This window comes from Scyliorhinus torazame, chromosome 5, assembly GCF_047496885.1.
Source record: "Scyliorhinus torazame isolate Kashiwa2021f chromosome 5, sScyTor2.1, whole genome shotgun sequence".
In the NCBI taxonomy this organism is placed as follows: domain Eukaryota; kingdom Metazoa; phylum Chordata; class Chondrichthyes; order Carcharhiniformes; family Scyliorhinidae; genus Scyliorhinus; species Scyliorhinus torazame.
In genome coordinates this window covers 160168815-160299072 of record NC_092711.1, presented here as the reverse complement: position 1 = coordinate 160299072, position 130258 = coordinate 160168815, and the positions used below count along the sequence as shown (strand labels likewise).

Below are 130258 nucleotides of genomic sequence, written 5' to 3'. Positions count from 1 at the left end.
CCCCTGACCTGCCTGCTGAGATATTGACCAATGGAAAGAGTTAGGACCGGAAGGACTCTGGTCCTCCAGCCAATCAGCGCGAGCGAGAAAGAGCTTTCCTCCTGTCTCCAACATCTGGGAGTAAAACACTTTCTTATCTCATTCTCACCTTCAATTGGTCACTTGCAGCAACTGAAGGGAAAGGAAGTGAATCCAGGGAGGGTGCAGACTCTGCAAAGCTTGGCCCAGGTCTCTCTCTCTCTTAAAGACATTGACACCCTTTGCTCCCTCAGCTTGACACATTTATTTGTCTGGCTAAAAAGATGGTCTCTTATATAATGTCCACTATCCCCTGCAAGACCCCTGACGCTCTCAGTGCCATCGCCAACGGTCCTATAGCCAGGGCAGTCCCTCCGTGCAGCCTGAAATAATCTGAACTCACCCGGTTTGTTTGTATAAATGCCAATGGTGCCTGGTATAACAACCAGACCCAGTCCACAAAACCCTGCCCAAATCCAAACCGCCCCAGGACCTCCCACAAACAGTCCTGCTCGATCAAAGCTTTCTCAGCATCCATGGCAACCACCACCTCTACCTTTCGTCCTTCTGGAGGTATCATGATCACACTGAGTAACATCCTGATCTTGGCCGCCAGATGCCTCCCCTTCACAAACCCCGTCTGGTCCTCCCCTGTCACCCCGGGACACAATGCTCTATTCTCAAGGCCAAGATCTTAGCCAATAGTTTGGCATCTACATTTAGCAGTGAGATCGGTCTGTATGACTCACATTGTTCCGGGTCGTTTTTATGCTTCAAATGAGAGAGATCGAAGTCTGTGACAACGTCGGGGGGAGCACTTCCAGTTCCCTTGCCTTGTTCAAGTCCCTTACTAGCAGCAGTCCCAATACACCAGGGGCTGTTTAGCACAGGGCTAAATCGCTGGCTTTGAAAGCAGACCAAGGCAGGCCAGCAGCACGGTTCAATTCCCGTAACAGCCTCCCCGAACAGGCGCCGGAATGTGGCGACTAGGGGCTTTTCACAGTAACTTCATTGAAACCTACTTGTGACAATAAGTGATTTTCATTCATTCATTTCATACTCCCGAGAATTTCTAATAACCCGTCCGGACCCAGGGCCTTGCCCGATTGCATCGCTTCAAGCCCCTCCACCGCTTCTACCAGTCCAATTGGGGCCCCCAGGGCCTCCAACAGCTCCTCATCCACCTTCGGGAACTCCAACCCCTCTAAAAACCACCTCTATGAGTTCCGACTCATACAGCTATAGAAGTCCATAAACACCCCATTCACCCCCGCCGGGTCCAAGACAATATTCCCTCCCACGTCCTTCATTTTCCCGATCTCGCTCGCAGCCTCCTGCTTCCTCAACTGGTGCGCTAGCATCCTGCTCGCCTTCTCCCCATGCTCATATACCGCCCCTCTCACCCTTCTCAACTGCCCCACCACCTTTCCCGTAGATAGAAGCCCAAACTCCATCTGCAGCCTCTGCCGCTCCTTTAGCAGCCCTGCCTCTGGGGCATGAAATGAAAATGAAAAATGAATGAAAATCGCTTATTCTCACAAGTAGGCTTCAATGAAGTTACTGTGAAAAGCCCCTAGTCGCCACATTCCGGCGCCTGTTCGGGGAGGCTGTTACGGGAATTGAACCGTGCTGCTGGCCTGCCTTGGTCTGCTTTCAAAGCCAGCAATTTAGCCCTGTGCTAAACAGCCCCAGTTTACATATCTCTACATATCTCTTATCCACCTGCAGCATTTCTTCCACTAGCCTTTCTATCTTCGCCTGCTACGCCTTCTCCCTCTGTGCCCAAATCAAAATAAACTCCCCCCTGACCACTGCCTTTAGTGCCTCCCATACCTTACCTGCCGAGACCTTACCCGTGTCATTTATCTCTACATATCCCTGGATGGCCTTCCTCACCCGCTCACACGCCTCCTCCTCCTCCGCCAACGACCTCACTTCCAGCCTCCATTGCGGGCGCTGGCCCCACCTTTGCTCACCCGCAGGTCCACTCAGTGCGGGGCATGGTCTGTCACCACTATTGCCGAGCACTCAACATCCACCACCATCCCTGTCAGCAGCGTCTTATCAAAACAAAAAACTCCATTCGGGAATACACCTTGTGCACATGGGAGAAGAATGAAAATTCCTTCGCCCTCGGTCTCCCAAATCTCCACGGATCCACCCCCCCCCCCCCCCCCCCATGTTCTCAATGAACCCCCTTAGCTCCTTTGTTGCCGCAGACAACCTCCCGGACCTCGACCGATCCAGTCTCGGATCCAGAAAATGAGCCGATTCGAGTCCAGGTCGGGGATCCTCCCCAGCACCTGCCTCATAAATTCGACGTCATCCCAGTTCGGGGCATAGATGTTCACTAATACCACCGGCATTCCCTCTTGGGCCAGACAGCAGCCTGCGTCCCGCACCTCCTCAGGCCCGCTCTCGGGCACCCACCGTCATCGATCCTCCTCCTATCACTTTTTAGAAGCCCGTTCCCAGTTCATTCCCCCCCCCTCCACCCCCCCTCGCAAACCCCCTAAACAACAGTCCAACCCCCATCCCCTCACTAACCACCTGCTCACCCCCCACTGCGCTTCTGTGAACTATCCCGCTCAGCTAGCCTGGTAGCCCTCGCCCAAGGCACCTAGCATCCTAGCACCCCCCAGCCATCCTCCTGGTGCAAACAAAACAACCCCAGCCAGACCCAATCGAAGAGAACAACCCCCCTACCAAAGAACAGAAACAAACCTAAAGCAAACCAATGGTCCCAAACACAGTATAACAGTGACCCAACCCAACCCCAGAAACACAGCGCAAAAGGGGGGGAATGTCAGAATTATGGGGATATTAGAGGAATTTGGCCAGTTCTCAGGTTACAAACTGAATATGGGCAAGAGTGAGGTTTTTGTGATCCAGGCAAGGGGGCAGCAGTGGAGACTGAGGGAGTATTAGGTACCTGGGGATTCAGGTGGCTAGGAACTGGGGTCAGCTTCATAAATTAAATTTGGGCAGGGTGATTGAGCTAATGAAATGGGACTTCCGTAGGTGGGACGTGCCCCCGCTGTCATTGGCGGGGAGGATACAGACTGTGAAGGTGACAGTCCCCCCGAGATTGCTGTTAGTTTTTCAGTGCCTCCCAATCTTCATCCCCAAGGCATTTTTTCGGAAGATGAACGCGGCGATCTCGGGTTTTTTATGGGCCGGGAAAGCCCCGAGGGTGAAGAAGGTCCTTCTTGAGCGGGGGCGCGGGGAGGGGGGGTGGCCCTCCTGAACTTTATTAATTATTACTGGGCAGCTAATATATCAATGTTTAGGAGATGGGTAGTGGGAGGGGTCGCTGAGGGAGCAGGTGGAAGTGGCACATTGTAAGGGCACGAGCTTGAAGGCTTTGTTAATGGCGTCACTGTCATTCTCGCCGGCTCGGTACTCCACAAGCCCAGTGGTAGTGGCAGCCCTGAGAGTGTGGGGGCAATGGAGGCAGCACATGAGACTGGAGGGGGTGTCGGTGTGGTCACCGATCTGTGATAATCACCGGTTTCCTCCGGGGGGGGGGGTGGGTTGGACGGGGCTTCAGAAGGTGGCAGCGGGCAGAGATTGAGAGATTTGGGGATCTCTTCATTGAGGAGGGTTTCCCGAGCCTGGAGAAACTAGAGGAGGAGTTTCAGTTCCCAGGTGGGAACGGGTTCCGGTACCTGCAGGTACGGGATTTTGTTCGGAGGCAGGTCCCGAGTTTCCCTCACCTCCCACCAAGGGGACTACAGGATAAGGTGGTGTCTAAAACAGGAGTTGGGAAGGGGAGGGTCTCGGAAATATACAAGGAACTGATGTCGTGGGAAGGGGTTCCAATTGGGGAGGTGAAGAGGAAGTGGGAGGAAGTGCTGGGAGGGGAGTTGGAAGTCGGGTTATGCGAGAAGGCCCTGAGGAGAGTCAATGCATCCTCGTCGTGTGCCAGGCTCAGCCTGATCCAGTTCAAGGTGGTCCACAGGGCTCATATGACTGTGGTCCGGATGAGTAGATTGTTTGAGGAAGTGGAGCGATGCGGGGGAAGTCCTGCGAACCATGTACATATCTTTTGGGTGTGTACGAGGCTGAGGGGATTCTGGCAGGGATTTTCAGATGTCATGTCAGAGGTCCTGGAAGGGAGGGTGACTCCTAGTCCAGAAATGGCAATATTTGGAGTGTCGGAAGATCCGGGGGGGGGGGGGGGGGGGCGGGGGGGAGAGAAGCCGGCGTTTTGGCCCTTGCCTCCCTGGTGGCCCGGAGATGGAATTTGCTGGGATGGAGGGACTCGGAGCCTCCAAAGTCGGGGTTTGGGTCAGTGACATGGCAAGGTTTCTCAGGCTAAAAAAGATCAAGTTCGCCCTAAGGGGTTCACTACAGGGGTTCGCTCGGAGGTGGCAGCCGTTCATCAACTTCTTCAAGGAAAACTGACTGTCAGCAGGGGGAGGGGGGAGGGGGGGGGGGAGGGGAGGCATGGAAGTGCCGACTAAGGGAAGGGAATCTAATGTATGGGTAGTTAGGAGTTTGGGCTGGGGAAGTTGGGTGTGTTATTGTGGGGCTTTTGCGCGTGTTGGATCTCTCTGTTTAAAATGTTAAAACTATAAATGCCTCAATAAAATATTTTCCAAAAAAAAGGATAGAGAACAAAAGGGGTAATAATTCTGAGCAGCCTATATTTAGTGAATAATTAGACAAAGGAATGAGACAATCCAGTCCAGCCGGTGGCTGCAGTTTGCAGCAACACAGTTGGGCAGATAGGGTGGGGCCGCCCCAGTGGATAAAACACAATCACCAATCGCCCTTGGGCCGAGGATACTGAGCCTCATCTCCCTGTGGCCAGAACCAATAGATACTGAGAATTGAAGGAAAAGGAGAGACATTTAGTAAACCCACAGGGTAAGACTAATCCTGAAGGAACACAAATTTGCTGAGGAATAGCAATGGGTGTCACTTTACCTGCCTGAAGACACAGGAAACTGAGCGATAAAATGAAACAATTCAGCTGGACAGCTGGAAATGAAATACAGGCTTGTGTCTCAAAGAAAAACTCCGTCTGTGAAAAAGCATTTTTGCAAACTTTAAACCAAGGCCATTCAGAGCAAGTAGATAAGGACAAGTACAGCTCCTCCTGCGATTACCAAGGGAGAAGCTGCCCTCAACATTCAGTCATATATTCTCCCCACCCTTGTACTGGCGAGTTAGCAACAGTTCTGGTTAAAAATGTAACATTTGAATTTACTGTTCCATTTGAGATGCTACTAAGAGGTTTTTATTATGTTTAGTTCTAAAAAAAAATGTTTACAATTAGTTTGGATAGGAAACTAAACTTCATCTAATGTGAAACTCTGATTAAAAAAAAAATTCAAACCGTTAGGATTCAAGAGATAGGTTTGAGAGTAAGTAACCCATGTTTAGGTCAGTCTATTCCAAAACAAAGATAAGACGAGTTTGGCAGCAATCCAATTTTAACTCCCCAGTACATTTGGGTGATAAAACATGTTGAGAGTCAGTTAACAACTCATTTCACAAAATATCGCTTGCAACTTTGCTTAAGTAGCAAATATTGGAAATTGAAGGGGAAAAGAATAGACAACAGAAATGAAATTGAAGCACATAGGACTAAAGAAGTCGTAAATTGTGAAAGGGGACACACATTGCGTGCCAAGTCTCCCTGTCCCTTTAGGTTCTGTAGGAAAATTAACCATTTCAGCAGATTTGTTTTAGATCACCCAGAAAATTGTGTCTGTGATTCTGTAGATGTCTATTTTAATTTAAATAAAGTTTAATTGTGGATTTGTGGGAATTCAACAAGACCAGTTAAATGTGGAAATTTTAAGCATAATTCAGGGCAATTTGGAATCAGTGTGAGAAATATATCCTGGGCGGGATTCTCCAACCCCCCCCCGCCAGGTCGGAGAATCGCTGTGGGGCGGCATGAATTCGACACCCGCCGGCCGCTGAATTCTCCGGCGCCAGAAATTCGGCGGGGGGCGGGAATCGCGCCGCGCCGGTCTCCCCCCGCCGCCGATTCTCCGGCCCGCGATGGGCCGAAATCCCGCTGCTGTCATGCCAGTCCCGCCGGTGGGAATTAAACCACCTCTCTGTCCGGCGGGACCGGCGGGCTCCAGGATCCTGGGGTGGGGGCGCAGGGCGATCTGGCCCCGGGGGGTGCCCCCATGGTGGCCTGGCCCGCGATCGGGGCCCACTGATCGGTGGCTGAGCCTGTGTCGTGGGGGAACCTTTATACTACGCGTCGGCCGTGTAGGTCTCCGCGATGGTAGACGCCTAGGTGACCCCCCCTTGCGCATGCGCTGGAATGACATCAGCAGCCGCTGACGCTCCCGCGCATGCGCGGACTCCCGCCGGCCGGCGAAGTCCCTCCGGCCCTGGCTGGCGTGGCGCCAAAGGCCTTTCCCGCCGGCCGGCGGCGCGCCAACCACTCCGGCGTGGGCCTAGCCCCTCAAGGTGAGGGCGTGGCCCCTAGAGGTGCGGAGAAATCTACACCTTTGGGGCGGCCCGACGCCGGACTGGCTCCTGCCACTCCATCCCGCCTGGACCGCCCACCCCGCCGGGTAGGGGAGAATCCCGCCCCCTGTTTGTCACATCCCCCCAGACAAGGAACAAGCATTTTTGCAGGTGGTAATTTATTTATTTTTGACAAAATGTAACAATCTGTTTCCCACAACCTAAATCCCACCCAGTCACTAGTGAGGTTAAGATAATTAGGAAAGGACAAAAACGAATAGAGAGAAAATGAACACAAATCCTTTCCTGTGTGAATGATTCCTTGTGTGTGTGTAAGTGCTGTTTGTGTGAGCGATCTAATGACTTGTTAACTCCCTATCGTCGGCTCGTGTGTCGTCTCAGTTTTGCTCCTTGCCTGTTTAATATGTGTCCCATATTTCTAGGGAATAATGAAAAGTGTTAACTGTGTGTGTCTAAATTTGTAGTGAGGGATTGGGAGTTTGCAGTGTTCTGTCTTTGAGGTCCTCGAGCGACAAGAGAATGAACTGTTTGAAATTTACAGCTGTGAAAATGGTTGTTGTTTTTGCTTCATGTGAATGTTTATGGGTTTGCTTTATTATTGGTTTTGGCAAACTTAACCTTGATTTGTGTAAATGTTGCCCTGATCGGGGAAATCAGAGGTAGGGCTGCCAGCTCATTAAAAGGGACACTTACTAGAGGAATAAGAAGCACTTTGAACGAGAGGGAGTTAACTCTTTCATTTAGACTGAGACTTGAATCCATTCCACCTCAAACACACTGGACCCCTGTGGTTTGTTTAGGAAGTAGATTTGGCAGAATTAAAGAAGACAGCTCAAAACCATTGCTGAGATCATTTTAAAATTGAAAAGGAAGTCAGACACATAATTTAGCGGGCTACCTATGGAAAATAAAACATGTTTAAGGAAAACAAGAAAAAGTAAATGTGTTAATGCCTGGAAGATGTTTGTGTTCTGTTTTAAAGATATTATAAAAACACTCCATCGGACTGACAGAGGGGATTCCTTGAACTCAACTGGGTACCGACCAAGGCATGACCCGGGTAATTGAAAACTTGGCCCCTCTATTAGGAAATCATGCAGTCGCCATTAATAAATTAATTGGGATAGGGAAAAGATATTTTGGATGATGCAAATAAGAATGATGTCCGTAGCATCTCTAGATCGTGGGCGCTTGAACAGGTGTGAGAAAATCTAAGGCAAATTATCAAGGGAATAGTCCCACTGTGGGTTACAAATGAACATCTATTTAACCCATCACAAAATGCCAACCATAGGTTGACTGGATGCCAGCTCAGGGGATTAACACATGTATGTTGAATGTATTATGAATAACAAAATGTTAACAGGTACTGTTTTAGCGATACCCATTATAGCCATGTTGTGAGGAACCTCTTTTGAATCCTTACTTGCCCCTTGTTTTCCTTTTTAATTTCTGCCTTGCTGGCTGCTATGAAACTGCAAACTTTGGTTTTAAACTGACCCCCCCCCCCCCGCCTTGGCCTAAGGTGCTTTTTGAACTGGCCCAAGAGAACTCCCCTTAGTGCAGTGTACTATGTGGCATAGTCCGGTGATGTCATTTTGATGGACTTGGCTAGCAGCTAATCAATGCTTCTGAGATTCCGGGACTAATTCAGTTCTCAATTTTGATTGGTAGAGTGCTTCTGAGGTTTCTGCGATGAAGAAGCGCAGACTCCATTTTAATTCAGTTCTGCTAAAACCCTGGAGTGACCACGTCTGGACTCTCTCACTATCAGCTAAGGCTGGTGATTAAAACATTCTCCAGCCAGGCCTGTGAAAGTAACCTCTGATTGAAATGCTGCAAGCAGTCTCTCCAGCCAAGCCTGTGAAAGCTTAATCCTCTGTTTGAAAGGCTGGGAAAAGCCCAGTCTGATATTTCTCTCCTGAGAATCCTAAAAGGTCCTGAATACCAGACCCTTCTCTCTCTCTTCATACCACAGCTAGAAACCCTGCACAAAGACCAGACAAGCAGTTGGAAGGCAGAGTGGATGGAGAACCAGCTGTAAACCCTCAGGTAGAGAATTCTAATGTTATCTCAGTGATATTGAGAATCAATCTGGCAAAGGCGACTCTCCAGAGGAATTCCTGCAGCCCGCGAGGTCTCATTGAAGGCTGATACTAAAAGATCCAAACCAATCGGTGGTTTTCAACACCTCGTGTTCCGACACCTCGTGTTCTGAGATCACCACCTGCAAAGATCACAACCTCAGCAAAGATACCGATCTCTCATTCCCAGTTTAATGCCTGTTTTTCTAACCCTTCCCTACCCCACTGTGTGCCTGCCATGTGTGTGGGGGTGGAGGGTGGGATAGTGTGAGGGGAATAATTAGATTAGCAGACCGTTGTTCCATTGTTACAATTACATGTTTATCTCTTCTTATAAATAAAGCTTTTCATATTTTACTTACAATCTTGTGCCTGTAAGTCATTGATTGGAGCAGTCAAGGGTCAAAGATCTCAGGAAAATACACAAACTATTGGTTAATTCACTTATGTTGGGACTCCGGGGTCTGTGGGGCTGGAATTGACCGTGCTCTCACCCAGGGTGTCGTAACAATGTCAACACTAATTATACAGATTGGGGCAATTAGAGGAAGTCGTTATATCAGATATCTGGTTAGCACTGTTGCATCACAGCTCCAGGATCCCAGGTTCGATTCCCAATGTGTCAGCCGTATTGACTTGCCTGGTTTGATTGGTATTCCTTGCCGACAAACCTGGCCTAGCTTCGCTGCCACTGTCCAGTAGCTGCATCCACCCCAGTCACAGACTGCTGACCACTGCCCAATCAGGACTTCACATTGTGGGAGTGCAAGCAGACATTGTGTCGGCTGTTGAATAGTTGACCACAGAGCCGCAGGTCACATACTGCCGATCGGTGGCGGGGGACAAGCCGAGCAGCACGCAGAGGACAAGCATCAGAGCGGAGCTCCAAGCTGGGGCCACCACTGTCAGCATCATGCACCTACGTGGACGTCCGTCGGTCCCAGTTCCCACCCCCCCCCCCACCCAGGTGCGGTGACCAGCACACAACTCGGCCTTGCGCCGCCCCTCAAACGCCGCAACCAGACGAGGACTGCCAGCGGCGGCATTCTTAAAAGCCAGGCGCGGTTATTCGGGACTTCTTCCCCCTTCGGGAACGCTGCAACCAATCACTTTGCGACCCTCCCGACTCCCACCCGTGGGTCGTACCCCTGAGTTTGAAAAACCTGGCCTAGACCTTATGTATGCTTCCTTTTTCTTTTTGACTAGTCTCACAATTTCCCCTGTCATCCATGATTCCCTAATCCTGCCATTTCTGTCCTTCATTTTTGCAGGGTCATGCCTGTCCTGCACTCTAATCAACTGGTCTTTAAAAGATTCCCATATATCAATTGCGGATTTACCCTCAAACAGCTGCTCCCAATCCACATTCTCCAGCTCTGGCTGAGTTCTGGTATAGTTAGCTTTCCCCCAATTTTGCGCCCTCACTCGAGGACCACTCTTGTTCTTATCCATGCGTGTTCAAAAACGTATGGAATTATGATCACTATTCCCAATATTTTCCGCTACTGAAACTTTTATCACCTGGCCGGGCTCATTCCCCAATACCAGATCCAGTAAGGTCCCCTGCCTGGTTGGACTATCAACATTTCAAAAAACCCTCCTGGACAGACCTTACAAATTGCTCTGCATCCAAACCCCTGGGAGTCCAAGTCATTATGGGGGAAATAAAATCACCCACCACAACAACCCTGCTTCTTTCACATCTTCCAGAAATAGACTATATATCTGTTCCTCTGTACCCCGCTGGTTGTTGGGAGGCCGATAGTACAACCCCAACATTGTGATTGCATCCTTCCTCTTTGTGAGTTCAACCCATAATGCCTCACTGCAGAATCCCTCCAAGATGTCCTCCTTCATCACAGCTGTGATGTTCCCTGACCAGTAGTGAAACTCCCCCACTCCTTCAACTACCCCTTCTGTCTCGTCTAAAAAATAGATATCCCAATACGTTAAGCTGCCAGTCCTGTCCTTCCTTTAATCATGTCTTCATAATAGCAACAATATCATAATTCCCCACATTAATCCAGGCTGTAAATTCATCCATCTTACCTGTTATACTTCTTGTGTTGAAGCAAACACGCTCCAGCAGTAGTGCCACCGCTCTGGCTATTGCTGCTGCTGTCATCTGCTGGGCCATCCCCTCATCAGTATCCAAAAGGGCATACTTTTTGCAGAGGGGGCAACCAGGGGACTCCTGCATTGACTGTCTGCCCTGTCTACCTGTCACCCATCTATCTTCCTGTACCTTGGGTGTGACCACATCTCTTTTACTTCTATCTATGACGCTTCCCGCCATTTGGCTGCTCTTTCTTACCTGCAGCTGCTGCTCAAACCGATCCATTTGTTCAGTCAGCAAGTGCAGCTGGATACACTTCCCCCAGATGTAATTGTCAGGGATGTTGTCAGCATCCATGATTGACCACGTCTCGCAGGTGGAACTCCTTCCGACAATTGATTTTTAAGGAGATTACTATCTTAAAGTGTTGCCCTCTTTACGGCTGTGATTGGCTTTAACTAATTTATAATTCGCTCAATTCGACCAAACTGTCTGCCTGTCAATTTAAGAGATAAATGATTTGGGGTAATTTTCCATAACATTGTCCGAGTGAAACACAATTCACATCAGAACGTATCACTATGGGCTGACTTGGCATTACCATAGAAACGGAACTGGGATCTCAGCCCAGTTCTTTAACACAAAGGGTCTTTCTGCTATTTGAGCTTGTAGACTCTAGCAGTTTGTTCGATTGCAAATTCTGAAAATTAGGTCTTATCTGATCAATTCCCAGCTAGTCAGCTTTTCTCACTCTCATGGTTAATATGATTTCGGCAATTACTCTTAATGATCTCTTATTTAAACCTTTTATCTATCATCTCTAGCTAACTCAAAAGGTTGATTTCTATCACTCTCCTTCCAGTGCCAGTTTCTACAGTTCTCATTCTCTCTCCCTTTCGTGCTCTTCTCCCATGGTCAATCTCTCTCTCTCTTCCTTTGCTAATCTTTCCCTTTCCATTTAAATCTTATTCCTTTCCATTTCCAATTCATTTCCATTTCCCTTTGAAAAACTCTTTTTCTTTGGCTTCATTTGCCATCTCTATTTCTCTCAGTTTTTACAGCATTTCCAATTCTTTAATTTTTAATTTGATTTGAGCTAATTCTAATGGGTTAGACTGTGATACTGTAAGTTTAAATATTGAACCATGGTTTGTATTATCTCTGCCTTCTTTGGCCCTTTTGGCAGTGTTAACTACAGTTCCTCTGCCAAACTCAAAAGCTTTGCTTTCGATTTCCCTTTTAAATCTTCCCGAGTGATTTTCTCCACCCCCAGGAGACCTTATAGCAACTGCAAAGACCATCTCCAGTCACTCCCTATTCAATATTTCAAACCGGGAAAGGAGGCAATCGACCCACACGCACCCACGGTCTTTAAGTTCGGTAACCCCAAGCCAAACAAGGAATTATGCATAAGAATATCCCAGCCACGAGCCCCAATTTGTTATGGACGCCTGGTCAGTTCTCACCAGTGGCTAAAATATTGGACCAGAACCTTTTTAAGTAGTGCAGAAAGATCGATTTGTTCCAGGAGTGATAATAAAATAAATAGGGCTTGGTTATTTTGTAAACAAACCTTATTAAAACAAAAACAAAAAAAATTCTATTTAAACTTTTAAACTTCAATCCTAATATTAATGTTCTTAATCATAAACTTAATGCACTAGTTCCCATTAAACATAACTTTACATGAACATGCAGCTCTCGTTCCACTTGCACAAACAGGCAAAGGCGATACTTGCATTTAACAAAACAATTTTTATTCTGTTATGGACATTCGTTCATGACCCTTTACCAAAGACTGCCTCGGTGGCAACTTTCATAATAATAATCATCTTTATTAGTGTCACAAGTAGGCTTACATCAACACTCCAATGAAGTTACTGTGAAAAAGCTTTCTCAGTCTATTTCCTAAACCTCCGGCTGTAGCTGTTTAAAACACCATTCCTTCTCTCTCTCTCTAACTCCACCCAACCCCTCAAACACAGGTTTTCTGGTGTTTCCACACTTCAGCTTATAACTGTTATTTTGGCTGATTTGATGGCCCACTCCCATTTATACAAAAGAACAGAGTTGTGCTGTTGGTATGCAACAAACCTCCCATTGATGGACAAAGAGGCCATCAGACTCTGCAATGCGCTAATTGCTGGTCAGACTGGAATGTCCCAAAGAACAATGGATCTGGGGCATCCCACAAACGGGTTTAAGTCTGACTGCAACAATCAAAGCAAAGTGGGAGGAAGAGCTGGGAGAAGTTATAGAGGAGGGGGTCTGGTGTGAGGTGCTCCGGAGAGTGAATGCCTCCACCTCATGTGCGAGGTTGGGGCTGATACAGCTGAAGGTGGAAAAAGAGTACACCTCACGAGGGCGAAGATGAGATGATTTTTTGAAGGAGTAGTAGATGTGTGTGAACGTTGCGGGGGGGCCCCCGCTAATCACGTTCATATGTTTTGGTCCTGTCCAAAGCTAGAGGAGTACTGGAAGGAGGTGTTTAGGGTAACTTCCAAGGTGATACGTGTGAAACTGGACCCAGGTCCCCGGGAGGCCATATTCGGGGTGCCAGCCAGGGTTGGAAACGGGTGCGGAGGCAGATATCATAGCCTTCGCCTCGTTGATCGCCCGAAGGCGGATCCTGCTGGGATGGAGAGCAGCCTCCCCACCCAGTGCCCTGGCGTGGCGGGGGGACCTGTTGGAATACTTGACCCTTGAGAAGGTTAAGTTCGAATTGAGGGGAAGCTCGGAGGGGTTCTACAAGTCATGGGCACTATTTATTATGCACTTTCAAGAACTGGATAACATCGAACATTAGTTGGGGGGGGGGGGATGTATATATTAAAGATGACTATGGGTAAACCCTGATTCCTTTTTGTCATTTGTTTATGTAAACATGCGGGGTGATGTTTGGGGGTTGGTGGGAGGATGGATCGTTGTTATTGTTATGGGGTTTGACATATTTGTTGTTGATTATTGTTTCTTGTTGGTGGGTGTAAATTCGGGGAAAAATGTGAAAAGGAGAATAAAAGTATTTAATTTTTAAAAAAGTCTGACTGCAACAATGTAGCTCGGCCAGGTGTGGGTGTATCCCTCTGACTGTGCAGGCAGGTTTTTTTCCCCTCCGTCTGTTCAACCCCTAAATTGCCTGCTACATTGGGTCTCATTTCTGAACCGAGTTTCCTAATATCCCCCTCACGTGACAGATGAGAAAGCTCTCTAAACACAATAATATCTCAGCTGGGATTGAAGCTAACCCCCCACAAAGACAACCTTTAAAATCTAACTGCAGCTGCCTTCCAGGCATAGAAAGATTAAATTAAGCCTACCTAAAACTATACTAATGTTCACCCAAACAATAAAGGTCTTTTTGTTTCCAAACACTCCCAGTGTCAAAGAGCATCAGCCCACTGGGCACAAAAATGTGGGTCCGGCCAGTCCAGCAGAAAGAAACCCTCCGACCCTCCCACTTTACCCACTCTCAGAATGAACAGAGTTCAGTTCTGGATGTGATTAACAGCAGCAATATCAGCAGACATCACAACCCCTGTCATCACTTGTGAACTTGCTGGTGCCTCAGCAGATGGAATGACCAAGTGAATCCCTTCCCACACACGAAACAGGTGAATGGCTCTCCCCGGTATGAACTCTCTGGTGTCTCCTCAGTGTGGATGACGTTTTAAACCTCTTTGTGCAGTGAGAGCAGCCGAACGGTCTCTCCTCAGTGTGAATGCGCTGGTGGATCATCAGTACCTTAGAGCTTTTGAAATCCATCCCACAGTCAGAGCATTTAAAGGGTCTCTCATGGGTGTGAGTGACATTGTGGCTCAGCAGGGTCGATAAGTCACCAAAACCCTTCCCACAGACGGTACAGGTGAATGGTCTCTCCCCAGTGTGAACCCGCTGGTGTCTCCGCAATGTGGATGACATTTTAAACCTCTTTGCGCAGTGAGAGCAGCTGAATGGTTTCTCCTCAGTGTGAATGCGCTGATGGGACAACAGATCCTCAGAACCTTTGAAGGCACTCCCACAGTCAGAGCATTTAAAGGGTCTCTCATTGGTGTGAGTGACTTTGTGTCTCAGCAGGGTCGATGAATAACCAAATCCCTTCCCACAGTCGCTGCAGGTGAATGGCCTATCCCCGGTGTGAACCTGCTGGTGTCTCCGCAATGTGGATGACCTTCTGAACCTCTTTGTGCAGTGAGAGCAGCTGAACGGTCTCTCCTCAGTGTGAATGTGCTGGTGGATCATTAGTACCTTAGAGCTTTTGAAATCCATCCCACAGTCAGAGCATTTAAAAGGTCTCTCATTGGTGTGAGAGACATTGTGTCTGACCAGGCTGGATGATTGAATGAATCCCTTCCCACACACAGAGCAGATGAAAGGCCTCTCTCCCGTGTGAATTCGGCAGTGTCTATGCAGGGCGGGTAAGTGTGCGAATCCCCTCCCACAGACAGAGCACGTGAATGGCTTCTCTCCGGTGTGAATTCGCTGGTGTGTCTGGAGGGTAGCTAAGTGAGTGAATCCATTCCCACACACAGAGCAGATGAATGGCCTTTCCCCGGTGTGAACCCGCTGGTGTGCCTGCAGGTTGGATGACTGAATGAAACTCTTCCCACACACAGAGCATCTGAATGGCTTCTCACCTGTGTGAATTCGCCTATGTGACAGCAGGTGGGCTAGCTGACTGAATTCCTTCCCACACTGAGAGCAGGGGAATGGCCTCTCCCCTGTGTGAAATCGCTGGTGTGTCTGCAGACTATGTAACTGAGTGAATCCTTTCCCACATTCAGTGCAGGTGAATGGTTTCTCCCCGGTGTGAACTCGCTGGTGTCGCCGCTGGCTGGACGAATCACTGAATCCCTTTCTGCACTTCAGGCAGCTGAACGGCCTAGTCCCAGCATGACTGCGTTGGTGGGTTTTCAACTGAGACGAGTACCTAAATCCCTTCCCACAGTCCTCACAAGTCCACCCTTTCTCCATGGTGCAGGTGCCCTTGTGTCTCCAGACCAATCAGTTGAAGTCTTACACGTGTACGGTCTCTGCCCACTGTGAATGGTGCAATGTTTTTTCAGGCTGTGTAACTGGTTACAGCTCTTTCCACAGTCAGTGGAACACTCTCACTCAGGTGTTTGAGTGTGTCTCGGTGCTTTTCCAGTCACACTGATGGTTCAAGCCTTCTGAAGCAGACAGAACGGACAAACACTTATCCTTCCAGGTTTAAAAAACAAGAATATTCTGCACCCGAGTGCCTGAGCAATGCAGTCAGATTTTGATGTGAATTTGGGTTTGAGATTTCTGTCTGTGAATCCTCACCTTCTGATGTCCTGTAAAAGATTACAGAAAGACATCACTGTCAGCACAGGATAGAAATTAAGAAGACAATTCAAGTTTGTATTCAACAATTGTTACTCTCTCTTTCCCCAAAAGCTCTAAATCTGCATCCCACACACTCTCCCTCCATTCTCACTCTGCTATATCAAATGTTCGTTCACCCTCCCAATTCTCCTGAAGGTGCTGATTCAGGCTGATTGACAGATCCGTGCTCACTGCTTCTGGTCCAGAACACAGAGGCCTCAAAATCTTCATGTAGGCTGCCAGACAGACGTATGTCTATATTACTGGACTAAAAATGTGTGTAATATACAGACAGGATTTATTTTCCTTTAGTTGCTGCAAGTCACCAATGACTCCCCAGAATGTGAAAAGCAATGGAAAGGAGGAAACATTGATTTCCTCCCAGAAGGGGTGGCACAATAGCACAGTGGTTAGCACTGTTGTTTACCAGCGCCAGGGTCCGTGGTTCGATTCCCGGCTTGGTCAGTCTCTGTGGAATCTGCACGTTCTCCCAGTGTTGCATGGGATTCCTCCGGGCGCTCCCGTTTCCTCCCACAGTCCAAAGATGTGCAGGTTAAGTGGACTGTCCATTCTAAATTGCCCTTAATGTCCAAAAATGGTTAGGTGGGATTACTGGGTGACGGGGATAGGATGGAGGTGTGGGGCTTAAGTGGAGTGCTGCTTCCAAGGGCCGGTGCAGACTTGATGGGCCGAATGGCCTCCTGCACTGGAAATTCTATGTTGCACAGAGGAGGAAGTTTCAATCTGGAGCTAATTAGGCAACTTCCGCATTGTGACGTCATTATGGAGCCCTGCCTGAATCATCCAATAGCAATCACCCTGCTCCGCGGTGACGTCTCCGGGCTCTCGTGCCCTGATCATCTGCTCACCCCCACCCGTTTCCCCGCTCCCTGCACCTCCTCCAGGCAACCGGCTCCGGCCAAAGCGAGAAGCCGCTTCGTGATCTCTCTCTCTCCCCTCGGCTCAGGGCTGCGCATGTCCAAGGAGAGAGGCAGCTGCGCATGTGCAGGGGAGTACACCTCTGCTGACCTTACTGCTGAGGTGTTGACCAATGGGAAGTTAGGAGAACCGGAAGAACTCTGCTCCTCCGCCAATCAGAGCTCCCCCATTGTCTCAATGCGGAAGCTGGACATGGAGGTTTGTGCCGAGCAAAGCTGTTGTTCCTCCAACCCTGAATGAGCTTCACAGACTGAAACGTCCTCCTGTCTCCAACATCTGTGAGTAAAACACTTTATTTTCTCCCACTTTCCATTTCTTTTCTCATTCTGACCTTCAATTGGTGACTTGCAGCAACTGAAGGGAAAGGAAGTGAATCCAGGGAGGGCGCAGACTCTGCGAAGCTTGGCCCAGGTCTCTCTCCCCCTTAAAGACATTAACATATGTCTACTGTTCTTATATGGAATGTATTAGATGTATTACTGATGGTTCTGTAATAAAATTAATGTATTATTATTTCTAGTTTTGTAATATAGTACTGTAGCTACATTATATATTTCCAGACATACAGTCATTGCAGCACTGACAGAATCCATTTGGGAACTCAAGTCAATGCTGACTCTCTGTACAGCAATCCAGTCAGTCCCATTCCCCCTCGATATCCCTGTTCCCCTGAAAGTCTATTTTCTTCTTCAATTCCATTTTCAATTCTTGATCATCTTGACTTCCACTACCCATGTGGGCAGCGAGTTCCCGGTCATGACCACTCCATGACTGAATAAAATTCTTCCACAGAATCTCCCCACCTCTAATCAGTAAATATACTTAGATGGAGAGCCTCTACTCTTGTGCAGGTTGTAGTGAGTTTAGATTTGTTGATCAGCATCAATCAGCACCTTCAGGAGAATTGGGAGGGGAAGGAAGTGAATCCAGACTGTATATTACACACACTTATCGTCCAGTAACATAGACATCTATCTGTCTGGCAGCCTCTGTGTCCAGGACAGCAAACAGTGAGCATGGATCTGTCAATCAGCCTGAATATGCAGCGTCAGGAGATTTGGGAGGGTGAATATTAGATACAGCAGAGTGAGAATGGAGGGAGAATGTGTGGGATGGAGATTGAGAGCATTTGGGGGAAAGAGAGAAGAAAGAATGTTTGATAGAATTGTCTGTTCTGAATTTCTATTCTGCACTGACAGTGATGACGTTTGTAAACATCTTTTGCAGGATGTTAGATCGGAAGGAGTTTGAAGCCGGTATCTCAAACTAAACATCAAGTTAAGAATTGACAGTCACTTAATTCTCAGGAAATGAATATCATCGGCCGTTGAATCTGGAACAAAAAATTTTAGCTTATTTTGAATGCTTCAAGAGATTTTAAACATCACTTCCAGTCCACTGACTGTGGAAAGAACTTTAACCTGTTACACAGCCTGAAAAAATACTATACTATTCACAGCAGGTGTACACATGAAGGGGCTGTTTAGTACACTGGGCTAAATCGCTGGCTTTTAAAGCAGACCAAGGCAGGCCAGCAGCACGGTTCAATTCCCGTACCAGCCTCCCCGAACAGGCGCCGGAATGTGGCGACTAGGGGATTTTCACAGTAACTTCATTTGAAACCTACTTGTGACAATAAGTGATTTCCATTTCATTTCACATGTTCTGTGTGTGGACAAGGCATCAACTGATCGTCAAACGTGGAGAGACAGAAGATCACCTAGACCATGGCGAAACCATGGAGATGTGGGGACTGTGGAAAGGGATTCACAGCCCCTTATGAACTGGAAAGGCATCAACGCAGTCACACTGGAGCGAGGCCATTCCTCTGCTGTGAATGTGGGAAAGGATTCACTCGGATAGCCCACCTGCAGACACACCAGAAAATTCACACTGGCGAAAGGCCATTTACCTGCACTGTGTGTGGGAAGGGATTCAGTCAGTTACCCAACCTGCTTAGCCACAATGTCACTCACACCAATGAGAGACCCTTTAAATGCTCTGACTGTAGTTTCAAAAGCTCTCAGGTATTGATGATCCACCAGCGCATTCACACTGAGGGGAAGCCGTATAGCTGCTCTCACTGCACAAAGAGGTTTAGAACGTCATCCGACCTGATGAAACACCAGCGGGTTCACACCGGGGAGAGGCCATTCGCTTGCTCCGACTGTGGGAAAAGATTCACTCGGTCATCCCACTTGCTTAAACACAATGTCACTCACACCAACGAGAGACCCTTTAAATGCTCTGACTGTGGGAATGGGTTTAAAAGCTCTCAGGTACTGATGGAACACCAGCGCATTCACACTGAGGAGAGACCGTTCAGCTGTTCTCACTGCACAAAGAGGTTTCAAACATCATCCACACTGCGGAGACACCAGCGGGTTCACACCGGAGTGAGTCGATTCAGCTGCTCTGATTGTGGGAAGAGATTCCGTGATTCATCTGCCCTGTTGACACATCATCAAGTCCACACTGGAAAGAAGCCATTCACCTGCTCTCACTGTGGGAAGGGATTCACTCAGTCGTCCAACATGCTGAGACACAAAAGGGTTCACAAGTGATGACAGGTTGGATTCTGCTGTTATTCCCGCTGTTAATCACATCCAGGACTGAACCTGGAGTGGGTGGAGGGATTTGCCCCCTCGTCAACTCCTCCTGGTGCTCGGACGTGACGATCCTGGCGAACTACTGCTCCCCGGACCTTGAATACCTGACTATGAAGTGCCGTCCATACTACCTTCCACGGAGTTCACTTCTGCCATCATCACGGCGGTCTACATCCCACCCCAGGCGGAAGTGAAGAAGGCGCTTGATGAACAACAATGAAACCGAATACCCAGAGGCCTTGTTCATCATGGTCGGGGACTTTAACCAGGCCAACCTCAAGAGTGTACGGCCAGAATTCCACAAACACATCTGTCCCGACAGGCTCATTTTTATCTCAGAGGGTTGGGAGGCTTTGGAACTCTCTTCCTCAAAGGGCAGTGGAAGCAGAGTCTTTGAATATTTTTAAGGCAGAGCTGGATAGATTCTTGAAAAGCAAGGGGGTGAAAGTTTATCAGGGGTAGGTGGGAATAAGACCATACTAAGACCATAAGGGAGAGGAGTAGGCCATTCGGCCCTTCCAGCCTGCTCCACCTTTCAATAGAATCATATCTGAAACCAACATTCCTCACGTTCACTTTCCTGCCCTTTCCCCGTAATCCTCGGTTCCCTGACTGATCAAGAATCTATCTCAGCTGGGCAACACAATGGCACAGTGGGTAGCACTGCTGCCTCACGGCACCGAGATCCCAAGTTCGATCCTGGCTCTGGGTCACTGTCCGTGTGGAGTTTGCCCATTCTCCCCGTGTTTGCATGGGTTTTGCCCCCACAACCCAAAGATGTGCAGGGTAGGTGGATTGGCCATGCTAAATCGCCCCTTATTTGGAAAAAAATAATTGGCCACTCTAAATTTATATTAGCAGTAAAGAATTTTTTTTTTTACAAAAAGAATCAATCTCAGCCTTAAATACACACAAGGACTCTGCCCTCACAACTCTCAGTTCCAAAGACTCTCAGAAGAAATTCTTCCTCATTTCAGTCTTAAATTGGCTCTTCTTTGTTCTGAGCGATTTCTTCTGGTCCGTGACTCTCCCAAGAGGGGAATCATCCACTCAGCATCCCTCCATACCTGGGATCATCCTAGTGAAACTTCTCCAAACATCCTCCAATAAAATAATATATTTCCTTAAATAAGGGGACCAAAACTGCTCTCAGTTCTCCAGATGTGGTCTCACCAGCACCTTGTACAGCTGCAGCAAGACTTCCCGACTCTTATACTCCAACCCCCTTGGAATCAGGGCCAACATTCCATTAGCCTTCCTGATTACCTGCTGCACCTGTCTGTGAGCTTTCTGTGTTTCGTGCACAAGTTCCCCAAGTCCCTTTGTGTTGCAGCTTTCTGCAGTTTTTCTCCAGTTAAATAATACTGTTCTTTTGTTCTCCCTTCTGAAATGAACTTCACATTTTTCCACGTTATGCTCCATGTGGCAACATTTTGTCCACTTGCTTAACCTCTCAATATCTCTTTGCAAACTGTTTGTATCCCCCTCGCAACTTGCCTTTCCACCTATTTTTGTGTTGGCTCCAAATGTGGGCACAGTACGTTCACTTCCTTCCTCCAAGTCATTAATATAAATTGTACACAGTTACGGTCCCAGCACTGATCCCTGTAGAACCCCACTGGTTACAGGTCACCAACCTGAAAAAGAACCCCTTATCCCCACTCGCTGTTTTCTGCTCATTAGCCAATTCTCTATCCAGGCCAACAACATGGGTTCTTATCTCATGACTTAACGTTTTGTGAGGTACCTTGTCAAAGGCCTTCTGGAAGGTTAAATACAACACATCTACTGGTCCCCCTCTATCCACTCTGGTTGAGACTTCCTTGAAACACTCTGATAAATTAGTCAGACACGGTTTCCCTTTCACAAAGCCATGCTGACTCTGCTTGATTAGATTATGATTTTCTCAATGTGCTGCTATTACTTCCTAATAATTGATTCCAACATTTTTTTCAATAAAAAATGTTTGGCTGATCGTCCTAGTGTCTTGTTTTTTTCCTCCCTCCCATTCTGAATCGGGGGGTTGTCACATTGGCAGTTTTCCAATCCTCTGGTACTTCTCCAGAATCCAAGGATTTTTTGAAAATTACAATCAATGCATCCACTATCTCTGTAGCCATTTATTTTAGGATCCTCGGATGCAGCCATCCAGGGGACTTATCTTATCCCCATTAGTTTGTCCAATACAACTTCTCCAGTGATGGTATTTAATTGCTTCCTCCATATTCTTTAGTATTAATGGGATATTCGAAGTATCTTCCACCGTAAAGACTGATGCAAAATATCTGTTTAACTCCTCTGCCATTTCCTTGTCCCCCATAACTGACATAGTGGCATGGAGGCACATGGTGGTTAGCACTGTTGCTTCACAGCTCCAGGGACCTGGGTTCAATTCCCGGCTTGGGTCACTGTCTGTGAGGAGTTTGCACGTTCCCCCCAAATTGCGTGGGTTTCCTCCGGGTGCTCCGGTTTCCTCCCACAAGTCCCAAAAGACATGCTTGTTAGGTGAATTGGACATTCTGAATTCTCCCTCTGTGTACCCGAACAGGTGCCGGAGTGTGGCGACTAGGGGATTTTCACAGTAACTTCATTGCAGTGTTAATGTAAGTCTACTTGTGACAATAATAAAGATGATTATAATAAAGAATATTATTACGCTCTCCCAAGATTTATTTTCTAAGGGGCCTCTTTGGAGTTGAGGTGTCAATCAGATCAGCCGGGAACTTATTGAATGGTGGAGCAGGCTCGAGGGGCCAAGTGACCTACTCCTGTTCCTAATTTGTGTGTTATCACATTCTTTGTAGTAGATTGTAGCATTTTCCCTCCTACTGATGTCAGGCTAATGGGTCTGTGGTTCCCCGTTTTCTCTCTCCCTCCTTTAATAGTGAGGTGACATTTACCACCTTCCAATCTGCATGAACCATTCCAGAATCTATAGAATTTTGAAAGATGATCACCAATGTATCCACTATCTCTCCAGCCGCCTCTTTCAACACTCTGGGATGTAGAGCATCAGCTTTTGGGGATTTATTAACTTACAACAAATTTCTCCAGTATTACTTTTTCACTAATACTAATATCTTTCAGTTCCTCGTGCTCACTGGTTCTCTGGTGTTTTTAGGACAATTTCTGTATCTTCCTCCATGAAGACAACACACATTGTTTAGTTTCTCTGCCATTTCCTTATTCCCCATTATAAACTCTCCTGTCTCTGCCTGGAATGGACCCACATTGGTCTTTGCTAATCTTTTCCTTTTCACATTCCTATAGGAGCTTTTCCAGTCAGTTTTTATGTTTATCCCCAGTTTGCTCTTATATTCTATTTTCTCTTTATCAGTTTCTTGGTCCTCCTTTGCTGAATTCGAAAACAAGTTCCCAATCCTCAGGCTCACTATTATTTGGGCCACTTTATGAGTCTCCTCCATTGATCTAATAGAATCTTTAACTTTTCTTGTTAGCCACGATAGCTTCATTTTGCTGTTTAATTTTTGCTTCTTAAAGGAATCTATATTTTATGTAAATAAAATGGGAGTGGTTGCCTGTCTATTGTCTATCGTCATACAAAGAACAAAGGACAGTACAGCACAGGAACAGGCCCTTCGGCCCACTAAGCCTGCTCGGATCATGATGTCTGACTAAACTAAAACGTTTTGTGCTTCCAGGGTCTGTATCCGTCTATTCCCATCCTATTCATGTATTCGTCAAGATGCCTCTTAAACGTCACTATCATACCTGCTTCCACCACTTCCTCCGGCAGCGAGTTCCAGGCACTCACCACCCTCTGTGTAAAAAGCTTCCCTCGCACATCTCCTCTAAACTTTGCCCCTCGCACCTTAAACCTATGTCACCTGGTAATTAACTTTTCCAACCTGGGAAAAAGCTTCTGACTATCCACTCTGTCCATGCCAGTCATAATTTTGTGAACTTTTATCAGGTCATCCCTCAACCTCTGTCGCTTGAGAGAAAACAATCCGAATTTATCGAACCTCTCCTCATAGCTAATACCCTCCAGGCCAGGCAACATCCTGGTAAACCTCCTCTGTACTCTCTCCAAAGCCTCCACATCCTTTTGGTAATGTGCTGACCAGAATTGTACGCAATATTCCACATGTGGCCTAACTAAGGTTCTGTACAGCTGCAGCTGACTTGCCAATTTTTACACTCAATGCCCCGACCAATGAAGACAAGCATGCCGTCTGCCTTCTTAGCTCCTTATCCACCTACATTGCCACTTTCAGTGATATGTTTATTGTAATTTCCCAATCTACCACAGCCAACTTGCCCCTCATACCATGACAGTTTCCTTCTGCGAGAAACACCCAGATAAATTAGGCAAAAGAACCCTGTGACCACCATAGCCCATCTTAATGGCAACATGGCTGCTTTGGGAACTAAATATCTTTCAACATGCAAACACCTTTTCATTCTGTGCTCCTCGTCAAACTTGGAACCAGGTAATCGCAATTAGCCTCAAAAATGGTCAGCCTACCAGAGGCAAAGGTGTTAGACCGGCCAGTCCAGCAGAAAGAAACCCTCCAATCATCACCATTCACCAGATGTCAGAATGAACAAAATACAGTCCTGGATGTCAGTGAGAGCAGAAACAATAACAACGGAGCCAACATCTGTAATTTATTCTGAACCTGTTGGAGTCACAACAGGTGTGATGAATCACAAACCCCTCCCCACATTGAGAGCAGATGAATGGTCTCTCCCCAGAATTAACTCGCTAGTGTCTCCGTAGTTGGGATGGATCATTGAATGTCTCCCCTGCTCGGAGCAGGTGAATGGCTTCTTCCAGGTGTGAACTCACTCGTGTTCCCGCAGGGTGTTGGATATCTGAATTTCTTCTCTCACTAAGAACAGGTTAACACCTTCTCCCCAGTGTGAACTCGCTGGTGTATCCGCAGGCTGGATAACTGAGCGAATCCCTTCTCACACAGAGAGCAGGTGAACGGCCTCTCCCCAGTGTGAACTCGCTGATGTATCCGCAGGCTCGATGAAGTAGCGAATCCTTTCTCACACTGAGAGCAGGTGAACGGCCTCTCCCCTGTGTGAACTCGCTGATGTATCCACAGGCTCGATGAAGTAGTGAATCCCTTCTCACACTGAGAGCAGATGAACGGCTTCTCCCCAGTGTGAACTCGCTGGTGTGTCTGCAGGCTGGATAACTGAGCGAATCCCTTCTCACACAGAGAGCAGCTGAATGGTCTCTCCCCAGTGTGAACTCGCTGATGTATCCGCAGGCTCGATGAAGTAGTGAATCCCTTCTCACACTGAGAGCAGGTGAACGGCCTCTCCCCAGTGTGAACTCGCTGGTGTGTCCGCAGGTCGGATAATTGAGTGAATCCCTTCCCACACACAGAGCAAGTGAATGGCCTCTCCCCAGTGTGAATGCGTCGATGAATTTCCAGGTGAGATGGGGCCCTGAGTCCCTTCCCACAGTCCCCACATTTCCACGGTTTCTCCAGGGTGCGGGTGTCCTCATGTTTCTCCAGGTTTGTCGATCAGCTGAAGCCTCGTCCACACACAGGGCATGTGTACAGTCTCTCCCCACTGTGAATGGTGTGAAGTTTTTTCAGGCTTTGTAACTGGTTCAAGCTCTTTCCACAGTCAGTGCTCTCACTCTCACTCGGGTGTGTGTGTCTCGGTGCTTTTCCAGTTACACTGATGTTTAAAATGTTTTGATGCCGACAGAAAAGACAAACATTTCTCCTGCTAGATTCAAAGGCCGATGATATTCAGTTCCAAGGAATTGAGACACTCAGTCAGATTGAGACGTGAAGTTTGAGATTTCTGTCTGTAATTCCTCCTCTTCGTCTAATATCCTGTAAAAACAATTTACAAAAGACATCACTGTCAGTACCGGTTAGAAATTCAGAACAGACAATTCTAGTTGCTAGAGAACATTCTTTCCTCTCTCATTCCCCAAAAGCTGTAAATCTCCATCCCACACACTCTCCCTCCATTCTTACTTTGCTGTATCTAATATTCACCCTCCCAATTCGCCTGAAGGTGCTGATTCAGGCCGATTGACAGATCCATGGTCGCTGCTTCCTGTCCGAGGCACAGAGATGACAACAAATACGAGCTGCAGTTGGCCACCCGGCCCATCGAGCCTGCTCGTCTATTCTGTGGGATCATTGGCCGCTCGATGTCAGTGACATTCTCCGTGTTATTGACCAGAGGCTGAGTGTGCTGACTCAATATCTGTGAGCTCATGAGGTCGAGGTGTAAAACACCATGAAGAGGCCCAATGTTTCGGAGGAGAGAATCCTGAACGTTGAGCAAGATGCTTCCTCGGCAGAGGCAAGAATTTAATCCTTGGAAAACCGGCTGAGTGCTGTGGTGGACTTCTGGCGGACTTGGAGAACCGAGGGTCAGAGAAAGAACATCCGAGTCGTCGGCCTGCCAGAAGGTATGGAGGGTAAGGCTCCGGTTAGGTTCTTCGAGGACCGGCTGCCACGTTTTCTCAAGCTGGATGTGAAGCCTGGGCATTTCAAATTAGAAAGGGCATCGGATCCTGTCTTTGAGGCCGAGGGATAGTTTTCATCCCAGGCCTGTAATCATTCACTTCCACAACTTGAAAGATCACCAGAAGGTCCTGGAGACAGATAAGGTGAGGTGAGACCTGGCTCCCACCTCACCTTACAGTGAATTATGTTGCTTTATCCTGTGACCCTGAAAATTGTATCCGACAATTCCGTCACGTCTTTCAATAATCCGACTACTGCCTTGGTCTTTGCTAAATCGGATGAGCAGCATGGTAGCATAAGTGGATAGCACTGTGGCTTCACAGCGCCAGGATCCCAGGTTTGATTCCCCGCTGGGTCACTGCCTGTGTGGAGTCTATACGTTCTCCCAGTGTCTGCGTGGGTTTCCTCTGGGTGCTTCGGTTTCCTCCCACAGTCCAAAGACGTGCAGGTGAGGTGGATTGGCCATGATAAATTGCCCTTAGTGACCAAAAAGGTTAGGAGGGGTTATTGGGTTACAGGGATAGGATGGAAGTGAGGGCTTAAGTGGATCGGTGCAGACTCAATGGGCTGAATGGCCTCCTTCTGCACTGTATGTTCTATGTGCTAAACCCTTGAAGGGCAAGGATTGGAGTGATGATTTGCAGTTCAGACTAACTCAGGCTCTAATCCGAACTCTTTCCCTATCATGGTGCTGGTGTTGTTGCCTGAAATTGTTATCTTTTATCCTGTTGAATGGAGTTGTTATTCTGTGAGCACCGATTAAATGCCTTCTTCTTCTCCTCGAGTGTTCCAGGGACTCGTATTATCTTATCTCAGTCATGGTAGATGTGCCGTGTGCTTATTATCCGTTGTCTTTCTTTTATTATCGGAGCGTTAATCATAGCAGAACTGAGTAGTGCCATTGCCGAAGGGTGGTTCCACTGTGCTAAAGTGGATTGGTCACACTAAATTGCGCCTTAGTGTCCAAGGTGTTCAGGTTAGGTGGCTTGACCATGATCAATGCACCGGGTTAAAAGAATAGGATGCGGAGTGGGCTTCAATGAACTGTTCTTTGTGAGGCTGACTGCAGACTTAAGGGGTGAATGGCCTTCTGCATTCTTGGAGTTCTATGTCATCTATGTTGTGTTATTCATTTTCATTTGTATATGCTGTTAGTCTGTTTGTCATATTTTACAAATTGAATTGTTATCCTCTGTTTTTAGATAATCTTACCCTTTCCCCACTCACTATTTTAACCTGTTAACTAGTTGTTCAGTTGATCTGGCATTTCATCTCAAGGCTCTGGTCCCTCAAATATCCTGTTCCAAATTAATTCTGCAATGTGTTGCTTGTATTTATATTGGCAATATCTCTTGTTCCGCTCTGTGCTCATTTCCCACCATTTTTTCTGTTACTCTGTTGCACTCATTGTTTAGAAATGATTTAAAAAATAACAATTTATTAAAAATCTGTCCACCTCATCCGTGAATTTATTCAATGACCCCCACACCCCACTGGTCCCTGTGGAAGAGAAATCCAGAGACTAATAGCCCTCTGAGTGAAGAGATGACTGGAAAGATATAACATAGCTACAGTACAATATTACAAGGCTAGAAATAATAATAAATTTACTTTAATGTACTACAGAACCATAAACACTATATCTAATCTGTACCATATAACAACACGAGACGTGTCTCTATCCAACATTAATTTACTGTCTTCTTAAATGTCAGCCATCTCCTGGAAAAAACAGCCCTTTGAATGTGAACAAATAAATGTGTCAAGCTGAAGGAGCAAAGGATGTCAATGTCTTTACGACAGAGGCCTGGGCCTTTCCAGAGTCTGCACCCGCCCTGGATTTCACTTCCTTTCCCTTCATTTGCTGCAAGTGACCAATTGAAGGTCAGAATGAGAAAAGAAATGGAAAGGGGGAGAAAAGAAAGTGTTTTACTCACAGATGTTGGAGACAGGAGGGATTTTCAGTCTGTGTGAAGCCCCAGGTTTCCTCATTGTCCAGCTTCCGCATTCAGACAACGGGGGAGCTGATTGGATGGTGTAAGAGAGTCCTTCCGGTTCACCAACTCTTACCATTGTTCAACAACCTTCCGGTGCACGCATCGGAATCCGCGATGACGTCCCAGGGTTCCAGTGCGCAGCAGCTCCGCCCCACTCATTGTTCCCCCTCCTCGAGACAAGGTCTCCAGGCAACCGGCTGACAGCTCCGGCCAGAGCGAGAAGCCTCTGGGTGATTTCCCCTCCCCCCGCACGGGGCTGCGCATGTCCAAGAGAGAGGAGAGGCTGCGCATGTGCAACGGAAAACCCACTCCCTGACCTTCCTGCTGAGGTATTGACCAATGGGAAGAGTCAGGACCGGAAGGACTCTTGTCCTCTAGCCAATCAACGCGAGGTTTGTGTGAATGACGATTGAGCTTCACACAGATTCAAACTTCCTCATGTCTCCAACATCTGAGTAAAACACTTTCTTTTTTCCCCCTTTCCATTTCTTTTCTCATTCTCACCTTCAATTGGTGATTTGCAGCATCTGAAGGGAAAGGAAGTGAATCCAGGGAGGGTGTAGACTCTGGAAAGGTTGGCTCAGATCTCTCTCTCTAACACATTGACACCCTTTGCTCCCTCAGTTTGACACATTTATTTGTCTGGCTAAAAGAATGGTCTCTTTCATAATATCCACAATCCCACAATCCCCTGATGCTCTCAGTCCATCGCCAATGGTTCTTTTGCCAGGGCAAACAGCAGCGGGGAGAGGGCACCCTTGCCTCGTCCCCCACTGCAGCCTGAAATAATCTGAACTCACCCGGTTCGTCCGTATAAATGCCACCAGTGCCTGGTATAACAACGAGACCCAGTCCACAAAACCTGCCCAAATCCAAACCGCCCCAGGACCTCCCACAAATAGTCCCACTGCACTCGATCAAAGGCCTTCTCTGCATCCAATGCGACCACCACCTCGACCTCTCGTCCCTTTGGAGGTATCATGATCACATTGAGTAGCCTCCTGATGTTGACCGCCAAATGCCTTCCCTTCACAAACCCCGTCTCATCCTCCCCGATCACCCCTGGTACACAATCCTCTATTCTCGAGGCCAAGATCTGAGCCAACATTTAGCAGGGAGATCGGTCTCTATGACCCACATTGTTCCGGGTACTTTTCCCACTTCAAAATGAGGGAGAACGAAGCCTGCGACAATGTCGGGGGTGCACTCCCAGCTCCCTTGCCTCGTTAAAATCACTTACCAGCAGCGGCCCCAATACCCCCCCGAGAATTTCTTAGAAAATTCCACTGGGTACCCGTCTGGACCCTTGCCCAATTGCATTGCCTCCAGCCCCTCCACCGCTTTTACCAGCACAATTGGGTCCCCAGGGCCTCCACCAGTTCCTCATCCACCTTTGGGAACGCCAACCCCTCTATAAACCGCCTCATCGCCTCTGCCCCGGCTGGGGGTTCCGACTCATACAGCTTGCTATAAAAGTGCCTAAACACCCCATTCACCCCCGCCGGGTCCAAGACCATATTCCCTCCCGTGTCCTTCACTTTCCCGATCTCCCTCGCAGCCTCCTGTTTCCTCAACTGGTGCAGTAGCACGCTGCTCACATTCTCCCCATACTCATACACCGCCCCTCTCACCCTTATCAACTGTCCCATCGCCGCTGTTCTGTTCCAGGAACAGGGTCACTTTCTGATTAAAGGGACAGGGTCACTTTCTGATTAAAGGGACAGGATCTCTGTTCTGTCCCAGGGACAGGGTCTCTCTGATTAAAGGGACAGGGTCTCTGTTCTGTTCCAGGGACAGGGTCTCTCTCTGATTAAAGGGACAGGATCTCTGTTCTGGCGAGGGTGTGGCCAGGGGGGCCACAGACCTGGCCAATTATTTTGTGGAGGCAGAGAGCGTTTCGTGGTGTGGCTGCCAACCCCTCACCGGTCGCAGCATCGGGGAGGGGGCTGCGCCGATTTTTTCCATGTAAAACGCCACAGATCCTCCGCACTTAGCCTCGGAATTGGAAAATTTGGCCCAGGATCTCTCACTGATTAAAGGGACATGGGGCGGGATTCTCCGCTTGCCGATGGCGATTTTGTAATCAGCGATCAGGCAGAGAATTCCTTTCTCAGGCCGAATCGGGGGTGGCGCCTGTTTTTGGACGCTCCGCCCCCTCCAAAACGGCGTCATCGAGGAGTACGCCGCATGCCATTGGACGGCCTCAGGACATTAACTGAAGGCCCTCCCCCGATGCTCCGCTCCCGATTGGCCAAATTCCCGACCGCGCAGTTGACGTGTGGGCCCAGCCGTGTGGCAACCTGTGTGGCGGCTGCGGACTGTGTCCAGCGGCTCCACAGTCGGCGCGGGGGTGGGGGGGGGGGAGCCTTGCTGCTGGCCAGTGGGGGCTTCGGTGAGAGCTGGGGGGACTGGTGGCCCAGGGTGGCAAGGGGAGGTCCAGAGGGGCCCCGTCAGGTTAGGTCCGCACGCGGCCGACATGTTGTACAGTGCGACTGCTGCAGGTCGTCGCCATGCGCATGTGCGGCCACGGACCCGGCCATTCTCTGGCTGTTTATTTTGTGGAGGCCGTGCGTTTTACGTGGCGCGGCTGCGAGTCCCTCTCCGGTCCGAGGATCGGTGCTGGGGCCTCGCCCATTTTTCCCATGGAGAATGTTTCAATTCTCTGTGAATACCTTGCACAGCAAACGCAAGGTAAGATGAAATAAAGAGGTTGGTTTATTTTTACACACACGGGGTGAGAGGGGTTTCCCAACATCCATCCACTTTTGCACTCGTACAATAAACGGGGAATGAGGAAATAGGAAGAGGGTTCCGGGAATGACCACAATAAAATACAAGTTATTGTTTTCCATGTGTCCAGAATCCAAAGTCTAATGGAATGTTCCTTCAGAGGGAGGTTTACTGTTCCGGGAGATCTGTCTTTCCAGCAGTGAGACTTCCATGATGGGGAAGACACAGAGAGTGAATCAGTCTGGGAGGAACAAGAGCCAATGTTTTAGCCATTTGCAGGTTTTTTAATTTATATTATTATTGAAGTTTTTCCATTTTAACAAATATCCAACAAAAGCTCAGGATTGGTGCAGCACAGCAGAAATGTCTCAGCAATACAGAAATACAGGAGAGGACAGAAGGACGACAATACAGATGGATCAGTGTAATCATTAAACTTGGTGCCTCCGTATGTACCAATGGATAAAAGGGAGAGGAGAAAAAGGCTATGAAAACATGGTGAAACGGTGCACACCCTCCCACGTAGCGAGTGCTCGCACCGCCCACCAGAATCCAGGATAAGATCACGGCGTCAGGTTCGGGCGGGCGTCAGAACACATCTCCCCCAGCTTCAGTCATACCAGAGACATCAATAACATCTTTATGTTCCCTTCTCAGATACAAGACCTGTCTATACCTTAGCAGGAACCAGGCAACGATTCTTTAACCCCAAAATAACACACATAAATTTCAGAAAAAAAATCAACAAGGACACTCGTCCTAAAAGGACGCAATAAAACCCCAACTCCAGCACAGCACAGAACAATCACTCAACACAATTACACAGAGAAGACCAGCAAATATTCACACAATTGGTTCAAATTCTAATCAATGCAGCTTCCAAGAGAATTTTAAAAAGTACTACCAAAAGCAAAGGGTCTCAGGATAACAAGGAACAAGATACAGCCCTGAGCACACGGTCCCCTGGTGCACGCTCCTCACCACAAGACAAAAAAGGGACAAAGCTGCACATTTAAAACCTCACTCAGCCTCTCAGGACACCCCGGCCAAGAAGGAACCTCTGAAGCAAAAGGGGGCAACAGGAAAGCGACGACAGTACAAGACCTGGCCCGGCCCTGTACACAGAAGTCAGGAAAGCAAGGATAGCCACACTGTGCCAGGACACCCAACCTCACTCCTCTCTCACCACATCCGAGGGCAGCGCACACAAGAAGATTCATGCCGTCCACCACCAAGGAGATTCCACCCATAAGGAGAGGAAGATTTGTCGAGACACCCAACAACTGGGCATCTCTGGAGGGATGAGTCCTCCATCCCCGCACACGGCAAAGGCACCCCCCACCCCCACCGAGATACAATGTACCAAATCGGGGCCTACATCAGTACACTACCTCCCCAAGGAAAAGTAACCCCAAAGGAGAGGAACATCAGGATTAGCCAAAGGATGGCAGACAAGAACCAGCACCATATGTGATAAGTCGATTGTCATCTATATTACCATCTGTATGGAAATAATAATACATGTATAATTGTTGTAGTTCCAGCATCCGACCTCCAGGTGGTGTGAGTATGTAGACACGTGACCCGGACACACCATGTGTTCCAGGAGAAGCTGTGGTGAGGAGTTTGCAGCAGTCGCATATTAGAGTAGCCCTGTAGTATCTTAGTGTAAGTTAGTGTTAGACCATTATTTCCAACTGTATTAATCTTAGACATTTTAGTAATTTGTTAGTGTGTCAGTAATAAATAACTATGTTTATGAAACAAAGTCTAATGTTCTTTATTCACACGACAATATAAAGATTCAACATCTGCCCAATCAAAGAACATTGCACCGTGCACCGTCACAAAACGGATACTCGGGGCAGAGCTGCGTAGCCTCATTGGCGTCAAAACACTGCCTCCCCACGGGAGACCCTGCTTCAACAAGGAGGGCATTCAGGAAGTCACTATATAATCCCACTTGGAGCAGGGTGCCTATCTCCCCCCTCAGCCTCACCCTCAGACCCAATGAGGGCTCAAACATCATTGATCCACAACACTCAGACTCTCACTCAAACCCTCCAACCCACAGGTTACTACCTCCCCAGTGGAACCTATCCCGAGAGGATTGATTGATGATTTGATTGATTGGTTTTATTGTTACGTGCACCGAGATACAGGGACAAGTATTGCTCTGCGTACAGTCCATACAAATCGTTCCATTCATGAAAAACAAAACATAGGACATACATAAATACACAATGTAAATACATAGACACAGGCATCGGGTGACGCATACGGAGCGCAGTACTACTCAGTGGAGAAGGTGTGTGAAGAGATCAGTTCAGTCCATAAGAGAGTTATTCAGGAGTCTAGTAACAGCAGGGAAGAAGCTGTTTTTTTATCTGTTAGTGCGTGTTCTCAGACTTTTGTATCTCACTGCCCGATAGAAGAGGTTGGATGAGAGAATAACCCGGGTGGGAGGGGTCTTTGATTATGCTGCCCGCTTTCCCAAGGCAGTGGGAGGTGTAGACAGAGTCAATGGATGGGAGGCGGGTTCGCGTGATGGACTGGGCTGTGTTCAAGACTCTCTGTAGTTTCTAATGGTCTTGCCCCGAGCAGTGGCCATACCAGGCTGTGGAGGAGGACCACAGGAGGAGCAGACTAGGGGCCTCCAAAGGGGACAACACAGGGAGGGAAACTCACTCCACCACCCAACAGACCCTCCGCCTGACCCAATAAACAGAGTTACTCCTGCCCTGCTGTAGCCGATCAAGTGACCACTGCCATTCCCAGGCAGCCAAGAGAATATTGAAGGAGACAAGTGGAACAAGGATTAACTGACCACACCCAGTTCCTCGTGCTCACTAGTCCCCTTGGTGTTCTCGTGTTTTGGGGCGATTTCTGTATCTTCCTCTGTGAGACTTCCGGGTGCGGCGATGACCAGCTGAGTCGCACGTTTCGGCAGCTCCCGGTGAAACGGACTTTTGGGCTCTTGATAGGAGCCCCAACGGCAATTTTGACAGCTAAAAACACTGTGCGGTAAACCAGAAGGGAATCCCCCCTGGATACGGATGAAAAAAGGAGGAGAAAGTGGCCGGATTGCAGTGGATCCTTTAGAACAGCGGCAAGGAAGGCAAGCAAAAACCAAGATGGCGTCGGAAGGTGGCAGTTTAACATGGGGCCCTGAACAACAAGAGTTCTTGAAATGCTGTGTGGAAGAGCTCAAAAAGGAAATGAAGAAAGAGCTGTTGGCTCCGATACTACAGGCGATCGAAGGGCTAAAGGAGGAACAGAAGACCCAGGAGCGGGAGCTTCGGGTCGTGAAGGCAAAGGCAGCCAAGAACGAGGACGACATACAGGGCCTGGTGGTGAAGACGGAGATGCATGAGGCACATCAGAAACGATGTGTGGAAAGGTTGGAGGCACTGGAGAACAATGCAAGGAGGAACAACCTGAGGATTCTTGGTCTTCCTGAAGGTGTGGAGGGAGCAGACGTCGGGGCATATGTGAGCACGATGCTGCACTCGTTAATGGGAGCGGAGGCCCCGGCGGGTCCGTTGGAGGTGGAGGGAGCATACCGAGTGATGGCGCGAGGACCGAGAGCAGGAGAAATTCCCAGAGCCATAGTGGTGAGATTCCTCCGTTTTAAGGATAAAGAAATGGTCCTTAGATGGGCAAAGAAAACTCGGAGCAGTAAATGGGAGAACGCGGTGATCCGCGTTTATCAAGACTGGAGTGCGGAGGTGGCGAGAAGGAGGGCGAGCTTTAATCGGGCCAAGGCGGTGCTTCATAAAAAGAAGATAAAATTTGGAATGCTGCAACCGGCAAGACTGTGCGTCACATATCGAGGCAGGCACCACTACTTTGAGACGGCGGATGAAGCGTGGACTTTTATTGTGGAAGAAAAACTGGAATGAGCGGGTTATTAAAAAGAACATTTGAACAAAGTGGTGGGGCGAATGTGGGGGGCGAAGAGGGGGGTTAAAAAGGGGGGAAAGAGGAGTTTTATGTACTAATCCTGCGATGTGGTAACTTTTCTCTCTTCCACAGGTGGTGATGGGGGGAGGAGGGGAGGTGGAGGAGATGGGGCGTTGGCCATTGGGGGCGGGGCCAAGGTAGAAGCACGGGCTTGGTTCCCGCGCTATGATAATCATGGCGGGAATAGAGAAGCAGGAAGGAGGGGGCGTTGCACGGTGCGAGCCGAGGTCACGGGGGGAAGCCGAGGTCGGCCAGAGTTTGCTGACTTCTGGGAGCAACATGGGGGGAGTAATTACGCTAGCGGGGGATCTAGCGGGGGGGGGGGGTGGGAGGGGGGAATTACTGGGTTGCTGCTGCTGGGGAGAGGGGGAGCTGGTATGGAAGGGGATGGGCGGGGGGGCACCGCCTGGGGGAGATACAGCTGTGTGGGAACCGGGTGAGGAGCTGGAAAAAGGGGATGGCAAATCGACAAGGGGGGGGGGGGGTAGGAAGCCCCCCAACCCGGCTGATCACGTGGAACGCGAGAGGGCTGAACGGGCCGATAAAGAGGGCATGGGTACTCGCACACCTTAAGAAACTTAAGGCAGATGTGGTTATGTTACAGGAAACGCACCTGAAACTGATAGACCAGGTTAGGCTACGCAAAGGATGGGTGGGGCAGGTGTTCCATTCGGGGCTAGATGCGAAAAACAGGGGGGTGGCTATATTAGTGGGGAAGCGGGTAATGTTCGAGGCAAAGACTATAGTGGCGGATAACGGGGGCAGATACGTGATGGTGAGTGGCAAACTACAGGGGGAGACGGTGGTTTTGGTAAACGTATATGCCCCGAACTGGGATGATGCCAATTTTATGAGGCGGATGCTAGGACGCATTCCGGACCTAGAGATGGGAAAGCTGATAATGGGGGGAGATTTTAATACGGTGTTGGAACCAGGGCTGGATAGGTCGAAGTCCAGGACTGGAAGGAGGCCGGCAGCAGCCAAGGTACTTAAAGATTTTATGGAGCAGATGGGAGGTGTAGACCCGTGGAGATTTAGCAGACCTAGGAGTAAGGAGTTTTCGTTTTTCTCCTATGTCCATAAAGTCTACTCGCGAATAGACTTTTTTGTGCTGGGAAGGGCGTTGATCCCGAAGGTGAGGGGAACAGAGTATACGGCTATAGCCATTTCGGATCACGCTCCACACTGGGTAGAATTGGAGATAGGGGAGGAAACAGGAGGGCGCCCACCCTGGAGAATGGACATGGGACTAATGGCAGATGAGGGGGTGTGTCTAAGGGTGAGGGGGTGCATTGAAAAGTACTTGGAACTCAATGATAATGGGGAGGTCCAGGTGGGAGTGGTCTGGGAGGCGCTGAAGGCGGTGGTTAGAGGGGAGCTGATATCAATAAGGGTACATAAAGGGAAGCAGGAGAGTAAGGAACGGTAGCGGTTGCTGCAAGAACTTTTGAGGGTGGACAGACAATATGCGGAAGCACCGGAGGAGGGACTGTACAGGGAAAGGCAAAGGCTACATGTAGAATTTGACTTGCTGACTACGGGCACTGCAGAGGCACAATGGAGGAAGGCACAGGGTGTACAGTACGAATATGGGGAGAAGGCACACCAATTGAGGAAAAGGGGAGCAGCGAGGGAAATAGGGGGAGTGAGGGATGAGGAAGGAGAGATGGAGCGAGGAGCGGAGAGAGTGAATGGAGTGTTCAAGACATTTTATAAAAAATTATATGAAGCTCAACCCCCGGATGGGAGGGAGAGAATGATGGGCTTTTTGGATCGGCTGGAATTTCCCAAGGTGGAAGAGCAGGAAAGGGTGGGACTGGGAGCACAGATCGAGGTAGAAGAAGTGGTGAAAGGAATTAGGAGCATGCACCGGGAAAGGCCCCGGGACCGGATGGATTCCCAGTCGAATTCTATAGAAAATATGTGGACTTGCTCGCCCCGGTATTGACGAGGACCTTTAATGAGGCAAAGGAAAGGGGACAACTGCCCCCGACTATGTCTGAAGCAACGATATCGCTTCTCTTAAAGAAGGAAAAGGACCCGCTACAATGCGGGTCCTATAGACCTATTTCCCTCCTAAATGTAGATGCCAAGATCCTGGCCAAGGTAATGGCAATGAGAGTAGAGGAATGTGTCCCGGGGGTGGTCCACGAGGACCAAACTGGATTTGTGAAGGGGAGACAGCTGAACACGAATATACGGAGGCTGTTAGGGGTAATGATGATGCCCCCACCAGAGGGGGAAACGGAGATAGTAGTGGCGATGGATGCCGAGAAAGCATTTGATAGAGTGGAGTGGGATTATTTGTGGGAGGTGTTGAGGAGATTTGGTTTTGGAGAGGGGTATGTTAGATGGGTGCAGCTGTTGTATAGGGCCCCAATGGCGAGCGTGGTCACGAATGGACGGGGATCTGCATATTTCCGGCTCCATAGAGGGACAAGGCAGGGATGCCCTCTGTCCCCATTATTGTTTGCACTGGCGATTGAGCCCCTGGCGATAGCGTTGAGGGGTTCCAAGAAGTGGAGGGGAGTACTTAGAGGAGGAGAAGAACACCCGGTATCTTTGTATGCGGACGATTTGTTACTATACGTGGCAGACCCGGCGGAGGGGATGCCAGAAATAATGCGGATACTTGGGGAGTTTGGGGATTTTTCAGGGTATAAATTGAACATGGGGAAAAGTGAGTTGTTTGTGGTGCATCCAGGGGAGCAGAGTAGAGAAATAGAGGACCTACCGTTGAGGAAGGTAACAAGGGACTTTCGTTACCTGGGGATCCAGATAGCCAAGAATTGGGGCACATTGCATAGGTTAAATTTAACGCGGTTGGTGGAACAAAAGGAGGAGGATTTCAAGAGATGGGATATGGTATCCCTGACACTGGCAGGGAGGGTGCAGGCGGTTAAGATGGTGGTCCTCCCGAGATTCCTCTTTGTGTTTCAGTGCCTTCCGGTGGTGATCACGAAGGCTTTTTTTAAAAGGATCGAAAAGAGCATCATGGGTTTTGTGTGGGCCGGGAAGACCCCGAGAGTGAGGAAGGGATTCTTACAGCGTAGCAGGCATAGGGGGGGGCTGGCACTACCGAGCCTAAGTGAGTATTATTGGGCCGCTAATATTTCAATGGTGAGTAAGTGGATGGGAGAGGAGGAGGGAGCGGCGTGGAAGAGATTAGAGAGGGCGTCCTGTAGGGGGACTAGCCTACAGGCTATGGTGACAGCCCCATTGCCGTTCTCACCGAGGAACTACACCACAAGCCCGGTGGTGGTGGCTACACTGAAGATTTGGGGACAGTGGAGACGACATAGGGGAAAGACTGGAGCCTTGGGGGGGTCCCCGATAAGAAACAACCATAGGTTTGCCCCGGGGGGAATGGATGGGGGATATGGAATGTGGCAAAGAGCAGGAATAACGCAACTGAAAGATCTGTTTGTGGATGGGAAGTTCGCGAGTCTGGGAGCGCTGACCGAGAAATATGGGTTGCCCCAAGGGAATGCATTCAGGTATATGCAACTGAGGGCTTTTGCGAGGCAACAGGTGAGGGAATTCCCGCAGCTCCCGACACAAGAGGTGCAGGACAGAGTGATCTCAAAGACATGGGTGGGGGATGGTAAGGTGTCAGATATATATAGGGAAATGAGGGACGAAGGGGAGACTATGGTAGATGAACTAAAAGGGAAATGGGAAGAAGAGCTGGGGGAGAAGATCGAGGAGGGGCTGTGGGCAGATGCCCTAAGCAGGGTAAACCCGTCGTCCTCGTGTGCCAGGCTAAGCCTGATTCAGTTTAAGGTATTACACAGGGCGCATATGACTGGAGCACGGCTCAGTAAATTTTTTGGGGTGGAGGATAGGTGTGCGAGGTGCTCGAGAAGCCCAGCGAATCATACCCATATGTTTTGGTCATGCCCGGTACAGGGGTTTTGGATGGGGGTGACAAAGGTGCTTTCAAAAGTAGTAGGAGTCCGGGTCGAACCAAGCTGGGGGTTGGCTATATTTGGGGTTGCACAAGAGCCGGGAGTGCAGGAGGCGAGAGAGGCCGATGTTTTGGCCTTTGCGTCCCTAGTAGCCCGGCGTAGGATATTGCTAATGTGGAAAGAAGCCAAGCCCCCGGGGGTGGAGACCTGGATAAATGACATGGCAGGGTTTATAAAGCTAGAGCGGATTAAGTTCGTCCTCAGGGGGTCGGCTCAAGGGTTCACCAGGCGGTGGCAACCGTTCGTCGAATACCTCGCAGAAAGATAGACGGAATGGGAAAAAGAAGGCAGCAGCAGCAGCCCAGGATTGGGGGGGGGGGGGGGGGGTGGGGGGGGGGGGGGTGGTGGGGGGGGGGGGGAGGAACCAGAAGGACTCTCAGGGTTGTTAATATATACTGTATAATATGTATAGGTCGTTGCTACAGATAATTATATATTGGTCTGTTAAATTATATTTTTGGAGAGTGTTACTTGTGATAAGGCAGTTGCCAATTAGGGTTAGTTTTCATTTTTGTTAATTATTATTTATTCATTTTCTGTTTATAAAATAGGTCATTGTTATTTGTGTTGTTATAATATTGTGTAAAGGATGCACAATGTACTGTGTTGGTTGACCAAAAATTTTCAATAAAATATTTATTTTAAAAAAAAATCTTCCTCTGTGAAGACAGATACACATTGTTTAGTTTCTCTGACATTTCCTTATTCCCCGTTATAAACTCTCCTCTCAGCCTGGAACGGACTCACATTGGTCTTTACTAATCTATTTCTTTTCACATTCTTATAGGAGCTTTTCCAGTCGGTTTTTATGTTTCTCGTCAGTTTGATCCCATATTCTATTTTCTCTTTCACAATTTATTAGTCCTCCTTTGCTGAATTCTAAATCAATCACCAATCGACAGGCGTACGGTTATTTTGGCCTCTTTATGAGCCTCTTCCTTTGATCTAATGGAATCCTTAAATTTTCTCGTTAGCCACAGTTGCATCACTTTTCCTGTGGCTGTTTGTTCCTTAAAGGAGTCTACATTTGATGTCAACATGTAATAATACCTTAAAAATTAGTGATTGCCTGTCTATTGTCATATCTATTGTTGTAATGTCCCAATCTACCACAGACAACTTGCCTTTCAAACCTCGACAGTTTTCTTTGTGAAAAACACATGGATAAATTAAACAAAGGAACCATGTAACCACCATAGCCCATCTTCATGGCAACGTGGCATGCTTTCAGAGGTTCCAAACAGAAATGGGAACTAAATATCTTCCAACCACTGTTGTTATATTTACTTGCTATAAATATGGCAGCTAATAAGGTTGCCCTTCTTAATCTAGATATGAATAGGATATGCTTTCAGAGTCGCCAGGTATCAAATGATACCGCCACAAGGTTCAACCGGATATCGATCAAAGACCCAAACAACCAGTTAGTTAGTTCAAGATCAATAATACTTTATTTACACACAAGATTAACTTACACATGCAACATAAACACTACGAGCTAAATTACACCTATCACTATGACAACCTGTACTTAACTTCAGGCACCCGGCTTAGGTCAGAGGAACAGTGGCCTTTGCTCGAATCTGGATCTGCTGGGTCTGGAGAAGTAACTGTGGGGTTCAGCTAGGCTCATCTGTCTGGTAGCGAGCGTTGAACTTGAACTTGCTTCTGGTCGAGGTGTTGCAGATGGAGTCAGACGTTGCCGGAGCGCCAGGTCCAAAAGAGACCGAACACACGGCAGTGTCTCTCGTTATCCTTGGGGGGTTTCGCACTCTATTGGGCGGTCCTCAGATTTGGACCCAATAATTCGTCAGTCCTCGATCACTGCCTTCGAGCCGAGCCAATAAAGGGGAGGGTGCCTTGATGGCTGGGCGGGTCCTGAGCGGTCATTGACCTTGGCTGTTTATGCTTCCTGAGTAAAGGGAGTGGCGCCGATGTGTCTGGAATTGTATCGGATACCTGAGTACCAGTTCCTTTGTCTTAAGGAAATGGGTCATTAGCATGCAAATCGGCTGGGGGTTTCGATCCTGTCTGGTTCTGCTTACAAATATACATTTAGGCCTGCCTGAATCTTACATTGGCTATATTTCCCTTGAGGCTTTGCAAATGTCCATGTGTCTTTGTAAGTGGCCATCCCAGATGGCTACACCACCAAACACCCTTTCGCTCTGTGATCCTCGTGAAAGTTGAAGCCAGGAATTCACAACATGGCTCAATGATCATCAGCCCACTGGAGGAAAATTTGTGAGACCAACCAGTCCAGCAGGAAGAAACCCTCCGCCCATCCCTATTGATCAACTGTCACAATTAACAAAATGCAGTCCTGGATGCAATTGAGAGCAGAACAGCGGAATCCAACCCCTGTAATCAATTGTGAACTTGGGGTGTGAGCATGTGCAATGAAACACAAAATCCTCCCAAGCTGAGAGCAGATGAACGGCCTCTCCCCAGTGAGAACTCGGCAGTGTCTCCATAGTTGGGATGGATCACTGAATATCTCACCTACTCAGAGCAGGTGAACGGCCTCTCCGCAGTGTGAACTCGCTGGTGTGTCCGCAGGGTGGGTAACCGAGAGAATCCTTTCCCACACTGAGAGCAGGTGAATGGCCTCTCCCCAGTGTGAACTCGCTGGTGGCTCCGCAGGTGGGATAACTGAGCAAATCCCTTCCCACACTGAGAGCAGGTGAACGGCTTCTCCCCATTGTGAACTCGCTCATGTCTCTGCAGGCTGGATAACTGAGTGAATCCCTTCCCACACTGAGAGCAGGTGAACGGCCTCTCCCCAGTGTGAATTCGCTGATGTCTCTGCAGGCTGGATAACTCAGTGAATCCCTTCCCACATTGAGAGCAGGTGAACGGCCTCTCCCCAGTGTCAACTTGCAGATGTTTCTGCAGGGCATATGAACGTTTGAATCTCTTCCCACACTGAGGGCAAGTGAACGGTCTCTCCCCAGTATGAACTCTCTGGTGTGTCCGCAGTTGGGACAACTGAGTGAATCCCTTCCCACACTGAGAGCAGGTGAATGGCTTCTCCCCAGTATGAACTCTCTGGTGTGCCTGCAGGGTAGATGAATGACTGAATCCCTTCCCACACTGAGAGCAGTATAATGGCCACTCCCCAGTGTGAACTCTCTGGTGTGACTGCAGGATGGATAACCGAGTGAATCTCTTCCCACACTGAGAGCAGGTGAACGGCCTCTCCCCAGTGTGAACTCGCCGATGTCTCTGCAGGTCAGAGAATTGAGTGAATCCTTTTCCACACTGAGAGCAGGTGAATGGCCTTTCCCCAGTGTGAATGCGCCGATGAATTTCCAGCACAGACGGTGCTGTGAATCCCTTCCCACAGTCCTCACATGTCCATGGTTTCTCCATGTTTTTGGTCTCCTCGTGTCTGTCCAGTTCGGACAATCAGTTGAGGCGTCGTCCACACACAGAACACGTGTAGGGTCTCTCCCCGCTGTGAATGGTGCGATGTTTTTTCAGGCTGTGTAACTGGTTAAAGCTCTTTCCACAGTCAGTGCTCTGGAACACTCTCACTCGGGTGTTTTTCCAGTCTCAATGATGTTTAAAATCTTTTGAAGTTGACAGATGAGGCAAACATTTCTCCTTTAGATTCGAAGGCCAATGATATTCAGGTCCCAAGGAATTGAGGGACTGTCAGATCCAGACGACATGTATTAGATTTCTGTCTGTAATTTGTCCTCTTTGAAACTCCTGTTAAAACAATTTACAAAAGACATCACTGTAAGTACAGGATAGAAATTCAGAACAAACAATTCTAGTTTCTCTGGAACTTTCTTTTCTCTTGCATTCCGCAACATCTGTAAATATCCATCCCACACACTCTCCCTCCATTCACTGTATCTAATATTCACCTTCCCAATTCTCCTGAAGGTGCTGATTCAGGCTGATTGACTGATCTATGCTCATTGTTTCCTGCCCTGGACACAGGGACCATAACACATCGGAGCTGCAGTCGGCCATTCGAACCTGCTCAACCATTCAATGAGAGCATTGGCCGATCTACCTCAGCACCATTTTCCCACACTGTCCCCCATATCCCTCAATAACTTCACTCCCTTGAAACGTTAGCAACCTCTGTCTTGAAAATACTTGATGACTGAGGTTCCACAGTCCTCTGGGGTAGAAAATTCCAAATGCTGACAGAGGGAGTGAGGGGAAGATGTGTTTGGTGGTGGAATCATGCTGGAGTTGGCAGAACTGGCGGAGGATGATTTCTTCAATGCGGAGGCTGGTGGGGTGAAAAGTGAGGACAGTGGGGATTCAGTGGTTCTGGGAGGGAGGAGCGAGGGGGAGGGCAGAGGTGTGGGAGATGGTCAGACACGGGTGAGAGCCCCGTTGACCATAGTGGGTGGGAAGCCATGGTTAAGGAAGAATGAAGACACGTCAGCAGCACCATTTTGGAAAGTGGCATCATCGGAACAGATGTGACGGAGGTGAAGGAACTGAGGGAATGGGATGGAGTCCTTGCAGGATGTGGGACATGAAGTGCTGGAGTCGACGTAGCCGTGGCAGTCGGTAGGTTTGTGGTGGATATTAGTGGACTGTCTATCTCAGAAATTGAAATAGAAAGGTCAAGGAAGGAAAGGGAAGTGTTGGAGACAGACCATGTGGAGGTGATAGAGGGGTGCAAACCGAAGCAAAATGAATATATTTTTCCAGGCTTTGCAGAACACCTCCGGTCCATCCGCAAGCAGTTCCCAGACCTTCCTGTTGCTTGCCATTTCAACTCACCGCCCTGCTCTCAGTCCTGATTCACATAAAAGCCAGCGGGGAAATGAGGAAGATGAAACTTGATCCAGAATGCACTGCCTGACAGGCTGGTGGAAGCAGATTCAACACAGGGAGTTGGATAATTAGAAAGGGACTAGTTTACAGGGTTCATGGGGAAAGGGCATGATAGTGGGACAAAATGAGTACTTCTTTCAAAGAGCCAGCACAGGCATGATGGGCCGAATGGCCTGTGTGGTGAGATTCTGTGATCAAAGATAAATAAATGTGTGTCTGCAATATGTACAGTGATGTCAATAATGTCTGGAATTCCCTTTTCCCCATTTCAGTTGTCTCCCTTTCCTTCCAATTTGATTTTAGACCAGGAGAACAGAAGCAAATGGCTTTCAGTACATTGAGCAGCCCTGATGTCTATTCTCAGCCAGCGTCACACAGAGGGGCAAGGTGTGGATTCTCAGACCAGCGAGTCAAGACAGCCTCTTTAAATGGGCAGTTCCCACAATGTATTCAGTGACCACCCTGGGCGCTCCTGTCCTCCCCAGTCAGCTGGCTCGTGCCAGGGACCCGGGACCGATTCCCAGCTTGAGTCAGTGTCTGTGCAGAGTCTGCACATTCTCCCAGTGACTGCATGAGTTTCCTCCGGGTGCTCCAGTTTCCTCCCACAAGTCCCGAAAGACGTGCTTGTTATGTGAATTCGACATTCTGAATTCTCCCTCACTGTACCCGAACAGGTGCCGTAGTGTGGCGATTACGGTAATTTTATTGCAGTGATAATGGAAGCCTACTTGTGACACTAATAAAGATTTTTATTATTAGGTGGGATGAAGTATTGAATCTCTTCCCACAGTCAGAGCAGGCAAACGGCCTCTCGTCAGTATGAACTCGCTGGTGTGGCCACAGGCTGGATGGAACACTGAATACCTTTCCCACACAGAGCAGCAGAATGGTCACACCCTGGTGTGACTGTGTCAATGGGTTTCCACTGTAGATGGACAACGAAACCTCGCTGGTGTCTCCGCAGTGTGGATGACCTTCTAAACTTCTTTGTGCAGTGAGAGCAGCTAAACGATCTCTCCCCAGTGTGAATGCACTGGAGCATTTCCATCATTTCTCCATGGTGCGGGTGTGTCCTGCTGTCTCTCAAGGTTAGACAATCAATTGAAGACTCACACAGAATACGTGTATGGTCTCTGCCCGCTGTGAATGGTGCAATGCTTTTTCAGGTTCTTTCCACAAGTCAGTGAACTGGAACACTCTCACTCGGGTGTGTGTCTCGGTCTCTTCCAGTCACACTGATGTTTTAAACCTTTTGAAGCAGACGGAACAATCAAACATTGGTCCTCCTGGATTTAAAAGCCGTTGATATTCAATGAATTGAGTAACGGTCAGATTTTGATATGACATTTAAAAAAAAATTTAGAGTACCCACTTCAGGGGGCAGCACGGTAGCATTGTGGATAGCACAATTGCTTCACAGCTCCAGGGTCCCAGGTTCGATTCCGGCTTGGGTCACTGTCTGTGCGGAGTCTGCACATCCTCCCCGTGTGTGCGTGGGTTTCCTCCGGGTGCTCCGGTTTCCTCCCACAGTCCAAAGATGTGCAGTTTAGGTGGATTGGCCATGATAAATTGCCCTTAGTGTTGGGTGGGATTACTAGGTTATGGGGATAGGGTGGAGGTGTTGACCTTGGGTAGGGTGCTCTTTCCAAGAGCCGGTGCAGGCTCGATGGGCCGAATGGCTGTAAATTCTATGAATTCATTTTTTCCAATTAAGGGGCAATTTAGCATGGTCAATCCACCTACCCTGCACATATTACATAGTTTACATAGAATTTACAGTGCAGAAGGAGGCCATTTGGCCCATCGAGTCTGCACCGCCTCCCGGAAAGAGCACCCCACCCAAGGTCAACACCTCCACCCCACCCCCACAACCCAGCAACCCCACCCAACACTAAGGGCAATTTTGGACACTAAGGGCAATTTATCACGGCCAATCCACCTAACTTGCACATCTTTGGACTGTGGGAGGAAACTGGAGCACCCGGAGGAAACCCATGCACACACGGGGAGGACGTGCAGACTCCTCACAGACAGTGACCCAGCCAGGAATCGAACCTGGGACCCTGGAGCTGTGAAGCAATTGTGCTAATCACTATGCTACCGTGCTGCCCGAACATCTTTGGGTTGTGGGGGTGAAACCCACGCATATACGGGGAGATTCTGCAAACTCCACACAGACAGTGACCCAGAGCTGGGATCGAACCTGGGACCTCGGCACTGTGAGGCAGCAATGCTAACCACTGTGCCACCGTGCTGCCCACTGAAGTTTATATTATTTTAAAATATTTTTATTCAGGTTTTCAAAATTTTATCATTTGTACAACAAAAAAACAGACCCAAACCCCAACGCCTTTCACCCAAACCTCCAAACTGCCCTCCTGCTCTTTGACGGTCACCAGATCCCCAAAATATAACACAAACAAAACCCATCTCTGGTGAACCCCTCAACTGCCCCTCTCAGAGCAAATTTCACCTTCTCTGACTACAAGAACTCCATTAGATCCCCCAGCCATGCCGAGGCCCCGGGGGGGGGGGGGGGGGGGGGGGGTGAGGAAGCTGGTCTCCACCTCAACAGGTCCTGTCTGCAGGCAATCAACAAGGCGAAGGCTGAAACATCTGCCCACTCACCCTTTTGCAGCTCCAGCAGGTCTGACACCCGAATATGGCCTCCAGGGGACCCGGCTCCAAGTCCACGTGCAGAACGTTAGACATGGTGCTGAAAATTGACACCCAAAATTTGTCCAACTTTGGGCAGGACCAGAACATGTGGACTTGATTGGCTGAACCCCTCCCACGCCGCTCACAGCTATCCCCCCACCCCCTTGTACAACCGGCCCATCCTCACCTTCATTACACCCTGTGCACAACTTTCAACTGAATCAACCCCAGCCTCACACACGACATGGAGGTGTTAACCCTCCGCAGCACCTCACACCATAGTCCTCCCTCCAACACCATCCCAAACTCTTCCTCCCACTTGGCCTCAATCCTTTCCATGGACACCCCGTCCTCCTCCATAATCCTACCATAGATCGCCAAAACAACCCCACCCCCCACTGACAACAACGAGGGGTACGGTGCCAAATTCCGCACTTGCACGGGCCTGCCAGCGACAAGGGGGAAAAGAGATGGAAAGGGGGATAAAAGAAAGTGTTTTACTCAGAGATTGGACAGAGGAGGAAGTTTCAGTCTGTGTGAACGTCAATCTTCATTCAGAGGCAGAGGAAGCAGCAGCTTCCTGGGGAATCTCTCGGCAGCCATCACCACAAATTCCGCACTCTGATTGGCAGGAAGACCCGTGCCCTTCCGATCTTCCTCGGATTCCCATTGGTCTCTGATGGCGCCAGATGGGACGGGAACAAGCCCACGTGGAGAAGGAGGGTCTCCTCCCTCCGGGTAGAGGAGCTGCTGTCCAATCCGCAGCATCGTGTTTCTGTGACCAGTGATATTGCCCCAATGGGAGGCTGAGCTGGGTACGTCCCTCTGAGTCATCCTGACGTCACAATAGAGCTGCCTGAATCAGCCAATAGAGATCATTCTGCTCCACAATGACGTTTCCGGATTCCAGTGCGCAGTCCGACGCGCGGGCGCGGCTGCTCTTGTTCCCCCGACACATCCTCAGGACAAGGTTTCCAGGCAACCGGCTGCGGCCACAGGGAGAAGCCGCTTGGTGATCTCCGCCACTGAGCATGTTCAAGGTTGAGAAGAAGCTGCGCATGTTCAAGGTAGAGGAGAAGCTGCGCATGTTCAAGGTGGAGGAAAATCTGCGCATGTTCAAAGTAGAGGAAAAACTGCCCATGTTCAAGGTAGAGGAAAAGCTGCGCATATACGGAAGTGCCCATCCCTGACCTTTCTCCTCAGGTATTGACCAATGGGACCAGTGGGAGGACCGGAAGGACTCTGGTCCTCCAGTCAATCAGAGCGCGTGCTTTGTGTGAATAAAGATTGAGCTTCACACAGATTGAAATGTCCTCTTGACTCCAACATCTGTAAGTAAAACACTTTCTTTTCTCCCCTTTCCATTTCTTTTCTCATTCTGACTTTCAGTTGGTCACTTCCAGCAACTGAAGGGAAAGGAAGTGAATCCAGGGAGGGTGCAGACTCTGGAAAGGTTGGCCCAAGTCTCTCTCTCTTAGAATCACAGACTACAGCACAGATAAGGCCCTTCGGCCAATCAAGTCATCGCCGATGCATGAAAAACACCTGACTTGCCTACCAAATGCCATTTGTCAGAGCGTGGCCCAAAGCCTTGAATGTTATGACATGCCAGGTCATTCAGGTACTTTTTAGAAGGATGTGAGGCCTCTTACACCCTCCCAGGCAGTGCATTCGAGACCATGATGTGGAGATGCCAGCGTTGGACTGGGGTAAGCACAGTAAGAAGTCTTGCAACACCAGGTTAAAGTCCAACAGGTGTTTCGAATCACTAGCTTTTGGAGCACAGCTCCTTCATCAGCTGAGTGAAGAGGTGGGTTCCACAACCACATATATAGACAAAGTCAATGATGCAAGACAATACTTTGAACGTAAGTATTTGCAGGCAATTAAGTCTTTACAGGTCCAGATGTAGCGACTGGAGAGAGGGATAATCGCAGGTTAAAGAGGTGTGAATTGTCTCAAGCCATGTCAGTTGGTAGGATTCCACAAGCTCAGGCCAGATGGTGGGGGTGAATGTAATTAGACATGAATCCAAGGTCCCGGTTGAGGCCGTACTCGTGCGTGTGGAACTTGGCTATCAGTTTCTGCTCGGCGATTCTGCGTTGGAGAAGGTTTACCGTAGATCAGAGGCTGAATGCTCTTGACTGCTGAAATGTTCCCCGACTGGAAGGGAACATTCCTCCCTGGCAGTTGTCGCACAAAGTCGTTTCATCCGTTTTCGCAGCATCTACATGGTCTCGCCAATGTACCACGCCTCGGGACATCCTTTCCTGCAGCGTATGAGGTAGACCATGTTGGCCGAGTCGCATGAGTCTGTACCGCGTGCCTGTTGGGTGGTGTTCCCACGTGTAATGATGGTACCCATGTTGGTGATCTGGCACGTCTTGCACAGGTTGCCATAGCAGGGTTGTGTGGTGTCGTGGTCGCTGTTCTCCTGAAGTACCATGACCACCCTCTGGGTAAACAGGTTTTTTCTCAATTCTCCCCTAATAATAATAATCTTTTATTGTCAGAAGTATGAAGTTACTGTGAAAAGCCCTTAGTTACCACATCCCGGCGCCTGTCCGGGTAAGCTGGTATGGGAATTGAACCCGTGCTGCTGGCTTTGTTCTGCATTACAAACCAGCTGTCTAGCCCGCTGAGCTAAACCAGCCCAAAACCTCCTACTCGTAGAATCTCATAGAACTTACAGTGCAGAAGGAGGCCGTTCGGCCCATCGAGTCTGCACCAGCCCTTGAAAAGAGCACCCTACCCAAGCCCACGCCTCCACCCTATGGCCATAACCCCACTTAACCTTTTTGGACACTAAGGGCAATTTATCACGACCAATCCACCGAACCTGCACATCTTTGGAAGGTGCGAGGAAACCTGAGCACCGGAGGAAACCCACGCACACACTGGGGGAACGTGCAGACTCCGCACAGACAGTGACCCAAGCCGGGAATCGAACCCGGGACCCTGGAGCTGTGAAGCAACTGTGCTACCCACTGTGCTACCGTGTTGCCTCATCTTGAACTTGTGTCCACTCTTCAACTAAGGTGAACAGCTGCTCTCTATCCACCCTGTCCATGCCCCTCATAATCTTGTACACCTCGATCAGGTTGTCCCTCAGTCTTCTCTGATTCACTGAAAACAACCCAAGCCTATCCAACTTCTCTTCATAACTAAACCGTTCCATCCCAGGCAACATCCTGGAGAATGGGCTCTGCACCTCCTCTAGTGCACTTCCATCCTTCCTATATAGTGGCGACCAGAATTGCACACAGTACTCCAGCTGTGGCCTCACCAAAGTTCTACACAATACCAACATGACCTCCCTGCTTTTGAAATCTATATCTCGGGTTGAATGGGCCGGTTAAACGATCTTGTGTTCTTGTGCATCTGATGAATTTGAATGCGGACATTGTGTTCTTGCAGAAGACGCACATAAAGGTGGAAAATCAGATGAGGCTAAGGAAGGGTGGGTGGGGCAGGGATTCCCGTACCAGCTTAGACATGAAGACAAGGGTGATGGCGCTGTTGGTTAATAAGTGAGTGGCTTTTGAGGTGGGGGAACATTGTGGCCGATCCAGGGGGTGGGTATGTGATGGTTAGTGGGAAGTTGGAGGGGATGCCAATGGTCCTGGTGAATGTTTATGCCTGAATTGTGAATATGTGGACTTTGAGGTGGGTGTTTAGGAGCATCCAGGACCTGGACATCCATAGGCTGATTATGGTTTGTGTTGCCGAGGAGGGAGGCGGGGGGGAGGGAGGCGGGGGGGGAGGGAGGCGGGGGGGAGGGAGACGGGGTGGGGGAGCGGGGTGGGGGAGGGGGGGGGTGCGGGGGGGGTCGCTGAATCAGCACCTTCAGGAAAATTGGAAGGGTGATTATTAGATAAAGCAGAGTGAGAATGGAGGGAGAGTGTGGGATGGAGATTTACAGCTTTTGGGAATGAGAGAGGAAAGAATGTTCTCTAGGAACTAGAATTGTCTGTTCTGAATTTCTATCCTGTACTGACAGTGATGATTTTTGTAATTTGTTTTTACAGGATATTAGAAAAGGAGGAATTACAGACCGAAATCGCAAAAGTCACATCTCGATCTGACAGTCCTTGGGACCTGAATATCATCGGCCTTTGAATCTAGAAGGAGAAATGTTTGACTAATCTGTCTGCTTGAAAAGACTTTAAACATCAATGTGACTGGGAAAGCACCGAGACACACACACCCGAGTGAGAGTGTTCCAGAGCACTGACTGTGGAAAGAGCTTTAACCAATTACACAGCCTGAAAAAACGTCACACCATTCACAGCGGGGAGAGACCGTACACGTGTTCTGTGTGTGGATGAGGCTTCAACTGATTGTCCGACCTGGAGAGACACAAGGACACCCAATACATGGGGAAACCGTGGAAATGTGAAGCTTGTGGGAAGAGATTCCGAGTCCGATCGAAGCTGGAGATTCATCAACGCAGTCACACAGGGGAGAGGCCATTTACCTGCTCTGTGTGTGGGAAGGGATTCACTGAATTATCCAGCCTGAAGTCACATGAAAGAGTTCACACTGTGGAGAAGCCGTTTCCCTGCTCTCAGTGTGGGAAGGGATTCAGACATTCATCCACCCTGAAGTCACATCAGCGAATTCATACTGGGGAGAGACCGTTCACCTGCTCTCAATGTGAGAAGAGATTCACTGCGTTATCTAGCTTGAAGTCACACCAACGGGTTCACACTGGGGAGAAGCCATTCACCTGCTATCAGTGTGGGAAGGGATTCAGTCAGGTATCCAACCTGAAGACACACCAGCGAGTTCACACTGGGGAGAAGCTATTCACCTGCTCTCAGTGTGGGAAGGAATTCACTGCGTTATTCAGCCTGAAGTCACATCAGCGAATTCACACTGGGGAGAAGCCATTCACCTGCTCTCAGTGTGGGAAAGGATTTACTCAGTCACCCCACCTGCAGGCACACCAGCGAGTTCACAGTGGGGAGAGACCGTTCCCCTGCTCTCAGTGTGGGAAGGAATTCAGAGATTTATCCACCCTGCGGACACACCAGCGAATTCACACAGGGGAGAGGCCGTTCACCTGCTCTCAGTGTGGGAAGAGATTCGCTCAGTTATCCAGCCTGACGATACACCAGCGGGTTCACACAGGGGAGAGGCCGTTCATCTGTTCTCAGTGTGGGAAGGGATTCAGACATTCATCCACCCTGTGGAGACATGAGCGATTTCACACTGGGGAGAAGCCGTTCACCTGCTCTCAGTGTGGTAATGGATTCACTCAGTTATCCCACTTGAAGAGTCACCAGCGAATTCACACTTGGCAGAAGCCCTTCACCTGCTCTCATTGTGGGAAAGGATTCCGACATTCATCTAACCTGCAGAGACATCAGCGAGTTCACACGGGGAGAGGCCATTCACCTGCTCTGATTAGGGGAGGCATTGAGTGATCTATCTCACTTGCGGAGACACCGGCGAGTTCGCACAGGGGAGAGGCCATTCATCTGCTCTCAATGTGGGAACACATTTTGTGTTTCATCACAACTACTGAGACACCAACAAGTTCACAATTGATTGCAGGGATTGAATTCTGCTGTTGTTGTTTCTGCTCTCAATTACATTCAGAACTGCAATTTATTCATCCTGTCAATTGGTCAATACGGATAGTCTTTCTACTGGAAAGACTGGTCTTGCAACGTTTCCTCCAGTGGGCTGATGCTCTTTGAGCTTTGTTGCGAATACATGGTTTCCAATTTCACAAGGGTCAAGAGTGGAAATGTGTTGGAAGTTAGAAGATATTTAGTTCCCATTTCTGTTTGGAACCCCCTAAAGCATGCCACGTTGCCATGAAGATGGGCTTTGGTGGTTACATGGTTCTTTGTTTAATTTTTCTGTGTGTTTCTCAAAGAAGGAAACTGTTGAGGTATGAGGGACAGGTTGTCTGTGGTAGGTTGGGAAATTACAATAAAAGGTTAGACAATAAACAGACATTTGCTGGCATTTAAAGATTTATTACATATTTGCAACAAATACACATTCCTTTCAGCAACAAAAATCCACAGGAAAAGTGATGCAGTAATTCTTCCCACCTACTGAGACACCAAAAGGTTCACAATTGATTGCAGGAATTGGCTTCTGTTATTGTTTCTACTCTCAATTATATCCAGCACTGCCTTTCGTTCATTTTCACAGCTGCTCAGATATAGATTCCTTTAAGAAACAAAAATCCAACTGGAATGGTGGTGCAACCGTAGCGAACAAGAAAAGTTACAGATTCCATTAGATCCAAGGAAGAGGCTCATAAAGTGGCAAAAATAGTCGTGAGCCTGAGGATTGGGAACTAGTTTTAGAATTTAGCAAAGGAGGATCAAGAAACTGATAAAGAGAAAATAGAATATGAGAGCAAACTGGGGAGAACTGGAAAAGCTCCTATAGGAATGTGAAAAGGAAAAGATTAGCAAAGACCAATGTGTGTCCATTCCAGACAGAGACAGGAGAGTTTATAATGGGGAATTAGGAAATGGCAGAGAAACTAAACAATGTGTGTCTGTCTTCATGGAGGAAGATACAGAAATTCTCCCCAAAACATGAGAACACCAAGAGGTTCTCACAATTGTGAGCATGAGTGAAAAAGTAGTACTGGAGAATGTAATTGGATTAAAAATTAATAAATCCCCAAAAGCTGATGCAGCATGGGTTCACAAAGGGTAGGTCGTGTCTGACTAATTTGGTAGAATTTTTTGAGGCCGTTACCAGTGCAGTAGATAACGGGGAGCCAATGGATGTGGTATATCTGGATTTCCAGAAAGCTTTTGACAAGGTGCCACACAAAAGGTTGCTGCATAAACTAAAGATGCATGGCATTGAGGTAAAGTGGTAGCATGGGTAGAGGATTGGTTAACTAACAGAAAGCAGAGAGTGGGGATAAATGGGTGTTTCTCTGGTTGGCAACCTGTAACTAGTGGGGTCCCTCAAGGATCAGTGTTGGGCCCGCAGTTGTTCACAATTTACATGGACGATTTGGAGTTGGGGACCAAGTACAATGTGTCAAAGTTTGCAGACGACACTAAGATGAGTGGTAAAGCAAAAGATGCAGAGGATACCGGAAGTCTGCAGAAGGATTTGGATAAGTTAGGTGAATGGGCTAGGGTCTGGCAGATGGAATTCAATGTTGCCAAGTGTGAGGCTATCCATTTTGGGAGGAATAACAGCAGAATGGATTATTATTTAAACGGTAAGATGTTAAAACATGCTGCTGTGCAGAGGGACCTGGGTGTGCTGGTGCACGAGTCGCAAAAAGTTGGTGTGCAGGTGCAACAGGTGATTAAGAAGGCTAATCGAGTTTTGTCTTTCATTGCTAGAGGGATGGAGTTCAAGACTAGTGAGGTTATGCTGCAATTGTATAGGGTGTTGGTGAGGCCGCATCTGGAGTATTGTGTTCAGTTTTGGTCTCCTTACCTGAGAAAGGACATATTGGCACTGTAGGGAGTGCAGAGGAGATTCACTAGGTTGATCCCAGAGTTGAGGGGATTAGATTATGACGAGAGGTTGAGTAGACTGGGACTGTACTCATTGGAGTTAAGAAGGATGCGGGGGGGGGAATCTTATTGAGACAGAGCAAATTATGAAGGGAATAGGTAGGATAGATGCGGGCAGGTTGTTTCCACTGGTCGGGGAAAGCAGAACTAGGGGGCAGAGCCTCAAAATAAGGGGAAGTAGATTTAGGACGGAGTGTAGGAGGAACTTCTTCACCCAAAGGGTTGTGAATCTCTGGAATTCCTTGCCCAGTGAAGCAGTTGAGGCTCCTTCTTTAAACATTTTTAAGAAAAAGATGGATGCCTTTCTAAAGAATAAAGGGATTCGGGAATATGGTGTATGGGCCAGAGAGTGGAGCTGAGTCCACAAAGATCAGCCATGATCTCATCAAATGGCGGAGCAGGCTCGAGGGGCCAGATGGCCTACTCCTGTTCCTAATTCTTATGAATCCGACCAAGGTTCCCATTTTACGGGACGTGTCATGCAGAACGTCCTCATGATATTTGGCATCACCCAAAAATTCCACATAGCATACCACCCACGTGGTATCATGGAGGGCATGAATCGGACCCTAAAAACCACCCTCAGAAAAATGGTCCAGCAGAACAACAGCACTTGGGACTCAGTCCTCCCTTTTGTGCTGATGTTTTTGCGTAACACTATTTCTACCTCCAGAGGTTACACACCACACACCCTCCTGACCGGACGCCCCATGCAAGGCACAGAATATTTGTTAGGTTTGGACCTGACCAGCCCCGAAATGACGGCCCTCACACACGAGAAAGCCGTGGAGCAATTAGTTGCAAATGTTAAAACGGCTCAGCTAGCAGCCGCAGTAAAATTGGGCACCAGAAAGAAACAGCAAGGCTTGTTTCGACAAGACAGTGCATGCGACTGAGTATAGTATCTGACAGCAAGTGATGCTTTCTGTATATATCCCCAGCACATTCTTGTCACCAAAATACTCGGGTCCGTATTACATTGCGGATAAAGTAAGCCCTTCCGTTTACAAAATAAAGTACCCCAATGGTAAGACTGCATGGTTTCATATAAACCAGCTGAAGGCTTATGGAACACAGTCGAACCACGCACACCACGTCATGCTTGACGCAGCACACCACACCCCGCCCACAGCCAACATAACCCTACCAACCCCCACCACGACCAGCCCAGCCACGACTCGACCTCGACTCCATCCCCGAAATATACACTCCGCCCCGGAACGCCCACAGACTGCAGCAGCAGAGACAGCGACTGTGGCTTGGACGATAGCCACAGCACGCCTCCCTACTATCCCCATGCACCAGGACCCACAACTAGCGACTCCGACTTCGATCCAAGTGATCCCTTCCTGATCACTTTCCTGAACAAGTCCCACCACCGAACCACACTGATGACCCCGCTTTTGTCCCCACACAACTAGACACCAATTAGTGGCACCGAGACAACTCATACCGACTCGTCCGCAACGACGAGAGTGACCCCACCTCACACCTTGCAGCCCTTTCAGCCCTAATCCACTCCAGAGTTTGGCACCCGGGAGAAGAGGACGACCTTGGGTCTGACTCCCAAACCGCCAACCCCTTTGCGACCCTGTTCGCAACCGAGAACTGAGGTGCCCAGATGATGTTTTAAAGGAACCGCTTGGGAGGAGTGTTGCCCTTTCTGATGGGACCTGCAGAATGTTTATGGTGTTTGTAAGTTTGTTCAATGTTGTATGTCCGACAGGAGAATTTTTCTCACTGCCACACGCCTATTCGGCCGAAACCTCTGAGAACTTGCCTTCAGAGACTAACCATTGCCAGACGCCAATTCACCTGAAACCTCTGAGGACTTACCCACAGAGACCCACCGTTGCCAGACACTTGTTCAGAGGAACTAGCTTGTCTGCAGACACTTGTTCGTGTACCAGGCGCCCGATCGTAACTGCCCTTCTGGTTCGAAGGATAGAACCACTACGGCAGCCCCACCACGATGACTACATTTTTGCCCGTTCTTGTCGGTTGCTCAGGCAGTGGAGAAACGGCTTGAGACCCGCCCTCCCTGGAAACCCCCCGCTGGTCAACTACGCTCGGGTAGGAGAGATACGGCATTGGTAGCCATCCTACCCGGGGACTCCATCCAAATCGTACCCGTCGCGGCCCATACGCACCTCATTTTGGCATTTTTCAGTTCAAAGGGTTTTGTTTGTTTAGGCAACCTTTAGGTTGCCAGCCATCTGCTATTTACATCCTGGAACATTTGGGTGCTAAATCAGCACTGGTTCATCATTGGGAAGTGTGTCTTCTCCTAAAATTTTTTTTTTTTTTTTAAATGAGGGAGTCACACATAGTGACCAATTATAAAGGGAATAATTGGCACAAAAGGACAGACACACTAGCATACCAGATATTAAACAAAGATAGTTACAGACACTATGCTTGTTTCTACAGAACTCCAGAAGCTCCAGGATCGGAGAAAACAAAGAAAGAAAAGGAAAGAGACCAGCCATGAGGACTTCCTTCATATGGATCAACATAATGTTATTGGACATTTGGTTGCGCGTGACCGTGAACCCCATGACTTCAAACCCCCCAGCCTTTAATGTTTCATTGCCCCGCAGTACCCAGAGCCCAGTCACCAGTGACACTACATCTTCTTGGTGTGCCAGGTTCATAACCTGGTACTCCCTGTCCTATGTGATCGAAACACTATTAGCGTTGGTGATGCTCTGCTGTGTAGTGCAGACTATGCGTCTACGAAAATAAAGAAGGATAACCTACCGCGCTCGAACCCCGGTATATAGGATCAGATCCCTTATGTTCGGTTACGACCAGACCCCCGACCCCCGCGATCTATTATAAAATAATAAAGTGCATTCACTTGCGTTTATTGTTGTTGTAAATAAAGAGATGTGAAAAACGTTTTCATGAGCAAAAATTGTATGATCCTGAGCTTGACTGCCAAGCCAGGAAAGACTGTCTGAAATGCTATGATTTTGTTGTATGATTGAGGAAGGTAGGATAATGGAATGTTTAAGCGAGTGTAGTATATTAAGGATAAGTTAGAGGTTCCAAGTTTGTTGTTTTGTAATGCATGTCCCTGTCTGACATAGCGCCCTTAGAATTGTTAGTTAAAAAATTTTGTGCATAGATATGGTCAGTGCAGAGGCCATGAAGGAAGTGTCCCCCCCCCCCCCCCCCCCCCGGGTCAGGGAATGGAAAGTAACATAATGATGTGATCCTTCACGCTTCGCGTTAGGATCACAAGGAGGAAATGTAGCCAGTTAAAATGGCTAACTCCCGATTAGAATGGCGAAACCCCGATTTAAAATGGCAAACGGAAGAGGCTGATGGGAAAATCAGCCAACAGGACTAAAACAAACAGCTGCAGGTAAAACTGTGGATTCGCCTCTGGGGAGGCCAGACAGAATCGATACCTGCAGCCATCAGCATAACAACACACCAGCCATCTGAATATGAATTAGCAATCCCCGGGAACAATGTGCAACAAATTAGACACAAAGCCAACCCAGACTTTTCGGCGCCAGCAGGAGCCTACACAGAGAGGTGAACGACCACCCCAAAACCGCCCATTGATCAAGGAATCGCTCCAGCATTGGAGAACATCGAACCAAGTGATTGGGACAAAGTCTAATCACTTGGAACCAGGTACAGGGTCCGCCCCGAAAGGTGGGAAGCCTCTGGGGACTATAAGAATAGAGTCCAAGTTCAAATCGATCTCTCTGCACCCTTCTTCTCTCTCCAGCCTTCGAGACCCTTCTGCTGACCTTCTGCAACAGCTGCTAAAATGGTAAGTCTTACTTCAATGCTCGCTACGAGATAGGCGCTCCTGGCTATCGACCTGTACCAGCTTTGAATCCCGCAGGCTCAGAACCCATACGAAAGGCCATTCGTTTCCCTGACCTGGTGGGCCATTCCCAAAGTTAAGTATTGGCCTGCTAGTTGTAGGAAGTAGCTTAGAAGTAGAATTAACGTATAAGTATTTACTGTATATAATAAATGTGCGTTGATTTAACTCTTACTAAGCGGTGTGTTGGATTATTGATCATTACTCGGACTTGAAGCTCGTGGCGGTATCAGAAAGATACCTGGCGACTCAAGAGCAAAGATGATAGAACAAGAGCAATTAAACTAAGGCTAAAACGAGCAACAATTGTCCTCTGCTCGCTTTTAAAGGCTTCCCATTCCTCTGGCTTCCCACTAATGCTCGCCACTTCGTAAGCTTTTTCTTTCGTTTTTATGCTGTCCTTGACATCCCTCATCAGCTATGGATGCCTTGTCCTCCCCTTAGCATATATTCTGCTCCTTGGGATGAATTTCTGTTGTGCCTGCCTAATAACCCCCCAAAACACCTGCCCTGCTAGGCTCCTTTTCCAATCAACTCCGGCTACATGTCTTTGTAGTTACCTTTATTTCATTGCAATAAAATACGGTGAATGGCCTCCTGCACTGTAGGGATTTGAGAATCCCAAAATTATTGCACAGCACTTGGAAAACAGTGGCAGGATTGGGCAGAGTCAGCATGGATTTATGAAAGGGAAAACCATGCTTGACAAATAGACTGGAATTCAGCAAAATGAGGGAAATGTTGACGCGGAGCTGGGTTCGATTCCCGGGCAGGGAATGATGCTTTATTGTTGTCCAGCAAACCGTTCAACGAAGCTGAATCGCAGTTTCACAGAAAAGAGCTGTGCCAGAATCAGTTCAGTGACATTTGTTGTTTCACATCAGAGCTGAAAAAGTCACAAGTGCAGCAGGTGGAGAACAAAGACAGGGGCAGGAAGAAACGGACAGTGATTGGCTGCAAAGTGAGAGGGATTATGAAGCAAGCGAAAATTTGAGTGGTATTGGGCCAGATTTTGATGCTCACACAGACACAGTAATCGATCCCCTCCCCCCCCCCCCCCAAATCAGGGTCCGAATCTCGGGCGTGATGACAAGAAAACTTCGAACTCAAATTATTCAGTCCTTTGAGGTCACAGGAGGTCGAGAACAAGTACAGATGCTGGAAGAGACGGAGAGATGTTGACTTCAGCCAAAATTTGGGTGGTAATTGGCCAGATGTTATTGCTCACCAAATACAAGTATCTCCCAGATCTGGGTGCAAATCTCGGGCGTGGCATCAGGAAAATTTCTCACTCAAATTATTCAGTGCATTGAGGTCTCAGGAGCTGAATACAACGAAAGAAGCATAAGTCATTTAGGGATTGTGTAAATGCGGCGCGGAGGTTAAGTGAGCGGGGTATAATCTACCTGCATGTTTCTGAGCCTGTGCTCGGTGTATTGGGAGCTTTGCTCCTGGTTGGAGTGTCCCCGGGATGGGCAGTAACCCGCTAATTGAAGCTGCAGTCCCCGCGTTCTGCTGGCAGCGAGTGAATGGAGGGTTTGGGTAAAATCCTGCTGCTTGTCCCTCTCTCACCCACTGTGGAGCCGGGGAAGAAAGAAACACATTCCAAAAGTATAAATGTCACAAGGCTGTGAGATGACGTGTTGTGTTAATGTTTAACAACAAATCGGAACGAGGAAGCTTTGCCTCATAATTACAGATGAGTAAGTTGTATTGTTTATGCCCTGTTTGAAACCGGGGAGTTTGTTTATGTTCAGCAAACGTGATAGTTTCACTTCAGCAAAAGATCAACATAAACTGGAGACTTCAATTTTATCAAAATTTAATTGCGACAAAAAATGTTTTTAACAATTGAAATGAGTTATTTCTATTTACTGATGAATGTTTGCCGGATGTTGCGTTGTAAGTTTCACAGGAGCCACAGTGATCAAGTTGGTGGGTTTTGGAAATTGGAAGTTACGCATGAGCAGCTTGTTGGGCTATTTCACCTCACTGTCGATTTCATGTTTCAGCGACAGCAATTGCTGTTGTGATTAGCTAAAGATGTCACTTCTGTTCATTCTAAACATATAATTTTGTATATTTCTAATTAAAACTGGGCAATAAGAATGAAAGGCGAATGATATACTGTCAGACGGGTTAAAACCCTGTTTGTCAGTTTCCCTGGTGGTCTAGTGGTTAGGATTCGGCGCTCTCACCGCCGCGGCCCGGGTTCGATTCCCGGTCAGGGAATGATGAATTATTGTTGTCCACCAAACCGTTCAAGGAAGCTGAATCGCAGTTTCACAGAAAAGAGCTGTGCCAGAATCAGCTAAGTGATGTTTGTCGTTTCACATCAGAGCTGAAAAAGTCACAAGTGCAACATGTCGAGAACAAATACAGAGGCAGGAAGAAACGGTCAGTGATTGGCTGCAATGCAAGTGAGAGAGATGTTGACGCAAGCGCAAATCTGCGTGGTATTGGGCCAGATAATATTGCTCTCACAGACAGAAATATCTCGCCGATCTCGGTGCAAATCTCTTCTAACTGAAATTATTCAGTCCATTGATGTCACAGGATCTGAATACACCCAAAGAAGCTCAAAGGATGTTCCACTGACTGAGGGATTGTGTAAATGCTGCTCGGAGGTTAAGTGAGCGGGGTATAATCTACCTGCATGTTTCTGAGCCTGTGCTCGGTGTATTGGGAGCTTTGCTCATGATTGGAGTGTCCCCGGAATGCTTGTCCCTCTCTCACCCACTGTGGAGCCGGGGAAGAAAGAATCTCATTCAAAACTTGTGGAAGTGTAAATGTCACATGGCTGTGAGATGACGTGTTGTGTTAATGTTTAACAACATATCGGAACCAGGAAGCTTTCCTCATAGTTACAGATGAGTACTTTTTAATATTCCTGCCCAGTGTGAAACAGGAGAGTTTGTGTTTGTTCCGCAAACGTGTGATAGTTCCAGTTCAGAATAAGAACATCAAAAATTGGAAACGATTCTAATTTTGATCAAAACTTAGTTGCGAAAAGGATTATGTTAACTATGTTTTCAAAAAGTAAAATGAGTTATTTGAAATGACGAATGAATGTCCGCCGGATGACGTGTTGTCAGTTTCACAGGAGCCACAGTGATAAGGTATGTTGGTTTAGGAAATTGGAAGTTACACATGAGCAGCTTTTGGGACTATTTCACCTCACTGTCGATTTCATGTTACATCGAACAACAATCGGTGTTGTGATTGGCTGAAGATGTCACTTGTGTTCATTTTAAACATGTAATTTTGTATACTTCTAATGAAAACTCGGAAATCAAAATAAAAGGCGAGTAATATACTGTCAACCCGGGTTACAACTTTTATCGTTAGTTTCCCTGGTGGTCTAGTGGTTAGGATTCGGCGCTCGATTCCCGGTCAGGGAATGATGATTTATTGTTGTCCAGCAAAATGTTCAATGAAGCTGAATCGCAGTTTCACAGAAAAGAGCTCTGCCAGAATCAGTTCAGTGACATTTGTTGTTTCACATCAGAGCTGAAAAAGTCACAAGTGCAGCAGGTGGAGAACAAAGACAGGGGCAGGAAGAAACGGACAGTGATTGGCTGCAAAGTGAGAGGGATTATGAAGCAAGCGAAAATTTGAGTGGTATTGGGCCAGATTTTGATGCTCACACAGACACAGTAATCGATCGCCCCCCCCCCCCCCCCCCCCCGCAATCAGGGTCCGAATCTCGGGCGTGATGACAAGAAAACTTCGAACTCAAATTATTCAGTCCATTGAGGTCACAGGAGCTGAATACAACAGAAGAAGCTCAAAGGAAATGATACTCGCTGAGGGATTGTGTAAATGCTGCTCGGAGGTTAAGTGAGCGGGGTATAATCTACCTGCATGTTTCTGAGCCTGTGCTCGGTGTATTGGGAGCTTTGCTCCTGGTTGGAGTGTCCCCGGGATGGGCAGTAACCCGCTGATTGAAGCTGCAGTCCCAGCGTTCGGGTAAAATCCTGCTGCTTGTCCCTCTCTCACCCACTGTAGAGCCAGGCAAGAAATAATCTCATTGAAAACTTGTGGAAGTGTAAATGTCACATGGCTGTGAGATGACGTGTTGTGTTAATGTTTAACAACATATCGGAACCAGGAAGCTTTGCTCATAGTTACAGATGAGTACTTATTAATATTCCTGCCCAGTGTGAAACAGGAGAGTTTGTGTTTGTTCAGCAAACGTGATAGTTTCACTTCAGAAAAAGATCAACATAAACTGGAAACTTCAATTTTATCAAAACTTAATTGCGACAAAAAATGTTTTTAACAATTGAAATGAGTTATTTCTATTTACTGATGAATGTCTGCCGGATGTTGTGTTGTAAGTTTCACAGGAGCCACACTGATCAAGTTGGTGGGTTTTGGAAATTGGAAGTTACACATGAGCAGCTTGTTGGGCTATTTCACCTCACTGTCGATTTCATGTTTCAGCGACAGCAATTGCTGTTGTGATTAGCTAAAGATGTCACTTCTGTCCATTCTAAACATATACTTTTGTATATTTCTAATTAAAACTGGGCAATAAGAATGAAAGGCGAATGACATACTGTCAGACGGGTTAAAACCCTGTTTGTCAGTTTCCCTGGTGGTCTAGTGGTTAGGATTCGGCGCTCTCACCGCCGCGGCGCGGGTTCAATTCCCGGTCAGGGAATGATGAATTATTGTTGTCCACCAAACCGTTCAAGGAAGCTGAATCGCAGTTTCGCAGAAAAGAGCTGTGCCAGAATCAGTTAAGTGATGTTTGTCGTTTCACATCAGAGCTGAAAAAGTCACAAGTCACAACAGGTCGAGAACAAATACAGAGGCAGGAAGAAACGGTCAGTGATTGGCTGCAATGCAAGTGAGAGAGATGTTGACGCAAGCGCAAATCTGCGTGGTATTGGGCCAGATAATATTGCTCGCACAGACAGAAATATCTCGCCGATCTCGGTGCAAATCTCTTCTAACTGAAATTATTCAGTCCATTGATGTCACAGGATCTGAATACACCCAAAGAAGCTCAAAGGATGTTCCACTGACTGAGGGATTGTGTAAATGCTGCTCGGAGGTTAAGTGAGCAGGGTATAATCTACCTGCCTGTGCTCGGTGTATTGGGAGCTTTGCTCCTGGTTGGAGTGTCCCCGGGATGGGCAGTAACGCGCTGATTGAAGCTGCAGTCCCAGCGTTCGGGTAAAATCCTGCTGCTTGTCCCTCTCTCACCCACTGTAGAGCCAGGCAAGAAATAATCTCATTGAAAACTTGTGGAAGTGTAAATGTCTCATGGCTGTGAGATGACGTGTTGTGTTAATGTTTAACAACATATCGGAACCAGGAAGCTTTGCTCATAGTTACAGATGAGTACTTATTAATATTCCTGCCCAGTGTGAAACAGGAGAGTTTGTGTTTGTTCAGCAAACGTGATAGTTTAACTTCAGAAAAAGATCAACATAAACTGGAAACTTCAAATTTTGATCAAAACTTAATTGCGACAAAAAATGTTTTTAACAATTGAAATGAGTTATTTCTATTTACTGATGAATGTCTGCCGGATGTTGTGTTGTAAGTTTCACAGGAGCCACAGTGATCAAGTTGGTGGGTTTTGGAAATTGGAAGTTACACATGAGCAACTTGTTGGGCTATTTCACCTCACTGTCGATTTCATGTTCCAGCGAACAACAATCGGTGTTGTGATTGGCTGAAGATGTCACTTGTGTTCATTTTAAACATGTAATTTTGTATACTTCTAATGAAAACTCGGAAATCCAAATAAAAGGTGAGTGATATACCGTCAACCCGGGTTACAACTTTTGCTGGTGGTCTAGTGGTTAGGATTCGGCGCTCGATTCCCGGTCAGGGAATGATGAATTATTGTTGTCCAGCAAAATGTTCAATGAAGCTGAATCGCAGTTTCACAGAAAAGAGCTGTGCCAGAATCAGTTCAGTGACATTTGTTGTTTCACATCAGAGCTGAAAAAGTCACAAGTGCAGCAGGTGGAGAACAAAGACAGGGGCAGGAAGAAACGGACAGTGATTGGCTGCAAAGTGAGAGGGATTATGAAGCAAGCGAAAATTTGAGTGGTATTGGGCCAGATTTTGATGCTCACACAGACACAGTAATCGATCGCCCCCCCCAATCAGGGTCCGAATCTCGGGCGTGATGACAAGAAAACTTCGAACTCAAATTATTCAGTCCATTGAGGTCACAGGAGCTGAATACAACAGAAGAAGCTCAAAGGAAATGATACTCACTGAGGGATTGAGTAAATGCTGCTCGGAGGTTAAGTGAGCGGGGTATAATCTACCTGCATGTTTCTGAGCCTGTGCTCGGTGTATTGGGAGCTTTGCTCCTGGTTGGAGTGTCCCCGGGATGGGCAGTTAGCCGCTGATTGAAGCTGCAGTCCCCGCGTTCTGCTGGCTGCGGGTGAATGGAGAATTAGGGTAAAATCCTGCTGCTTGTCCCTCTCGCCCACTGTGGAGCCGGGGAAGAAAGAAACACATTCCAAAAGTGTAAATGTCACAAGGCTGTGAGATGACGTGTTGTGTTAATGTTTAACAACAGATCGGAACGAGGAAGCTTTGCCTCATAATTACAGATGAGTAAGTTGTTTTGTTTATGCCCAGTCTGAAACAGGGGAGTTTGTTTATGTTCAGCAAACGTGATAGTTTAACTTCAGAAAAAGATCAACATAAACTGGAAACTTCAAATTTTGATCAAAACCTAATTGCGACAAAAAATGTTTTTAACAATTGAAATGAGTTATTTCTATTTACTGATGAATGTCTGCCGGATGTTGTGTTGTAAGTTTCACAGGAGCCACAGTGATCAAGTTGGTGGGTTTTGGAAATTGGAAGTTACACATGAGCAACTTGTTGGGCTATTTCACCTCACTGTCGATTTCATGTTCCAGCGAACAACAATCGGTGTTGTGATTGGCTGAAGATGTCACTTGTGTTCATTTTAAACATGTAATTTTGTATACTTCTAATGAAAACTCGGAAATCCAAATAAAAGGTGAGTGATATACCGTCAACCCGGGTTACAACTTTTGCTGGTGGTCTAGTGGTTAGGATTCGGCGCTCGATTCCCGGTCAGGGAATGATGAATTATTGTTGTCCAGCAAAATGTTCAATGAAGCTGAATCGCAGTTTCACAGAAAAGAGCTGTGCCAGAATCAGTTCAGTGACATTTGTTGTTTCACATCAGAGCTGAAAAAGTCACAAGTGCAGCAGGTGGAGAACAAAGACAGGGGCAGGAAGAAACGGACAGTGATTGGCTGCAAAGTGAGAGGGATTATGAAGCAAGCGAAAATTTGAGTGGTATTGGGCCAGATTTTGATGCTCACACAGACACAGTAATCGATCGCCCCCCCCAATCAGGGTCCGAATCTCGGGCGTGATGACAAGAAAACTTCGAACTCAAATTATTCAGTCCATTGAGGTCACAGGAGCTGAATACAACAGAAGAAGCTCAAAGGAAATGATACTCACTGAGGGATTGAGTAAATGCTGCTCGGAGGTTAAGTGAGCGGGGTATAATCTACCTGCATGTTTCTGAGCCTGTGCTCGGTGTATTGGGAGCTTTGCTCCTGGTTGGAGTGTCCCCGGGATGGGCAGTTAGCCGCTGATTGAAGCTGCAGTCCCCGCGTTCTGCTGGCTGCGGGTGAATGGAGAATTAGGGTAAAATCCTGCTGCTTGTCCCTCTCGCCCACTGTGGAGCCGGGGAAGAAAGAAACACATTCCAAAAGTGTAAATGTCACAAGGCTGTGAGATGACGTGTTGTGTTAATGTTTAACAACAGATCGGAACGAGGAAGCTTTGCCTCATAATTACAGATGAGTAAGTTGTTTTGTTTATGCCCAGTCTGAAACAGGGGAGTTTGTTTATGTTCAGCAAACGTGATAGTTTCACTTCAGAAAAAGATCAACATAAACTGGAAACTTCAAATTTTGATCAAAACCTAATTGCGACAAAAAATGTTTTTAACAATTGAAATGAGTTATTTCTATTTACTGATGAATGTCTGCCGGATGTTGTGTTGTAAGTTTCACAGGAGCCACAGTGATCAAGTTGGTGGGTTTTGGAAATTGGAAGTTACACATGAGCAGCTTGTTGGGCTATTTCACCTCACTGTCGATTTCATGTTCCAGCGAACAACAATCGGTGTTGTGATTAGCTTAAGATGTCACTTCTGTTAATTCTAAACATGTAATTTTGTAAATTTTCTAATTAAAACTGGGAAATAAGAATGAAAGGCGAATGATATACTGTCAGACGGGTTAAAACCCTGATTGTCAGTTCCCCTGGTGGTCTAGTGGTTAGGATTCGGCGCTCTCACCGCCGCGGCCTGGGTTCAATTCCCGGTGAGGGAATGATGCTTTATTGTTGTCCACCAAACCGTTCAAGGAAGCTGAATCGCAGTTTCGCAGAAAAGAGCTGTGCCAGAATCAGTTAAGTGATGTTTGTCGTTTCACATCAGAGCTGAAAAAGTCACAAGTGCAGCAGGTCGAGAACAAATACAGAGGCAGGAAGAAACGGTCAGTGATTGGCTGCAATGCAAGTAAGAGAGATGTTGACGCAAGCGCAAATCTGCGTGGTATTGGGCCAGATGTTATTGCTCTCACAGACAGAAATATCTCCCCGATCTCGGTGCAAATCTCCAACGTGATGATAAGAAAACTTCTCACTGAAATTATTCAGTCCATTGAGGTCACAGGATCTGAATACACTTAAAGAAGCTCAAAGGAAATGGGGGGAGCAGATACGTGGAGATTTAGCCGGCCGGCAGCGAGGGAGTTCTCGTACTCCTCCCACGTCCACAAGGTGTACTCACGAATTGACTACTTTGTTGTGAGTCTGGACCTGCTGGCCGGAATGGTGGGGGCAGAATATTCGGCAATTGCCAGATCGGACCATGCTCCGCACTGGGTAGACCAGCAGTTTTGTAAGGACAGCTTTCAGCACCCACCATGGAGGCTGGAAGTTGGACTATTTGCGGACGAGGCGGTGTATGAGAAGCTGGTGAAATGCATGCAGAATTACCTGCAGGTGAACAATACTGGAGAAGTCTCAGCAGCGGGAGGCACTGGAGGTAGTGGTGAGAGGGGAGCTGATTTCAACCCGGGTGTACAGGGACAGGACAGATAGGGCTGAGACGGACCGACTCATTAAGGAAATTCTACGGACGGACAGGAGTTACGCGGAATCCCCGAGGCCAGAGTTACTCAGGAAACGACAGAGGCTGCAGGCCGAATTTGGGGTGCTGACTACAGGCAAGGCTGTAGAGCAGCTTAGAAAGGTAACGGTGATTTATGAGCATGGGGAGAAGGCCAGTAGAATGCTTGCACAGCAACTGAGGAAGAGGGAAGCGGCTAGGGAAATAGGGAGGGTAGTGGATGGGGTAGGTAATCTAGTGGGTGTTCCAGCAGGGCTGAACAAGGTCTTTAGGGACTTTTGTAGGAACCTGTACACTTTGGAACCACCCGGGGGAATGAGGCGATTCCTGGACGGACTGACCTTCCCAAGAGTGAGGAGACGTTGGTGGACGGACTGGGGGCCCTGGTCAGGATCGAAGAGGTATTGGGGGCCAGAAGGTCATGCAATTGGGTAAAGCTCCGGGACCGGGCGGGTATCCGGAGGAGTTTTACAAAAAATTTGCTGGGATAGTGGGGCCGGTGCTGGTCAGGGTCTTTAACAAGGCACAGACAGAGGGAGTTTACCCCCAACGATGTCGCAGGCCACCATCTCGCTCATTCTGAAACGGGATAAGGACCAGGAGGCCTGTGGGTCATTCAGGCCGATCTCTTTGATTAACGTAGATGCCAAGCTACTGGCCAACATTTTGGTGACCAGAGTTGAGGACTGTGTACCGGATGTAACTGTGGAGGACCAAACCGGGTTTGTAAAGGGGAGGCAGCTGGTGGCCAACATAAGAAGGCTGCTCAACGTGATTATGATGCCCCCGGAGAGTAGGGAGGTAGAGATAGTGGTAGCCATGGATGCTGAAAAGGCTTTTGACCGGGTCGAGTGGGATTTTCTGTGGGAGGTACTAGGATGGTTCGGGTTCAGGCGGGGTTCATCGACTGGGTTAGGCTATTGTATCAGGCCCCGGAGGCGAACAGGACAACATCAGACTACTTTAGACTGCACCGTGGGACAAGACAGGGCTACCCTCTCTCCCCACTACTGTTTGTGCTGGCTTAGAGATTGCACCGTAAAATTGCACTGAGATCTTCTAGGGGCTGGAAAGGGCTAGTCCTGGGGGGGGGGGGGGGGGGGGGAAGAAGAGTGGAACATAGAGTCTTGTTATATGCGGATGATCTGCTGTTATATGTATCAGACCCAATGGTGGGGATGGACGGTATTATGGCAACTCTGAGGGAATTTAGCCGGTTCTTCGAATACAAATTGAACATGGCTAAGAGCGAGTTGTTTGTAATTCAGGCGAGGGGGCAGGAGAGTAGGCTGAAGGGGTTGCCGTTCAGGCTGGTGGGGGAAGAGTTTCCGATATTTGGGGATTCAGATGGCACGGGACTGGGACAGGTTGCACAAGCTCAACCTGTCCCAACTGATGGAACGAGTGAGGGAGGAGGTCCGGAGGTGGGATGCGCTCCCGCTGTCATTGGCGGGGAGGGTGCAGACTGTTAAGATGACGATTCTCCCGCGGTTCTTGGCTGATCTTTTGTGGACTCAGCTCCACTTTCCGGCCCGAACACCATAACCCTTAATCCCTTTATTCTTCAAAAAACTATCTATCTTTATCTTAAAAACATTTACTGAAGGAGCCTCTACTGCTTCACTGGGCAAGGAATTCCATAGATTCACAACCCTTTGGGTGAAGAAGTTCCTCCTAAACTCAGTCCTAAATCTACTTCCCCTTATTTTGAGGCTATGCCCCCTAGTTCTGCTTTCACCCGCCAGTGGAAACAACCTGCCCGCATCTATCCTATCTATTCCCTTCATAATTTTATCTGTTTCTATAAGATTCCCCCCTCATCCTTCTAAATTCCAACGAGTACAGTCCCAGTCTACTCAACCTCTCCTCGTAATCCAACCCCTTCAGCTCTGGGATTAATCGAGTGAATCTCCTCTGCACACCCTCCAGTGCCAGTACGTCCTTTCTCAAGTAAGGAGACCAAAACTGAACACAGGATACTCTCTCACTTGCATTGCAGCCAATCACTGACCGTTTCTTCCTGCCTCTAGTAGGTACTAGAAAGGGTTAATGAGCTACAATTTTCTGGAGCTCGGTGCACAACACAACATGAAGTAAGAGGATAGACTTCAGTCAACAGAACAAGAGACAGCTCCACAGTCACCTGGAAGCTGAGAGCTGGTGATCCAGAGTGAACGGACTGATTAACTGCCTGTTAATTATTGTGATTTTGTACTTATTACAATTAACTTAATAAATTCTGTGACAATATTCTTGTACCTGGAATGGTCTGTAACTAGTCAGGAGCTGCAGGTAACGTTCACAACACATTCTAACGTGTGATTGATTTGAATATTATAATTGAGATTGAAGCCAAACCCGGATCTTACAATAGGGTCAAATTTCACATTCTGTTTGGGTAACCTGCACCAACAGTGATGGCTTTTGTAAACTCCTTTTACAGGTTATTAGAAGGGGAGGAGTTACAGAATGAAATTTCACTCCAAACACCACATCAAGATGTGACAGAGTCACTCGATTCATGGGAGCTGAATATCATCGACCTTTGAATTTAGAATGAGAAATGTTTGTCTGTTCTTCTGCTGAAAGAGATTCTTAAACATCACTCAGTGTACAGGCACTGAGCCAGGCTCATCCGAGTGAGGCATCACTAAAAAAATCCATTTTATATCTTGCAGCTCACCCAAAGATGGAAATTTCAGCACACATTTCTCCATCTTGTATTTTTTAATGTTTTGTTTGCCCGTTAAATATCCTCGACCTCTGGATGTTTCATTACAGAACTCAGCTCGAAGACATCAAAACTTGTATCCGGCCTTATCTGTGTGCCCCATTCGTCAATTCAACTTTGCAGCAGCTCAGTCCCAGCTTTGGAAACATCTTCATCTTTCTGTGAGGCCCCGGCCCCATTGACTGTGACAGGGTTCATACTGTCTCCCTGAGATTGTTGATGTAAAGTCACGTCAGACCCACACTGCCCGATTTCCACTCCAATTTATTTAAAGGTCCCAGAAGTCTGACTCCAACCTTAAATGTTGTTCTGATCCTGTCAGTAACATTGTTTTGGAACTCACTAGTACCACCACATAGGCAGTCATCAACATGCATCATAAAGATGCCCGAGAGTTTCCTGCCATGGTACCAATAAAGCACGGCAGCTCCTGCCTTCAGGTAGAGACAACCAGACTTGAACAAAACTGATCTAACTGAGAAGTGCCATACATTGAACAAAACATCGTTCAAAACATAAGACAAACTTATTGAACTTCCAAAGTCTTCCATCTCCATCTGGCACCGTAGGAGGTTGTAGAAACACTGCCCTCTGGAGGTGATCCCCCAGCGCAAATGCAGCTTTTATGTTTCTTGACTGAAAGTTCCGGGAAAATGTCACGAAAAGGGCCAAAGAAATTTCAGAATGACCTTTCCACTGTGGGTGAGTCCACTCTGACCTCTTTATCTCCCAAAGCTTCTTCAAATCCCTGAGCCATTAACCGCACCTTGGGCCTTATAAACGCCATCCGGTTGGACCTTTTCTGTGCAGATCCATCGATGTGATGATGCTGGCTGACCCCTATCTGGGACCTCTGAACACACGCCAAACTCTGTCCAACTGCCAAATCTTTCTGTTTAGCCTCCCGTACGCCTTTATCCCCTCATTTTTCGGCAGCTACAAAACCCTCTCGGTCACGGGGACCTCTGCATCACCCCCTAACATATCCTTGCCGTAAAACCGACAATTCCCTGCCTGAAATGTTCCAGTTATTGAAATTACATTGAATGGATGTCAAAGAAACAGACCAGAAACAGCTCCCTGAGGTTCTGAGGAATCCCCAGTGGTCAGTCAAACTGAATTAAACACGGGTGGTATAAAACAAACAATACTCATCCGGTATCTGCTGTCCACGGGGACTTTCCTTTAATCAAAGCCGTCAGTGGATCCTGTTCCTGACACCAGACTGTTGTGGGACAAATGTCACTCAAAGTCCAGAGTTGGTTAAAGTTTGGGAATCTTTATTACAAACATGCAGGGAATGCTTCAGCAAACCGAAGCATCTCTGGGAGTAGTTACAATAACACACGTTTATACACAGTACAGTTGCAGCTGTTTTGTCTGTAAGTTAGTGGGAAAGTACAGGACGTAAAGGGAACAACTCGAAAACAGCTCACTTATTGGCTATAGTGACTTCATCTCTCACAAAACACATCCCGGGAAACAATAGCCAGACCAGTAATCCAGAGACCCAGGATAATGCAATAGGGATCCAGGTTCCGCAGATAGTGGAATTTAAATTAATTAAAAATCTGGAATTAAAAGATATCGATGACCATGAAAGCATTGTCGATAGTTGTAAAAACCCATCTGGTTTCTTTTAGATCCACCTGTAGTGGGGGAATAACACTATTTACCATCCAGGATAAAATAAATGTACTTCAGCCTTTGTGTATCATTTCAGTGGAAATGTGCTCTCCCCCAGGCTCAAAGAGCATCACCCACTGGAAGCAAAATCGTGAGACCGGCCAATCCAGCAGAAAGAAACCCTCCGACCCTCCCACTTCACCAAGTGTCAGAATGAACAAAGTTTGATTTGATTAAATTTATTCACATGCACCGAGGTACAGTGAAACGTATTGTTCTGCGTACAATACAGACAGATAATTTTATGCATGAAAAAACATGGGACATATGATAAATACACAATTTAAATACGTAGACATCAGGTGAAGCATACGGAGTGTAGTGTTACTCAGAAAAGATGTGTGGAGAGATCAGTTCAGTCCATAAGAGGGTCATTCAGGAGTCTGGTAGCAACGGAAAGAAGCTGATTTGAATCTGTTATTACGTGTTCTCAGACTTTTGTATCACCTGCCCAATGGAAGAGATTGGAAAAGAGAATAACCTCAGTGAAAGGGTCTTTGATTTTGCTGCCCGCTTTCCCAAAGCAGCGGGAGGTGTAGACAGAGTCAATGGATGGGAGGCGGGTTTGTGTGAGGGACTGGGCTGTGTTCACAACTCTCTGTAGTTTCTTAGTCTTGGGCTGAGCAGTTGCCATACCAAGTGTCATGAGAGTCCCTTTAAGAAATGTTTTTGTCTTATCACATGGCTTCAGTGATGTCATTGTGTGGGTGGAGCTGGGCTGTGGCTCTGGGAGTTGGTTTTACTTCTGCTTTGGTTTGGGGCTGTTTTGTGGTCTGTGTTTTTTGCTTTCTCTTTCACATTTTTGGCTGCTGTACTCAGAAAGAGGAGTATTTTGGCCTGTCTCTCTATCTTCATTTTAAAAGCTGTTTCCAGACTGCTTGATAACTTGAAAAGAAATAATTGCTTTCTGGAAGGAATTCAAACCTGCTGTTTTGGAAAGGAAACAAGAGCATCCAAACCAGGTCTTGAGCGCTGTGTGCTGGGCCACACCTTTGAAAAGGAGGTACTGCTTTATGGGATTTTGTTATTAAATTGGAACAGTTAAAGGGGGGAATTTATTAAGGGTTATACATAGATTACTGTAGCTGTGTGGGGTATTTATCTTTGTAATTTATAAAAATGCTTACTGTGTGTGTTTATAAAAATGTTAACTAAATTCATAGAATAAAGCTTGTTTTGATTAAAAGTGCTTGAGGCCTCTGTTGAATAACACCTGAAAGGCAGCCCTTGTGCTCATCGGAACCAAAATCAATAAACAATTGTAGGTCAGGTGAACTCCATGATATACTTTGGAGTTTTCTGAACCCTGGCCCATAACACAAGCTGTGATGCAGCCAGATAAGATGTTTTCTATGGTGCTCCTGTAAAGGTTGGTGCACCTGTAATAATGGGTAAAAGGCAATGATAATAATCTTTATAATTATCACAAGTAGGCTTACGTTAACACTGCAATGAAGTTACTGTGAAAATCCCCTAGTCGCCACACTCTGGCGCCTGTTCGGGTTCACTGAGGGAGAATTCAGAATGTCCAATTCACCTAACAAGCACGTCCTTTGGGACTTGTGGGAGGAAAACGGAGCACCCGGAGGAAACCCACGCAGACAAGGGGAGAACATGCATACTCCGCACAGACGGTGACCCAAGCGGGAATCGAACCTGGGACGTTGGCGCTGTGAAGCAACAATGCTAACCACTGTGTTACCGTGCTGCCCATGTGGCAATCAATGTGGGCATGCTGAATTTCCTTAGTTTCCTGAGGAAGTATATGTTTCTTGGTTGTAGCGTCGATGTGGGTAGACCAGGACAGAATGCTGGTGATGTGCACACCTCGGAATTTGAAGCTAACCATCCCCACCTTGGCCCCATTAATGCAGAAAGGGGTGTATACAATGCTTTGCTTCCTGAAGTCAATGACCAGCTCCTTACTTTTGCTGACATTGAGGAAGAGATTGTTGTCATTACACCATGCCACTAGGTTCTCCATCTCCCTCCTATACTTTGACTCATCGTTGTTTGATATCCGACTCATTACGGTCGTGTCTTCAGCAAACTTGTAGATGGAGCGGGATCAAATTTTGCCACAGTCGTGTGTGTATCATGAGTGTAGTAGGGGGCTAAGTACGCAGCCTTGTGGGGCCCCGGTATTGAGGACTATCATGAAGGAGGTGTTGTTGTTTATCCTTACTGATTGTGGTCTATGTACTAGGAAGTCGAGGATCCAGTTGCAGAGGGAGGAGCCAAGCCCTAAGTTTTGGAGTTTTGATATGAGCTTGGCTGGGATTATGGTGTTGAAGGCGGAGCTGTAGTCAATCAATAAGAGTCTGATGTAGGAGTGCTTGTTTTCGAGATGATCCAGGGGTGAGTATAGGGTCAGGGAGTTGGCATCTGCTGTGGACATGTTGTGGCGGTGTGCGAATTGCAGTGGATCAAGGAATGCTGGGAGTCTGGAGTTGATGTCTCCAACATCTCAAAGCAATTCATAATGATCGATGTCAAGGCCACCGGACGGTATTCATTGAGGCACGTTGACTGCTTCTTCTTTGGCACCAGTATGATGGTGGTCTTCCTGAAGCAGGTAGGAACCTCGGAGTAGGGAGAGGTTGAGGATTCCGCAAACACACCTGCCAGTGGGTCAACGCAGGATCTGGGTTCATGACCTGGGTTCTCGTCTGGACCCATCGCTTTACGAGGGTTCACTTTCAAGAAGGCCAATCTGACTTTGGAGGCTGACGGTGGGTATGGGTGTGTCCAAGGCTGCTGGTACAGTTGACAACAGTTTGTTGGTTTCCTGCTCAAAACAAGCATCGAATGCATTGAGTTTGTCGGGAAGGGGTGCGCTGTTGCTGAAGATTCTACTCAGCTTTACTTTGTAGCCAGTTATGTTGTTTAAGCCCTGCCACAACCGACGAGAGAGTCCACGTCATTAGTCTGTGACTCTAGCTTAGTCTGGTATTGTCTCTTGGAGTCCCTGATGGCTTTGCGGAGGTCGTATCTAGATTTCTGTATAGATCCGGGTTGCCTGAGTTGAACGCCTCAGACCTGGCGCCCTTGATGTTTGTGTCGCAGTGGTCAAGGATGTTAAGGATGTTGGGGTCCCTTTTGGGACAGGAGATGTGTTGGTGGAATTTTGCCAGCACACTCTTGAGGTTGGCCTGGTTAAAGTCCCCGGCCACTATGCACAAGGCCTTCGGGTATTCTGTTTCACTGTTATTTATAGTGATGTACAATTGATCAAGCACCTTCTTCTAATCAAAGCCCCCTCCCTCCCGGCTTACTCACTCTTCCAACTTCTTCCATCGGGCAGGAGATACAGAAGTCTGAGAACACGCACGAACAGACTCTAAAACAGCTTTTTTCCCTGCTGTTACCAGACTCCTAAATGACGCTCTTATGGACTGACCTCATTAACACTACACCCTGTATGCTTCATCCGATGCCGGTGCTTATACATTGTATACCTTGTGTTGCCCTATTATGTATTTTCTTTTATTCACTTTTCTTCCCATGTACTTAATGATCTGTTGAGCTGCTCGCAGATAAATACTTTTCACTGTACCTCGGTACACGTGACAATAAACAAATCCAATCCAATCCACTTCACTTCCGCCTGGGGTGGGATGTAGACCGCCATGATGATGGCAGAAGTGAACTCCGTGGAAGGCAGTATGGATGGCACTTCACAGTCGGGTATTCCAGGTCCAGGCAGCAGTAGTTCGCCAGGGTCGCCACGTCCGAGCACCAGGAGTTGACGAGGAGACAAACCCCTCCACCCACTCCAGGTTCAGTCCTGGATGTGGTTAACAGCAGGAAAAACAGCAGAATCTAACCCAACATCACTTGTGAACCCTTTGGTGTCTGAACATGTTGGATGACTGAGTGAATCCCTCCCCACAGTGAGAGCAGGTGAATGGCTTCTTTCCAGTGTGAACTCGCTGGTGTCTCCGCAATGTGGATGATGTTCTAAACCTCTTTGTACAGTGAATGCGCTGGTGTTCCATCAGTACCTGAGAGCTTTTTGAAACCCACTCCCACAGTCAGAGCATTTAAAGGGTCTCTCATTGGTGTGAGTGACATTGTGGCTCAACAAGTGATGACCGAGTGAATCTTTTCCCAGTCGGAGAGGTGAACGGGCTCTGCCCGGTGTGACCTTGCTCGTGTTTCATCAGGTTGGATGAGGTTCTAAAGCTCTTTGCGCAATGAGAGCAGCTGAACGGTCTCTCCTCAGTGTGAATGCGCTGGTGGGACATCAGTAGCTGTGAGCTTTTGAAACCCCTCCTGCAGACAGAGCATTTAAAGGGCCTGCTCTTGGTGTGAGTGACATTGTGGCTACGCAGGCCGGATAATTGAGCAAATCCCTTATCACACACAGTGCAGATGAAGGGCTTCTCCCCGGTGTGAAGTCGCTGGTGTGCCTGCAGGTTGGAAAACTGAGTGAATCCCATATCACACACAGTGCAGATGAATGGCCTCTCCCCGGTGTGAATACGTTGATGTGTCTGCAGGTGGCATAACCGAGTGAATTCCTTCTCACATACAGTGCAGGTGAATGGCCTCTCCCCCGTGTGAACTCTCTGGTGTCTCTGCAGGTGGGATAACTGAATGAATTCCTTTGCACAGTCAGAGCAGGTGAATGGCTTCTCTCCAGTGTGAACTCGTTCGTGTCTCCGCAAGTTACCAATGTCAGTGAATCCCTTTTCACACTGAGAGCAGGTGAAAGGCTTCTCTCCAGTGTGACTGCGTTGATGCCTTTCCAACCTGCATGGGGCTATGAATCCCTTCGCACACACAGAGCAGGTGAATGGCCTCTCTCCAGTGTGACTGCGTTGATGCCTTTCCAGCCCGTACGGGCCTTTGAATCCCTTCCCACAGTCCTCACATTTCCATGGTTTCTCCATGGTCCGGGTGATCTTGCGTCTCACCACGCTGGACGATCAGTCGAAGTCTCGTCCACACACAGAACACATATACAGTCTCTCCCTGCTGTGAATGGTATAGTATTTTTTCAGGCTGTGTAACTGGTTAAAGCTCTTTCCACAGTCAGTGCACTGGAACAATCTCACGTGGGTTTGTGTGTGTCTCAGTGCTTTTCCAAACAAACTGATGTTTAAAATCTCTTGAAGCAGACAGAATAGACAAACATTTCTCCTTCTAGATTCAAAGGTCGATGATATTCGGTTCCCAGTTCTTGACGTGATATTTAGTTTGAGATATCCACCTCAAACTCCTCTCGTTCTAACTTCCTGCAAAAAGATTTTACAAAAATCATCACTGTCAGTACAGGATAGAAATTCAGAACAGACAATTCTAGTTTCTATCAAACATTGTTAGCTCTCTCTCTTTCCCTCAAATGCTCTAAATCTCGATTCCACACACTCTCCCTCCAGTCTCACTCTGCTGTATCTAATATTCACCCTCCCAATTCTCCTGAAAGCACTGATTCAGGCTGATCGATATATCCAAGCTCACTGCTTCCTGTCCTGGACACAGAGGCTGCCAGACAGATATATGTCTCTGTTACTGGATGATAAATGTGTGCAATATACAGACTGGATTCACTTCCTTCCCCTCCCAATTCTTATGAAGGTGCTGACTGATGCTGATCAACAAATCTAAACTCACAAACAACCTGTACAAGAGTAGAGACTCTCCATTTAAGTATATTTACTGATTAGAGATGGGGTGATTCTGAGGAAGAATTTGATTTAGTCATGGAGTGGGCATGATCAGGAACCCACTGCCCACAAGGATTGTGGAAGTCGAGATGATCAATAATTCAAAATAAAATATGAAGAAAATAAGCTTTCAGGTGAACAGGGATATCGAGGGGGAATGGGATTGACTGGATTGCTGTACAGAGCGTCAGCATTGACTTGAGTTCCCAAATGGATTCTGTCAGTGCTGCAATGATTGTATGACTGGAAATATATAATGTAGGTACAGTACTATATTACAAAACTAGAAATAATAATACATGTATTTTGTTACAGAACCATCAATAATATATCTAATACATTCCATATAACACTAGATATATCTCTGTCCGATATAAAAATTTTAAAAATTCATTTACGGGGTGTGGATGTCGATGATGAGGCCAGCATTTATTGCCCATCTCCAGTTGCCTTCATAAGGTGGTGATGAGTTGCCTTCTTAAACCGCTGCAGTCCTTGAGTTGTAGGTACATCCCCTGTGCTGTCAGGGAAGGAGTTCCAGGATGTCGCCCCAGCAACAATGAAGGAAGGGCGATATATTTCCAAGTCTGTCTGGTGAGTGACTTGGAGGTGAACCTCCAGGTAGTGGGGTTCCCAGGTATCTGCTGCTCTTGTCCTTCTAGATAGTAGTGGTCATGGGTTTGGAAGGTGCTGTCGGAGGAACCTTGGTGAGTTACTGCAGTGCACATTGTAGATGGTATACATGGCTGCCACTGTTCGTTGGTGGTTCGGAATGGGGAGCAGTCAAGCAGGCTGCTTTGTTCTGGATGGTGTAGAGCAGCATCTTGAGTGTTGTTGGAGCTGCACTCAACGAGGCAAGTGGTGATTATTCTATTACACGCCTGACATGTGCCTGGTATATGGTGGACTGGCTTTGGGGGTCAGGAGGTGCGTAACTCACTGTAGTCTTTGGCCTGCCCTGGTGGTGACCATATTAATATGGCTAGTCCAGTTCAGTTTCTAATCAATGGTAACCCTCAGGATGTTGGTTGTGGAGGATTCAGCGATGCTAATACCACTGAAGGAGATGGTCATTGTCTGGCACTTGGTGCAGCACAAATGGAACTTGCCACTTATCAGCCAACATCTGGACACTGTGCAGGACATGCTGCATTTGGACATGGACTGCTTCATTATCTGAGGAGTCACGAATGGTGCTGAACATTGTGCAGTCATCCACAAACCCACTTCTCATCTTATGATGAAAGGGAGGTCATTGATGAAGCAGCTAAAGATGGAGTGTGCCCTGAGGAACACCTGGAGCAGAGATGATTGACCTCCAACCACCACAACCATCTTCCTTTGTGCCAGGTATGACTCCAACCACCGGAGAGTTTTCCCCGATTCCCATTAACTTCAGTTTAGGTGGGGCTCTTTGATGCCATAGTCAGTCAAATGCTGCCTTGATACCAAGGGCAGTCACTCTCACCTCACCTCTGGCATTCAGCTCTTTTGTCCATATTTGAACCAAGGCTGTAATGAGGTCAGGAGCTGAGTGACCCTGGTTGGACCCAAACTGAGCGTCCGTGAGCAGGTTTTGCTGAGCAAGTACCACTTGATAACGCTGTTAATGACTCCTTCCATCACTTTGCTGTTGGTGGAGTATTCCGACAGGGAAGTAATTGGTTGGGTTTGATTGTCCTGTTTACTGTTCCCTTTAATGTCAGCCATCTCCTGGGGAAACCAGCCCTTTAAATGTGAACATTAGGAAACAGACCATCATTTTCGCCAGACAAATAAATGTGTCAAGCCGAGGGAGCAAAGGATGTCAATGTCTTTCAGACAGCCAGAGAGAGAGAGACCACCAAGCTCTCCAGAGTCTGCACCCTCCCTGGATTCACTTCCTTTCCCTTCAGTTGCTGCAAGTCACCAATTGAAGGTCAGAATGAGACAATAAATGGTAAGAGGGAGAAAAGAAAGTGTTTTACTCACAGATGTTGCAGACAGGAGGAAGGTTCAGTCTGTGTGCAGCTCAAGCTCACCCAGGGTTGGCGGAACAACAGCTTTGCTCGGCAGAAACCTCCATGTCCAGCTTCCGCATTGAGACAATGGGGGAGCTCTGATTGGTGGAGGAGCAGAATCTTTCCGGTCCTCCAATCTTCCTATTGGTCAACACCTCAGCAGTAAGGTCAGCGGAAGTGAGCTCTCCTGCACATGCGCAGCGTCCCCTTCCCTTAGACATGCGCAGTCCCGGGTTAGAGGAGGGGTGGATCACCGACGGCCGGAACTGTCAGCCGGTTGCCTGGAAACCTTGTCTCGAGGATATGTGGGGGAAGGGGAACAATGGGTGGGGCGGGGCTCCCGCGTCTGCGCGCTGGGCAGTGACGTCACCTCGGAGCGGACTTATTGATTTAGAGGACGTACTCCTTTGTAATGTCACAATGTGGAGGTTGGACAATGAGTTTCAGACTAAAACGTCCTCCTCTGGGCAACATCTGGGAGCAAATCAATGTCTCCCCCTTTCATAAGGTCATAAAATATAGGAGCAGAATTAGGCCATTCAACCCGATGAAAAATCTGTCTCACTCCTCCCTAAATGTACTCACTGTCCCAGCTCCACCACACTCTGGGATAGTGAATTCCACACATTCACAGCCCTTTGGGAGAAGCAGCTTCTCCTCAACTCTTCAGATTTTCCTCCCTCTTTTTAAAAATAATCTTTATTGTCACAAATAGGCTTACATTAACACTGCAATGAAGTTACTCTGAAAAGTCCAACTTCCTTTTCGAGCACACACGGAGAATTCAGAATGTCCAAATTATCTAACAGCACGTCTTTCGGGGCTTGTGGGAGGAAACTGAAGCACCCGGTGGAATCATAGAATTTACAGTGCAGAAGGAGGACATTCAGCCCATCGAATCGGCACCAGCCCCTGGAAAGAGCACCCCAGCCCAGCCCACGCCTCCACCCCATCCCCGTAACCCAATCAACCCACCTAACCTTTTTGGACACTAAGGGGAATTTATCATGGCCAATCTACCTTTTATCATGGCCAATCCACCTAACCTGCACATCTTTGGACTGTGGGAGGAAATGGAGCACCCGTACAAAACCTACAAAGACACGGGGAGAACATACAGACTCCACACAGCCAGTGACCCAAGCCGGAATCGAACCTGGGACCCTGGAGATCTGAAGCAACTGTGCTAACCACTGTGCTACCATGCCGGCCATCTTATCCTAAGACTTATCCTTATCCTAAAGTTCTTATCCTAAGAACCTCTTGTTCTGGAATGCCTGAAAGACGTGCTATTAGGTGAATTGAACATTCTGAATTCTCCTTCAGTGTACCCTAACAGGCGCCAGAATGATGCGACTTGTAACTTCATTGCCGTGGTTTAAAATTTTTTTTAAAGTACCCAATTCATTTTTTCCAATTAAAGGGTAATTTAGCATGGCCTGCATATCTTTGGGTTGTGGGGGCGAAACCCATGCAAACACGGGGAGAATGTGCAAACTCTGCATGGACAGTGACCCAGATCCAGGATCGAACCTGGTACCTCGGTGCCATGAGGCGGCAGTGCTAACCACTGTGCCGCCATTGCGGTGTTAATGCAAGCCTACTTGTGACAAAAATAAAGATTATTATTATTAAGTGGGAGTAGCCTCTCCAAGGCAGCCTTCAGGATGCGCGACAATGCCAAGCAGAAACTTATAGCCAAGTTCCGCACACACGAGTACGGCCTTGACCGGGACCTTGGATTCATGTTGCCTTACATTCACCCCCCCCCCCCCCCCCACCACCACCACCATCTGGCCTGGGCTTGCGAAATTCTACCAATTGTCCTGGCTTGAGACAATTCACCTCTTTAACCTGTGATTATCCCTCTCTCCAGTCACTCCGTCTGGACCTGTAAAGATTAATTACCTGCAAAGACTCGCATTCAAAAGTAACGTCTTGTATCATTGACTTTGTCTATGTATATGTTTCTGGAACCCACCTCTTCATTCAACGGAGGAAGGAGCTGTGGTCCGAAAGCTAGTGATTCGAAACAAACCTGTTGGACTTTAACCTGGTGTTGTAAGACTTCATACTGTGCTCACCCCAGTCCAATGCCGGCATTACCATATTAAAGTAAAGGGGCAAAGTGGCAGCCCGGTGGCACAGTGGTTCGTGCTGCTACCTTACGGCGCCGAGGTCCCAGGTTCGATCCCGGCTCTGAGTTACTGTCCGTATGGAGTTTGCACATTCTCCCCGTGTTTGCGTGGGTTTCACCCCCACAACCCAAAGATGTGCAGGGTATGTGAACTGGTAATGCTAAATTGCCCCTTAATTGGAAAAAATAAATTGGGTACTCTAAAATTTTTTAAAAAGTAAAAGGGCAAAGTCTATTTATTGTTTAAGGGATACATTCCTAATAAAAATATTGTTTATCCATTATTGCTTCTAGTTTTTTGCAGTAAAAGATATAAAACCTGAAGTTTTTGCCTTATGACTCTTTAATTTGTTCACTGGGTTTAGAATTTATTTAAAGTTACTTATCTTTTCAGAAATCTTAAACAGTTGATTTAGAGCTACAAGTTTCAACTTCCCATTAAGCCTCAGGCAACTTCTGTCTCTCTATTGCCCATGTCAATGACAGCCCAGTAACAGAGCGGAGGACTGGATATGCCGTCACTCCCTGTAGGAGCTGGAATCAGTAGAAAGAAGAACCATAGTTTCTGGTTGAGCTTTGTGTTATCTGTCTGACCATGATGACCATATATAAATAGCTAACAAGGTAATATGTTGTGATGAGGGTTTAGAAACAAACCCTGGGTAGACCAGTTCATTGAAGCTGTGGGCTTGTCAGCTGTACAGTGAAACCAGGCATCCAACAGCCACAGAGACCTCTAATATTGGACACTGGGTTTAACCCTGTTCTGTATTAAACAGACCTATCTGATACTGGCGGTGATATAGTTAATCTGACCCTTCATTCAATTCCAAAAGTGAATAACATTGATTCAAGCACAGTGATTACTCTGTTAATCTGTGAACAAAGTGGTGTCAGTTCATGCAGATCTCTGTCTGAACTCGATTTCAGTACTTATTTTTGTTACTGACTGGTCTCGTGTCCAATCTAAAAGGACGGTAGCACAGTGGTGAGCACAGTCACTTCACAGCTCCAGGTTCAATTCCCGGCTTGGGTCACTGTCAGTGTGGAGCCTGCACGTTCTCCCCATGTCTGCGTGGGTTTCCATCGGGTGCTCCAGTTTCCTCCCACAGTCCAAAGATGTGCAGGTTAGGTGGATTGGTTGTGATAAATTGCCCTTAGTGTCCAAAAAAGATTAGCTGGGGTTACTGGGGTAGGGTGGAGGCATGGGCTTAAGTAGGGTCTCCTTCCAAGAGCCAGTGCACTCGATGGGCCAAATGGCCTCCTTCTGCACTGTAAATTCCATGATTCCTTCTCTGACACAGCTCAGAATAAGGATGTTTGATTTGTGTTTCCTGTCTGCAAAGCCTCTCTGCTCATCGCCTGGGAAAGGTGATTACAAAGGACATTGTTGTAAGTAAAGGGTAGAAATCCAGAACTGACAATTCTAGTCATCAGAGAACATACTTTTCCCTCTCAAACTATAAATCACTGTTCCCCACACACTCCCTATTGATCATTGATCGAATACATCCTCCTATCACATTACCATGGGCACCTCACCAACAGAGACAGGAAGGTGCTGGAGGATAGACTGGAAATGGGGCTCTACCAATCAGGGCATGAGGTTTGGGACGATGTGGGGGGGGTTATGGTATCGTGACCCACAGGGTTCAGTTCTCATGTACAAAGCAAGGAGTCATGGGAACAGGGTACAAAGAGAAACAATTTGGATCCTGAACATTGTGAACATCCTTTTACTTTGGTTGTCTTTGATCCTCAAGTCATTCTGTCTTTATCATCTTGTTTGTTTCATTAATTAATATTTATTATAAAAATGTTGATTTTTCGGACTTTTCATGATTAGATTGATGCACTTGCGGGAAAGTGGGTGAGAGGGGTTGACAGGCTCTTTTTAAAAATAAATTTAGAGTAGCGAATTATGTTTTATCCAATTAAGGGGCAATTTAGCAGAGCCAATCCATCAATCCTGCACATCTTTGGGTTGTGGGGGTGAGACCCACGCAGACACGGGGAGAATGTGCAAACTCCACACGGTCAGTGACCTGGGGCTGGGATTGAACCCGGGGCCTCAGCGCCACGAGGCAGTGGTGCTAACCACTGCACCACTGTGCCATCCCTGGCAGACTCTTTTATCAGAAAGTGAGTCCCTCCAATGTAATTGGCAAAGGAGCCAGAGAGAGAGATGAGATTTTATTTTTGACACATGAAGTGTGTGTGATTCTCTAATTTTGGAGATGCACTCATCCAGGTAACTGGAGAGTGATCCATCACACTCCTGACCTCTGGATAATGGATAGGCTTTCAGGAGTTAGGAGGTGAGTGACTCACAACAGGATTCCCAGCCTCTGACCCACTCTTGTAGCCACAGTATTTATATGGCTAGTCCAGTTCAGTTTCTGGTCAATGGTAATGTTGATGTTGATAGTGGGGTAAATGGGGTGGTTAGATTCTCATGAGGGAAGTGGTCATTGCCTGCCATTTGTGTGGCTCAAAGTTACTTGCAGGACTGCAGAGCTCAGATCTGATCCATTGGTTGTTGGATTGTTTAGCTCTGTCTGTTGATTGCTGCTTTTGATGTTTGACATGCAAATAGTCCGGTTTCATTCTTAATAACACTCCTGCCTCGCAGTGCAGGAACCCGGATTCAATTCCAGCCTTGGGTGACTGTCTGTGTGGAGTTTGCACATTCTCCCCGTGTTTGCATGGGTTTCCTCCATCGCTCTGGAGTCCTCCCATAGTCCAAAGATATACAGGTTGAGTGAGGTTATGGGGATATGGCAGAGGAATAGACTGAGGTAGCTGTTCTGGGTACGGTTGGTGCAGACTCGATGGGCCGATTGGTCCCCTTCTGTACTGTAGAATTCCATTCTATGGAATAAACATCCTTGCAGATTCTTACAGCTTTGTGGCTGGGCCATTTCAGAGTCAACCACATTGTTGTGGATCTGGAGTCACATGTAGTCCAGACCAGGTAAGGAGGCAGATTTCCTTCCCGAAAGGGCATTAGTAAACCAGATGGGTTTTTTCACCAACAATGGAGAAGATCATTAGACTTATAGTTTGTGTTTTTAATATATGTATTTTATACCAAATACAATCAATTATACAAACAACAACCAAATACCGTTGGCTATCAAACAGTTTCTCATTTTCCCCCTTTTTCTTCCTAAACTACCCCAACATCCCTTTCCCAACTGACCCCCCCCCCTCCCCTCCCCTCCCCCACCGGGCGACAAACAGATCCTTAAATAGAGACAGAAAGACCCTCCGTCTTACGCAGAACCCTCTTCACCCTCGGAGAACCCTTCTCCAACTACAGAAATTCCGCCAAATCCCCCATCCATGCCGATACCTTCGGTGGGGCGACCGACCTCCAACCCAGTGAGATTCGCCGCCAGGCAATCATAGTGGTGAAGACCCACTTCCCCTCCAGCAGCTCTGGCAGATCCGAAACACCAGAAAGCCCCACCTTGGAAATCAATGGCCAGAATCCCCCAACTTCGGGCACACCCAAAACATGTGAACATGATTGACAGGCCCCCTCCTGTACCTCTCACATCTGTCCTCAGGGAAGAACCCATCCATACCAGCCCGAGTCACAAATGCAAAAAACATAACATTTACAAAACTTGTATATACACGTCGAGACAGAAATTTAAAAGGATTCCCAAGGCAGCGGGAGGTGTTGACAGTCAATGGATGGGAGGCGGGTTTGTGAGATGGACTGGGCGGTGTTCACGACTCTCTGAAGTTTCTTGCAGTCTTGGACCGAGCAGTTGCCAGGCCAGGCTGTGATGCAATCAGATAAGATGCTTTCTATAGTCCATCTGTTAAAAGTTGGTAAGAGTCAATGTGGAAGTGCCGAATTTCCTTAGTTGCCTGAGGAAGTATAGGCGCAGTTGTGCTTACAGCAGAATCCAACCCCTGTCATCACTCATGAACTTGCTGGTGCCTCACCAGGTATGTTGACCGAGTGAATCCTTTCTCACACACGGTGCAGCTGAATGGCCTCTCCCCGGTATGAAGACACTGGTGTGCCTGCAACGTGGCTAACTGAGCGAATCCCTTCCCACAGACCGAGCAGGTGAATGGCCTCTTCCCAGTGTGAACTCGCTGGTGTGCCTGCAGATTGGGTAACTTAGTGAATTCCTTTCCACACACAGTACAGGGGAACGGCCTCTCCCCGGTGTGAATTTGTTGGTGTGCCTGTAGGTGGGATAACTGAGTGAATCCTATCCCACACTGAGAGCAGGTGAATGGCCTCTCCCCAGTGTGAACTCGCTGGTGTGCCTGCAGGTTGTGTAACTGAATGAATTCCTTTCCACACACACTGCAGGTGAACGGCTTCTCCCCAGTGTGAATTCGCTGGTGTACCTGTAGGTGGGATAACTGAGTGAATGCTGTCCCACACTGAGAGCAGGTGAATGGCCTCTCCCCAGTGTGAACTCGCTGATGTGCCTGCAGGTTGGATAACCGAGTGAATCCTGTCCCACAATCAGAGCAGGTGAATGGCCTCTCCCCAGTGTGAATTCGCTGGTGCGTCAGCAAATAGGCTGAGGTTCGAAACCTCTTTGTGCAGTGAGAGCAGCTAAACGGTCTCTCCTCAGTGTGAATTTGTTGGTGTGTCAGCAGTTGGGATGAATAACTGAACCCCTTTCCGCACGTGGAGCAGGTGAATAGCCTCTCCGTGTCGTGGACTGGCTGGTGCCTGTGTAGGTTGGATAACAGAGCAAATCCCTTCCCACACATGGGGCAGGTGAATGGCTTCTCCCTGACGTGGACTGACTGGTGTGTGTGCAGGTTGGATAACAGCGCAAATCCCTTCCCACATGTGGAGCAGGTGAAAGGCCTCTCTCCAGTGTGACTGCGCCGATGAGTTTCCAGTACAGATGGGAATCTGAATCCCTTCCCGCAGTCCCCACATTGCCACCGTTTCTCCATGGTCCAGCCACACTTATGTTTAAAACCTTCTGAAGCAGAAAGAAGATAAACCTTTATCCTTCTCGATTCAAAGGCCGATGATATTCAAGTCCCGGTGAATTGAGTGACTCAGTCAGATGGAGACGTGAGGTTTGGTTTGAGATTGCTGTCTGGAATTCTTCCTCTTCTAATATCCTGTAAAGGAATTTACAAATGTCATCACTGTCAGTACATGCTAGAAATTCAGAACAGACAATTCTAGTTTCTCTGGAATATTCTTTCCCCTCTCATTCCCCAAAAGGTGTAAATCTCCGTCCCACACACTCTCCCTCCATTCTCACTCTGCTGTGTCTAATATTCACCCTCCCAATTCTCCTGAAGGTGCTGATTCAGGCTGATTGACAGATCCATGCTCACTGCTTCCTGTCCAGGACACAGACATCTGAAAATATTTGAGCAGGCTGCCAGCCTAACGGAAATATGTAACTGGACTAAAATTGTGTTTAATGTACAGGATTGTTTCAGATGGTTAAGATACAGGGGGCTGTGATTGATCACGATCTTGAACTTGCTGCCAGTGAGGGTCCTCAAGCAGAGCTGATCAATAATTTCTAACTGAAATTGGATGGATGCTGCAGGGTTACAGAATGGGACCCACTCCAGACTGACAGAATTGGTCGACATCAACTCGAGTTGTCCTTCTGTGCCACGACGACGTTATGACTGGAAATCTGTTGGGTGAAAATATTCACGAATAGACCTTTCTGGTGAGCAAGAGAAGCAATGTATTGTTACAGAGCTCTGGGAGAAGAGTCCCAGAACCCGTGGAAACATCTTCCCGTTCGAGCCAGGGCTTACGCTGGTTTAATATACAGTTTCAAAAAGCGGAATTAGTTTGTGTACTCATTTACATGTAGCCAATCGATTCCCCTATTTACACATTCAGATCACATTTCTCCAATCAGGTCCTTACACATTAGGTTTGTAATTGATAATGTGGAAAGATGTGTCATTTGAAACATGGAAGTCTGACAATACCTGATTTAAGAAACATGAGAGGATGCAGGGAAAGACCCCACGAATGGTTAATAGCAGCTGCAAAGAGCAGGATTATAAAATGCAGATTCCTTCTTCCAAACAGACTTAGCAAACAGACAGGATTTTTGTAAGCATCTGGAAAAGCATGGATGAGGGTTTCACTTGAGTTAGGTGATAAATGTAAACCTTTCAAGTTATAACCAAGTGGATTTTTAGCATACAGCTAAAAGCAATGTTTCACACCTTCATTGAAATTAATTATCTTAGTAAGCAGCTGGAAAGGAAAGGATGAGATTCAGTTGAATTTGGTGACAATACCGTGTGAAATGTTGCTAATATCAGGTAAATTAAAGAAAATTGGAGACTATCAGTCTACGAGAAACATAATTTAAAGCTAAAATCAAAGTGAAAATTATGGGGACACAATTGGAAAATAAAACTATAGAAATGACAGGGACCAAGATTCACACCCCTCTTGAAATCAAAGCATTTTGAATATCACAAAGGAACTTTGAACATCACAAAGGAACTTTGAACATCACAAAGGAACTTTGAACATCACAAAAGACGATGTAATCAGATCTGAGGGCTGAGGCCATGCCCAAAATGAATACTTAGTCGTGTGTTAGAAAAATTCAGATTAAAGGTACCTTTTACAATCCAAGTGAAATAAAAGTTACTTTACAATAAAGACATAAAAACTTAATAACTGTTTGAAAAATATATAAACCCAGAGACCAGAGCAGGAACTACAAGAACCAGAGGGAGGGAGAGAGAGAGAGAGAGAGAGAGAAGGGACAAGAGAAGCAAGCAAGGTAGCCGAGCTAAAACAGCTAATACATCTAAGGAAGACTAGAATTTAAAGAGGAGGCAGAGTCAGCTCAGAGACAGCCAGCAGAGTCAGCTCTCACAGCTCGGTACGTGGGAAAGATAGGACATAGCAACCAATGGAGGGATGCTTTTCTAATTGGAGGGCTGTGACCAGTGGTGTTCCACAGGGATCAGTGCTGGGACCGTTGCTCTTTGTAGTATATATAAATGATTTGGAGGAAAATGTAACTGGTCTGATTAGTAAGTTTGCAGACGACACAAAGGTTGGTGGAATTGCGGTTAGCGATGAGGACTGTCGGAGGATACAGCAGGATTTAGATTGTCTGGAGACTTGGGCGGAGAGATGGCAGATGGAGTTTAATTCGGACAAATGTGAGGTAATGCATTTTGGAAGGTCTAATGCAGGTAGGGAATATACAGTGAATGGTAGAACCCTCAAGAGTATTGAAAGTCAAAGAGATCTAGGAGTACAGGTCCACAGGTCATTGAAAGGGGCAACACAGGTGGAGAAGGTAGTCAAGAAGGCATACGGCATGCTTGCCTTCATTGGCCGGGGCATTGAGTATAAGAATTGGCAAGTCATGTTGCAGCTGTATAGAACCTTAGTTAGGCCACACTTGGAGTATAGTGTTCAATTCTGGTCGCCACACTACCAGAAGGATGTGGAGGCTTTAGAGAGGGTGCAGAAGAGATTTACCAGAATGTTGCCTGGTATGGAGGGCATTAGCTATGAGGAGCGGTTGAATAAACTCGGTTTGTTCTCACTGGAACGCAGGAGGTTGAGGGGAGACCTGATAGAGGTATACAAAATTATGAGGGGCATAGACAGAGTGGATAGTCAGAGGCTTTTCCCCAGGGTAGAGGGGTCAATTACTAGGGGGCATAGGTTTAAGGTGAGAGGGGCAAGGTTTAGAGTAGATGTACGAGGCAAGTTTTTTACGCAGAGGGTAGTGGGTGCCTGGAACTCGCTACCGGAGGAGGTAGTGGAAGCAGGGACGATAGGGACATTTAAGGGGCATCTTGACAATTATATGAATAGGATGGGAATAGAAGGATATGGACCCAGGAAGTGTAGAAGATTGTAGTTTAGTCGGGCAGCATGGTCGGCACGGGCTTGGAGGGCCGAAGGGCCTGTTCCTGTGCTGTACATTTCTTTGTTCTTTGTTCTTTGTTCAACCGAGCTAACCAGCGAATACATCTAAAGAAGACCAGATTTTGAAAAGATTGATTGTCAAGTTGGGCCTGAAGGTCCCTTCAACCAACCAGAAGGATCCAGAAGCAAGATCTTTTTACTTTTCTGTAAAGACAGTGATTGCATCTTTTAAAAGAAAAAATATATAATCATAAAATAACTTAAAAGTTTTAATCTGAAATAGTGGTTATTCCAAAGTCTACTTTACTTACTTTACAATGCGGGACCCAGGATCGATACTACTAAGTGGTAAGTAAATGAAATCTTCAGTGAAGGTATGGGTTATACCGGGGGATAACTTGAAAATATAGTTTGACCTGAATAGCACCCACCAAATCCCTGTTCACTATTTAGAATGTCGGCCCTTTTTGGTATAGGGGGACTTCTAAGAATAGTGGTGAGTTTTCAACAACAGGTTACATTGTTCCAATCAGCTCTTTACATTTGTGATTACATATTGGTCATGGTGTCTCAGGTAGTGATGCACAAAGAGGGCCTCTTCCTCTTTTGGTTGCTATTTTGAGTTTGGTCACTCGCTCCTGTGGTTGTGGAGCAATGGGTCAGTTACATACACAGGATGCACCTGGTCAGGGGACACTTGTTTTCATCAAAGTTTGTGTTCAGCAGAATTCAGTGTTCATACTTTCGAAGGTGACAGGGTGTGTATTATACGGCCTTTGGGGCATGCGGCTTCACAGATGTTCCGTATCTACACCTTACCTGTAGCTCATCAACTACCCTTCACATGGAGTCCTCCGCACATTGCTCGATATTTCTGTCATCTTTGTTGTTGCCAGGTGCACATATCAAAGGGTTCAATGTTCCAGTCTCATCGTCTGTCACTGCGCTAGCAACAGGCATCATCTGAGCCACCATGACTTTACAGCAAGTATTAAAACATCCAATAATTAAACAACATATTACAAGGATTATGACTCGCCCATGTGTCAGGTATGATCACCAGGATCCTCCCGGTAACCAATCTAACCATCCATTCCCCGGTGATTCATGTAACTTTTTAACCTCCTGGTGGATATGATCCGCAAGGTTAGTGATGTTCTCCGAGCTGTCAGGAATATAGGTACAACTTTCGGAGCCAATTCTGGTACAAGTTCCACCCTCACTAAGCAGGAGGTAATTTAGGGCCATTCGGTTTTGCAGTGTCACTGTCCTTATTGCTACCATTTCGGTGCTTATCTCGATCAGTGCCTCGGTAGTATCGTTTGCCACTTCTTCCAGAATTTTAGCGACCGTTCGTAGTTCTTTTATGGCAAAGGCCACTCCTATGGTGGTGGTGGTGGTGGTGGGGGGGGGGGGTTTGTCTCGGTTATCTTTTTGTAAGGCCTGGGTTCTCTCTCAGGGTCCGTATGTGGTGTACATAGGGAACAACATATCCTAAGTAGCAGGATCCTGTCCACTTACTGGGAGCCATGGGTGAGCTTTGTGTCCACAAATAAAGTGGACATTATAATGTACCGTTATATGCTGTGGATCGCATCGGATTAGTTCCCATTGTCACTACCCAGATCCACTCTCTTGCCCCTGGGTATGTGTTATTGGGCAACTCTTTCAGCTATGCATATCCCTTGGAGATGTCATATGTCCATCGGCATGTGCTGTGTCCCACGCTAATCACCCCGGGCCATCCCGTTGGGGTTCTTTGCAGACATAACACCTCATTAGTCCACCTCATATCAGTGATTGCGAACCATGGTGGAGCTTGGGTGAAATTATACCGGGGTTGGTAAAACCCGGTGAACACCCCTGAGATGGTACCCTGCCTTCTTCCATTGTTCTAGATGTATGGCGTATATATCTATCCCCGCGATATCGTCCATCGATTTCCCCCGCGTCTCGTTCTGCTTAATTATTCACGCTGCCACCTCCGTTATATTAAAGGGCACTGATCTCAGGGGTATTCCCCCTTTTGCATGGATTGGCACATGGGCACACACCCAACAGCTAGAGACATCTATGCCTTTCGCATATAAACATGACATGTACAAGTAGGTATTTACATGCAAGTCCCGTTAATTCTGCGTTGGGAGTCGACTCCCGGTTATTACCATCAAACATATTATCATTCTTACAGCAAACATCATGGGTCTTCTGCAGTTCTTCGGAATTTTGGTTGTGTGGAGTTACCTGATTTGAACATAAATACATATTTTTACTCTCGGTATACTTTTAATTGTGCCCAATGTTTCCATCGTCCCATACCCTTTATGTTCGCACATACACAGGTATCCCCACTGATCAGGACTTGATACGGTCCTGTCCATCGGGGGCGAACCCAGGCTTTCCAGGTAGCACCTTTACCATCACCTTCGTCTCTGCTGTAGGGACATCAGGGAATGCGGTCCAAAATAAGTCCAGATTTTTCTCCTTTGTCTCCTGCCCAGTCCACACTGGCTGCCGCATTTCCTTTAACTGATTACTGAGCTCTAATATGTAGCTACACGTCCTGTCCCTTATCGGACTATTTCTTCTCCCCGTTATTATCCCCTGCACAGTTGCATAGCTCATCCCGTCGTCACCTCATAGGATGATAATCCAGTTGTTCGGTTTGAGCTCGCTTTTAACTTCATTAGGACAATGAGCAGCACATCTACCCATTGCTGCCGATTCTCCCCTAGAGCCTTTGCCAGGGCAGTTTTTAGGGTCCTATTCATCTGCTCTACCATTCCTGAGCTTTGGGGATGGTCAGGGATGTGGAATTTTTGTTCGATCCCCATCGACTCACATGTTTTCTTCATTACTGTTCCAGTAAAGTGTGTTCCTTGGTCCAAATCTAGTTGCAAGGGTATCCCCCAGCGAGGAATCACATCCTTGTCTAATATTCGTGCCACGGTTGTGGCTGTGCGGGTTTGGAATGCCTCCACCCATCTGGTAAATTGGTCAATTATTACTAGGCAGTATCGTTCTCCCTGGCTCGGAGGTTGTGATCCGGTAAAGTCAATTTGGAGATTCTCCCAGGGTCCCTTTGGTCTCGGCTGATGTGCCACCCAGATCTTTACGGGGCGCCCCAGGTTGTACTGCGCACATGGGATGCATCTCTGACAGTGCTTAGCTATACCTCTCCCCATTCCTGGCCACCACCATTCCTTTCCGATAAGTGTATCATGGCCTCTCTTCCTGCCTGGTCCATACTATGGTGTAATTCAAGGAGGGTCTGCCTGAGGCAGGCAGGGGCAATTACCCTTCCATTCTTCCTCAAGATCCCTTTCTTATCTGGCTTCCCCCCCTTTTTTTTATCCCATTCCTCCTTTTCTTCCCTTGGTATGTCTTTGTGTAATTATTCAACACTGACATCTTCTACCTGGGCACTTATGACGGGAATGTCGTGTTCCAGGGCAATTTGGGCCGCCTTGTCTGTTGCTTCATTACTTTTTTGTTGGGGTGTCTCTGCCTTCTGGTGGGCCTTAATGTTTATCACTGCTACCTGTCACGGTAACTTTGTGGCTTCCAATAAGGCTTCTATACGTTATTGTTGTTTTATCCTATCTCCTCCAGAAGTGACAAAGCCTCTCCTTTCCCATGCCATCATATAGTTGTGCACGACCCTGAAGGCATACCTATTATCTGTGTATATGTTCACCGTCTTCCCCTTGGCCATGATCAGGGCCTGAGTGAAAGCCATCAATTCAGCCACCTCTGCTGACAGTGCTTCTTCCAGCCTTCCCGAGAGGACTTTTCTTAATTTGTCATCTACTAATGCCCATCCGGTTCGTGGGGACCATTGACATATTTTCTCATTCCATCTGCATCCAGGTAAGTTCTGGGGTTTCTAGAGGGTCTTCTTCTACTATCATACCACTTACCTCCTCAACTATCTCAGAGTATACATAGGACTCTCCTGTGTATATGATTCCTTCTGCAGGGTTTTCCCCGGTGTCCTTTATGATGACCACTGATCTATCATTAGGAATTAAGTAAGTAGTCTTACAACATCAGGTTAAAGTCCAACAGATTTGTTTCAAATCACCAGCTTTCGGAGCACAGCTCCTTCCTCAGGTGGAGCTGAATTTTCCTCAGCTGAAGGTGAACTTTCACCTGAGGAAGGAGCTGAGCTCCGAAAGCTAGTTGGACTTTAACCAGGGGTTGTAAGACTTCTTACTGTGCCCACCCCAGTCCAACACCGGCATCTCCACATCATTAGGAATTAAGACTGTTTCCCAGTGGGTCTGTTGTAGGTTTGAGACTGATCTGAGCTTACTGTTGTTCAACATTTCTACAATGGTATGCCTGGTGTGTAAGATGATATCTCCGTTCATTACTGTAGGTTCGCTGACCCTGACCGCCCATGCTGCGCAGTCCAGAACTGCCACGCAGCGAGACAAGCCCGTCTTGTTGAGTAATATGCCACTGGTCTTCGCCTGTCCCCGTGGACTTCGGTCACTACTGCGGCATGGAACTCACCTTCGTTCCTGCAATGTATGTAGGTCGGCTTTCTCTGGTCTGGTGGACCGAGGCCGGGGGCAGAAGTCAATGCTTGTTTTAACTTCCCGTGTGCTTCTTCCTGTTCCGGTCCCCAGTCTATGGAGCAGAGTGATTCCTATTGGCTGATTGCGGCCAGGCTCCCCGTGACGTCACAATCCGGAAGTGACATTTTGAGCCTCACAGTTATTCCTATTGGACAAGTGATCCACTGTGACGTCTAAAGGACGGAAGTGACATTATGAGCTTCAGTGTGATTTCTGTTCAGAGTGATTCGTACAGGATTGCATTGTGACGTCACAGGAATGGAGGGACGTTCGCAGTCAGTTTGGGACAAACAAAATGCTGCAGATTGGAAATGAGCTCAGTGCGTCCGGCGGTGAAAGCCCCGCCCACTCCCACGTGAGGCCCGAATCCACCCCCTATTGGCTACAGGAACAATGGAAACCTGGGGAGGACCGGAAATACGCTGGGCCTGCAGCAGATCAGTGTCTTTGTGTCAATGGCTGCACGGAGCTTCCTCCACTGGTCTGCCCAGCAAAGCTGCTGCTCCTCTGTCTGAGTGAATATCGATCTTCACACAGACTGAAACTTCCTCCTGTCTCCAACATCTGGGGGTAAAACACTTTCTTTTCTCCCCCTTTCCATTTCTTTTCAAATTCTGACCTTCAATTGCTTTTTTGAAAAAAAAATTAAACTTTCCAATTATTTCTTTATTCCAATTAAGGGGCAATTTGGCATGGCCAATTCACTTACCCTGCATATCTTTGGGCTGTGGGGGTGAGACCCACGCAGACATGGGGAGAATGTGCAAACCCCACACGTATAGTGACCTGAGGCCAGGATCGAACCTGGGACCTCAGCGCTGTGAGGCAGCAATGCGATCCATTGTCACCGTGTCACCCCTGACCTTCAATTGTTGACTTATTTAAATCCCCAGGCCTCCGTGGGAGGCAAGGGAGGAGATTGAAGAGGATCTGACAATTTCAAATCTTCTCTGGTCACAGGAGCGGAGCTAGAGGACAGGAGGACAGATAATGTAGTACCATTACTCAAGAGAAGTAAGAAAATACCAGGAAATTACAGACCAGTGAGTCTAACTTCAGTGTGTGGAGATGCTGGCGTTGGACTGGGGTGAGCACAGTAAGAAGTCTTACAATACCAGGTTAAAGTCCAACAGGTTTGTTTCAAATCACTAGCTTTCGGAGCACTGCTCCTTCCTCAGGTGAACGAAGTGGTGGGTTCCAGAAACATATATATAGACAAAGTCAAAGCTGCAATACGATGCTTTGAATACAAGTTTTTGCAGGTAATTAAGTCTGCAGGTCCAGACGGAACAACTGGGGAGAGGGAGAATCACAGGTTAAAGAGGTGTGAATTGTCTCAGGCCAGGAGAGTTGGTAGGATTTTGTTTCGATTTGGATTTTGGTCTGACATCAGTGGTCGTTAACTACTGGAAAAAAACTCTGGGGCAGAATTGATCAAGGATAGTCAATATGGTTTTGTCAGGGGGAGATCGGGTCTTTCAAATTTAATCTGAATTTTTTGAGGAGGTGACTAGGTGATGAAGGCTGTACAGTTAATGCAGTTTAAGTGGACTTCTGTGAGCCTTTTGATAAAGTCTGACACGGAAGACTAGTCAGGAAGATAAAAGCCCTGGGGATACAGGGCAATTTGTCAAATTGAATCCAAAATTGGCTTTCTGGCAGGAGGCAGAGGGTGATGGTCGAAGATTGTCTTTGTCACTGGAAGTCTGTGTCCAGTGATATTCCGATAGGATCAGTACTGGGTCCCTTGTTGTTTGTGGTGTACATTAATGATCGGGTGTGAATGTAGGAAGTAAGTACGTTTGCAGATGACACAGAAATTGGTGGTGTGGGAAATAGTGAGGAGGAAAGCCTTAGATTACAGGATGATGTGGATGGACTGGTTAGATGGACAGAACAGTGGCAAATGGAATTTAACTCTGAAAAGTGTGAGGTCATGAATTTTGGGAGGATTAACAAGGCAAGAGAATATACAATGAATGGTTGGACCCTAGGAAGTACAGAGGACCAGAGGGACCTTGGTATGCATGTCCATAGGTCCCTGAAGACAGGTAGATAAGGTGGTCACGAGGGGATATAAGAGTATAGGTCATAGGAGCAGAATTAGGCCATTCAATCCATCGGGTTATGGGATTCATGCTTCTATTGGCTGAGATATAGAATATAAGAGCAGGGAGCATTTGATCGGCCAAAGCATACAAGGCTGTGGACCAAGTGGTGGGAAATGGGATGAGAATAGATAGGTACTAGATAGCTGATGCTGAAATGATGGGCTGGAGGGCTTCTTGTTCTGCTGTAAAACTCTGATTCTATGAGGACAGAGAGATGTCTGGTGTTGTTTTATTACACAGATTAGATATATTATTGATTGTTCTGGAATAAAGTACATTGATTATTCTGGTTTTGTAATATAGTCCTGTAGCTACGTTATATATTTCCAGTCAGATTTATAACAGAAGACAAGGAGTCCATTGGACGTTTCAAGTCGATGCCCACTCTGTTGAGCAATTCTGTCAGTGTCGAGTGGGTCACATTCTGCGACCCTGCATTGCCCATCCAATTTCAGTTAGAAATTATTCATCATCTTTGCTTTAAAAATAAAGTTTTTCAGTTTTACAAATTCTTATAGAACATACAAATTTTTATAAAACCCCAAAACATCTACCAAGAAAAAAAGAAACAAAACACAATCCGACACAAGACAACTCCACCCCCCCCCACCTCCCAATCCCCCCCACCTCCCAATCTCCCCTCCCCCCACCCCCCACCACAGCAACTGATAGTGACCAGCTCCTTGAAGTAAGTAATAGAAGGCCACTACCTTGAGTAAAACTCTGGACTGATCCCCTCACGGTGTATTTAACCTTTTCAGTATAAAAATTCCATTAGATCCCCACACCATGCTGGGGCACTTGGTGGGGTTGGAGACCTCCACCGAGCAGGACTCACCTCTGGGTGATCAACGAGGGGAAGGCAAGAACATCGGCCTCCGCTCTCCCGTCTGCAGCCCCAGCGAGTCCGACACCCCAAATATGGCAACCAAAGGGCAGGGCTCCAGTTCGATATTGATAATCGCCGACATGGTACTAAAGAAGGAGACCTGAAAGCTCACTAGTTTGGGACAGGACCAGGACATGTGTGTGTGGTTGGCCGGCCGGACCTCTGGAACACCGCTCACACCTATTGTCCACATCCGGGGAAAAACTGCTCATCCTCTCCTTGGTTATGTGTCCCCTAAACACTACCTTGAGCTGGACCAAGCCCAGTCTCGCACACAAGGACGTGGAGTTCACCCTGCCAAGGACTTCACTCCACACCCCATCATCTCCTACAGGCCCCACATCCTCCTCCCACTTCACTTTCACTCCATCCACTGAGCTTACTTCTTCTGAAAGGATCCGCCCATAGATTCCAGATGTGTTACCCTCCTCCGATCCCGCAAGTAAAAGGATCCTTTCCATTAGAGATGCTAGCAGAGCTTGCCCTTGTTTCTCAAAGTACTTCCCAACCTGCTTCTCAAACTCCGAGGCCAGTGCCCCCACCAGCATATCCCTCGTGATAGGAACGGCTGCACCCACTGGAGTCAACTCCACCAACCTCCCTCCTGGTGAGCCACACGGACCCACCAAATCCGTCGAAGGGTTTCCTCTCGTAACTTCCTTCCCATCAGACTTTTTTAAATTTTCAGCATGATTTTGTCCACGTGTTCACTGGACCTTCAGCTTGACCCAAGTTTGTTCACATAAATTCCCCGGGAATTGGGCAAAAAAAGGACGAAAAAAACCAACCACCCTGGCGGTGCCGCCTAGTGTGTGACCTTCTCCAACATACAGCCACCGGAGATCTGACAGGAAGCAGTGAGCAGGGATCTGTCAATCAGCCTGAATCAGCACCTTCAGGAGAATTGGGAGGGTGAATATTAGATACAGCAGAGTGAGAATGGAGGGAGAGTGTGGGATGGAGAGTTACAGCTTGTGGGGGATGAGAGAGGAAAGAATGTTCCAGAGAAACTAGAATTGTCTGTTTTGAATTTCTATCCTGCACTGACAGTGATGTCTTTTGTTAACTCCTAGTCCAGAATATTCAACAGTGAGGATTTACAGAAAGAAATCTCAAACCAAACATCACATCAAGATCTGACCGAGTCACTCGGTTCATTAGGTCCTGAATATCATCGGCCTTTGAATCTGGAAAGAGAAATGCTTCCCTGATTTGTCAGCTTCAAAAGATTTTAACCATCAGTGTGACTGGAAAAGCACCGAGACACACACACCCGAGTGAGAGTATTCCAGAGCACTGACTGTGGAAAGAGCTTTAACCAGTTACACAGCCTGAAAAAACATCACACCATTCACAGCGGGGAGAGACCGTACACGTGTTCTGTTTCAACTGATTGTCCGACCTGGAGAGACACGAGGAGACCCAAAACATGGAGAAACCGTGGAAATGTGGGGACTGTGGGAAGGGATTCAGGGCCCCATCAAAGCTCGAAGCTCATAGACGCATTCACAGTGAGGAGAGGCCGTTCACCTGCTCTCAGTGTGGAAAGGGATTCATTCAGTTATCCAACCTGCAGAGACATCAGCGGGGTAACACTGGGGAGAAACCTTTTACCTGTTCTCAGTTTGGGAAGAGATTCACTCAGTTATCCAGCCTGAACTCACACCATCGAGTTCACACTGGGGTGACGCCATTCACCTGCTCTGAGTGTGGGAAAAGATTCACTCGGTTATCCAGCCTGAAGTCACACCAGCGAGTTCACACTGGGGAGAGGCCATTCACCTGCTCTCAGTGTGGGAAGAGATTCACTCACTTATCCAGCATGCGGAGACATCAGCGAGTTCACACTGGTGAGAGGCCATTCACCTGCTCTCAGTGTGGGAAGGGATTCACTGACTTATTCAATCTGCAGACACACCACCGACTTCACACCGGGGAGAGGCCATTCACCTGCTCTGACTGTGGAAAGGAATTCTCTCGACTATCCCACCTGCAAACACACCAGCGAATTCACACTGGGGAAAAGCCATTTAGTTGCTCTCAATGTGGGAAACGATTCAATGATTCATCCGCCCTGCGGAAACATCAGCGAGTTCACACTGGGGAGAGGCTGTTCACCTGCTCTGTGGGTGGGCGGGGATTCACTCAGTTATCCATCCTGCAGACACACCAGCAAGTACACACTGGGGAGAGGCCATTCACCTGCTCTGGCTGTGGGCAGAAATTCTCTCGGTTATCCAGCCTGCAGAGACACCAGCGAGTTCACACTGGGGAGAAGCTATTCACCTGCTCTCAGTGTGGGAAGGAATTCACTTGGTTATCCAGCCTGCAGACACACCAGAGAGTTCACACTGGGGAGAGGCTGTTCACCTGCTCTGACTGTGGGAAGGGATTTACTCAGTTATCCACACTGCGAGTACATGAGCGAGTTCACACTGGAGAGAGGCCCTTCACCTGCTCAGTGTGTGGGAAAGGATTCAGTCAGTCATCAGACCTGCTGAGACACCAGCGAGTTCACAAGTGATGACAGGGGTTGGATTCTGCTGTTATTGCTGCTGTTAATCACACCCAGGACTGAACCGTGTTGATTCTGACACTTGGTGCAGTGGGAGGGTTTCTTTCTGCTGGATTGGCCATGACTTTGCTTCCAGGCTGATGATCATTGAGCCTGGGAGAGCACATTTCCACTGAAATAATCCACAAAAGCTGATGGAAGGACATTTATTTTATCATGCAAAGTAAATAATGTTTTTCCTACCACTACAGGCAGATCTAATATAAATACATTTGTCTCTTTGGGAAGGATGCATCATCAATGGGTGCACACTCTCCCCGTGTCTGCGTGGGTTTCCTCCGGGTGCTCCGGTTTCCTCCCACAAGTCCCGAAAGATGTGCTTGTTAGGTGAATTGGACATTCTGAATTCTCCCTCCGTGACCTGAACAGGCGCCGGAATGTGGCGACTAGGGGCTTTTCACAGTAACTTCATTGCAGTGTTAATATAAGCCTACTTGTGACACTAATAGAGATTATTATTAAAGAAGGAAGTAAAGGATTAAACTGAAAGTGCTGCACAAATTTGAAAAGGTTTGTGTTCGGTCAAAGGTGGGACCGATTTTAAGAAGCAGCAAAAAATGAACAAAAATATAATAAAGAGGTAGGAAGGAAGTAGAGTCTGAGGGTAAACTAGCTTGAATATATAAATAGATAGAATCAGATGTGGCATGATTTATACAGTTGGGAGTTAAGGTCAGAACTTCAGCTTGGAACTGCCAACAAACAGCCTCGTCCATAGTACTTGAGGAAAAGGACAGTCACATTGCTGGGTGTTTATTGTAGACCCCCAGATAGCGGGAAATTGAGGAGCAAATATGTGCGCAAATCATGGAGGTGTGTAATAATAATAATAGGGTAATTATCTAAGGTGATTTCAACTTTCCCAACATTAATTGGAATAGTCATCAATAGTCATCATGTTAAGAGTTTAGTTAATAATCTTTATTAATGTCACAAGTAGGCTTACATTAACACTGCAATGACGTTACTGTGAAAATCCCCCAGTCGCCACATTCCGGCTCCTGTTCAGGTACACTGAGAGAGAATTCAGAATTTCCAATCCACTCAACAAGCAGATGGAGTAGAGTTCTGAAAATGTATGCAGGAGAACATTTTAGCTCAATATGTAGAGGGTCCAACAAGGGATGGTGCAGAGCTGGACCTAATTCTGGGGAATGAAGCCGGCAGGTGGTTGATGTGTTGGTGGGGGAGCATTTTAGTGATGGCGACCACAACATGGTACAAAATAAAATGGACAAGTTGCAAAAAAAGGTTGTGTATTGGGAGAGAGCGGATTTTAGTAAAATAAGACCATGGAAGTACAAGAGTTACTTGTGGGAAAATCTACAGAAGAGCACTGGGGTCATTCAAAAAGGAAATGGGGAGGGTATAGGCCCAACATGTTCCCTCGAGGGTAATAGGAAGGAATAACAAGCACAGAGAACCATGGATGGCCAGAGACATTCAGGATAAGATGAGAAGGAAAAGAGAGTCTTTTAGCAAGTACAAAGGGAGCAATCAACAAAGGCATTAGTGGAGTATAGAAAGTGCAGGGTGGAGTTTAAGAAAGCAATTAGGAGAGCAAAGAAAGGACATGAGAAAGTTCTGGCTGGTAAAAGTAGGGAAAATCCCAAGATATTCTCTAAGTATATCAATAACCGGGGAAAGAGTCGGGCCCATTCGGGATGAGGGGGAGTCTGTGGGTGGAGCCAGAGGACATTGGCAGGATGTTGAACAAATTCTTCACATCTGTCTTCACCCAAGAGAATGAGGAGGTAGATATGGAACTCGGGGAGAGAGACTGTGAGGTTCTTGAGCAAATAGGGAATGACAAGGTATTGGAGGTGTTGGCAGGCTTAAAAGTGGACAAATCTCCATATGCAGATGATGTATGTCCCAGGATGCTGTGGGAGGGAAGGGAGGAGATTGCACGGACTCTGCCCCAAATTTTTAACTGCTCTCTGGCCACAGAGGACTGGAGAATAGCTAATATGGTCCCACTATTTAAGAAAGGTTGTAGAGATAAGCCAGGGAACTACAGAGCAGTGAGTCTCACATCAGTGGTAGAGAAACTGTTGGCGAAAATTCTGAATGAGAGAATCTATTTCCACTTGGAGAGGCAAGGATTGATCAGGATTCGTCAGCATGACTTTGTCAGAGGGAGGTAATGCCTAACAAATTTGATTGAATTTTTTGAGCATGTGACCAAGTGTGTAGATGAGGGTAGTGCAGTTGATGGTGGTTAGGGGCTGTTTAGCACAGGGCTAAATCGCTGGGTTTGAAAGCAGACCAAGGCAGGCCAGCAGCACGGTTCAATTCCCGTAACAGCCTCCCCGAACAGGCGCCGAAATGTGGCGACTAGGGGCTTTTCACAGTAACTTCATTGAAGCCTACTTGTGACAATAAGCGATTTTCATTTCATTTTATATGGATTTCTGCAAAGCCTTTGACAAGGTCCCACATGGGAAACATATTACAAAGACAAATGCACATGGGATACAGGGTAACTTGATACGGTGGATTCAAAATTGACTTGGCTGTAGGAGACCAAGGGTGATGACAGATGGCTGCTTTAGTGACTGGAAGCCAGTATCCAGTGGTGTCCCACAGGGATCTGAGCCGGGTCCCCTATTGTTCATCATTTATATAAACAACATAGATGACGATGTGGGGGGTACGATCAGTAGGTTTACAGATGACACAACGATTGGCCGGGTGGTTAACAGTGAGGTGGAGTGTCTTGGGTTGCAGGAAGATACAGACGGGATGGTCAAGTGGGCAGAAAAAAGGAGATGGAATTGAACCCTGAAGTGTGAGGTGATACACTTTGGAAGTTGAAATTTGACTGGGAAGTATTCACTGAATGGCCTGACAGTGGGAAGTTCCAAGGAACAAGGGGACATTGGCGTGCTGTCCATAGATTTCTGAAGGCAGAAGGGCAGGTTAATAGGGTGGTGAAAAGAGGCATATGGGACACTCGCTTTTATTAATTGGGGCATAGATTACAAAAGCAGGGAGGTCATGTTGGAGTCGTGTAGAGGTTTGGTGAGACCACAGTTGGAGTACTGTGTACAATTCTGGTCACCACATTATAGGAAGAATGTGGTTGTACCGGAAAGTGGAGCTGAGTCCACAAAAGATCAGCCATGATCTCATTGAATGGTGGAGCAGGCTCGAGGGGCCAGATGGCCTACTCCTAGTTCTTATGTACTGGAGGGGTGCAGAGGTGATTCACCAGGATGTTGCCTGGGATGGAACATTTTAAGTTGTGAACAGAGGTTGGATAGGCTTGGGTTGTTTTCGTTGGAGCAGAAAAGACTGAAGGGCAGCATGATTGCACAGTGGTTAGCACTGTTGCCACACAGCGCCAGAGACCTGGGTTCGACTGTGTGGAGTTTGCACGTTCTCCCTGTGTCTGCGTGGGTTTCCCTCGTGTGCTCCAGTTTCCTCCCACAGTCCGAAGATGTGCAGGTTAGATGGATTGGCCATGCTAAATTGCCTCGAGGTGGGGAATTGGGCCGAGATAAGGTGCTCTTTCAGAGGGCCGGTGCAGACTCGATGAACTGAATGGCCTCCTTCTGCACTGTAGGGATTCTATGACCTGATCAAGGTGGACAAAATTATGAGTGGCATGGACAGGGTGGATCCAGGGTGGACAGCAGCTGTTCCCTTTAGTTCAAAGGTCAGCTACGAGGGGACAGAAGTTCAAGGTGAGGAGCAAGAGGCTTAGGGGGATTTGAGGAATAACATTTTTACCCAGAGGGTGCTGACAGTTTGGAATGCACTGCCAGGGAGGGTAGGAGAGGCGGGTTGCCTCACAGCCTTTAAAAAGTATCTGGATGAATACTTGGCATGTTCTAACATTGAAGGACCAGGTGCTGGCAAATGGGATTGGGGAGGCAGGTCAGGTGTCTTTCATGCTTCGGTGCAGACTCTGATGGGCTGAAGAGCCTCTTCTGCACTGTATTATTCTGTAAAGATCTGGATGAAGGTTTTGAACTTCAATCGCTTTAATTGATGGGCGGGGGGGGGGGGGGGGCTGGAAAGGACTCTCGCTGGAAATCACATGAGAGAGGAAAAAAAGACCAGTCGTCAACCTGCTAGTTGTGAAGGCAGTCTCATTGGGGAACAAGCTGAGGAAGGAAGGCTATGTTTGCTGGCTCTCTCTCTCTGCCTTGTCTAAAATTGTGTGTGGCTCTCACCCTGCAGTCAGAGAACTCTCAGTGTGACTGGTCTGCATTTAAACCTGCAAAGCTGGGACCAGTTGGTGATAAATCCCAGATTTATCCACCTGGACCAGCTTTACACGGGAAACTCCAGGTCAACAACCTGGAGACCCTGCAAACTTTATCCTTTGTTTTGTAACAGCCTCTGAAGCGAGACTCTATCTGTTTGTTGTTTGTTTGTCTATGCGTGTACTCGAGGAATTCTTCAGGAAGACATTGATAGTTTTACTTCCCAATTACAACCGTGCGTTTATCAATGCTTGCAACTTGTTAAAAGTACTTTGTTATATAATAAACAGTAGTTTATTGAAAGAAGCCTTGATAAAGACCTTTTTTGGGGAGATTGGGAGAGAAGTTGAACCGTTGGCCATTTTGGTGAGTAAATTGAAGCTTTAGGTGAATGGTACAACCTGCGGAGTTGTGGGGCGAGATACTACTCACACTCCTCCCATCCCGATTGGAACAATTTGAAGAGGAAAAGAGTAACTAAAGCTGGCATTTGTCCTCTGGAGAGTGAGTCTGGGGAATTGATAGTGGAAAACAACAAAATGGAGGAGGCTTTAAACGGGTATTTTGTGTCTATCTTCATGGTAGAAGCCTTAAAAAAATTCAGAAAGGTAATTGAAAATCAAGAGATGATAGAGAAGGATGAACATCGAACAATCACTGAGAAAAGTTCCAAGGAAACTATTGGACCCAAAGGCTGACAAGTCCCCAGGGCCAGATGACTTGTATCCTCGGGTTTTAAAAGTAGTGGAGGCACAGAGAGTAGATGCATTGGTTATAATCTCCCAAAATTCCTCAGATTCTGGAAGGGTCCCAGTGGATTGGAAAATAGAGAATGTAACACTTTTGTTCAGGAAAGAAGGGAGGAGAAAGCCGGAAACCATAGGCCAGTTAGCCTAACATGTGTGTCATAGAATCATAGAACATACAGTGCAGAAGGAGGCCATTCGGCCCATTGAGTCTGCACCGACCCACTTAAGCCCTCTCTTCCACCGTATCCCCATAACCCAATTACCCCTCATAGAAATGATGTAGAGATGCCGGCGTTGGACTGGGATGAGCACAATAAGAAGTCTTACAACACCAGGTTAAAGTCCAACAGGTTTGTTTCGATGTCACTAGCTTTCGGAGCGCTGCTCCTTCCTCAGGTGAATGAAGAGGTATGTTCCAGAAACATATGTATAGACCGATTCAAAGATGCCAGACAATGCTTGGAATACGAGCATTAGCAGGTGATTAAATCTTTACAGATCCAGAGACGGGGTAACCCCAGGTTAAAGAGGTATGAATTGTGTCAAGCAGGACAGTTGGTAGGATTTCGCAGGCCAGATGGTGGGGGATGAATGTAATGCGACATGAATCCCAGGTCCCGGTTGAGGCCGCACTCATGTGTGCAGAACTTGGCTATAACTTTCTGCTCGGCGATTCTGCGTTGTCGCGCGTCTTGAAGGCTGCCTTGGAGAACGCTTACCCGGAGATCAGAGGCTGAATGCCCTTGACTGCTGAAGTGTTGCCCGACTGGAAGGGAACATTCCTGCCTGGTGATTGTCGCGCGATGTCCGTTCATTCATTGTCGCAGCGTCCGCATGGTCTCGCCAATGTACCACGCTTCGGGACATCCTTTCCTGCAACGTATGAGGTAGACAATGTTGGCCGAGTTGCACGCGTATGTACCGCGTACCTGGTGGGTGGTGTTCTCACGTGTAATGGTGGTATCCATGTCGATGATCTGGCACGTCTTGCAGAGATTGCCATGGCAGGGTTGTGTGGTGTCGTGGTCACTGTTCTGAAGGCTGGGTAGTTTGCTGCAAACAATGGTTTGTTTGAGGTTGCGCAGTTGTTTGAAGGCAAGTAGTGGGGGTGTGGGGGTGATTCCCAAGATGTTCATCTTCATCGATGATGTGGTAAACACTGTGAAGAAGATGTCGCAGTTTCTCCGCTCCGGGAAGGTACTGGACGACGAAAGGTATTCGGTCGGTTGTGTCCCTTGTTTGCCTTCTGAGGAGGTCGGTGCGGTTTTTTGCTGTGGCGCATTGGAACTGTCGATCGATGAGTCGAGCGCCATATCCCGTTCGTACGAGGGCATCTTTCAACGTCTGTAGATGTCTGTTACGCTCCTCCTCGTCTGAGCAGATCCTGTGTATACGGAGAGCTTGTCCATAGGGGATCGCTTCTTTAATGTGTTGAGGGTGGAAGCTGGAGAAGTGGAGCATCGTGAGGTTATCCGTGTGTTTGCGGTAAAGCGAAGTGCTGAGGTGACCGTCCTTGATGGAGACGAGTGTGTCCAAGAATGCAACTGAATTTGGAGAGTAGTCCATGGTGAATCTGATGGTTGGATGGAACTTATTGATGTCATCGTGTAGTCGTTTCAGTGATTCTACACCGTGGGTCCGAAGGAAAAAAATGTCATCGATGTATCTGGTGTATAACGCCCTCATAGAAATGTTCCAGCACAGAAGGCCATTCAAACCATCTTGTCCGTGCCAGCCCGAGGACTCCCAGGTGCCCTTTCTAATCCAACCTTCCTGCACCCGGTCCATAGCCCTGTAGCTCAGAGCACTTAAGGTGCAAGGCCAGGTACTAAGAGTTTAGGGTCTCTGCCTCCTCAAACTCGTGCAGCGAATTCCAGATTCCTACTAACTACCCTCTGCATAAAAAAGTTCTTCCTCATGTTCCCTCGACACTTTCTGCTTCTTATCTTGAATCTATGTCCCCTGGTTCTAGAATTCTCCACCAAGGGAAACAATTTTATCCTGTCCACTCTATCTCTCCCCCTCATAATTTTGTACGCCTCAATTAAGTCATCCATCAGCCTTCGTTGTTCCAAGGAAAATAACCCCAACCTAGCCAATCTCTCCCCGTAGCTACAAGTTTTTCTAGGCCCAACAATACGTGTACTTGTACACCAAGATCTCTCACTTCATCTACCCCTCTTCATACATTCCCATTTATTGTGTACTCCCTACAACTGTTTGACATCCCTAAATGCATGACCTCACACATCTCTGTGTTAAATTCCATCGGCCACTTTATCACCCACTCCACCAATTCATCTTCATTCAGGAGATTGTATCTGTCCTCTACACAGTCCACCACTCGGTCAATCTTTGTGTCGACTGCACATTTCCCAATCGTGTTTCCACGTTCACGTCCAAATCGTTAATCTATAACACAAACAGTAAGGGTCCTAAAATCGAACCGTGTGGAACATCACTTGAAACAACTTTCTAATTGCAAGGGAAGCCATTACCCTTTGTTTCCTGTTCCTAAGCCAACTTTTTATCCAGTTTGCCACATACCTCTATATCCCATGGGCTTTCACTTTCTTGACCAATCTGCCAACTGGGACTTTGTCACACGCCTTGCTAAAATCCATGCATACCGCATCCACTGCACTACCTCTATCAACCTTTCTTGTTTGTCACTTGCTCAAAGAATTCAATCAAATTTGTGAGGCAAGACCTTCCTGTAACAAATCCATGCTGACTATCCTTGACTAGTCCATGCCTTTCTATGTGACAGTCAATCCTATCTCTCAGGATTGATTCTAGTAATTTGCCCACCAATACACAAGACTAACTGGCCTATAATTGTTTGACTTTGTGATAGGGAAAGTCTGAGAATCCATTATTAAGGTTACAGTAGGTTACTTATAAAATCATAATGTGATCAGGCAGAGCCAACATGGCTTTGTGAAAGGGAAATTGTGTATAACTAATCTGTTAGAGTTTTTTCATGCAATAACATTCAAGGTGGATAAAGGGGAACCGGTAGATGTGGCAGACTTTAAATTCCAGAAAGCATTTGATAAGGTGTCACATCAAAGGTTACTGCACAAGATAAGATGCCATGGTGCGGGGGGGTGGGGGGGGGGGGACGTATTTACACGGATAAAGGATTTGTTAGCTAACAGGAAGAAGAGTAGGGATAAATAGATCCCTTTCTGATTGTCAAGCTGTAACTGGCGGAGTGACACCGGGATCAGTGCTGGTTCCTCAAATATTTACAATCTACATCAATGAGTTAGATGAAGAGATCAAATATATGAAAGTTAAATTGAGCAATGACACCAGGGTAGAGAGGAAAGATGTCAACAGGAGGTGGAGATTCTGCAAATGGATGGGGCCAGGTTCAGTGAGTGAGCAGACATCTGGCAGATGGAGAATAACGGGAGTAAATGTGACCTTGTCTGTTTTGGCAGGAGGAATGGAAAAGCTGTATATTAGTCAAATGGAGCGAGATTGCAGAACTCTGAGGTACAGAGGGATCTGGGTGTCCTGGTACAGGAATCACAAAAGCTTAGTGTGCAGGCACAGCAGGTGATTGGGAAGGGAAATGGAATATGGACATTTATTGCAAAGGGAAAGGATTACAAAAGAGGGGAGTTTCACTGCAGCTGTACAGGGCCTTGGTGAGACCACATCTGGAATACGGTATACAGATTCAGTTTCCGTATTTGGGAATAAAGATATAATTGCTTTAGAATCAGTTCAGAGAAGGTTCACTTGACCCAATCCTGGGATGAGGGGCTGATTGGATGAAGAAGTTGAATAGGTTGGGCCCAATCCCACTGGAGTTTGGAAGAATGGGAGGTGATCTTATTGAAACATGGAATATTCTGAGGGGACTGGACAAGGTGGATACCCAGAAGATGTTTCCCCTTGTGGGGGACAAGGGAACTCAGAGGCAGATTTTAAGAATAAGAGGTTTCCCGTTAAAGACAGAGATGATGATTTTTATTTTGTGCCTCAAGAGGGTGATGAGAGTGGAATTCTCTTCCCAGACAGCAGTGGATCATTGGCTCACTGAATCTACTCAGGGCTGAGTTCCACAGATTGTTGACAGACGAGTCCAGGGTTATGGGGGTGGGAGCAGACAGGAAGGTGGAGCCAAGACCACAGTCAGATCAGCCACGATCTTATTGAATGGTGCAGCAGGCTTGAGGGGCCGAATGGCCTACTCCTGCTCCGAAGTCCAATGTTCCCCTGTTGCTTTGCAAACTTCAAACTACCATCAGGTCACCCTTCAGTCTTCTCTATTCTAGGGAAAAGCCCCAGCTTTTCCTGAGGGTGAAATGCTCTTAGTTCTGCTATTATTCGTGTGAATCTTTGTTACACCTTCTCCAGTGCCTCGATTTCCTTTTTCTGAATGGAAATCATAAATGTTGTCAGTGCTCCCAGTGTAATCTAACCCTGGTTCTAAACAACATAACCCTGCTTTTCAATTCTCTCCCTCCAGAATGGAACCCTATATATGGGCCCCACATCGCAGGAAAGATGTGAAGTTCTCAGAGAGATTGCAGGGAAGATTGACGAGAATGGCACCAGGGATGAGGGACTTCAGTGAATTGGAAAGACTATAGAGGCTGAAATTTTCTCTTTAGATCAGAGCCATAAGGACAGAGAAGGAGGCCATTTGGCCCATCGAGTCAATGCCAAATTTCTGTAGAGCCAACCAGTCGGTCCCACTGCTCTATTCTCTCCCCCAGCCCCACAAAGTGAAATTGAGTGAGGGGTCGGAGAGAGTTTCCCTCCCGCTCGAGGTGTGGGCTGGAAAAACCCTGGGGGAAGCCCTACTTCAGGTTTTCTTGCTAATTAGTGAACATTCAATTAAATTCAATGACTGGCTGTGGATTTATTTTGAATTTGATTGTTACACTTCTCCTGTTTTTATTCCTGTTCTGATTACGCTCTGGGTAAGGATGGTTGACAGGTGACAGGATGGGAAATTGTGGTTTGGGTCTTCACTGACCAAATGTTTTATTGATCTGAACTGTGTAAAAGGGACCAAACTGCAGCAGAAATCGAGCAGAGCTGAGAACAGACGACTTGCTCTGTGGGAACAGGGAGATAAACAGCTCCCAGAGGACAGAGAAAACAAGAGTGCCTGGAATCCTAGACAACACCTGGGTATCAAGGCCATCATGTTTTCACTGCTTGGCATGGGAATGCTGACTCCCCGTACCGGGGACGGAGCGTGGGGAAGACAATTGTTTGCGAGTTTGACGTGGTTTGGGCGGGTACAGACGGTTCAATGACAGGCTTTATAATTGGTCCGTTCAAATGTTAGCTCAGCAATGATTGGGTTAAATCTGTCTCCATAGACTTTGTGATGTAATAAAGTATAAGAAGGGATTCCCCGAGCACAGAGATTTGTTGAGGTTTTACATATTCCACTGGCTGGGACCATGGCATCTGGGGCAGAACAGGGAGCATTAACCTGGAGATGGTGCTTCCACCCAGAGTGTAATGGGAATGCTGCTGCACTTTGATACTACTGCTCAGACATTAGCATGTGTCAGCTCTTATTTATACTGAATAACATCTAACCACTGTCACCAATAAGGGTTATCACTGTGAATCATTTCAGAGTTTGGGGAAGCGGGTGTTAAGGGTCGATACATACAAATTAGGAGAAGTGGGCCATTCGGCCCCTCAAGCCTGCTCCACCATTCAATAAGATCAGGGCTGATCTGATTGTGGTCCCAACTCCACTTTTCTTCCTTCACCCTTTCACTCCCTCGTCAATCAAGAATTTATCAAACTCAGCCTTAAAACCTATTCACTGCCCCTGCCCCTCCACTCTCTTGGGAAGAGAGATCCACAGTACCAGGGCCCTTAGGAGAACAAATATCCTCATCAGCATCTTAAATGGGAACCCCCTTGGGCTGGATTCTCCGCCTTGCCAGCAGCGCACCCATGCTGGGGATTTCCTGGCGGCATGGGGCTGCCCACAATGGGAAACCCCATTGACCGGCTGGTGAGACGGAGAATCCCGCAGCCAGCGGGGCGCACTGCACCAGAAAACTGAATCACAGCCCCGGTTTTTAAACAGTATCCCCGAGTTCTAGTCTCTGCCACAAGGGGAAACATCCTCCCAGCATTCTCTCTGTCAATTCCACTCAGGACCTCGTGTTTCAATAAGATCCTCTCTCATTCTTCTCAACTGCAATGGATACAGTCCCAACCTGTCAAACCTGAGGATAACCCCCTCATTCCAGAATCTGGGGGTCAACCTCTTATGAACTGCTTCTAATGCAACTATCTCATTTCTGAAATAAGGAGACCCAAACTGTACGCAGTGCTCCAAATATGGTCTCACCAAGGCCCTGTACAACTGCAGCAAAACATCCCGACTTTTATGTTCCAGTCCCCTTGCAATAAACAACAATATTCCATTGTGCTTCCCAATCACTGGCTGTACCTGCAAACTAATTTACTGAGATTCCTGTATCAGGACACCCAGATCCCCCTGTACCTCAGAGTTCTGAACTCTTTCTCCATTTCTATAATATGGTGTTTTATTTAATCCTTCCTGCCAAAGTGGATACGTTCACATTTTTCCACATTATGCTCCATCCTTAACATTTTTGTCCATTCACTTAACCTATTTGTTGTCCTTTGCAGACTCCTTAAGTCCACGTCACAAATTACTTTCTGACCTATCTTTGTGTCATCAGCAAATTTCGCTGTCAAGGACGTCATGGTGGTGCAGTGGTTAGCACTGCTGCCTCACAGCTCTGAGGACCCAGGTTTGATCCAGGCCGGGTCACTGTCCATGTGGAGTTTGCACATTATCCCCGTAATTGTGCGAGTCTCACCCCCACAACCTAAAGGTGTGCAGGATAGGTGAACTGGCCACACTAAATTGCCCCTTATGTGGAAAAAAAAGAGAATTGGGTACTTTAACTTTATTTTTGTATAAATTAGCCGCCATGCATTTGGTTCCATCATCCAACTCATTATTATCGATTGTAAATAGTTGTCAATAGCACTGATCCTTGTGACACTCCACTTGTCACATCTTCCCACCCCAAACATGACCCTTTATACCTACTGTCTGCTTCCTGTCAGCAACCAATCCTCTATCCATCCTGAAACGTCAACCCCTACACCAGGGTTTCTCAAAACCTTTTTGCCCGGGACCATTTTTACTAACCGACCATCCTTCGGGACCCACGCTGGCCGACCTTTTTTCTTACCTTTAATGCGAGAGGTGAGCCTGGGCTTATATTCTATACTCTAGATTTCATTGAATTTACAGCTCAGAAGGAGGCCATTCGACCTATCGAGTCTGCACCGGCCCTTGTAAAGGGTAGCGAAGAATGAGAAATGACCTCATCGAAACAGGCATTATTCTCTCAGGACTCTACAGAGCAGATGCAGGATGTAAGTTTTCCTCACACGAGTGGTTTACAGCCTGGGGATATAGTCTGCAAATTACAATGCGACTATTTTAGATATAGATGAGGAGGAATTACAACTCAAAGTATTGTGAAACTTTTTAATCTCTAAAATTCACTATCAAAGAGAGTTCTGCATGCTCAGCCCTTGAGCATGTTCAAGACCAATCCAGGAAGACTGAATTGAATTTTTAAAAAAAATCTTCTCCTGGGTCAGGAGGAGGCGGTGTTTCTCTCTGGGCTCCGCGTGCCCGTATTTCTAAAGCCTCTTGCAGCCGCCATTTTTAAAAGCTGGACGCTGCGGCTGTTGCGCCTGAATTAACGCAATCGGGAACGCCGCGATTGATGGCTCCGTGACCCTCCCGATACCCGCCCGTGACCTACCTGCAGGTTGCGATCTCCACTTTGAAAATTCCTGCCCTATACCATGAGCTCTTATTTTGTGCAGTAACCTTTGATGTGGCACCTTGAGAAATACCTCCTGGAAATCTAGATAAACCACATCTACAGGTACCCCTTTATTGACATCCCTTGTTATTCCCTCAAAGAACCTTGATAAATTGGTCAATCATGATTGACTCCCTGAACCCCATTTTCAAACACTATGTGTCAAAAGAAAAAGAAAATCTCATCTCCCCCTCTGGCTCCTTTATCCATTACCTTTGAGGGACTCACTTTCTGTTAAAGAGCCTGCCAACTCCTCTCACCCACTTTCCCTTAAGTGAATGAATTTGAAAAGACCAGAAAAAAAATCAAATATTTTTAACAAAACAAGTTTATTAATGAAACAGAACATGGTTTAAAAAAACAATACTTGTTGATCAAAGACAACCAGAGTAAAAGAGTAACCAGAGTAAAAGGATGTTCACAATGTTCTGGACCCAAATGGTTTCTCTTTGGCGCCTCTGTTCCTGTGACTCCCCGCTTTGGCACAGGGGTACTGAACTCCGGGGGTCACGGAACCATTAGCCCTGGTCACCCGCTCCAATTCCCAGTCCATCCTCCAAGCACCTTCCTGTTTCTCTGTCAGTGTGATGCCCACGGCAGTTTCCCAACTAGGGCACATTATTCCAGCTAAGGATCACACAACAGGATTTCAAGTTTTATGCTACAAGTGTGAAGTGATGCACTTGGGCAGGTCAAACAAGGCAAGGGAATACATGATAAACGGCAGGACCCTGGGAAGCACCGAGGATCAGAGGGACTTGATGTGCATGTACACCAGCCCCTTAAGGTGGCAGAGCAGGAGGATCCAGTGGTTAAGAAGGCATATGGCATACTTGTCTTTATTAGCTGAGGCAGAGAGTTTAAGAGCAGGGAGGTTATGCTTGAACTGTATTAAACATTGGTTAGGCCACAGCTAGAGTATTGTGTGCAGTTCTGGAATCCACATTATAGGAGGGTTGGGATAGCACTGGAAAGGGTGCAGAGGAGATTTACCAGGATGTTTCCTGGGTTGGAGAGTTTTAGTTATGAAGAGAGATTGGATAGACTTGGATTGTTTTCCTTGGAGCAGCGGAGACTGAGGGGGACATGACTGAGATGTAAAAAATTATGAGAGACATAAATAGAGTAGACAGGAAAAAACCTTTCCCTTTCCTGGAGGGATCAGTGACCAGGGGGCACAGATTTAAGGTTAAGAGGCAGGAGGTTTAGAGGGGATGTGAGGAAAAGCTTTTTTACCCAGAGGGTGGTGGGAGTTTGGAACTCACTGCCTGAAAGGCTGGTGGAAGCAGAAACCCTCATAACATTTAAGAAGCATTTAGATCGGCACTTGCGATGCCCAGGCTATAGGCCAAGTGCTGGGAAATGGGATTGGAATAGTTAAGAGGTTGTTTTGGACTGGCGCAGACTCGATGGGCCGAAAGGCCTTTACTGTGCTGCATGACTCTATGACCCATGTGAAGTTGAAGTTACAAGCAGATCAACTGGTGTCTCTGATGGATAATCGAGTGATTCACTTCTCACATTGAGAGCAGGTGAACGGCCTCTCCCCAGTGTGAATTCGCTGATGTTTCCGCAGGATGAATAAATGTCTGCATCCATTCCCACATTGAGAGCAGGTAAACGGCCTCTCCCCAGTGTGAATCCGCCGGTGTCTCTGCAGGCTGGATAATTGAGTGAATCCCTTCTCACACTGAGAGCAGGTGAACGGTTTCCCCCCAGTGTGAACTTGCTGATGTCTCTGCAGGGTGGATGAATGTCTGAATCCCTTCCCACACTGAGAACAGGTGAATGGCTTCTCCCTAGTGTGAAGTCGCTGGTGTGTCTGTAGGTGGGATAACTCAGTGAATCCCTTCCCACACTGAGAGCAGGTGAATGGCCTCTCCCCAGTGTGAACTCGCTGGTGTGTCCACAGGTTGGACGAACAACTGAATCCCTTCCCACACTGAGAGCAGGTGAACGGCCTCTCCCCAGTGTGAACTCGCTCGTGTGACTTCAGGCTGGATAACGCACTGAATCTGTTCCCACATTGAGAGCAGGTGAATGGCTTCTCCCCAGTGTGAATTCGCTGATGTTTGTGCAGGCTGGATAAATGTTTGAATCCCTTCCCACATTGAGAGCAGGTAAACGGTCTCTCCCCAGTATGAACCCGTTGGTGTCTGTGAAGGTTGGATAACTGAGTGAATCCCTTCTTACACTGAGAGCAGGTGAATGGCTTCTCCCCAGTGTGAATGCGTCGATGAGCTTCCAGCAAACATGGGGCTCTGTATCCCTTCCCACAATCCGAACATTTCCACGGTTTCTCCATGTTTTGGATCTCCTTGTGTCTCCACAGATTGGATAATTGAAGCCTTGACCACACACAAACACGTGTAGTCTCTCCCCGCTGTGAATGGTGCAATGTAACTGGTTAAAGCTCTTTCCACAGTCAGTGCTCTGGAACACTCTCACTCGGGTGTGTATGTCTCGGTGCTTTTCCAGTCACACTGATGTTTAAAATCTTTTGAAGTCAACACTTGGGGCAAACATTTCTCCTTCTAGATTCAAAGGCTGATGATATTCAGGTCCAAAGGAATCGAGTGACTGCCAGATTGAGATGTGACGTTCGAGATTTCTGTCTAATTCGTCCTCTTCTAATATCTTGCAGAAACAATTTACAAAAGACATTACTGTCAGTACAGGATAGAAATTCAGAACAGACAATTCTAGTTTCTATGGAACATTCTTTCCTGTCTCATTCCCCAAAAGCTGTAAATCTCTGTCCCCCACAGACCTAAAACATGGAGAAGCCATGGAAATGTTCGGTTGTGGGGATACAGTGACCCATCTTTGCGAGAAGCTCATCGACGCATTCACACTGGGAAGAAGCCGTTCACCTGCTCTCAGTGTGAGAAGGGCTTCACTCAGTTATCCAACCTACACAGACACCAGCAAATTCACACTGGGAGACCATTCACCTGCTCTCAGTGTGAGAAGGGATTCACTCAGTTATCCAGCCTGCTGAGACACCAGCGGATCCAATACAATCCAAATTTTCTCAGGGAATGTATAGGGCATCCATCGCACTATCAGAAGGAAAATGATTGTCTCCTTTCTCAAGGAGAGGTCGACATAGCTTTATTCCAGGAAACTCATCTCGATTAACCTCAATTGGGGCGACACAGTGGCACGGTGGTTAGCACTGCTGCCTCACCGCTCCAGGGTCTCAGGTTCAATTCTGGCCTCGGGTGACTGGCTATGGGGAGTTTGCACATTCTCCCAGTGTCTGTCTGGGTTTTCTCTCAGTCCAAAGATGCGCAGATTAGGTGGATTGGCCATGCTAAATTGCCCCTTAGTGTTCAAAAAGGTTTGGTAGGGTTACTGGGTGACTGGGATAGGCTGGAGCATGGGCTTAAGGAGAGAGCTCTTTCAAAGGCAGATGCAGACTTGATGGGCCGAATGGCCTCCTTCTGCACTGTAGGGATTCTGTGATGAGGAACACTTTAAATTGAGGCAGGATCGGGTGGGGCAGGTTTTTTTGCCTCCTTTTCATCAAGTAACAAGGGTGTGGCAATCCTTATTAATAAAAATATCCCTTTTGTCATGATATTCAAACACACACATCATGATGGACACACCAACAGGCAAATCAGAGCACACAACACCACAACCAATCACAGACAAGAACACCAACCACATAAAAAGCACGAGCACGACACCTGGTGGTCAGTAGGTCTGGGGACAAAGAAACAAGGAAGAGCTGTTAAAACATCACAAGCAGGGAACCCCCACGTGCAGAGTGCAAAGACAAAACTGTACATAGTAAGTTTAAATAAAATAGCGTTGTACCATATACAACCGTGTTGGCTCATCTGTGTGTCAGAACACCCAACACCACATGGTACAGGAGTGGATCGATACCTGCCTACTAACCTGCCATTCTGGACATGGACCACACCGACGGACCGCAGCCGTTGCAAGTCGCGGGGAACCTAGGTACCAATTGGAAGCTCTTCAGGCAGCGATTTGACCTGTACATCCGTGCCACCGAAAAACAGAGTGCCTCGGATGAAACGAAGATGGCAATGCTCCTCTTCTACGCAGGTCAGCACGCCACCGACGTCTTCAACTCACTGGTGTTCGAAGAGGGCGAAAACCAGTCCAAATATGACACGGTCATCCTCAAGCTGGACCAGCACTTTCAAGTTGAAGTAAATGAAAGTTTTGAAAGATACCTCTTTCAGCAACGCCTGCAAGGTAAGGAGGAGCTTTTTCAACCCTTCTTGACGCACCTCCGGATTCTAGCGCAGTCCTGCGGTTACGGCACCATCACAGAGTCCATGATCAGGGACCAGATTGTTTTTGGCGTTGCCTCTAGTGGCCTACGCCAGCAGCTTCTTAAAATAAAAAGCCTCACCTTAGCGTCTGCTGTGGAAGCCTGTGTCCTCCACGAAAATGCTACCTGCCGTTTTGCCCAATTTCAGGCGTCTGAGTTGGCACGGAGGGGGTCCCCAGCCGTCGAATCGGCAAGGCAGGCCGCCCACGACGTCGAACGCATCCAGGCCGTCGATTACTTCCCGACCCACGGCCCGGACGACAGCGGCCGCTTCCCGCGCTTTTCGCGGTCTCCCGCGCAGGTGCGCGCCAAAAATAACGGCCACAACGAGGGACGCACTGCGCAGGCGCGCCCACCGCAAGATCGCACTGCGCATGCGCAGTGGCGCAACGAACGCCGTGACGTCATGACGTGCGGCAATTGTGGAGCTCTACATTTAAAAGGGCAATGTCCTGCAAAAAACCGACAGTGCCTCAGATGTGGCAAGATGGGCCACTACGCAGCCCACTGTCGTTCGGCTCAACCCATGGATCTGGCGCATCCTCGACAATCTCGCAGACAAGTCAGGACCGTCCAGCCCACGCATCAAGACTTCCAGTTAAGTGATGCAGATGACCAGGATGCCTTCCGCGTTTCCGTCATCGATGTCAACAAGGTCAATGCCATCAATCCAGCCGATGAGTGGTGTGCCACCCTGACGGTCAACCGATCGCGCGTCGCCTTCCGTCTGGACACCGGCGCATCCGCCAACCTGATTGCATATTCTGCAGTCCAGGCCATGAAGGTCAAACCACCCATCACGCCATCCCGGCTCAAGATGGTTGACTATAACGGGAACGTCATCCCGTCCATAGGATCTTGCCAGCTACAGGTGACCCACAAGATGTACACGGCCACACTCCCCTTCGAAGTTGTCGGCTCATCAAAGGACTCGTTACTGGGCGCACAGGCGTGTAAGGTCCTTCACCTGGTACAGCGCATTATGTCTCTCTCTCCAGATGAGATATCCGACTTCCCGGATGCTGAGTTCCACGCAAATCTCCATTCCCTCCTTGCTCACAACCAGGAGGTTTTTGAAGGCATGGGGACATTGCCATACACGTACAAGATTCGACTCAGACCGGACGCCATCCCTGTCGTTCACGCACCTCGCAGGGTTCCTGCGCCACTCAAAGACCGCCTCAAGGCACAACTGCAGATTCTTCAGGACCAAGGGGTCCTATCCAGGGTCACGGAGCCCACGCCATGGGTCAGCTCCATGGTCTGTGTAAAGAAGCCCTCTGGCGAGCTCCGTATATGTATAGATCCTAAAGATCTGAATAACAACATCATGCGGGAACACTATCCCATCCCGAAACGAGAGGACCTCACCAGCGAGATGGCGCGAGCCAAAATATTCACCAAATTGGATGCGTCCAAAGGATTCTGGCAGATCCAACTGGACCCGGCCAGCCGAAGACTATGCACATTCAACACCCCTTTTGGCAGATTCTGCTACAACCGGATGCCATTCGGCATCATTTCAGCATCTGAAGTTTTCCACCGCATTATGGAGCAGATGATGGAAGGCATCGAAGGGGTACGTGTATATGTGGACGATATCATCATTTGGTCCACCACTCCGCAGGAACACATGCATCGTCTACGACGTGTCTTCACCCGCATACGACAAAATGGCCTGCGTCTCAACCGTGCGAAGTGTGCCTTCGGCCAGACGGAGCTGAAATTCCTCGGGGACCACATCTCAAGGTCAGGGGTCCGTCCCGATGCAGACAAGGTTAGCGCCATCACAGCCATGCCACGACCGGCTGACAAGAAGGCTGTCTTAAGATTCCTGGGCATGGTCAACTTCCTTGGGAAGTTCATTCCCAACCTGGCTTCTCATACAACAAATATGCGCCATCTCGTAAAAAAATCGACAGAATTCAACTGGCACCAATCGCATCAGCGGGAATGGGAGGAGCTCAAGCACAAACTGGTCACGGCACCAGTGCTGGCCTTCTTTGACACGACTCGCCCTACAAAGATCTCAACAGACGCCAGCCAATCTGGTATTGGAGCGGTACTCCTGCAAAAAGACAGCACGTCGTCATGGGCCCCGGTTGCATATGCCTCACGAGCCATGACCCCTACCGAACAGCGCTACGCGCAAATCGAAAAAGAATGCCTGGGCTTGTTAACTGGACTGGACAAGTTCCACGACTATGTGTATGGCCTGCCACGATTTACGGTCGAAACTGACCACCGCCCCCTGGTCAACATCATTAACAAAGACCTGAACGACATGACTCCTCGCCTCCAGCGCATCTTACTTAAACTCAGGAGGTACGATTTCAAACTGATCTACACTCCGGGGAAGGAGCTCATCGTGGCGGACACTCTTTCCCGAGCAGTGAGCACACCACCAGATGCGGAGGGGTTCGTGCGTCAAATTGAGGCACACGTAACTCTGACAGCAGCAAATCTGCCAGCTGATGATCCTAGTCTGGCCCACATACGCGCAGAGACGGCGACTGACCCCCTTCTGCAGCGAGTGATGCGCCACATGACGGAAGGGTGGCTCAAAGGGCAGTGCCCCCAGTTTTATAATGTGCGAGATGATCTTACCAACATAGACGGGGTCCTTATGAAATCACACAGGATCGTTATTCCGCACAGCGTGCGCCAGATGATTCTTCATCAACTACACGAAGGCCACTTGGGCGTCGAAAAATGCAGACGAAGGGCCCGGGAGGCGGTATATTGGCCGGGTATTAATGAAGACATAGCCAACATGGTGCTCAACTGCACAACCTGTCAGAGGTTTCAGCCGGCGCAACCTCCGGAAACACTTCTACCACACGAGATGGTGACGTCCCCCTGGGCGAAGGTGGGTGTTGACCTATTTCACGCGCTCGGCAGAGATTACATCGTTATTATAGACTACTTCTCAAACTACCCGGAAGTCATGCCTCTCCATGATCTGACGTCGTCCGCAGTCATTGGGGCCTGCAAGGAAACATTTGCTCGCTATGGCATTCAAAGGACTGTCATGTCAGACAATGGACCCTGTTTCGCCAGCCGTGAATGGTCGTCCTTTGCCGCAGCATATGGTTTCACTCATGTGACATCCAGCCCTCTGCATCCACAATCGAACGGGAAGGCTGAAAAGGGTGTCCACATCGCCAAGCGGCTCCTGTGCAAGGCGGCTGCTGCCGGATCGGACTTTAACCTTGCCTTGCTGGCCTATCGATCGGCCCCGCTATCCACGGGTCTCTCGCCAGCGCAGCTACTAATGGGTTGCTCCCTCAGGACGACGGTACCTTCCATCCTGGCACCAACAACAGACCATGAGACGGTTCTTCGGAACATGCAACTGCAGCGTGATCGCCAGAAAAGTCGGTACGACACACGAGCGACGGACCTGCCCCCCCTGTCCTCCGGAGACAAAGTACGCGTCCATCAACCGTATGGTGGCTGGTCAGCACCGGCCGAAGTCCTCCGACAAGTGGCTCCCCGCTCGTTCCTGGTTCGCATGCCGGATGGTTCCGTGCGTCGCCGCAATCGGCGCGCCCTTCGCCGACTTCCACGCTCGCAGCCACACAGTACGCACACGCCAGATCCGCAACAGGCTTCCGAGGATGACTTTGTGGAGCTGCCGCACATCACGCCCTTTCCATCGCCACCCATGGCCATGCCTGCACAGCAGCCGGTGGTTCTTGATCCACCCTTGAGGCGATCAACCCGAACTCGTCGCAAGCCCATTAGACTGGACTTATAATACCGTTCATATGTTTAACAAGTTGCACAATTTCACATGATAACCTGTTGTTGTTTATCGTTCCAGATGTCGTCTGACTGGACAACTGTTCAAGTTTTTTTTTTTTCCTTCTTCTCTCGCTCGCATTTATGTTATGTTATGGTACAACTTGGTTCATGTGACGCACCCGACATCGCCCCATGTACATAGTTCCGTTATATGCACATGCTGCACACGACACACACTTTTAGATGCACTCACGACACGATCATATTTATTACCACGTAGGCACATATCTTTGTAAAAAGGGGGGATGTCATGATATTCAAACACACACATCATGATGGACACACCAACAGGCAAATCAGAGCACACAACACCACAACCAATCACAGACAAGAACACCAACCACATAAAAAGCACGAGCACGACACCTGGTGGTCAGTAGGTCTGGGGACAAAGAAACAAGGAAGAGCTGTTAAAACATCACAAGCAGGGAACCCCCACGTGCAGAGTGCAAAGACAAAACTGTACATAGTAAGTTTAAATAAAATAGCGTTGTACCATATACAACCGTGTTGGCTCATCTGTGTGTCAGAACACCCAACACCACACCTTTAAAGGTTGAAATCTGCATCAAGGATAAAGGAGGTCGATATGTGATCATTAGAGGTTCAGTGCATGGAGATGTTGTTTCAATAATGAATGTTTATGGATCCTCGAATTACTCCCCGGAGTTCATTACTAAGGTTTCTGTGGATTTTGTAGTCAGCTTCGACTGACTCTTTTGTGGTTGGTGACTTCAACGGCCACTTAAATCCTCTGGTAGATAAGCTCCTGGTTACCAGAACCCCACCACACACCACGCTGTAAGCTGGGGTGTTGGCCTCGGCTTGTGAGGAGGTGGGTTATGTGGATGCTTGGAGAACTTTGCACCCGAGGAGCAGAGATTTTACCTTCTTTCCAGCCCCACATCAATGTCATATTAGAATCAACAACTTTCTTGTTCCGAGGACAATCCTACACCTGGTGTCCTCCTGCAACACAGGAAACATCGTAATTGTGGATCTTCCCCCCACCCCCCCCTCCTCGTTGTCCCCGAGGTTCTGCTCAAGGGCTCACTCCGGTCAAGAACGTGGAGATTTGATACCTCCTGATAAGAGGTACTTCATTTACTACACATTTTAAGGAAGAGTTTGAGTTCTTCCTTTTGTTTAACTCGGCCCCTGGTATTTCCCGCTCCATTTTGTGGGAGATGTGTAAAGTTTATGCTCGGGGCTGATAATTTCTTAAACTGCTAATACAAGGTGCAGGATAACCAGAGGCTTGTTTGGCGAAGGCCAAGGAGAATCATATGGAGGCCCCGAGTAAGCTACCGCTGAAGGAGGTTAACGCAGCAAATTGGCTTTGGACTCCCTGTTGACTCAGCAGGCCAAGCTTTGCAGAGTCTGCACCCTCCCTGGATTCACTTCCTTTCCCTTCAGTTGCTGCAAGTGACCAATTGAAGGTGAGAATGAGAAAAGAAATGGAAAGGGGGAGAAGAGAAAGTGTTTTACTCACAGATGTTGGAGACAGGAAGAGGTTTCACCTTCACTTCCGCTGTGACATCACAATGGTGCCCTGCCTGAATCAGCCAATAGCAATTACTGTATTCCGCGGAGTCGTCACCGGGTTCCAGTGCGCAGGCCCAGGAGCCCCTCCTCCTGCAGCTCCTGGAGACAAGGTTTCCAGGCAACCGGCTGACGGCTCCGGCCAGAGGGAGAAGCCGTTCGGTGATCTCTCCCTCCCCCGGTCCGGGACTGCGCATGTCTCGGGGAGAGGGGCAGCTGTGCATTTGCGAATTGAGCCCGCCTCCTGCCCTTTCACCTGAGGTATTGACCAATGGGAAGAGTTGAGCGCGGGCATTGCGTGAATGGATATTGAGCTTCACACAGAGTGAAATCTCCTCCTGTCCCCAACCTCTGTGAGTAAAACACTTTCTTTTCTCTCCTTTCCATTTCTTTTCTCATTCTCACCTTCAATTGGTCACTTGCAGCAACTGAAGGGAAAGGAAGTGAATCCAGGGAGGGTGCAGACTCTGCAAAGCTTGGCCCAGGTCTCTCTCTCTCAAAGACATTGACATCCTTTGCTCCCTCAGCTTGACACATTTATTCGTCTGGCTAAAAGGATGGTTTCTTTCCCAATATTCACAATTAAAGGGTAGTTTCCCCAGGAGATGGCTGACATTTATGGGGATAGTAAATTAATATCGGACAGAGATATGTCTATTGTTATAAGGTACATATTAATTATATTGTTAATGGTTCTGTAATAAAGTATATTATTATTATTTCCAGTTGTGTAATATTGTGCTGTAGCCACGTTATAGATTTCCGGTCATCTCTTCCCTCAGAGGGTTGTTAGTTTCTGAATTACTCTTCCACAGGGACCACTGGAGGCTAGGGGGTCACTGAATATATTTAAGGATGAGTTGAATTTTTTTGTTACGTTTTTTTAACCATTTTATAAATCATGAATGAATGCAACAGAGTAACAGAAAAATTGGTGGAAAATGGGTACAGAGCAGAACGACTGATATTGCCACATAAGTACAAGCAACACATTGCAGAATTAATTTGTGGCAGTACATTTGAGCGACCAGAGTCTGGAGATGAAATGCCAGATCAATTGAACAACTGGTTAACAGGTTAACATAGTGAGTGGAGAAAGAGGGTAAGAATATATAAAAACAGAAGGATACCAATGCAGGTCACACAGCCCAAAATATTACAAAACAGATAAACAGCATAGTTGAATTAAAATAAATTACCTGGGGGTGCAGGTTGCCCGGGAGTGGGGGAGGGGCTCCGTAGCTACAACATTTCTAGTTTGATGGGGAGAGTGAAAGCTGATCTGGCAAGGTGGGATGGTCTCCCTCTGTCAATGGCGGGTCGGGTATAGGCAGCTAAAATGAATGTGTTGACGTGATTTCTGTTTATTTTCTAATGCCTGCCGATTTTGCTGCCAAAGATATTTTTCAGAGAGATTGAAGGAATGATTACCTCATTCATATGGGGAGGGAAGGCGGCCAGAGTTAGAAAGGTGCTGCTACAGAGGGGAAGGCATGCACGGGGTTTGGGCGGCAAATGTGCAGAAGGTGCGGAGCTGGGTCAGAGGGGTTGATTCCCAGTGGGTCAGAATGGAGGAGAGTTTGTGTAGGGGGTCGGGATTGAAGGTGCCAACAACAGCACCGTTCCAGATGGCCCCAGGGAAATACTCAGGGAGTCCGGTAATAATAGCTTCATGGAGAATTTGGAGGCAGTTTCGCCAACACTTCAGGTTGGGGGTAGGGTCAAGAGAAATGCCGATTCGGGGGAATCACAAATTTGAACCAGGGAAGTGGGACGTAAATTTTCGGAAATGGGAGCAGAAGGGGATTAAGACACTAAAAGATTTGTTTCTTGGGGGTCAGTTTTCAGGATTGAAGGAGCTGGGAGTGAAGTATGGGCTGCAACAGGGGGAAATGTTTAGATAGATGCAGGTTCGAGATTTTTCCAGGAAGGAGATACAGAGCTTCCCGGTGGAGCCGGCCTCCACCTTGTTGGAGGAGGTGCTGAGGATAGGGGGACCGGAGAAGGGGGTAGTGTCGGCAGTTTACGGGGCTATTTTGGAAGAGGAGAAGGCACCACTGGAAGGGATCAAAGCAAAGTGGGAGGAAGAGTTGGTAGTGGATATGGAGGAGGGGTCCTGGTGTGAGGTGCCCCGGAGAGTGAAAGCCTCCACCTTGTGCGCAAGGTTGGGGCTGACACAGCTGAAGGTGGTATATAGAGCACACCTCACGAGGGCGAGGATGAGTTGGCTCTTTGATGATGTGTGTGAACGTTGTGGGGGTAGCCCAGCATATCACGTTCATATGTTTTGGTCCTGTCCAAAGCTGGAGGATTACTGGTAGGAGGTTTTTAGGATAATCTCTAAAGTGGTGCACGTGAAACTAGACCTGGGCCCTCGGGAGGCCATATTCGGGGTGTCGGACCGGCCGGTGTTGGAAACGGGTGCGGAGGCAGATGTTGTATCCTTCGCCTCATTGATCGCCCGAAGGCGGATCCTGTTGGGCTGGAGAGCAACCTCTCCACCCTGTGCCCTGGTGTGGCAGGGGAACCTGTTGGAATTCTTGACTCTTGAGAAGGTTAAGTTTGAACTGAGGGGAAGGATAGAGTGGTTTTACAATTCATGGGCGTTATTCATTATGCACTTTCAAGAATTGTATAACATCGAACATTAGTTGGGGGGGGGAGGGGGACTGTGTGTGTTAATGGTGACCATGGGTGATTCCTGATTTCCTTTGTTATTTGCTTATGTTAACATGCGGGCAGTTTGGACCCAGATTTAAGGACTGGGTAAAGCTATTATATAAGGAGCCGAGGGCCAGTGTCCGCACAAATAACATCAGCTGAGAATACTTTCCTCTCCACCGTGGGACTTGGCAGGGATGTCCTATGTCACTCATGCTGTTTGCACTCGCGATTGAGCCATTGGCCATCGCATTAAGAAGTTTGGGAGTATGGAAAGAGATAGTGCGGGGGGGGATAGAGCATAGGGTGTCTTTATATGGCTATGACTTGCTGTTATATGTGTCGGAACCAAGTGTGTCAATAGGGGGAATACTGGAGCTGCTTCGGGTGTTTAGGTCTTTCTCGGGTTACAAATCAAATCTAGACAAGAGTGAATATTTTGTGGTGTCTCGTCCGGGGGTGGCGGCAGGGCTGTTATTCAGTAGGGTAGGGACTCACTTTAGATACCTGGGGGTGGAGGTTGCTCGGGATTGTGGGGGGGGAGGGGGGGGCTCCGTAGGTACAACATTTCTAATTTGGTGGGGAGAGTAAAAGATGTTCTGGAAGGTGGGATGGTCTCCCTCTGTCGCTGGCAGGTCGGGTACAGGCAGCTAAAATGAATGTGCTGCCGCGATTCCTGTTTATTTTTCAATGCCTGCCGATTTTCCTGATGACCTCATTCATATGGGGAGGGAAGGTGGCCAGAATTAAAAAGGTGCTACCACAGAGAGGAAGGCAGGCAGGGGGTTTGAGTCTTCTGAACCTGATGTATTATTACTGGGTGCTGAATGTGGAGAAGGTATGGAGCTGGGTCAGAGGGATTGACTCCCAATGGGTCAGAATGGAGGAGAGTTTGGGTAGGGGGTCGGGATTGAAGGCGCTAGCGACAGCGCCACTCCCGACGGCCCTGGAGAGATACACAGGGAGTCCGGTAGTAATAGCTTTGTTGAGAATTTGGAGACAGTTTCGACAGTACTTCAGGTTGGGGGCAAGGTCAATGGAAATGCCGATTCGGGGGAACCATCGATTTGAGCCAGGGAAGTGGGATGGAAATTTTCGGAGATGGGAGGAGAAAGGAATTAGGATACTAAAAGATTTATTTCTTGGGGGTCGTTTTACGGGATCGAAGGAGCTGGGAGTGAAGTATGGGATGGAGCAGGGGGAAATATTTAGATACATGCAGGTTCGAGACTTTGCCAGCAAGGAGATTCAGAACTTCCCAGCAGAGCTGGCTTCCACATTGCTGGAGGAGGTGCTGACGACAGGGGGACTGGAGAAGGGGATAGTATTGTCGGTTTACGGGGCTATTTTGGAGGAGGAGAAGGCGCCGCTAGAAGGGATCAAGGCAAAGTGGGAGGAAGAGTTGGGTGAGGGTATGGAGGAGGGGCTCTGGTGTGAGGTGTTCCGGAGGGTGAACGCCTCCACCTTGTGTGCGAGGTTGGGGTTGATACAGCTGAAGGTGGTGTATAGAGCGCACCTTAAAGGGTGAGGATGAGCCAGCTTTTTGAGGGGGTAGATGTGTGTGAACGTTGCGGGGTGGCCCCGCAAACCACGTTCATATGGTTTGGTCTTATCCAAAGCTGGAGGATTACTGGAAGGTGTTTAGGCTAATCTCTAAACTGTTGCAAGTGAAACTGGACCGGGGCCCTCGGGAGGCCATATTCGGGTGTCGGACCAGCCGGGGTTGGAAACGGGTGCGGAGGCAGATGTTGTAGCCTTCGCCTCATTGATCGCCCGAAGGTGGATTCTGTTAGGGTGGAGATCAACCTCTCCACCCTGTACCCAGGCGTGGCAAGGGGGGGGGGGGGGGACCTGCTGGAATTCTTGACGCTTGCAAAGGTCAAATTTGAACTGAGGGGAAGGATGGAGGGGGTCTACAATTCATGGGCATCATTCATTGTGCACTTTCGAGAATTGGATCACATCGAACATCAGTGGGGTTGGGGGCTGGGAGGGTTGGGGGAGGGGGGCTGTGTGTGTTATTGGTGACTATGGGTGATTCCTGATTCCTTTTTGTCATTTGTTATGTGTTAACATGCGGGCTAATGTCTGGGGTTTGGTGGGAGGATGGGATCGTTGTTATTGATATGGGGATTGATATTTCATTCGTTACTGATTATTGTTTATTGTTGGGTGTAAATTTGGGAGAAAATGTGAAAAAGAAGAATAAAAAATATTTTAAAAAAGAAATCTACAAGTTGTGAATCTTTGGAATTCTCTACCCCAGAGGGCTGTGGACGCTCAGTCATTGAGTGTGTTTAAAGCAGAGACTGACAGATTTCTAAATACCAATAACACAAAGGGATATGGGGATAGTGTGGGGAAAAAGGCATTGAAGTGGATGATCAGCCATGATCGTATTGAATGGTGGAGCAGGCTCGATGGGCTGAATGGCCAACTCCTGCTCCTATGTTCCAATGATACAAAGATAGGTAGGAAAGTAAATTGTGAAGAGGACATAAGGAGGTTAAAAAGGTACATGTTAAATGAGTGGGACAAAATCTGGCAAATTGAGAATAATGTGGGAAAATGTGTAATTGTCCATTTTGTCAGGAAGAACAAAAAGGCTTATTACCTAAATGGTGAGAGATTGCAGAGCTCTGAGATTCAGAGGGATCTGGGTGTCTAAGAGCATGAATCACAAAAGGCGAGTATACAGGTACAGCAAGTAATTAGGATAGCTAATAGAATGTTATCGTTTATTGTGAGGGGAATTGAATACAAAAGTAGGGAGGTTATGCTTCAGTTATACAGGACATTGGTGAGACCACATCTGGAGCACTGTGTACAGTATTGCTCTCATTTAAGGAATGGTGTCAATGTGTTGGAAGCAGTTCAGAGAAGGTTTACTGGACTCATAACTGGAATTGGAGGCTGGTCTTATGAGGAATGATTGGACAGGCTGGGCTTGTGTCCGATGGAGTTTAGGTGACGTGATTGAACAGTAGAAGATGCTGAGGAGCCTTGACAGGGTGGATGTGGAAAGGATGTTTTCTCTTGTGGGAGAATCTAGAAATTGGAGTCACTTCAAAAGCAATAACTTGTCCATTTAAGGCAGAGGAGAACTTCTTTCTCAGGGGGTTGGGAGTCTTTGGAACTCTCTTCCTCGAAGGGCAGTGGAAGCAGAGTCTGTGAATGTTTTTAAGGCAGAGCTGGATAGATTCTTGAAAATCAAGGGGGTGAAAGTTTATCAGGGGTAGGTGGGAATAAGACCAGAGGAAATAGGAACAGGAGTAGGCCATTCGGCCTTTCCAGCCTGCAACACCTTACAATTGGATCATGGCTGAAACCAACATTTCTCACGTTCACTTTCCTGCCCTTTCCCTGTAATCCTAGGTTCCCTCACTGATCAAAAATCTATCTCAGCCTGAAATATACACAAGGACTCTGTCCCCACAACTCTCTCAGGTCCAAAGACTCTCCAAAGAATTTCATAGAACATGGAACATTACTGCGCAGTACAGGCCCTTCGGTCCTCGATGTTGCGCCGACCTGTGAAACCACTCTAAAGCCCATCTACACTATTCCCTTATCGTCCATATGTCTATCCAATGACCATTTGAATGTCCTTAGTGTTGGCGAGTCCACTACTGTTGCAGGCAGGGCATTCCATGCCCTTACTACTGAGTAAAGAACCCTCTGACATCTGTCCTATATCTATCTCCCCTCAATTTAAAGCTATGTCCCCTCGTGCTAGACATCACCATCCGAGGAAAAAGGCTCTCACTGTCCACCCTATCCAATCCTCTGATCATCTTGTATGCCTCAATTAAGTCACCTCTTAACCTTCTTCTCTCTAACGAAAACAGCCTCAAGTCCCTCAGCCTTTCCTCATAAGATCTTCCCTCCATACCAGGCAACATTCTGGTAAATCTCCTCTGCACCCTTTCCAATGCTTCCACATCCTTCCTATAATGCGGCGACCAGAATTGCACGCAATACACCAAATGCGGCCGCACCAGAGTTTTGTACAGCTGCAACATGACCTCATGGCTCCGAAACTCAATACCTCTACCAATAAAAGCTAACACACCATACGCCTTCTTAACAACCCTCTCAAACTGAGTGGCAACTTTCAGGGATCTATGTACATGGACACCAAGATCTCTCTGCTCATCCACACTGCCAAGAATCTTACCAATAGCCCAGTGCTCTGTCTTCCTGTTATTCCTTCCAAAATGAATCACCTCACACTTTTCTGCATTAAACTCCATTTGCACCTCTCAGCCCAGCACTGCAGCTTATCTATGTCCCTCTGTAACTTGTAACATCCTTCTGCACTGTCCACAACTCCACCGACTTTAGTGTCATCTGCAAATTTACTCACCCATCCTTCTACGCCCTCCTCCAGGTCATTTATAAAAATGACAAACAGCAGTGGCCCCAAAACAGATCCTTGTGGTTCACCACTAGTAACTAGACTCCAGCCTGAACATTTCCCATCAACCACCACCCTTTGTCTTCTTCCAGCGAGCCAATTTCGGATCCAAACTGCTAAATCATCCTGAATCCCATGCCTCCGTATTTTCTGCAGTAGCCTACCGTGGGAAACCTTATCAAACACTTTACTGAAATCCAGATACACCACATCAACTGCTTTACCCTCAGCCACCTGTTTGGTCACCTTCTCAAAGAACTCAATAAGGTTTGTGAGGCACGACCCACCCTTCACAAAACCGTGTTGACTATCTCTAATCAAATTATTCCTTTCCAGATGAATATACATCCTATCTCTTATAAATCTTTCTAAGATTTTGCCCACAACAGAAGTAAGGCTCACTGATCTATAGTTACCAGGGTTGTCCCTCCTCCCCTTCTTGAACAAGGGGACAAAATTTGCTATCCTCCAGTCTTCTGGCACTATTCCTGTAGACAAAGATGACTTAAAGATCAAAGCCAAAGGCTCAGCAATCTCCTCCCTAGCTCCCCAGAGAATCCTAGGACAAATCCCATCCGGCCCAGGGGACTTATCTATTTTCGCACTTTCCAGAATTGCTAACACCTCCTCCTTATGAACCTCAAGCCCTTCTAGTCTAGTAGCCTGAATCTCAGATTTCTCCTCGACAACATTGTCTTTTTCCTGTGTGAATACTGACGAAAAATATTCATTTAGCACCTCTGCTATCTCCTCGGACTCCACGCACAACTTCCCACTACTGTCCTTGACTGGCCCTACTCTTACCGACTGTCCTTGACTGGCCCTACTCTTACCCTAGTCATTCTTTTATTCCTGACATATCTATAGAAAGCTTGAGGGTTATCCTTGATCCTACCTGCCAAAGACTTCTCATGTTCCCTCCTGGCTCTTCTTAGCTCTCTCTTTAGGTCCTTCCGAGCAAATTTGTAACTCTCGAGCGCCCAAACTGAACCTTCACGTCTCATCTTTACATCAGCCTCCTTCTTCCTCTTGGCAAGTGTTTCGACTGCTTTAGTAAACCACGGTTCCCTTGCGCGACCACTTCCTCCCTGCCTGACAGGTACATACTTATCAAGGACACGCAGTAGCTGTTCCTTGAACAAGCTCCACATTTCCATTGTCCATCCCCTGCAGTTTTCCTCTCCATCCTAAGTCTTGCCTCATAGCATCATAATTGCCTTACACCAGATATAACTCTTGCCCTGCGGTATATACCTATCCCTTTTGATCACTAAAGTAAACGTAATCGAATTGTGGTCACTATCACCAAAGTGCTCACTTACCTCCAAATCTAACACCTGTCCTGGTTCATTACCCAGTACCAAATCCAATATGGCCTCTCTTCTCGTTGGCCTATCTACTGTTGCTCATTTTAGCCTTAGTTTACTTATTCTTATTCTGTCACCTTTGCTCATGAGTCGCCAGGTATCTTTCTGATACCGCCACGTGGTTCAAGTCCGAGTAATGATTAATAATCCAACACACCGCTTAGTAAGAGTTAAATCAACGCTCATTTATTATATACAGCAATTAATACTTATACATTCAATCTACTGCTAAACTACTTCCTACAACTAACAGGCCAATACGTAACTTTGGAAATGGCCCACCAGGTCAGGGAAACGAATGGTCTTTTGAATGGGTTCTGAGCCTGCGGGAATCAAAAGCTGGTACAGGTCGATAGTCAGGAGTGTCTATCTGGTAGCGATCGCTGGAGTAAAACTTA

At 47.5% G+C, this 130258-nt stretch overlaps 6 protein-coding genes, 1 long non-coding RNA gene and 3 other non-coding genes across 28 annotated transcripts; 6 read left to right on the top strand and 4 right to left on the bottom strand.

Moving 5' to 3' along the window:
- Nucleotides 1-12355: 12355 nt before the first annotated feature.
- On the bottom strand, nucleotides 12356-15920 carry LOC140422164 (uncharacterized). Its single transcript, XM_072507162.1, has one exon. The coding sequence runs from the start codon at nucleotides 15589-15591 to the stop codon at nucleotides 14185-14187; it is 1407 nt and encodes a 468-aa protein (XP_072363263.1). The 5' UTR covers nucleotides 15592-15920; the 3' UTR covers nucleotides 12356-14184.
- Nucleotides 15921-16947: 1027 nt separating this feature from the next.
- LOC140422205 (uncharacterized) lies at nucleotides 16948-22161 on the top strand. Its single transcript, XR_011947306.1, has 2 exons — nucleotides 16948-17183; nucleotides 18133-22161. It is a non-coding gene; the product is annotated as an uncharacterized lncRNA (long non-coding RNA).
- A 1965-nt stretch (nucleotides 22162-24126) lies between these two features.
- Nucleotides 24127-25021, bottom strand: LOC140418007 (uncharacterized; the record flags this gene model as incomplete). Its single annotated transcript, XM_072501437.1, has 1 exon — nucleotides 24127-25021. A coding segment is annotated over one exon (651 nt), but the record flags the coding sequence as incomplete, so codon positions are not given.
- Nucleotides 25022-40076: 15055 nt separating this feature from the next.
- LOC140422190 (uncharacterized) lies at nucleotides 40077-121571 on the bottom strand. Of its 6 annotated transcripts, none has more exons than XM_072507209.1 (2): nucleotides 121366-121382; nucleotides 40077-42362 (listed from the first exon to the last, which is right to left on the bottom strand). In XM_072507209.1, the coding sequence occupies exon 2, from the start codon at nucleotides 42018-42020 to the stop codon at nucleotides 41151-41153; it is 870 nt and encodes a 289-aa protein (XP_072363310.1). In that variant the 5' UTR covers nucleotides 42021-42362; nucleotides 121366-121382; the 3' UTR covers nucleotides 40077-41150. The 6 variants fall into 6 exon arrangements, 3 of the variants coding, with proteins under 3 accessions (XP_072363310.1, XP_072363312.1, XP_072363311.1); XM_072507211.1 differs by lacking the exon at nucleotides 121366-121382 and adding an exon at nucleotides 46617-47046; XM_072507210.1 differs by lacking the exon at nucleotides 121366-121382 and adding an exon at nucleotides 44830-44931.
- Nucleotides 47072-52082, top strand: LOC140422174 (uncharacterized). Of its 5 annotated transcripts, none has more exons than XM_072507179.1 (2): nucleotides 47072-47182; nucleotides 50144-52082. In XM_072507179.1, exon 2 carries the CDS (start codon nucleotides 50492-50494, stop codon nucleotides 51542-51544), a length of 1053 nt encoding a protein of 350 aa, XP_072363280.1. In that variant the 5' UTR covers nucleotides 47072-47182; nucleotides 50144-50491; the 3' UTR covers nucleotides 51545-52082. The 5 variants fall into 5 exon arrangements, with proteins under 5 accessions (XP_072363280.1, XP_072363278.1, XP_072363277.1 ...); XM_072507177.1 differs by having other exon boundaries at nucleotides 47119-47263; XM_072507176.1 differs by having other exon boundaries at nucleotides 47120-47446.
- On the top strand, nucleotides 59640-59711 carry trnae-cuc (transfer RNA glutamic acid (anticodon CUC)). The gene has a single exon. It is a non-coding gene; the product is annotated as a tRNA-Glu (tRNA).
- Nucleotides 62074-62145, top strand: trnae-cuc (transfer RNA glutamic acid (anticodon CUC)). Its single transcript has one exon. It is a non-coding gene; the product is annotated as a tRNA-Glu (tRNA).
- trnae-cuc (transfer RNA glutamic acid (anticodon CUC)) lies at nucleotides 65770-65842 on the top strand. The gene has a single exon. It is a non-coding gene; the product is annotated as a tRNA-Glu (tRNA).
- LOC140422177 (uncharacterized) lies at nucleotides 84095-97032 on the bottom strand. 5 transcript variants are annotated; one of them, XM_072507188.1, is made up of 3 exons: nucleotides 93275-93375; nucleotides 90922-91000; nucleotides 84095-85989 (listed from the first exon to the last, which is right to left on the bottom strand). In XM_072507188.1, the coding sequence occupies exon 3, from the start codon at nucleotides 85813-85815 to the stop codon at nucleotides 84805-84807; it is 1011 nt and encodes a 336-aa protein (XP_072363289.1). In that variant the 5' UTR covers nucleotides 85816-85989; nucleotides 90922-91000; nucleotides 93275-93375; the 3' UTR covers nucleotides 84095-84804. The 5 variants fall into 5 exon arrangements, with proteins under 5 accessions (XP_072363289.1, XP_072363287.1, XP_072363290.1 ...); XM_072507186.1 differs by having other exon boundaries at nucleotides 90946-91000; XM_072507189.1 differs by lacking the exons at nucleotides 90922-91000; nucleotides 93275-93375 and adding an exon at nucleotides 96966-97032.
- On the top strand, nucleotides 93705-103434 carry LOC140422171 (uncharacterized). Of its 6 annotated transcripts, none has more exons than XM_072507173.1 (3): nucleotides 93705-93909; nucleotides 94300-94472; nucleotides 97413-103434. In XM_072507173.1, exon 3 carries the CDS (start codon nucleotides 97769-97771, stop codon nucleotides 98861-98863), a length of 1095 nt encoding a protein of 364 aa, XP_072363274.1. In that variant the 5' UTR covers nucleotides 93705-93909; nucleotides 94300-94472; nucleotides 97413-97768; the 3' UTR covers nucleotides 98864-103434. The 6 variants fall into 6 exon arrangements, with proteins under 6 accessions (XP_072363274.1, XP_072363273.1, XP_072363275.1 ...); XM_072507172.1 differs by having other exon boundaries at nucleotides 94233-94472; XM_072507174.1 differs by lacking the exon at nucleotides 94300-94472.
- Nucleotides 121572-130258: the final 8687 nt, after the last annotated feature.

Coding starts and splice junctions, on each gene's coding strand:
- LOC140422190 (XM_072507209.1), bottom strand. CDS start 42,020: ATGGAGAAACCATGGACATGTGAGGACTGTGGGAAGGGATTCACAGCA.
- LOC140422177 (XM_072507189.1), bottom strand. CDS start 85,815: ATGGAGAAACGGTGGCAATGTGGGGACTGCGGGAAGGGATTCAGATTC.
- LOC140422171 (XM_072507174.1), top strand. CDS start 97,769: ATGGAGAAACCGTGGAAATGTGGGGACTGTGGGAAGGGATTCAGGGCC.
- LOC140422174 (XM_072507179.1), top strand. CDS start 50,492: ATGGGGAAACCGTGGAAATGTGAAGCTTGTGGGAAGAGATTCCGAGTC.
- LOC140422164 (XM_072507162.1), bottom strand. CDS start 15,591: ATGGAGAAAGGGTGGACTTGTGAGGACTGTGGGAAGGGATTTAGGTAC.